The following is a 110,771-nucleotide window of genomic DNA, read 5'->3' as shown; positions in this document are numbered from 1 at the left end:
GGCCCGCACCAACCTGGACAGCCCATAGGTATGCCCCTGAATGGGGGAGTCTCAACTAAAGCACCCACAGCAGATTCATAGCTGTCAGCTTTCAGATTTGAAAATAAGGGATCAGCAGGCTCACTTGTCCCAGGGACAGTCTACGGGATATCTAACAATAGCAGTGGGAAACGGCACTGGAATAAGGGAATTTCCAACCGTAAAAGGGAAGATTGACAGCTATGAGCAGATTGCCACCCAACCTTTGCTTTAAAACATCCATTACAGAAAATAGATTTCTGCATTTCATGGAAGTTTCCAAACTTACCTAGGGAATAAGCTTCATCAATATGGCTTCCACATAGGGTAAACTGATAGGAAAAGAGTCGCCCGATAAATTTGTTATCTCTTTCTTTTTATCAGGAGTATGTCCAGACATGGGCCTGTTCTACACAAAATGCTGTTAAGGGCACAGAACACCAAGGTCACTAGAGTCTTGTTGTCTGGGCAGCCAAGGTCCTCCATGCACACTGCCCAGGCTATCGCCCTGGAGAGGTCACTTCGGTGCTACAAATGCAGCAAACCGAGGCCACATATGCAGAAAAGCATCCCAGCAATTTTATGTTGCAAGATTTACCCTTCTCCCAGTACAGAGGCCATCTGCCACTAGCTGGTCAGTAAGACCAGCTTCCTTTGCCACCTCATCTTCCACCGGCTGTGTACATATACTATATTTTTCGCTCTATAGGACACACTTTTCCCCCTTCAAAAATGAAGGGGAAATGTGTGTGCGTCCTATGGAGCGTAGAAGCCATAGCCACGTGACCCTCTCCCGGCTGGAGAGGTGACGCGCGGCTATGGCAGGAGCCTCTCCGCTGTGCCTTTCCGCTGCTCCCAGACCTGCTCTTTGGGGCTGGTGGTGGGCTTCCCCCCGCCAGCCCCAAAGAGCAGGTCAAAAGGAACCTGAAGCCTGGAGAGCGAGAGGGGTCAGTGCGCACCGACCCCTCTCGCTCTCCAGGCTTCCAAGGTAGCCGCCTGAACGGCACCTTGTTTTAGAGCGGGAAAACAAGAGGGGGAAAGTTCTCCCCCTCTCTGCGCAGCGCCTCCTGCCGCTTCGCTGAAGGGGTGCTGGGCAGAGAGGGGGAGAATTATTTTTTCTTGTTCTCCCCCCTCTAAAACAAAGTGCGTCCTATTGTCCGGTGCGTCCTATGGTGCGAAAAATACGGTAATTATTGTGGGGAGGAACTACCGTTAGATAAAATATAGTCGATTTGAGGGGCAGGTGTCTTACAGCTGCAACCAAATATTATATATATATATATATATATATATATTTGCTTTCGTAGATTTTCACGGGTACAGGAATGCAGGTTTTGGTGTCCTCGGGTGTCTTCCCGTGTAAAAGTTGGGGTGTCTAGGCGACGTTTCGACGAGGTCTCACTCGTCATCTTCAGGCTGGTGCTTTCGGCTTCTTGTTACTGGAACAGAGCAGGATCTCAGTGTTTGAGTTCCTATAAATACTGTTGAGGAGGTGTGGTGTATAGCCTCCAATGTTCTGGGCAGAGAGGAGGTTCCCAGGCTAGTGTGCCTTTTCTTCTTTTGTTCCTTAATTACTTGAGGGATATCTTGAGTGATTTCTTGAGTGATTTCCTGAATCCCACTTAGGTGGGTCATTAGGTGTGGATTAGTTGCTAAAGCCTTCGTGTCTTGAACTCTTGAACTTTGTGAAGAGTTTTTCTGAGAAGATGGCTGTACTGCACTTGGTTGTGCTCTGGCTTGGCTTCGTGTATAGGGGCGAGCTGTGGTTTTGTGGCCTGTGCCAGCCAGATCTGTGTAGGGATTGCAGGGGGGTGCAGCATCCGGAGGTGCCACCCTGGTTTGGCTACTGGATGGTGTCTGTAATTTATCTGTGGAGAGGGTCTGGGTTTGGGTCTGGTGTGGTTGATTGGTGATGGCGTTCTGTGTGCCTCTGGATCTGGTGTCAGATTTTGTGGGGAGGGCTAATTTCCAGATGTCTGGCAAGCGGGATGTGTCGTCACGCTTGTTCATGTTGTGAGGGTGTTTCTCTATCTCGATGGCTTCCATGATTATTCTCTTGTGGTGATGTTCCATGTTAAAGAGCAATTTGGAATCTGCAAAATTAATTTCGTGTCCTGTTTCTTTCATGTGTTGGAAAAGAGAGGAAGTTTTTTCTTCTTTTTTGACGGCATTCTTGTGTTCTGCGATACGTGCATTTATTCGTCTGTTTGTTTGTCCAATGTACGTGGCTGGGCAGACTTTGCAGGGTATTTCATAGACCCCTTGGTTTTCCAACTGAATTTTATCCTTGGGGTTTCTGAGGATATTGGCTATTTTTTGGTTGGTGCAAAAGGCTGTTTTGATATTGTGTTTATGGAGGATTTTGCTAATTTTATCTGTAGTGCCCTTGATATAAGGAAGGAGGGCTATGCCATTGTTTTCTTCTGTGTCTTGGTTTTTGGGGGGTGTTTCTTTTTGGATTAGCTTCGTAACCCTGTTTTGCTGGTATCCATTGGCAATTAACACATTTGAGAGATTCTGTAACTCAGTTGTCAAGTGGTCTTCGTCAGCCAGGCGTTTGGTTCTGGAGATGAGAGTCTTGGCTACGGAGTTTATTTGTGCAGGGTGGTGGTGTGATTGTGCATGTAAGTAGCGGTTGGTGTGTGTTTTTTTCCGGTAGATAGTGTGTCCTAGGGAGCCATCAGGTTTTTTGTAGATTAGGACGTCAAGGAAGGGAAGTTGGTTGTTGGTTTCTATTTCCATAGTGAATTGTATTTTGGGGTGTAGGCTGTTGAGATGTGTGAGGAAGCTATCCAGTTTTTCCTTCCCGTGTGGCCAAATTACAAAGGTGTCGTCAACATATCTGAGCCAAAGTTTGGGTTTGTGTTCTGACTTGTCTAAAGCATTGGTTTCAAAGTGTTCCATGTACAGGTTAGCGATGACCGGTGAGAGGGGTGATCCCATAGGTGCTCCTTCTATCTGTTTGTATCTTTGTCCATTGTGGATGAAGTACGTGTTGGTTAGGCAGTGGTTGGTCAGGTCCAAGATGTATTCGGGGGGATTGTATTTGTTTTGAATGGCTGTCAAGGCTTCATTAATGGGCACTTGTGTGAAGAGAGATACAACATCGAAGCTCACAAGTAGGTCATTGGGTTGTAGGTTTTGCTTCTTTATTGTTTCTATGAACTGGAAGGAGTTTGGAACGTGTGAAGAGATGGATTCTGCATAGGGCTGAAGTTGCTTGGCGAGAAATTTAGCGAGATTTTGTAGAGGTGAGCCTATGGAGCTGACTATTGGTCTGAGTGGTGTTCCTTCTTTGTGTATCTTGGGGAGGCCGTAGAGTTTGGGGCATCTGGATGATTTTTCTCTGGGGATGATTCTTAGCTGGATTTCTTCACTGATAGGAGAGGCTTTTATTTTGGATTTGGTGGTTTTTTCCAGATAGGTGGTGGGATCTGTTTTTATAGGTTGGTAGGTAGGGTCTTGGAGTAGATATGATAGTTTTGCTTGGTAGTCCGATGTGTTCATCACAACAGTGGCATTACCTTTGTCTGCTGGGAGAATGATTATGTTGTTGTCTTTCCTCAGGTTGGTGAGTGCTTTCTGTTCTTCTTTGTGTAAATTGCTTCTGGGTGGTTTGCTGGAGCAGAGGATGTTGGTGACTTCAAGTCTGATTTTATTGGCTTCATCTGGATTGATTTTGGTTAGGCTAGCTTCGACTCCGCATATGATGTTTTCCGTGGGGATGCGTCTCGGGGCGACTGCAAAGTTGAAACCTTTGGAGAGTACTTTGGTTTCAGTTGAGGTGAGGATCCTGTCTGATATGTTATGTACTGTTTGTTTCATGGGTTGTTGTGGAGGGTGGCTGGGCTTCTGGCGTTTCTCTAGTTTGTGGAGTTTGTTGGTGTGTGTGTCTGTCTTGTGTGAGGTCTCCGTTTCAGCTCTCCAGACGGCTAGTTGTTTGCATTTGTCCCAGAGTGCAGGGTGGATTTTGTTACAGAGTTTGAGGTGAAGAGTGAGTAGATCTTTGTTGGTTTGGTTTAGTAGGTATCTTTTCTTGTGTAGTTCGTTTCTGATTAGAGATAGTTCAGTTCGTTTCAGGATCCTTTCGGTAGCTGGGGTTTTAGAGTGGAATTTAAGTTGGAAGCATGTGGGAATTAAGTTGTTGTCTCGGCAGTTGCGTAGGAACAAGAGATCACATAAGATGGTGGCTCTTCGGATTTCTAGTTTCTCGTAGGTTCTTGTCAGCTGGAAGGTTTCCTCCCCGTAGAGGTGAGATATTTGCTTTCGTAGATTTTCACGGGTACAGGAATGCAGGTTTTGGTGTCCTCGGGTGTCTTCCCGTGTAAAAGTTGGGGTGTCTAGGCGACGTTTCGACGAGGTCTCACTCGTCATCTTCAGGCTGGTGCTTTCGGCTTCTTGTTACTGGAACAGAGCAGGATCTCAGTGTTTGAGTTCCTATAAATACTGTTGAGGAGGTGTGGTGTATAGCCTCCAATGTTCTGGGCAGAGAGGAGGTTCCCAGGCTAGTGTGCCTTTTCTTCTTTTGTTCCTTAATTACTTGAGGGATATCTTGAGTGATTTCTTGAGTGATTTCCTGAATCCCACTTAGGTGGGTCATTAGGTGTGGATTAGTTGCTAAAGCCTTCGTGTCTTGAACTCTTGAACTTTGTGAAGAGTTTTTCTGAGAAGATGGCTGTACTGCACTTGGTTGTGCTCTGGCTTGGCTTCGTGTATAGGGGCGAGCTGTGGTTTTGTGGCCTGTGCCAGCCAGATCTGTGTAGGGATTGCAGGGGGGTGCAGCATCCGGAGGTGCCACCCTGGTTTGGCTACTGGATGGTGTCTGTAATTTATCTGTGGAGAGGGTCTGGGTTTGGGTCTGGTGTGGTTGATTGGTGATGGCGTTCTGTGTGCCTCTGGATCTGGTGTCAGATTTTGTGGGGAGGGCTAATTTCCAGATGTCTGGCAAGCGGGATGTGTCGTCACGCTTGTTCATGTTGTGAGGGTGTTTCTCTATCTCGATGGCTTCCATGATTATTCTCTTGTGGTGATGTTCCATGTTAAAGAGCAATTTGGAATCTGCAAAATTAATTTCGTGTCCTGTTTCTTTCATGTGTTGGAAAAGAGAGGAAGTTTTTTCTTCTTTTTTGACGGCATTCTTGTGTTCTGCGATACGTGCATTTATTCGTCTGTTTGTTTGTCCAATGTACGTGGCTGGGCAGACTTTGCAGGGTATTTCATAGACCCCTTGGTTTTCCAACTGAATTTTATCCTTGGGGTTTCTGAGGATATTGGCTATTTTTTGGTTGGTGCAAAAGGCTGTTTTGATATTGTGTTTATGGAGGATTTTGCTAATTTTATCTGTAGTGCCCTTGATATAAGGAAGGAGGGCTATGCCATTGTTTTCTTCTGTGTCTTGGTTTTTGGGGGGTGTTTCTTTTTGGATTAGCTTCGTAACCCTGTTTTGCTGGTATCCATTGGCAATTAACACATTTGAGAGATTCTGTAACTCAGTTGTCAAGTGGTCTTCGTCAGCCAGGCGTTTGGTTCTGGAGATGAGAGTCTTGGCTACGGAGTTTATTTGTGCAGGGTGGTGGTGTGATTGTGCATGTAAGTAGCGGTTGGTGTGTGTTTTTTTCCGGTAGATAGTGTGTCCTAGGGAGCCATCAGGTTTTTTGTAGATTAGGACGTCAAGGAAGGGAAGTTGGTTGTTGGTTTCTATTTCCATAGTGAATTGTATTTTGGGGTGTAGGCTGTTGAGATGTGTGAGGAAGCTATCCAGTTTTTCCTTCCCGTGTGGCCAAATTACAAAGGTGTCGTCAACATATCTGAGCCAAAGTTTGGGTTTGTGTTCTGACTTGTCTAAAGCATTGGTTTCAAAGTGTTCCATGTACAGGTTAGCGATGACCGGTGAGAGGGGTGATCCCATAGGTGCTCCTTCTATCTGTTTGTATCTTTGTCCATTGTGGATGAAGTACGTGTTGGTTAGGCAGTGGTTGGTCAGGTCCAAGATGTATTCGGGGGGATTGTATTTGTTTTGAATGGCTGTCAAGGCTTCATTAATGGGCACTTGTGTGAAGAGAGATACAACATCGAAGCTCACAAGTAGGTCATTGGGTTGTAGGTTTTGCTTCTTTATTGTTTCTATGAACTGGAAGGAGTTTGGAACGTGTGAAGAGATGGATTCTGCATAGGGCTGAAGTTGCTTGGCGAGAAATTTAGCGAGATTTTGTAGAGGTGAGCCTATGGAGCTGACTATTGGTCTGAGTGGTGTTCCTTCTTTGTGTATCTTGGGGAGGCCGTAGAGTTTGGGGCATCTGGATGATTTTTCTCTGGGGATGATTCTTAGCTGGATTTCTTCACTGATAGGAGAGGCTTTTATTTTGGATTTGGTGGTTTTTTCCAGATAGGTGGTGGGATCTGTTTTTATAGGTTGGTAGGTAGGGTCTTGGAGTAGATATGATAGTTTTGCTTGGTAGTCCGATGTGTTCATCACAACAGTGGCATTACCTTTGTCTGCTGGGAGAATGATTATGTTGTTGTCTTTCCTCAGGTTGGTGAGTGCTTTCTGTTCTTCTTTGTGTAAATTGCTTCTGGGTGGTTTGCTGGAGCAGAGGATGTTGGTGACTTCAAGTCTGATTTTATTGGCTTCATCTGGATTGATTTTGGTTAGGCTAGCTTCGACTCCGCATATGATGTTTTCCGTGGGGATGCGTCTCGGGGCGACTGCAAAGTTGAAACCTTTGGAGAGTACTTTGGTTTCAGTTGAGGTGAGGATCCTGTCTGATATGTTATGTACTGTTTGTTTCATGGGTTGTTGTGGAGGGTGGCTGGGCTTCTGGCGTTTCTCTAGTTTGTGGAGTTTGTTGGTGTGTGTGTCTGTCTTGTGTGAGGTCTCCGTTTCAGCTCTCCAGACGGCTAGTTGTTTGCATTTGTCCCAGAGTGCAGGGTGGATTTTGTTACAGAGTTTGAGGTGAAGAGTGAGTAGATCTTTGTTGGTTTGGTTTAGTAGGTATCTTTTCTTGTGTAGTTCGTTTCTGATTAGAGATAGTTCAGTTCGTTTCAGGATCCTTTCGGTAGCTTTTAGAGTGGAATTTAAGTTGGAAGCATGTGGGAATTAAGTTGTTGTCTCGGCAGTTGCGTAGGAACAAGAGATCACATAAGATGGTGGCTCTTCGGATTTCTAGTTTCTCGTAGGTTCTGAACTACGAGAAACTAGAAATCCGAAGAGCCACCATCTTATGTGATCTCTTGTTCCTACGCAACTGCCGAGACAACAACTTAATTCCCACATGCTTCCAACTTAAATTCCACTCTAAAACCCCAGCTACCGAAAGGATCCTGAAACGAACTGAACTATCTCTAATCAGAAACGAACTACACAAGAAAAGATACCTACTAAACCAAACCAACAAAGATCTACTCACTCTTCACCTCAAACTCTGTAACAAAATCCACCCTGCACTCTGGGACAAATGCAAACAACTAGCCGTCTGGAGAGCTGAAACGGAGACCTCACACAAGACAGACACACACACCAACAAACTCCACAAACTAGAGAAACGCCAGAAGCCCAGCCACCCTCCACAACAACCCATGAAACAAACAGTACATAACATATCAGACAGGATCCTCACCTCAACTGAAACCAAAGTACTCTCCAAAGGTTTCAACTTTGCAGTCGCCCCGAGACGCATCCCCACGGAAAACATCATATGCGGAGTCGAAGCTAGCCTAACCAAAATCAATCCAGATGAAGCCAATAAAATCAGACTTGAAGTCACCAACATCCTCTGCTCCAGCAAACCACCCAGAAGCAATTTACACAAAGAAGAACAGAAAGCACTCACCAACCTGAGGAAAGACAACAACATAATCATTCTCCCAGCAGACAAAGGTAATGCCACTGTTGTGATGAACACATCGGACTACCAAGCAAAACTATCATATCTACTCCAAGACCCTACCTACCAACCTATAAAAACAGATCCCACCACCTATCTGGAAAAAACCACCAAATCCAAAATAAAAGCCTCTCCTATCAGTGAAGAAATCCAGCTAAGAATCATCCCCAGAGAAAAATCATCCAGATGCCCCAAACTCTACGGCCTCCCCAAGATACACAAAGAAGGAACACCACTCAGACCAATAGTCAGCTCCATAGGCTCACCTCTACAAAATCTCGCTAAATTTCTCGCCAAGCAACTTCAGCCCTATGCAGAATCCATCTCTTCACACGTTCCAAACTCCTTCCAGTTCATAGAAACAATAAAGAAGCAAAACCTACAACCCAATGACCTACTTGTGAGCTTCGATGTTGTATCTCTCTTCACACAAGTGCCCATTAATGAAGCCTTGACAGCCATTCAAAACAAATACAATCCCCCCGAATACATCTTGGACCTGACCAACCACTGCCTAACCAACACGTACTTCATCCACAATGGACAAAGATACAAACAGATAGAAGGAGCACCTATGGGATCACCCCTCTCACCGGTCATCGCTAACCTGTACATGGAACACTTTGAAACCAATGCTTTAGACAAGTCAGAACACAAACCCAAACTTTGGCTCAGATATGTTGACGACACCTTTGTAATTTGGCCACACGGGAAGGAAAAACTGGATAGCTTCCTCACACATCTCAACAGCCTACACCCCAAAATACAATTCACTATGGAAATAGAAACCAACAACCAACTTCCCTTCCTTGACGTCCTAATCTACAAAAAACCTGATGGCTCCCTAGGACACACTATCTACCGGAAAAAAACACACACCAACCGCTACTTACATGCACAATCACACCACCACCCTGCACAAATAAACTCCGTAGCCAAGACTCTCATCTCCAGAACCAAACGCCTGGCTGACGAAGACCACTTGACAACTGAGTTACAGAATCTCTCAAATGTGTTAATTGCCAATGGATACCAGCAAAACAGGGTTACGAAGCTAATCCAAAAAGAAACACCCCCCAAAAACCAAGACACAGAAGAAAACAATGGCATAGCCCTCCTTCCTTATATCAAGGGCACTACAGATAAAATTAGCAAAATCCTCCATAAACACAATATCAAAACAGCCTTTTGCACCAACCAAAAAATAGCCAATATCCTCAGAAACCCCAAGGATAAAATTCAGTTGGAAAACCAAGGGGTCTATGAAATACCCTGCAAAGTCTGCCCAGCCACGTACATTGGACAAACAAACAGACGAATAAATGCACGTATCGCAGAACACAAGAATGCCGTCAAAAAAGAAGAAAAAACTTCCTCTCTTTTCCAACACATGAAAGAAACAGGACACGAAATTAATTTTGCAGATTCCAAATTGCTCTTTAACATGGAACATCACCACAAGAGAATAATCATGGAAGCCATCGAGATAGAGAAACACCCTCACAACATGAACAAGCGTGACGACACATCCCGCTTGCCAGACATCTGGAAATTAGCCCTCCCCACAAAATCTGACACCAGATCCAGAGGCACACAGAACGCCATCACCAATCAACCACACCAGACCCAAACCCAGACCCTCTCCACAGATAAATTACAGACACCATCCAGTAGCCAAACCAGGGTGGCACCTCCGGATGCTGCACCCCCCTGCAATCCCTACACAGATCTGGCTGGCACAGGCCACAAAACCACAGCTCGCCCCTATACACGAAGCCAAGCCAGAGCACAACCAAGTGCAGTACAGCCATCTTCTCAGAAAAACTCTTCACAAAGTTCAAGAGTTCAAGACACGAAGGCTTTAGCAACTAATCCACACCTAATGACCCACCTAAGTGGGATTCAGGAAATCACTCAAGAAATCACTCAAGATATCCCTCAAGTAATTAAGGAACAAAAGAAGAAAAGGCACACTAGCCTGGGAACCTCCTCTCTGCCCAGAACATTGGAGGCTATACACCACACCTCCTCAACAGTATTTATAGGAACTCAAACACTGAGATCCTGCTCTGTTCCAGTAACAAGAAGCCGAAAGCACCAGCCTGAAGATGACGAGTGAGACCTCGTCGAAACGTCGCCTAGACACCCCAACTTTTACACGGGAAGACACCCGAGGACACCAAAACCTGCATATATATATATATATATATATATATATTAAGAAATAATGTTCATGCAGCTTAATTCTAAGTGTTGGACTACAGTACTGAAATACAGTAGAGTAATTATTATTTTCTTGTGAACTGATATCTGAATAATGCCTTTCGTTTATCTCAGTATCTCTTGGCCAGATAGAGCACAAGAACCAAGAAACTAACCATACCATAGGTTCCAAGAAGTGAACTGAACAATGGTAAACAAACCATTATGTTGCTATTGTTACATAAATGTCCATAGTTAGCATTGAGAAGGCTTCTAGATGTCAAAATATGTGTGGGGTTTTCTTCTCACAGTGGCTTTTGCTGCCTTAAATGAGAACATTTAACATAAGCAGTAAGTTACGGTATATATTATAACTTATATTTTGGCAATATTGCTTGAAGCTTGACCTTTTGCCTAATAAAATATATGTGCATAATTTATTTATGTAAATTATCTTATTTCACTATAGGAACAAACTTCATTGCAAAGAACCTACTGGATTTGATATACCATCATCTTCTATATTGTCTTTTAGAGTCTTGCCCGTGACAATTTCCTCACACCTCTTTCACATCTGTCACTAGCTGCCTTATTTTTCGCTTGTAAGTTAACTCAGGGCCTGGGACTCCATCTAATTAACTAATCTTCTCCTCTGACCCTTAAAAGGCCATAAGCAGCTTTTCCAAGCAAAGCGGGTGAACCCTCGGGCATGTGCAGTTTCATTCTAAAATGTCTGCCTTTTTTAAACCGCACACATATAATTCTTCATGACTGTTGTACAAACTCACATTTATTTTTAGAAAGGGTTCCTCTGTCTTTTTTAATGTTTTGAGAAATGGTTGTGTTACTACTTAAAAGGCAAGTTAGCAGTTCCCAAAACTCAAGAGAAAGAGGGTTACTTAATAAATAAGAGAAATATCATCCCATATGTTAAAATGTTCGTGGAAATGTGAACTTTTCTATTGGTTGCAGCTGAGCATATTTGCCAATGTGAATTCAGAAAACTGACAGCTTAATTTTACAGTTCCTATTTAGCAAGGTTAAGGGGTGATATGATAGCCATGTTCAAATATATAAAAGGATGTCACATAAAGGAGGGAGAAAGGTTGTTTTCTGCTGCTCCAGAGAAGCGGACACGGAGCAATGGATCCAAACTACAAGAAAGAAGATTCCACCTAAACATTAGGAAGAACTTCCTGACAGTAAGAGCTGTTCGACAGTGGAATTTGCTGCCAAGGAGTGTGGTGGAGTCTCCTTCTTTGGAGATCTTTAAGCAGAGGCTTGACAACCATATGTCAGGAGTGGTCTGATGGTGTTTCCTGCTTGGCAGGGGGTTGGACTCGATGGCCCTTGTGGTCTCTTCCAACTCTATGATTCTATGATGCCATGTGTATTGTTTTCTGGTGGATGCACACTGAAAAAAATGAAAAGAAAACAAGACTAGTTAATTATTTTCTGAACACTTTCCTTGCTTTCTCTGAAGTAGAACATGGCAAATTAAGCACCATTCTGACACTGGACTGATTATTTGGGAATGCCCTGGGCTTGTTTAAATAAAATCTAGTATTTTTAGGTGAGGAAAAGGTATGTAGAGCACAGCGGAAAACAAATAAAATCCAAACCTTTTGTAAATATCTATTAATTACGGTCACAGAAACTGGGTTACTACCATGTCTTTGCATGGAGGACAGATATGGAGGTGGGACCAGAGCAACCATTAGGCAGAGTGAGGCTTCTGCCTCGGCTGGCAAAAGCCTCCAAGTTGGCGCCCCGATGGCCGCCCTGCCTGCTCTGTTGGCATATGATCTTTCGGGCCTGATCTTTCAAAACACATGAGATCTCACCCAAAATCGATGCCGGTGCTACTTCTCCGCATAGCTGTCAACTTACAGATTTGAAAATAAGGGACCAGCAGCCTCAAAAATAAGGGATCAGCAGCCAAAATAAGGGATTTTAGTCAACCAGCAGCCAAACAAAGCCTCAAGCAGTGGCTCCCACAGCGCAGCAACCCTGCAAAGGGGATGCAGCAAGGAAAACCACCGTCACCTCTCCGCTGGGAAGCACTGAGCAAAGGCGAGTCCCCAGGCAACGCGGCCGATTTTATCGGCACAAGGCATGCAAGCTCCACCCCCCAGTCATTCTTAGACTCCTTATTAGGTGAGCAACACAGCCAAGCAACACAGTTGGAGCCTCCCTCCTACTTGGCCATCAGGGAGGGAGAGGAGCTGCTTCCTTTGAAACCCGGGAAATTTACGGGACATCATCAGTCCGGGACAGCAGCGGGAAACGGCGCTGGGATAAGGGAGTTTCCCGCTAAATAAGGGACGGTTGACAGCTATGCTTCTCCGCAGGTGGCTGGGTGGTATAGGTGGCAGCAGCAGTGACAGGGCAGGGCAACTATTCCCATTTCACCTCTAGCGGTGAAATGGCACACACCACCACTAGGAGGAACACTGCAACAGCTATATAACAAGCACTCCATGGGCAGTGAGGAATCATAGGGAAAGACGAATGCTCGGCATGTACCGTCCCTAGTTAGTGATGGGGCCTAGCATTTCTGCTTTCCTGCTTAGCAGCAGATACTGCTATATTATACTAATCTATTCCTGTTCCAAAGCAGGAGTAGGCTGTGTGCAAGGCCCAGGCTACTGAATTCCTGAATTGTATGGATGAAGGTGGTTTGAATGAAAAAGCAGCAAAAATTGTGGGCTCTTATTGCTTATCTTGTTACAACTCCGGGATTAAATTTGAATTAATACAACTTCAAAGCTATTGCAATTAACTGGAGAGCAGTTAAGTTTTGCTATTCTCCCCCACTTCCCTGAAGCATTGTGTGGGCTTAGCATCTCAATAATGCATGCATATGTGAGCTTAATAGGTAGCCCAGGAAATAGATGGGGGGTTAGAAATGTCTTTGGAATATTCTATAGAGAATTTTTATCATAATCTACAGCACAATTCTAACCATATCTACCCAGAAGTAAGTTCAACTGAATCCAGTTGGGCTTGCTTCTGGGCAAGTGGGGTTAGGGTTGCAATCTTAGGCTTTTTTTCTTATGGGATATTCTTTTGAATCATTCTAGTAGGTGAACAACTTTTAAAAAACTGTGAAGTGTTTTTCTTTTGAAAATTAGCCTGCTTTAATAGGGTGTTTGACCTGGGAACAATGACAAACGTTGTGGCATATGTCTGAAGAATGTTACAGGACATTGTATTCATATTTGGAAGATGTTTGTATTTGCGATCTTACCTAAGTGGTAAATATCAAGAAGCATTTGGGTGACTATTTTGTTCTTTTGTTTCCCTTGGGTAAGGACATGTTTACATATGCCTGTTTATAGCTGATGATTGTGGCATCAAATGATCATCACAACTCAGACAGAAACTTTGACTAACTTGTGTCAGCTCCAACAGAATGTTTTTCAATTAAATTTGTTTTAGCAGGTGTAAAGTAGCCAGACCCTCAAAATGTTATTCAAGTTAATAGAGATGCTACTTTTACGAGGTGAGAAACCCTTTAGTGTTATTAATTTGTCTGTTGCTATTCATAGAATCATGTGGCGTGGGTGGCGCTGTGGGTAAAACCTCAGTGCCTAGGACTTGCCGATCGCATGGTTGGCGGTTCGAATCCCCGTGGCGGGGTGCGCTCCCGTCGTTCGGTCCCAGTGCCTGCCAACCTAGCAGTTCGAAATCACCCTCGGGTGCAAGTAGATAAATAGGGACCGCTTACCAGCGGGAAGGTAAATGGCGTTCCGTATGCTGCTCTGGCTCGCCAGATGCAGCTTGTCACGCTGGCCACGTGACCCGGAAGTGTCTGCGGACGGCGCCGGCTCCCGGCCTATAGAGTGAGATGAGCGCACAACCCTAGAGTCTGGCAAGACTGGCCCGGACGGGCAGGGGTACCTTTACCTTTACCTTACCAAGGGCCATCTAGTCCAACCTCCCGTAATGCAGGAATCTCAATTAACACATCCATTACCGATGGCCATCCAAGCTCTGCTTAAAAACCTCCAAGGAAGGAGAGTCCCCCACTTTCTGAGGAGTCCGTTCCACTGTTGAACAGCTCTTACCATCATAAAGTTACAGTGGTACCTCTGGTTACGTGCTTAATTCATTCTGCAGGTCCGTACTTAACCTGAAACTGTTCTTAACCTGAAGCACCACTTTAGCTAATGGGGCCTCCTGCTGCCGCCGCGCCACCGGAGCACGATTTCTGTTCTCATCCTATAGCAAAGTTCTTAACCTGAAGCACTATTTCTGGGTTAGCGGAGTCTGTAACCTGAAACGTATGTAACCTGAAGTATATGTAACCCGAGGTACCACTGTATTTCTGATGCTTAGAATCTCATTTCTTTCACTGTTGCCACTTTATCTGCAAAAGAGCAAGCCTGTTAAGTAAAATCTTGATTATTTGCTGTCACATTCTCTGAATCTGTCTACAGTCAACAATAGATGTTTTCCATGGGGAGGGGGGGAATCAAAACCACATTCCAAAATAATTTTCAGTGTTAGTCTTCCCAAATAAATCTGAGAAGAAGAAACGCCATTGAGAGGCAATGGTTTTAACAGGCAACCGTTTTTATTTACAATGAGGAAACAATGTTGCTTCCATATTATCTGTTTAATCTGGAATTGCTATCTTCATGCACTCGCTTGTAAAGAAGAATGCAGGCATTGTTGCCAACATGTTGCATATCATTGTTTTCTGTATTGTCTTCCCATCTTTTTTCAAGCCTAGTTTAAAATGCAATTGCAGCACTAGTATGGACTGGTTAAGTGTTATGGTAGCTATTTAGGGTTATACTGTAGTGTGATTATCTATAAACATTCTCCCTATGATTTCTATCCTGTATTTGTTTCCTGTTGAGCAGGAATATAGCATTACCATATTGTCCCTTATTTGGTAAGTTCCTGTTCCAAAAGGCAGTTGCTGATTTCTTCACATTAATTTTTATCTTCGCTTTGCAAATTTTAAACACTATCTAGCTATCTTAACACAAAAACCAAAAAATGTAAAACTATGGAGAATTTGAATTGGCTAACGAAGAGCAATTATTTAGTAATATCGTGGTTGCTGAACAAGAAGTAATTACAGGGGCAGAGATCACAAAGAGGAAGCTTTTAATTCTAGTTTTACAGAACCATTACCATTACAGAAAGTTTTACAGAACCATCACTGAATGGGATAAACATAAAAGGATATTGGCCAAGGCTGGGGGTTGGTGTTGTCAGAAAATATATATTTTTTTCTTTAATTTTTTAAAATCAATTTTCCAAATTTAAAACAAACACACAAAAAGAAAAAAAAACATTACAGTATTAGAACTAAAAACAAACAAACATATAAACACCTAACTGTTAAAGGCCCAATTTAGTTTACATTGTTAAGTGACTGCCTCAAATCCCTCCTAACTGAATTTCAATAAATCTCATTGTAACAGTTTTCCAATATCTATTTTCCAATAAAATTTACTTATTCAAATTTCCATCTTCCTTCCTTTTCATAATATTTTCAGTCCTTAATGTTATAAAATTCAACATATTTTAATCCTAGGCCAATTTGGTACTTACAAGTGATTCTACTTATGTTATATTCGAATATCTAGCTAAATAGTCCTTAAATTTCTTCCACTCTTCTTGATATTCCTCCTCTTTCTGATCGCGGATTCTTCTAGTCAGGTCAGCTACCTCCAAAAAGTCCAACATCTTCACCTGCCATTCTTCCACTGTTGGAGAAAATATAGCAGTATATTAAGTTCCACAGGAAATCAACTCTGGCTAGTTCAGCTCTGGCTGGTTCACCTGCTACGGCCCCTTTTGGGGCTGAGATGACTAGGCCACTGTACCCCAGATTGGATTATTGTAATGCATTCTATTTGCATTCTGTAACTTCCAGATTAGATTATTGTAATGCATTCTATTTGTATTCTGTAACTTCCAGATTAGATTATTGTAATGCATTCTATGTGGCACTGCCCTTGAAGGTGACTCAGAAACTAGTCCACAATGCAGTGGCCAGAATATTGGCTGGGGTTCTGTTCAGAGCTCATATAACCCACATTTTAAACAGCTGCACTGGTTGCCAGCTCATTCCTGGGCCCAATTCAAGGTGCTTACGTTATTGTTTAAGGCCCTAAGCAACTCAGGCCCCTAATACCCCAAATACTGCTCCTTCCCTACACATCCTCTTGTGTACTCAGATCAGTGGAGGGGGCCTTCTTGGTTGTTCCACCACCCTTAGAAGCTTGGAGGGTGGCACCTTCTGTATGCAGCTTTCAGCAAATGTGCTTTATATGTGTAATTTTAAGTTGTTTGTAATATTGTATTTTAATTATTGTAGACTGCCCTAGGACTGTAGGATGAAGAGCAGGTCATAAATTGTAATAATATCGTAATCATAATAAATATATGATAGGTATACCTAAACTCTAACAAGCCAGGATTTCCAGCTGTGTCAAAGTATTTGTTCATTTACAGGTAGCAATGTGAAATATAACCCCAGGGTTTATAATTCTGAAAAAGGCAAGTATACCACTCCAAATTTGAGACCACTGTTCTTCAAAAGATTTTACAGTGGAAACCCATATATGCCTACTCAGAAGTATGTCCCACTGAGTCCTATTGAGCTTACTGCCAGATAACTTGTGTATAGTACTGTTGCTTTATTCAGATACAGTATGGGTTGCTGTCCAGGAAAAGGGTTTTGATCCCCCAAAACTGAGAATACAGCTGCCCCCAAATATTGTTTTTTTAAAATGTATGTTCACGAGGAAATAGCAAGTGTGGAAAGATTTTTTACTTTATAAATATTGAGACAAAAAAAAAACCCACATTAAGTCTCAAATTAAGCTTACAGGTAAAGGAGAGGAAGAATAATAGTTTATTAAAGGAGGACAATAGTACATGCTTCCAGATCATGCTATAGCAGGGCATCTATTTTTCTGAAATTTAATACTTCTGCAATAGCCAGGTATTTTTATGCCTGGTCACATTATTTTTATCTTTCTATGTTTGATGAGAACATTGGGAAAACAGTAGTATAGTGGGGGCATTTTTAGTTTATGATCTTGGCGTTCTATGTAATGATTGAAATAGGTTCCAGAGTAATGGATGAGGGCCTGTAGTTCATTTTTTATGTTTCGAAGAATAAGCTATTGCTACAGTAAGTAGGCTGTCAGTGTAATTAAAGATGGCTTGTGAGCTTTGTGTAACCTTAACCATTGATTTATGGATGTATAGTGCATTATGTATAGAGAATTCCAACTCCACCTTGTTCCTGGCAACTATATGAAACCTACTGCATGTGGTCAAGGAGATGCAATCCTAAATTGGGACCCAGAGTTGTATTCCAATCTCTACCCAAACAAAGCAACTCTGGATGAGTTTGGTAAATCTCTACCTCTTTCCCTTTCTTAGCCACACGTGAAATAAACCCAATAGTTACCACCCCCACATGGTTATTTATAAAATATAGTACAATAGAACTGTTCTGTAAATCATAATTTTATCCACCTATATTGTTGAAAAAAGGCTGTAATTCTAAACACACTCCCTGGGGAGTAAAAACCCCATTGAACGCAATGGGATTTGCTTCCAAGTAAACATTTGGGACGCGGGTGGCGCTGTGGGAAAAAGCCTCAGCGCCTAGGGCTTGCCGATCGAAAGGTCGGCGGTTCGAATCCCCGCGGTGGGGTGCGCTCCCGTTGTTTGGTCCCAGCGCCTGCCAACCTAGCAGTTTGAAAGCACCCCCGGGGGCAAGTAGATAAATAGGGACCGCTTACTAGCGGGAAGGTAAACGGCGTTTCCGTGTGTGGCTCTGGCTCGCCAGAGCAGCGATGTCACGCTGGCCACGTGACCTGGAAGTGTCTCCGGACAGCGTTGGCCCCCGGCCTCTTGAGTGAGATGGGAGCACAACCCTAGAGTCTGTCAAGACTGGCCCGTACGGGCAGGGGTACCTTTACCTTTACCTTTTATCCATTGTGCCAATATTATATTGCCAGAGTGTCTAACAAAGCAGTAAGAAACAAGAGAACAACAACAACAACTACAAAATGATGTGAAATAAGACAGGTACAGTATTTCAGTTCTAAGCCATGTAGGACTTTAACCATTAAGACAAGTGTTTTGAATTGAGCATTGTGCTTTACTGGGAGGCCCTGGAGTTTTTCAGTACAGCTGAGCTATGGTGTCTTCATGCTGTGATTCTTTTTCTGTGCAGTGTTTTCCGTTCACTAGAGCAAGTGATCTTCCACAAATTTGCTGCTGCACTGTTGCAGTACCCAAACAATTAGGTTGGTGTTTGTATATGTGTTTGCTGTGCAGTAGTTGGCCTCCTTCCCATGATTCATTAGAACTGATTCCCATGATTAGGTCCCTTGAACTCCCTGTACTATGATCATAACTATGTATTTATTTAGTGGTCAGTGTAGTCAGTTATATCCCTGAAATTGTTAAACCTTCTAGCTGTTGTACACCATGGCTGATTCAACAGTGTGCTAAAAATGCACAAAGCATTCCATCTAGTTTTGTAAATCTTCTTTCTCTTTATGACTTCCACCTCCATTTCAACGGGAATTACCGGTATTTTCTATTTTAAACCAGCCCCCACTTAAAATCCCATTCTAATCCACATTTCCTTTACTTGCCATCTTTTCCAGCATAACTGTTAGATTTTAAAGCAAAAGTAGGTGCTGAATAATTTGGACTTGCATGCCTGATATTTTGCAGGCTACAATTAACTAGCAGTGACAGCGGATCAAAGAAAGAACATATAAATGTTCTTTTGCCATCTTAGTCACCAACCTTAAGCAACATAGTGCAGGAATTATGCAACTCCTACAAGGTTTAAATGGTCTGGAAAGGCTCACAGTGTGAGCCATTTTTGAAGCTCCACAAACATTGGGCTAATGTTTATTATAATTCCATGTTTAGTGTACCCGTCTCCTGACAACCGGCATAGAGAGATGTTAACATTCTTTAGAGTTGGCAAAGCAAGATTTGGGCATGGAGCGAGTTTTTCTTCTTGATTTATATATGTAAAAAAAAAATTATATGCCACACATCAATACAAAATATTTTGCGGGCAAATAAAACAGATAGAACAAACTACGGAACACGCTGCATAATAAACCAACAATCAAGTCCAAAGATGGCTGATAACAGCCATTTAGAACAGATAAAAATGAGTTAAAAGGCCTGGGCAGAAAGGTCTTCAGTGGACCTTGAAAATACATCAAAGTAGACACCAGGCAAACTTTTATGGCAAGAGCTTTCCACAAGCAGAGTACCCCCATTAAAGCCTTTTCCTCTCATCGGCACCCAGGTGAGAGGATGGCATCCAAAGGTGATCACTCTGTATGGGTAGGCTTGTACCAGAGCAGAATTCCGTGAGGGAAGGTGAAAAATAAATAAAAGTAAACAAATACATTTTGAAGGCTGCTGAAAAGTTTGGGAAATTAAGGGGGTTATATTCCGCCGACTCCTCTGCTGCCATGTACCTTAGGGGCATTAGGGCTACCAATACAGTTTATATCACTTTGGTGATACAAGGTTTCCAAAATGAGGCAGGATATTGTGAACTATGTTGGTCTGCTGCATTGAATGCTAAATGCAGACTCTGGTGCCTGTCCTATTGTTCTTGGTTTGGCTCCTGCTTGATCACCAAAATACCCAGAGGCTGTCCATTGGAATTATTTCAAATGCACCCAATGTCCTAAAACTGGTCCTAGATCACAGTTTAAGATTGGACTTGCTTTCCTAGGTGTGTGATTTGTTTATTTTTGCATACAAGACCACTGAAATGGCCATGAGGACTACAGTCCAGCACACGTTTACTCCCCATCAGTTTCAATGAGATTTGAATGTAGTAAACTATGTGGGACTCTACCTTAATGCTGCAATCCATGCAAAGTTATTAGGTTCCATTCAACAACTTGGGGCAGACCTTGAATGAAGGATGTGTAGGAGCCAAAATTGTTTAGTGAAGTTGCATTGAAGAGAAACTGCTGGGTGGAAAGAAAACAAGGCCATATTTGACATGATTGAAAGGGAGTAGGCAATCTCTGGTACAGATAAGAAAACATTAGAAAAATCAGGAGATGGAGAATGCAACAAATGCTGTAGCAGCTTCAAAGAGAATTGTAGATTAAGCACTTGTGCCTAGCTGACAATGTAAAATAGGGTAGCAACAAATGAGACTAACTGCGCATGTCAAAAGGTGTAAACTGCTAATTGGTTAGTGTCACTAAAATATACTTTCTGTGTTGAACTAACATAATGAAGGGGTTGGTTTTATGATTTTAGGTTGCTATATCTATGCTCGTTTTGCATCTGAATCCTTTGTAGCGACTTCTGCATAGGGGTTGCCACCTTGGACATGCAATAAATGTTTATTGATTCATACCTTCTTATTATTGACCTCCAGAATGGGAACTTAGAATTCCTCTACAGGTGTACAGGAGTAGAAAGCAGACGCCCTAAATTTTAGCTGAAACCGTTTAGCTGAAATTCTACTTCCTTGCCCACCCATCCCCTTGGCTTGTCTCTACAGGTGCAGATATGCATAGAGGCCAGAAGTTAAGCAGAAATGCTTACTTAATGTTCCTTTTAAATTATCAGTCAACATGGGACACAGTGTAATTTTATTGGGTTGACTTTTTAATAGTTGCCCTAGTACACCAAGTCCTGCATTAGAGCACAGCCTCTTTATGTTCATCAGGCTTGCACTGATTATGTGTCTCTGCTACCATTCATTCTCTTTGTGGCAAATGCTCTATTTAGGTAAATTCCACTCCATGATTTGCATAAAACGGATGCCTTTGTGGCACCAAAGGCATCACTGATTCATAGAACTTAGAATTCTATATCTTTGCCAACCATACAGTTAAGGATAGGTAAAGGTAAAGGGACGTGGGTGGTGCTGTGGGTAAAAGCCTCAGCGCCTAGGGCTTGCTGATCAAAAGGTCGGCTGTTCGAATCCCCGCGGTGGGGTGCGCACCCGTTGCTCGGTCCCAGCGCCTGCCAACCTAGCAGTTTGAAAGCACCCCCGGGTGCAAGTAGATAAATAGGGACCGCCTACTAGCGGGAAGGTAAACGGCGTTCCGTGTGCTGCGCTGGCTCGCCAGATGCAGCTTGTCACGCTGGCCACGTGACCCGGAAGTGTCTGCGGACAGCGCTGGCCCCCGGCCTCTTGAGTGAGATGGGCGCACAACCCTAGAGTCTGTCAAGACTGGCCCGTATGGGCAGGGGTACCTTTACCTTTACCTTTAAAGGTAAAGGGACCCCTGACCATTAGGTCCAGTCGTGGCCGACTCTGGGGTTGTGGCGCTCATCTCACTTTACTGGCCGAGGGAGCCGGCGTACAGCTTCCGGGTCATGTGGCCAGCATGACTAACCAGAGCAGCACGCGGAAATGCCGTTTACCTTCCCACTGGAGCGGTACCTATTTATCTGCTTGCACTTTGACATGCTTTCGAACTGCTAGGTTGGCAGTTAAGGATATAAAAGAGCAAATATAACTGGAGTATATGTATGCAGAGTCCCTTAGGAAGATCAGTGACATAAAAATTATAAGTCTCTTTTAGGGGGAGGGAACTTGTGGCCAGCCATTATTGGGACTCCAACTCCAGTCAACATGGCTTGCTTTAAAGCTACACAGTGTTTCCTGCCTCCCTTTAGGAATCACACACATTTCCTTAGTCACACGAAACAGATTAAAATATAATAGAAGTTGCCTTCTTGGCCCCATAGTAATCAACCTCAGGATAACAATGTTCAGTTTCTTCCCTTATGTTCTTCCTTCCTTTGGTTTTAGTATTTGAACTCATGCTTACTGCACAGCCCAGATGCCGTTTTATAAACCCAGTATGTTGAGATCTGTGAATAATCAGACTGCATGTCTGTAGACTCCCTGGGCATTTTCAACCCATAAAACAAGGGTAACGTGTAAATACAGAGGAAAAATTGGACAACCAAGCTTTACACAGCTGTTCCTGCTCCCATTGGGGCCCATTAAATGCTATACAAACAAAGCTGCCTCTCATTTAGGACTCGGCTAGCATGCTTTTTGTTGTTGTTTTTTCATAATGCCATAAATTGTTTTCAAGTGATGTCATCATGATTTTTTGATGTTTACTTTCTATGGTTTGAACCAGAATTGTGGGATGTCTAATAGTAAAACTTGGACAATTTTTATGTAAGTGCAGTTTTGCCTTGAAAATGGATCCTGAGTGAGACCATTCCTCGTTTCACGTCTCTGATTACATGAAATGAATGCATTTACAGGTCCTAAAAACAGCAGAACTCAAATACCTTATGAATCAGATTTGGCTTCTCTACCTTTGTTATGGATTTAGGCTACAATCTAAACCCCACTTACCTGGGAATAGGGTTGGGGGAGAAATTTGATTCAGTTTGCATTTAAAGCCAAATTTATCAAATGTGCATTTTCTGAAACAGTACGAGAACCAAAACATAGCCAACCTTCAAAATTCACAAGTATCTGAATTTTACAATGCCATTCTCAATCCAGCCAATGCATATATGGCGGGGGGGGGGGATGTGTAAAACGAATATATTAGTAAAAATAACATACAAAAATGCCTTACATTAGGATTATATTGCTTGCAAATATCTGTACATTAGTCAAAACTGCATACCAAAATGTGTTTATTAGAAGAAAGTGTTGAAGAATTTTCATGAGGATTTTTTTTAAATTGCAAATTGATGCAGAAACACAGATAACTGAATTTACTATTGGAACAATGAGAAACTGAGGGAACTAAAATTGATAGTTTCTTCTATCCTTACATGGGAATAAGCCCCATTGATTTTTGTAGGGTTTACTTCTGAGTAAACAAGCTTTGGATTGTATTTACTTTTAACCTTGGTATGAAATTGATTTGCTGCATTGATCTGTGTACTGGCAAGCAATATGCTAATAAGATTCCTGGAAACCAGTGGTTTTGTTAATCTGTTTTATGTATGTATCAAATGCATTTATACAGTGTCTTGGATATATCTGAACCTGTAATGAAAGTAAGGGCATAATGTGTAGGAGTGTGTGTGTTTTCTGCATCGCAATAGAGATACTGACTGTCCTTATATGTTCTGCTACAATTAGTTGCAATGTACCATCTGTATCCCCAAATTTTAATATGTTTTCCCGGTTGATTAAATGTTCCCAAGGAGTTCAAAGTAGACATTATTGGGTAGCCATGCTTCTTCACAGATTGGTTTGGAGATCTTATTTTCACAACATAAGGTGGATGCAGATGTCGTTAACTGAACTCTTCCCCACCTTACTTTCTGCATTATGTCGCTTCAGGCACACATTTCGCATATCTGAAGCGAATCAGGTCATGTGTGAAGTGAGAAAGCAAAATGGGAAAAGGTTCGGTTTCCCCTTAACATCATGTCCCCCTTTTGCTTTAAATGTAGATGACAGACTCATGACCAAGCAAGCATGTTTGCTCCATAGCATCTATTCTGGTCCAGAATGCAGTTAGTACATGACAAATTGCTCCATTATTGGGCACACTAGGACATTCTGCAGTTCTTGTTGAATTGTTAATACTGACTACATCTACCTTTCAAGCACAATGTGTTTCGGAATCCATTTTCCAGTACTGGAAGGGCAAATTGTTCTTCATGGTAAATATATCTGTGCTCAGAAGTAAATGATTTCTGCCTCATGTGTTCTGCCTTATAGTCACGGCCTTATAGTCACGGCACAACACAGTGCTTTTTTCACGCATCAACACACCCATCTCAAATTTGAGTGTCTCCTCCTAGTTTACCTCCAGGCCAGGAAGTTCTTCCTTAGTGTCTCTTAGACTAGGGTGTTCCTCTTTGGTTGAAATGTTCTGAACTCCATGTAATGCTAGTAGATAAGAAAGAAAGCTCAGCTGAAGAATTATTGTAATAAAAAGATGGAATTAACGGCTAATTTGCTAATGAGATTTATTTTGGGCGGAGGGGGTAAAGGTGGTGTAAGTAAGTAAGTAAAATAATTGGTGGGGAACCTGAAACCTGGGGGCCAAATATGGGCCTTCAGGCATCTCTGTCAGCCCCTTTAACTCTCCCCAGGCCATATCCCTCCTTGACTTGGCTGCAATGTAGCTTTGAGCTCTGAAAATGTGTATTGCTTACCTGGGTGACGGATACAGAGGGGCGTGTGAGTGTGTGTAGAACCTAGCCTACTATAGAAAGATAAAAATTGCAGTTGTTGTTCCGCCCGCTTTTGCCTGTGGCTGTGTCTGCCACCAGCATGGAAAGCCCAGAAAGCCACCCAAAAGGACATGCAGTCCATGGGCTGAGAACTCCCCCTGCCCCAGCAACAGACAGCATGACAATGTCCATAATTGCAACAAGAATATGTATGTTTCCCCCAGTCCATAAATGGCTGTCCAAGCAGCAGGATGTTCAGTCTGACAAGTCAGTGCTTTCTCACTGAGTTCCTGGCCCAGATAGCAGAGGCAGGCAGTGATAGAAGCCTCCCTCAAGGCCACAGATATTTCAGTTGCCGCTCTAGGCCCATGGTCCAGGCCCATGCAGAGCTTGTCTGAGGCCTGCAGGTGGGGGGGAGTCTTGTCCACAGGATGTGCCACCGTGGCATTACCACCTAATCTGATCTGACACTATACACAAGTACGCAGTAACTATTAGTTTCTGTTTTGCCAATGAGCAGCTGCTTGGAATCACAGGACTCTGTTTACATTCCAGAGTCCTTCCAGACTGTTGGAAGTCTCACAGGAGACAGGAGACGGGATGTGACGTTAGTGGTTTCCTGTTTCCTTTGTTCCTTTGTTCAGTTGCTCTCTGCTTTCAAGGAGAGAGGATGTCTTTTCTGTTTGCGTAGCTTAGAAATAAAACTCTTTGCAATGTAGCCCAAACCTCTCGTCTCTTTCCTGTGCTGGAAACTCTGCTGAAGAATGTGCCTGAGGCACGTCGGGAGGCGATTCTGAAGGACTCGGGGGAAGAAAATGAGCTTTATCAGCTTGGCCGAGCGGAGATCCTGACTGTAACACGGGTCCAAATTTTACTGTTGAAGCATTGCAGTGCATACAAACTGGCATGGGCATTTGGCCCGTGGTTGTTAAGCCCATTAAGACCCCGGTCATTTAGGAGGCATGGGGTGTTCTTGACATGACAACGTGAGTGGCTGCCTGCATGCTCTGCCTTTGCTTTTTCCTTTCAGACCAGGGCTTCCTCAATGCTCAGGACTTTCCCATAAGATTCTGGCCCTCTTGGCCGATGCAGAGGGTGCTGTGGCAACAAAGGTATTAGAAGCCTCCCCCCACCCCACCCCCATTCTTTGGTATAATGAGTATCTCATACAAAATATGTTTACTTGGGCATTAGGTCATTACTACTGCTTGAAATCTCAGTTGTTTAGTCTTCCCAGTTGTACAATTCCCATGAGCATTGCTGAGACTTAACAGCAAGTATCAAGAGGAGTACATAATAGAAACTAGACCAAAGGGAATGTGACAGGCTAGATAATAGATGATTAGAATAGAGGAGCTTTAAGCTTGATTCTCCCTTGGCTGTGTACTTCACTGCGTTGTGACATACAGAGAGAGCGTCACCTCCAGGGACAAGATTCAGAGCAGTTACTACTACAGAAGTTGAGGCTTTCTAATTAAGCAAATGGGAGGACTGGCAACTATGCTGCAAGCTGAGCTTGCATATTCAACAGTTTGCTAGTTAAAGCTGAGCTCTGTTTGTGGTGATATTGGCAATTACAGAGCTTAATGAAAAGATGCTTTATCATCTAATTCAAATATGCTGGAAAGTGGGGGACTTGCCACCAAATATTTGGCTGCTTGGTGTAAATAAGGTGGGTGGGGGTAGACCTGCAGTCCTGGAACTGTACCTAGACCCCAACTCCCATCATTCCTGACTCTTGGCCAGACAGACTGGGACCAATGGAAGTTGGGGGCCCACGGCATCTGCATAATCATCACTTAGCTCCCCCTCCCCCCTGCCGCCAGCTTGAATTTAGTGGTCAAATTCACACACTAGCAAGTTTGGAGTCTCTTACAACAGCTTCCATTTGATATTTCATAGTATTTCCTACAGTTATTACAGCGAACAATGGAATATTTATATTATGATCAGGTATTTCCCTCCAGAAATAGCCATGTCTTCTGGGTGATGAAATTTTGTACCTTTCAGAAACAATAATGAGATGTACTTTGATGTTCTGAGCTGCGTAGGGTTGCCAACTAGACAGGGAAAGAACAAGCCTTTCATTTTCTTGTGCCTTTAACATAGATTTGATATGCATACATCAGCAGGTAGATTTTTCTTCACATGAAACTAAAGTTTATCTCCTGCTAATTGCTGTTGGGGGACGCGGGTGGTGCTGTGGGTTAAACCACAGAGCCTAGGACTTGCCGATCAGAAGGTCGGCGGTTCAAATCCTCACGACGGGGTGAGCTCCCGTTGCTCGGTCCCTGCTCCTGCCAACCTAGCAGTTCGAAAGCACGTCAAAGTGCAAGTAGATAAATAGGTACCGCTCCGGCGGGAAGGTAAACGGCGTTTCCGTTCACTGCTCTGGTTCACCAGAAGCAGCTTAGTCATGCTGGCCACATGACCCGGAAGCTGTACGCTGGCTCCCTCGGCCAATAAAGCGAGATGAGCACCACAACCCCAGAGTCGGCCACGACGGGACCTAATGGTCAGGGGTCCCTTTACCTTTTAATTGCTGTTGATCAATCTTCACCTTAAGGGAAGATAGTTCCTGGGAAGAAGGAATTCAAATGATGGCATCTCTAGAACTATGGAAGAACGGACGCACACAGTTGGACATACCTTTGGAGTTCTAGAATAAACAAAAGCTCTACATTGCCATCTGATAACCTTATGAGAAATAGTTGAACTGCTACATTGTACAACTCATTGTAAGGTCAAGATATTATGTAATTTTTATGTTGCTGCTGCAGAAAGTGGCATAAATTTAGCGGGTGTGGTTTACTGTTTCCTGATCAAAGAGAGAAGGAAGGAAAGGTAGGATACACAGAATACATAGAAAGCTGCTCAGACCATTGGTCCATTTAGCCCAGAATCGTCTTCACTGACTGGCAGCATCTCTCCAGGGTCTGAGGCAGAGGACATTCTAAGTTCTACCTGGAGATCCTGGGCATTGAAGCTGGTACCTTTTTCACCTTTACAGTGCAGTTCCAACCATGTTCATTACTTGGTAGTTAGATCCAGTGATTTAAGTTAAATTTTCTTTCACGGAAAGAGGTTTACAGCCTCAGAATGGAAAGGAAGGGAATGTTGTCGCAGACATGAGATCTATCAGTGGCTCTTTACCATAATAGCAACAGGCAGGAAAGGGGAACCTCTGGCCCTCCAGCTAAAGCAAATTTTACCTCTTTTAAAAATTGGAATGACCCACGCGTTTATGAAAATGCTCTAAGGTTGCAGTCCTGTGTTCACTTACCAGGAATCAAGTTCCGTTGAACATAACCTCTGGCAGTTGCTGCATTTTTAATTGTCAGTGATTCACTGATACTGCAATATGTTTTTGATTGTTTAAAATGAAGTCGTGAGCTTCGAGTATATTGCATCGAAAGCAAGCTATAAATGTATCAAATACAAATAAACATGCCTATGATCAGGAACAGCATCTTAAAAAGCAGAGACATCACCTTGCCAACAAAGGTCCTTATAGTTAAAGCTATGGTTTTCCAGTAGTGATGTATGGAAGTGAGAGCTGGACCAGAAAGAAGGCTGATCGCCGAAGAATTGATGCTTTTGAATTCTGGTGCTGGAGGAGACTCTTGAGAGTCCCATGGACTGGAAGAAGATAAAACCTATCCATTCTGAAGGAAATCAGCCCTGCGTGCTCACTGGAAGGACAGATCCTGAAGCTGAGGCTCCAAGACTTTGGCCACCTCATGAGAAGAGAAGAGTCCCTGGAAAAGACCCTGATGTTGGGAAAGATGGAGGGCACAAGGAGAAGGGGACAACAGAGGACGAGATGGTTGGATAGTTCTCGAAGCTACCAGCATGAGTTTGACCAAACTGCGGGAGGCAGTGGAAGACAGGAGTGCCTGGTGTGCTCTGGTGCATGGGGTCACGAAGAGTCGGACACGACTAAACAACAACAACAATGATCAGGAACAGAAAAATCTCTCTGTATATATAAGGAAACCTGGGAGTTCTTGATGAAGCTAGTGCTGTAAGTTATTTCTCTCCTCTTACCACCATCTAGTGGGGAAGTAGAACATGTTCTTCTACAGCATACTGCAGGGAGGGAGAAGAATAACCTGAGTCATGTACCCAAATCAGACCAAAGAAATATACTTCTGTGACAACCATAAGGGCTTTGATACATAAGTATATCCAGCAGTCCCGCTCTCCTTTTATATAAACCGCTTGTTAACTTGATGCAAAGAAAACTGAGTCTTTGGAAATAGCAAGGACAGGAGAAGGGATTATTTTGTGGTTGTGTAATGGATGACGGAGGGGGGGGGAGGAATACAAAGCCATGGGCTCATGCTGGTGCTTAAGGGAACCTTTTGGGTAGGAGAGAAATAAGCAGAAACAGAGATGGGTTATGGGTGTGAGGAAGAGGAAATGGAAATGAGGAAATGGAAGAGAGTGATATCAAAATAGCAATAATATCTAAGATTTTTGTTGTGCTTTCAAGTGCACAAAGCACTTCATATGCATTATCCTGTTGTAATCCTCTCAGCAAACCTGGGAGGCAAGTCAGTGTTACGATTGCCCATGTTGTAGATGTCAGGGAGGGAAGCTAATAATAATAATAATAATAATTTATTTATACCCCACCCATCTGGCTGGGTTTCCCCAGCCCCTCTGGGTGGCTTCCAATCGAATATTAAAAACACAATACAGTGGTACATACGCTTCAGGTTACATACGCTTCATGTTAAAGATTCCGCTAACCCAGAAATAGTACCTTAAGAACTTTGCTTCAGGATGAGAACAGAAATCATGTTCCGGCGGCACAGCGGCAGCAGGAGGTCCCATTAGCTAAAGTGGTCTTCAGGTTAAGAGCAGTTTCAGGTTAAGAACGGTCCTCTGGAATGAATTAAGTTCTTAACCCGAGGTACCACTGTACCAGCTTACCTGGGAGCAAGCACCACTTAGCACAGTGGAACTGAATTCTGAATAGAAAGGCACTGTCAATAATTATGTATATTTGCTTTAAAAGAAATATTCAGGGCTGGGGAGAAAGTGCCAAGCTGCCGTAGCTTCACGGACCAGTCTTTCTAGCTGACAACAAGAGGGGGAAGAAGAACAAAAAGCTGCTTTCCCCGCCCCCCCCCAAGCCTTTGCTTCCTCTTGCTTTTGAACTGCTAGCAGTGGCGTAGCGTGGGGGGTGCAGGGGGGGCCAGGCGCAACATCTGGGGGGGGGCACGCTCGCACTCTCTGCCCCTACCTGGCTCACTCACTCTCTCTCACTGCAGTGCTGGCTGTGCGAATCCGATCCGAGCCGCCGGGTCGCCGCCCACTGTGGAGGGGAGGGTGCCAGGCGTGCGGTGCGGTGCGGAGAGAAAGCGGGGGACTATCTGGGGGAGGGACAGTGCAGCGGGGGGGGGCGCAAATTACTTGCCTTGCCCCGGGTGCTGACAACCCACGCTGCGCCACTGACTGCTAGGTTGGCAGGAGCAGGGACCGAGCAACGGGAGCTCACCGCATCACGGGGATTCAAACCGTGCACTCTGGCTTCTGTCACGGTGTTCTATTGTGCCAAAAGCTGTTTAGTCCTGCTGGCTACATGACCTGGAAAGCTGTCTGTGGACAAATGGCGGCTCTCTCGGCCTGAAAGCAAGATGTGTGCCACAACCCCATAGTCGCCTTTGATTGGACTTAACTGTCCAGGGGTCATTTGCCTTTCTTTTTGTACCTTTGTAAGGTGTATGATCTTTGTTGTATATTTTGTTGTTTCTTCAGCTTGTAAATTACTTTGTGTAAGGTAACATAGGAAGGTGGTATGCTAATTTAAAATGGAATGAAATGATATACGTTTCTAGTGTGTTGCTATTGATATGTGGCAGCACCCAATGGTGACTTTGTGCTAGCACATGGTGGAGTATCCAAAAAAATTCCCAGTTCCATTTCCCACTGCCCAAGAGGTTGCTTCTGAGGACTAAGGGGTCCTCAGGAAAAGTATGGAAAGGCTGCAATATCCCCCCCCTCCAGGCAGCCTCCACTAGCATCCCTTATCTCTCTCCCAATCCCACTGATCAGCTGCTTCCTTTCAACACTCCCTTCCCTCTTGTTTGCCTTAGTGTCTTTTTTGCTGTTTTTTGCTCCTCTTTTTCTTCTAATTTTTCTCCTTATTGCTTTAGTCTTCCTCTTTCCCCCCTTTGCAAGTTTGCTGTCTTTACCTCCCCCCTCCCAGGCAGCCTCCTTTATCTCTCACGTCCCTTATCTCTCTCCCCGATCGGCAAACGATCAGCGGCTTTCTTTCAACACCCATTTCCCTTTTTAAAAAAACAAACCATGATCTGCTTTTCTCCCCTGGGCAATTCGGCTCCAGGGACCACACAGTCGCTCCATAAGACGCACAGACATTTCCCCTTACTTTTTAGGAAGAAAAAAGTGTGTTTTATGGAGCAAAAAATACGGCACTTCTTGTGGAAGGGAATTGCATAGTTTTAACTATGTGCTGTGTGAAGATGTACTTTCTTTTGACTGCCACGAGACTTCCAACATTCATCTTCATTGGATGGCCTTGAGTTCTAGCATTATGAGAGGGACAGAAACATCTCCCTTTCCTCTTTCCCCAGACCGTGGAGAATTATAAACATCTCTATCATGTCCCCTCTCACTCCCCTTTTCTCTAAACGAAAAGCCCCAAATGTTATAACCTTCATTCTAAGGTTATCTTGCTCATTTTGGCTGTTTAAGCTCTTTTATTGTAAATTGTCCTGTGTTTGATTTTATCACAGCCAGGGGATGGAAAGTAAATGCCCAAGGGTTGTATTCGATGCTGTCCCTGCATGAGCAAGATGGACCTCTGCTCTTGCAAAGATATTTCACCTACCTCTCCCCCCATGTACCCTGAAAAACTGCTCTGGGGAGTTGGGGGGTCTGGGCAGGGATCTGCAGGGTGGAGAAAATAAAGATGAAATCCCATTGCACAAGCAAACGTCCATTCGTGAAGCGTCGGAGTCTACCCATAATAAATGAAGAAAAGCACATTTGGCAAATTGTGGGGAAATGACTGGGAAAATGGGGCAACTAAATAATTAAAGACTTAGAAATCCCTGGTATGGAAAAGTTAGTGATGGGTACCTGAACAAGAATTCTGCCACTGCTGCAAAGGCAAGCTCTCCTTTTAACACTCCAGCAACCGCTGCTAATGCAATGGTAGTCCTGGGTGAACCTTCTGACAGGGAGAAACACAATCAAAAGGCATACAGAAACGTTGGATAAGGGCTGTCAGATTGTTCGTGTTATGAGGCATCGTTGAGAGGGGTTTCGTCTGGTAATATGCTTTGATTACACAGCTCAGACAGTGTTGATGGCTAATGAAATTATTTATTTAGATACAGTGGTGCCCCGCAAGACGAATGCCTTGGAAGACGAAAAACTCGCAAGACGAAAGAGTTTTTCGTTTTCTGAGCTGCTTCGCAAGACAAATTTCCCTATGGGCTTGCTTCGCAAGACGAAACGTCTTGCGCCTTTTTTTAAAAAACCGCCAATGCATTCCTATGGGAAACCGTCAATACACATTGGTGCTTCGCAAGACGAAAAAACTCGTAGAATGAAAAAACTCGCAGAACGAATTAATTTCGTCTTTGGGGCATCACTGTATATTAATGATTCATCCTACACTACTCTGCTGTTACAGGTTTTTGTTTTTTTATCAACAGCGTTGAAAACTACCTTTTCCTGCAGGCAGAAAAAAAGCAGCTCTTAATTGTACACGTGACACCTATACGTAAGTGGTCATCATTATTAATTATCATTAATCCCTTTGAATGGTGCAAGACAATGGCTTGGTTTGTTGTTGTTTAGTCGTATCCGACTCTTCATGACCCCATGGACCAGAGCACGCCAGGCACTCCTGTCTTCCGCTGCCTCCCGCAGTTTAGTCAAACTCATGTTGGTAGCTTGTAGCAGACCATTTTTATAGTGGCAATCTAGTCTGCTCATAAAATTGTTTTTTAATGCCATAGTGTTGAATCTTTTGGTGTTTGAAGGGCGAGCATAATTCATCAAAGGTTCATGTAGGGAATTCTAAAACTGGTTTTTTAAAAAAACCTGACATGATCAATATTATTCCTGGCAGTATTCAAGCTCATGAGGGTTATTCTTTGATCTAAGATAAATAACAAGACACTTCACAACAAAACAGCAGACCCACCTTTCCAAGTTGAGGGGATCCTATTTTCATGTGCTATGCAGATACCAAGACATCAATCCTGCAAAGACATACATGGAGACACCTCACCTTATTTTTATCATAAAACAATTGGGGGGGGGGTTACCTGATTTTGTTTCCCATGCCAGTCCCACTAAAAGCAATAACCCAAAGGTTAATGGGTCTACTCTGAGTACGACACTGAGTATGGCATTGGATATCATAGAATCATTTAAATGTAGGAGTTAGAAGGGACCCAAAGGGTTTAATCATAAGCTGCTTTGGGTGGGCATTTCCCAAAAAAGTGGCCTTTTAAAGAAAAATTATGATAAAAATAAATAAATTATAAAAATGTGATAGCAAAAGAGCTTGTTTTAAAGAGGCAGAATTGCTAATTTGGTATATTTGAAGTACAATTTGCACAAGGATACCTACCCTTAAAAAGTTCACATATTGACATGAATGCCAGTTAAGTAAAATGTGACAAAACCTAGGGAGAAAACACAGGTTTCCAGCTCCTTTATTACAAAGGTCAAAAGTTATAACAATTTCAATTATTCACATGAACGCAGCTGGTATGCACGGTTACACAGACACAAGACCATCTTTATTCCATGAGCGAAGCAACTTTCCACCTATTTTATTAGAGATAAGAATGTGCTTCTCATTTGTCACAGCTTTGTAAACAGGTTTACATAGGACGTAGCACCGGAGTTCAGTCCCCTGCGCAAACTTATGCAACTTTCCTTTGACTTTGGAAAGAGCTCTGTTGTGACTATGCTTAACCCGAAAGGCTGTCCTTCAGTGCAGCAGAGCTTTTGCAGCTCAAAAGTGACTAGCAGCCCAGTTTCATTACATTTCACATACAAAAATATCACTGGTAACCTGAAAACTCAATGGGCTCGATACATGACCATTATACTGAATTACTGCATATTCAGGTATTAGCATTATACACACATAAAAAACTTAAACCATGGATGTATCATTTCACCACTTCTCAAGAACTCCATCACTGCTGTTGACTGTAAGAGTTGTTTCAGAGACTGGGAAACAGGAAAACAACATCTCACTGGATAGGAAAGGTTTTACAACATCCATATGCTATTTTATTTATTGATTGGTTTTACCTTGTGGGCTTATAGCCGAATAAAGTATTTGATTGATTGATTGAACATCCAGCAATCACACTCTCCTTACCCCCTCCCCTGGAACAACCAGCTTGATCAGGGCTGTGTGTCTATTGTGGTACCAGATGTACCATCATTGAGAATTTGCATTCTTTGTGTGTGCCATGGTAGAAAGAGATTACTAGGAAGAGGTAGGTAGGTAGGTAGGTGTATTGAAGTTTATGGCACGTGGCAGGCAGGCCACATTGAAGCGCCTACTAACTAGGGTGAAGGAGCACAGTGATTTAAACAAAAAGCACAAGAAGCTGTCACCAACATATTGCAGCATGGGATAAACATAGCTAGGAGCCTTCAGATAGGGCTGCCATATGTCCTCTTTTTCTAGGACAATGGCCTCTTTTTCATGGGGATGTAAAATGAGAGTTCATCATAGCGATCCATACTTAAAAGCAGAAGTTGGCAAATGTGTCCTCCTCTTTTGCTCTTCAAAATATGGCAACCCTACTTCAGACCTCGATGGACACACCTCCAGTGTTCATTACAGCGAAGGTGTGGGAACAGTCAGATTGGGGAAGAGGATAAATGTCAAAATCCCAGTAACGTTGATGTTACGCCCATGATCTGGAACACATTCACTTGGAAACAAGTGCCATCGATTTCGAAATAAGCTTATCCCCAAGTGAGTGTGTGCTTTGAAGTCTCATTTGTCAAACAAAAGCATCTATACAGAGCGCCTCTGTTAAGGCTTCGTACTGGTCTGAAGAGAGGTTCTTTCAACCAAGAGATTGTTCTTTCGCCTCTGCCTCACTTTGCTTCAGAAGAAGGTTTCTTTGTTGATCCACATGAGGCTGCGGGTCTCGTTCGGCTTGCACTCATACTCAATGCAGGCAAAGCTGTTTCCCCACTGGCAGTGGTCTCGCTTGTGGTAGTTGTAGAATTTGACTTGCCAGACTGTTTCAAAAGCACCGATGTCAGTGACCTGGAGAGAGCAAACCCAATTCACTTCTTGTTAAGAGCTGGAAAAACCATCATCATCATCATCATTATTACTGTTATTTTATTCTAAGAATTTCATTTATAGAAGGACAGAGTGAGAAAAATAAAGAAAAAGTGAGACTGAATGAAAACATGGAAAATACAGTATTTTTTCTTTTTCTTAAAGAGCTGCAAAATCTGCATGACTGCAGATTCAGAGGTGAATACCCTGTAGCCTGGCAAACACTAACCTAAACAACTGTATCAGAATTAACAGAGTTGCTGCACGTTAAATAAAAAAAGTTATTTGAAATAAAGCTTTCGCAGGACAGTGCTTGCTTAACGCTGTGGCGTGAGTAGCAACACATTCCTATGTGTGTCTAATCAGAAACGAAATAGACCGGAAAGAGAAGTTGCTGAATTGCAGCTTATTACCAAACTTAAGGGATGTGGGTGGCGCTGTGGGTTAAACCACAGAGCCTAGGACTTGCTGATCAGAAGGTCGGCGGTTCGAATCCCCACGACGGGGTGAGCTCCCGTTGCTCGGTCCCTGCTCCTGCCAACCTAGCAGTTCGAAAGCACGTCAAAAGTGCAAGTAGATAAATAGGTACCACTCTGGCAGGAAGGTAAACTGTATTTCTGTGCGCTGCTCTGGTTCACCAGAAGCAGCTTAGTCATGCTGGCCACATGACCCAGAAGCTGTAAGCCAGCTCCCTCGGCCAATAAAGTGAGATGAGCGCCGCAACCCCAGAGTTGGCCACTTCTGTGACAGATACTTATGCCAAAACAAAGTCAAATCTGGCTTCATTCCACAACAACTTATATTGGGCATGAAGATGCTTTAAAAATTGTGATAGCTGAAAAACCACACACAAAGTCACCCCTCTAGGATCAGACACCACTTACCATATGGACCAGCAGGTGGGCTAATTACCAGACTATTGTAAGGGTAGACAAGATGAGTCTAATCTCGTGTTAGTTTACTGCTGCTTTTAAAGCATTTTGGTTAATGTTTAAACTGTTTTTATTGATATTATTAATGTGTTAAAGTGGGAAATTTAAAGCTAAATTGTGTTAGGATAAATCATAGAACAAAAATTGAAGAAGAGGGAAAGGATTTGTTGAATTAGTAAATTTGAACTAGAATACAAAAAAGGGAGGTGTGAGGAAGTCGAGGAAATAAGTAAATGAAAGATATAGATATGAAATTTGGATGTGTGTTTAAATGTTTTGGTTTTGGTTTTGTTGTATTCCTGTATTGTATCTTTTTATATTGTTTGTTGAATTTATGTATTGTTTGGGGGGTTTTTTTGTATTGTCTTTTTTCCTATAATTATAAAATACTTAATAAATATCTTTTAAAACTGTTTTTATTGATAATTCAGATATTTCTTATAAACCACTTGCAGGGTATGTTACAATCAAGCTGTATATAAATTTTGCTAAATAATAAAGTAATAATACATCTAAATTCTCTTACGAAAGAAAACTGAATTCTCCCACCTGAATAAGTTACCAATTAAGGAAACTTGCACATGGGTCTCAGGCTGGGACTTGGGAGACCAGGGTTCAAATTCCCCTCACTGGGTGACCTTAGGCCAGTAGTCATAGGCTCTCAGTCTAACCTATCTGACAGATTTGTTGCAAGCATAAAATTTGGCAGGGCCGAAACTAGACTTTCTGTCACCCAGGGCAAAGACCCAGTTCAGCACCTCCCCCCACGTGTGTTTGCGCACGCACACGCGCACACACGCGCGCACACACACACACACACACAACTCAACACATTTGTTCATAAGGGGCATAAAAAGTAGTTAGAGGCTGGAGAAAAGATAGTGTCTGCAAATAGTAGAATTGTCTGTGGCTTTCAATTCAAGCTTAAGTAGATCTCCTCAGAGAGTAATAGATCATTTGAGGAATTCTAAGACTGTATGAGGGACACGGGTGGCGCTGTGGGTAAAACCTCAGCACTTAAGGCTTGCTGATCGAAAGGTCGGTGGTTCGAATCCCCGCAGCGGGGTGTGCTCCCGTTGCTCGGTCCCAGCACCTGCCAACCTAGCAGTTCGAAAGCACCCCCGGGTGCAAGTAGATAAATAGGGACCGCTTACTAGCGGGAAGGTAAACGGCGTTTCCATGTGCTGCGCTGGCTCGCCAGATGCAGCTTGTCACGCTGGCCACGTGACCCGGAAGTGTCTTCGGACAGCGCTGGCCCCCGGCCTCTTAAGCGAGATGGGCGCACAACCCTAGAGTCTGGCAAGACTGGCCCGTACAGGCAGGGGTACCTTTACCTTTACCTTTAAGACTGTATGACCAAAGGGAAAATGAAAAAGGAAGAGTAAATTGAAAGGGTTTGCACATAAGAACATGACTTTAAAATACCTGTGTGTGTTTGTCTAACTTATCCTGTTTTCCTAAGATCCTGTTACCATGGGGGGGGGGGTTCTGGGGCTGGGGCTCCCTGTTAGCTTGATTGTCAAGCAATTATTCCCTGTTTACCTGGCTTTTGACTCATTGAGTGCTCTGTAAATGAAGGATTAAGATGAAATGGTTATCTGTTATCTCTACAAGCCGCAGGTCCACTCCACCCCCCCCCCTTGCTGACAGGTGGGAAGCCTGCTGCCCTTGGGAAAGGTTCAGGGACAGAGATACTGACTGCTCCCCCATTGGCTACAGCCCTGAATGGGGGCAGGAAAGTCCATGTCCACAATCTTGAGCAGAGGAAAGGTGGGATATAAATGTAACAAAATATATTTTGGACTGTGACTAAGTTTTATTCAAAGTAGACGCACCAAAATTAATGAACAGGACTATGTTAAGTCCATTAATTTCAATGGGTCTACTCTCAGAAAAAGGGACGCGGGTGGCGCTGTGGGTTAAACCACAGAGCCTAGGACTTGCCGATCAGAAGGTTGGTGGTTCGAATCTCCGCGACGGGGTGAGCTCCCGTTGCTCGGTCCCTCCTCCTGCCAACCTAGCAGTTCAAAAGGACGTCAAAGTGCAAGTAGATAAATAGGTACCACTCCGGTGGGAAGGTAAACGGCGTTTCCGTGCGCTGCTCTGGTTCGCCAGAGTCATGCTGGCCCCATGACCTTGAAGCTGTACGCCGCCTCCCTTGGCCAATAAAGCGAGATGAGCGCCGCAACCCCAGTCGGTCAAGACTGGACCTAATGGTCAGGGGTCCCTTTACCTTACTTTCAGTAAAGCCCCACCCTAACTACCAGAAATCTTGTTCTATATTTCAGCTGCAATTGCCCATGTGTCTTCTAGTACAGGACCAGCCTAATACATTTTGCTGCAAATTGCCCTTGCATCTCCCCAGTCAAGATGCGCAGTACATGTGAAAAGGATCTAGGAGTCTTGGTTGACCACAAACTTGACATGAGCCAACAGTGTGACGCGGCAGCTAAAAAAGCCAATGCAATTCTGGGCTGCATCAATAGGAGTATAGCATCTAGATCAAGGGAAGTAATAGTGCCACTGTATTCTGCTCTGGTCAGACCTCACCTGGAGGACTGTGTCCAGTTCTGGGCACCACAGTTCAAGAAGGACACTGACAAACTGGAACGTGTCCCGAGGAGGGCAACCAAAATGGTCAAAGGCCTGGAAACGATGCCTTATGAGGAACGGCTAAGGGAGCTGGGCATGTTTAGCCTGGAGAAGAGGAGGCTAAGGGGTGATATGATAGCCATGTTCAAATATATAAAAGGATGTCACATAGAGGAGGGAGAAAGGTTGTTTTCTGCTGCTCCAGAGAAGCGGACACGGAGCAATGGATCCAAACTACAAGAAAGAAGCTTCCACCTAAACATTAGGAAGAACTTCCTGACAGTAAGAGCTGTTCGACAGTGGAATTTGCTGCCAAGGAGTGTGATGGAGTCTCCTTCTTTGGAGGTCTTTAAGCAGAGGCTTGACAGCCATATGTCAGGAGTGCTTTGATGGTGTTTCCTGCTTGGCAGGGGGTTGGACTCGATGGCCCTTGTGGTCTCTTCCAACTCTATGATTCTATGAGTAGACAAGGCTGGCCTGCACCATAGACAGAAAAGCTCATGAGCAAACTCTTTCCTTTCCTTCCAGAAGTATAAATATAATAATAAACTAAACTATTCACTTCCCTTTCATGACACTACGCTCCATGCTTCTACAGAACTGTGGCAAAACCACAACCCTACTGCAACCCCAATGAATTACTTTGTGAATTTCCACCCCTTCACCTCTTAGTTTTTTCACCTACAATTATGTCTCTTGCGTTAGCATATAAAGTAGAACCTGGTGCAGCTGGTTGCACAAATAAAATGCACAGCTGGGGAAACATCAGCAAGAAATTAGCTTGCTTCAAGAGGCAGTGACCACCAATATAGTTTTGAAGTAACTTCATTTATGTCTACTGAAAATGATGACCTGTTATGACTTGGACTACTGCAATGCACTCTGTGTGGGGCTACCTTTGAAGGTGACTCACGAAATACAACTAATTCAGAATTTGGCTGCTAGACTGGTGACTGGGAGCGGCCACTAGGACCATGTAACAGTAGTCCTAAAGGATCTACACTGGCTTCCTGTATGTTTCCGAGCACAATTCAAAGTGTTGGTGCTAACCTTTAAAGCCATAAACGGCCTTGGCCCAGTATACCTGAAGGAGCATCTCCACCTCCATCGTCCAGCCTGGACACTGAGGTCCAGCTCCGAGGGTCTTCTGGTGGTTCCCCCACTGGGAGAAGTGAAGTTACAGTGCGTCAGGCAAAGGGCCTTCTTGGTAGTGGAATGCCCTCTCTCATCAGATGTCAAGGAGATAAAGTATACAGCTATTAGAAGACATCTGATGAATCAGAGACCAGGGAGAAGAGACGGTGAAAGAAGACTGGAAGAAGTTCAAAGACTATTTACAGAAATATTATAAGATTAATGAATGTTAGAAGACATCAGATTGAATGTAATAAGGTTATTAGTTAAAAATTTTTAAAATTAAAGGACCCAACATTGTATGATACAAGAACTGAATAAGTTAAGTTAGGATATTTGAATTAAGATAAAAATTTATTTAAGACAGAGGGAAGGGATTTGCTGTCTGATGGTATGAACCGGAATACAGGGAACGGAGGCTTGGGGAAGTCGGAGAAACAAGTTAATGCAAGGAACAGTATGAAGATAAAAATGTTTTTATTTTTTGCCATTTTTATTTTTATTTTTTTTATTTTTGTAATTGTGTATTTTTTCTGCTTTGTTTGTTGTTCATTGTATGTTCTTTTTATGTTTTTCTTGTTAAACTTAATAAAAAATATTTTTTAAAAAATAGAAGACATCTGATGGCAGCCCTGTTTGGGAAAGTGTTTAATGGATGATGTTTTGTTATGTTTTTTATATTCTGTTGGAAGCTGTCCAGAATGGCTGGAGCAACCCAGTCAGATGGGTGGGGTATAAGTAATAAACCATTATTGTTATTATTATGGTGATGATTAGGCCAGGAGCACTGGAAAACAGAAACTGTAAATCACAACTGACAAAGACTTGTTGCAGCTACATTTGACTTGCTTAAATCAAAAGGTCTTGAACGATGGGGAGGACAGAGAGAGAATTGAAAGCAGTTGGTCATGTTATTACTGACAGCTAATCTTTGTCAAGTGCCTTCATCCCAATGATCAAGAGCTGACCTTTGCTCATCTCAATGCATCTAAGATTTTCCAGACCAGTGATTATTGTAAGCAAATTCCAGGATGACTTTTCAGCCTAGTCAGAATCAGAAGCTTCGGAGTCTCACCTAACAGACACGAAGGGGGGGGGGGGGGCTTGCTTGTTATTAGATTATATAGTGGCCCCAGGGTACGCTTCTGAGAGAATAACAAGAGAGAGATCTCTGTCCCAAGGAACTTACAAATGAAATTAGCAACTGTTAGCCTCACAAGAAGAGAATGGTAGAAAAGGGGAGGCAAGGGTTAACCAGGATGCGCATGACTTTGCCCACATTCCCAACTGTAAAACCTATGAGCTGAACTTATACACTGCTTGATGGTAAAAAAATAAATAAATCTCAAAGCAGTTTACAAAAGATAAAACAGCAGAATCGAGAAAAAATTGCAGCTACCGTATTGACCCGAATATAGGCCGCACCTGAATATAAGCCGCACGTTTAAAATTGGGGGGGGGGGAGAAAAAATACCCGAATATAAGCCGCTCCATTCCTCGCTGCTTCTGGCTGCATGCTGGGGGGGGGGGGGCGTGCTGCGTTTCTGTCGGCCCAGTGGCGTAGCGTAGGTTGTCAGCACCCGGGGCAAGGCAAGTAATTTGCGCCCCCTAACCCAGGGCAAGGCAAGTAATTTGCCCCCCCCCCGCTGCACTGTCCCTCCCCCAGATAGTCCCTTGCTCTCTCTCCGCACCGCACCGCACGCCTGGCACCCTCCCCTCCACAGTGGGCGGCAACCCGGCGGCTCGGATCGGATTCGCACAGCCAGCACTGCAGTGAGAGAGAGTGAGTGAGCCAGGTAGGGGCAGAGAGCTGCGAGTGCGAGCGCGCCCCCCCAGATGTTGTGCCCGGTGTGGCCGGCCCCCCCCTGCGCCCCCACGCTATGCCACTGTGTCGGCCTTTCCCCTTCCTCACTCTCTCCCTTTCCGGCCTTGGGGGAAGAGGACGGGGGGGGGGGACTACATGCGGGGAGAGCCCCCGCTTTGCTGCACTCCTGCTGCTGTTTGCCCTGTGCTCCTGGCCGCATACTGTAAGGTCACAAATATAAGCCGCACTTCAACTTTTCATGGTCTGAATTTGGGGAAAAAGTGAGGCTTATATTCAGGTCAATATGGTAATACAGATTAAAATTAACAAAACTTTTAAAGCATCTGGGTAGGATTGTCTATACAGGAATGCTTTTAGCAGGTGCCAAAATGACTGCTGTGAAGGTTCTCAATAGGCGGGGAGTCCCAAAGTGCAAACGCTGCCGCACCGAATGTCTGAGTTGCACGATAAGCCTCCCACTGACAGCATAAACCAGGGACCTCTGGCCTTTTTGGACCCGGAGGCACATTTGGAAATTTAAGAACTGTCACAGGCACACAGAACACCCATTTCACAGAGGATGCTCACCTCCAGCCCAGGCAGGCAAAGCACCTATGCTCCCCCCAAATAAGAACATACTGTATTTTTTGCTCTATAAGACTCACTTTTTCCCTCCTAAAAGGTAAAGAGAAATGTGTGTGCGTCTTATGGCGCGAATGCAGGCTGCGCAGCTATCCCAGAAGCCAGAACAGCAAGAGGGATTGCTGCTTTCACTGCGCAGAGATCCCTCTTGCTGTTCTGGCTTCTGAGATTCAGAATATTTTTTTTCTTGTTTTCCTCCTCCAAAAACTAGGTGCGTCTTATGGTCTGGTGCGTCTTATAGAGCGAAAAATACGGTAGATAAAACAGGCAACCAAACCTCTCCCAAAGCCCACAGCTTTTAAAAATGGAAGGAGCATAGGGCCTTGGTGGGGAGAGTGGAAGATGTCTGAAGAGGCTGTGGTGCCACATTGGGGAACCCAGGCTCAAGATGAGTGAAGGAATAATTGCTTAGGCATGCCAGAGATGTTTGCAATCGGAACATCTGTTCATAGGAGATTTTCAGGGATCTTACGTAACAGCTAGGCTTTCAGCTCCTGTGCAATGCAATGCTTATTTGAGCCCAGCTCCCAAACCATGATGTTTTTGCCACTACAGATACGTTAAAATTGGTCCAAAGGCTGGAACTCTGCCGTGTCATCTGCTCTCAGGCTTGCCAGGTCAGCGTTCTTCCGGCAGAGGTGCATCCTGTGTCTTTAGCACAAAATTGCACAAAGCAATGATGCCAGGAAGGAAAACCTAGACTTGCAAGGTACTGGTTTTTACATGTCTCCTGCCTGTGTGAGTTTATTACCACACATGGCAGCTGCTCCATTCTCCTGGTCTTACTATGCAGGCTGCTCAGCAATCATCATGGTTTATAGGCATACACCTTGCAGTTTGTGGCTATCTGCAGTGGTGTAGCGTGGGTTGTCAGCACCCGGGGCAAGGCAAGTAATTTGCGCCCCCTAACCCGTGGATTTGCGCCCCCTAAACCTAACCCCCAGGTGTTGCGCCCGGTGCGGCCGGCCCCCCCTGCACCCCCCACGCTATGCCACTGGCTATCTGATGCAGTGGGCCAGGAATCCTGCCCCCAACACCCTCCATTTCCACTGAAATGCAAAGCCCAGTTCTGAAAGGTGGCCTCCATTCCACAGTTATAAGAATGCAAGGCTTATGAGATGCAGAAGCTCTTAACAGAGAAGGAAAATAAGTGACCTTATAAAGGTGTTCACAGCTAACAGAGATGCAGATGGCTTGCAAACTGGAAAGTGTGGGTATTACAGCCAAAAATGAAAGATGATATAACTAACAAACAACACCTTAGAGTTGATGTGTTGACAGAGGATGCAATAAGCTGAAAAATGCAACTCAGAGGGATTAAATAACTTAAAGGGGCACAGTTTGGCCAGACTTGGTAGCTTTTGCTATGTGTCTATATGGCAGAGATTGCTCTTTCAGTGGGGCGAGATGGGTGAACATAAATCCTATACAGGTTAAAGGTAAAGGGACCCCTGACCATTAGGTCCAGTCGTGACCGACTCTGGGGTTGCGGCGCTCATCTCGCTTTACTGGCCGAGGGAGCGGGCGTGCAGCTTCCGGGTCATGTGGCCAGCATGACTAAGCCGCTTCTGGCGAACCAGAGCAGCCCACAGAAACGCCGTTTACCTTCCCACTGGAGCGGTACCTATTTATCTACTTGCACTTTGACATGCTTTCAAACTGCTAGGTGGGCAGGAGCTGGGACCGAGCAACGGGAGCGCACCCCGTCGCGGGGATTCGAACCGCTGGCCTTCTGATCAGCAAGTCCTAGGCTCTGTGGTTTAACCCACAGTGCCACACAGCTTACATTGCTGCAATAGCACAATACAGCAGTAAAAGATTCCTTGCACCTCACCACCAAGGATGGCAGGGGAAAGGAAAAGCTGTAATCCTTTGCTCTGGATTCAAGAACCCTGAATGGAGTTTCCCAATAAAGATAAAGAGATGATGGAAAACATGGGAAATGCTAGCATGTTAATGGTCAGCCACAGCTAATTCTGAGTGTTTTAGCCAAGGGCGCATATCTTTAAACTAATGCCCAAGCCAGAAGAAGCCAACCTGGTTCCCTCTAGAAAATGTGGGACTCCTGTCAGTCCCAGCCTGCATTGTGCTTGCCTCTGAATGGCCCAGTTTTGCTGCAAGAATATGTCTAGTCACAGATGACCACGTGTCGCTCCTTAAACCTCAGGTGAACTGGAGCGATGAATGGGTCAGCTGAGGTCATGGGCTCTGCAGAGTAATGGCCAGTCGGCCTCTGGAGGTTTACGCTGTCACAGAAGCTTAAAAAGAGAGGACTCCAAGGTAAAGGGAGATTACAACAGACAGTGCTATGTTCTTAAGTGCTATACCTTTTAAACAGACCAGAATGCACTGCCTGTGCCCAGACAACATCACTTAGGCTACCCCACACCCCAAAACACACACTACCTGTATGTTGATTTGTATGGGCTGCCTCTCGCCACTTTTAGTGTGAGTTACGCCTTCTGTATCGTAGATTCCAGTGTAGGTAACAGCTTGGGGGTCTCTCGACTTCTCTTCCAGGGGGAATGTTACTCCCCCGATACCCATAGTCCTGAAAGAGTAGTTAATATTCTTAGCAAGCCTCTCTTCCTAATGTGGAGAGAGAAAGTGAGGTTCACAAGCAAACATCTGCCATGATTTTAACCAGCTCCCTTTAGTTTTCTGTCCATATATCAGAATGTAACAGAGAATTCCTCTGTTTCTTGGCAGGCCCGGGTCCCCCAGTGCCCAGCTCTGTAATGTCCGGAGGTACAGGAATGGCCACCCAGTGTTCTGTCTTCGGTGCCAGCGGCTTTGCCATCTGCTGGTTCTATCCTCAAGCACTGGGACAAAATACATGTTGGATCTACCACAGCCATTTCCAACATGGTGCCCATTCAGACGAGCGACGACTACAACCCCTTCTCAGCCCTGGCCTTTGGCCATCCTGGTTAGAGCCAGTGGAAATTGGGGGGAGGGGCACCTGTGGAACAGCCAGAGCAGGCATGGGCGAACTCGGCCCTCCAGGTGTTTTGTGACTACAGCTCCCATCATCCCTAGCTAACAGGACCAGTGGTCAGGGATGATGGGAGTTGTAGTCACGAGAGCATCTGCGGGGCCGAGTTTGCCTATGCCTGATCTAGAGCCTGTAGAGAGAGGGCCGTTTTGTGTGTGGGGAGAAACCCTTAAGCATATTTTCTCCTTTTTCTCCACAGGAAAAAAAAAAGAATGTAACAGAGAAAGGAAAGCAGTACAAGTGCCATGCTACTGTCATTCATTACAGTGCGGGAGGGGAGACATACAATGGACAGATACTCTCAAGAAACAAAGAAGTATTCAATTCCACCGCTTTCTGTTCAGGAGGCCATCAAAGATGTGCCTCCTCCATGTGAGGTCCAGAGGATGGCAGCACAAGAACAGGCCTTTTTGTGCAGTGGCTCCCTGTTTGTGGAATGCTCTCCCTGTTTGTGGAATGCTCCCCCTGTTTGTGGAATGCTCTCCCTGTTTGTGGAATGCTCTCCCTGTTTGTGGAATGCTTGCCTGGTACCTTCATTATACATCTTTAGGCTCCCAGGCCTTTGAATGATTCACATCACTTTTAAATGTCCTTGTGGGAGAGAGGGTTATGGGTTTGTTTTGTTTTGTTTTCCGCATTTTTATTTTGTATTTTCTGCTGTGAAGTGCCTTGAGATAAATAATCATACTCTCTCCTCCCCAAGGGATGCCCTTAAAATATGCTGGCGACTCTTTTTGCAGGTATCTGTCTATATAGCTGCAGTTCAAACCAATTTGATTACGTGCCACTAATCTCAATTAATACAAATGAGTAATAAGTCGAACAGTTTGAACAGAAATGCCACAAAAGCCAAAGAAGAAAATTGGGCTGTAAGAAGGAGAAATTGGAGGGGTTTGTTTTCAAACCCTGCCTTTTATGACTCAGAAGAAAATACCTCTGTGTTTGTCCTATGGGAGCCTCTGAACATAGCAAACTGTTTTATAGCTCAGTATCGTCTGCAGAGATTGGTAGTGACTTTCCAGGATTTCAGGTATAGGGTTCCCCCAGCCCTACCTGGAGATTATTGGGACTGAACCTGGGACCTGCAAAGCTCTACCACTGAGCTATAAACCTCCCTTAGAGACAGCCAGCTCAGCTACCAACACTTCAGAAATGGAGCTATGGTGTCAGGGGCGTAGGAAGGGGGGAGGTCCACCCCGGGTGTCATCCTAGAATCATAGAGTTGGAAGAGCCCACAAGGGCCATCGAGTCCAACCCCCTGCCAAGCAGGAAACACCATCAGAGCACTCCTGACATATGGTTGTCAAGCCTCTGCTTAAAGACCTCCAAAGAAGGAGACTCCACCACACTCCTTGGCAGCAAATTCCACTGTCGAACAGCTCTTACTGTCAGGAAGTTCTTCCTAAAATTTAGGTGGAATCTTCTTTCTTGTAGTTTGGATCCATTGCTCCGTGTCCGCTTCTCTGGAGCAGCAGAAAACAACCTTTCTCCTTCCTCTATGTGACGTCCTTTTATATATTTGAACATGGCTATCATATCACCCCTTAACCTCCTCTTCTCCAGGCTAAACATGCCCAGCTCCCTTAGCCGTTCCTCATAAGGCATCGTTTCCAGGCCTTTGACCATTTTGGTTGCCCTCCTCTGGACACGTTCCAGTTTGTCAGTGTCCTTCTTGAACTGTGATGCCCAGAACTGGACACAGTACTCCAGGTGAGGTCTGACCAGAGCAGAATACAGTGGCACTATTACTTCCCTTGATCTAGATGCTATACTCCTATCCTGGGTGTATGTGTGACAAAATCCCCCCTGGGCGGATCACCACCGCGCCAATCACCCTGCCCCTGGGAGGATCACCGTATGGTGCCTGGACAGTTGCTTCAAAGTTTCTAAGTAAATAGAACAGGATCTATTATTCACATTACGTCCATCAGGCATATCTATTTTGGAGCTGGGAGCAATGTTGTGTCAAGTGAGGGTTATGGCCCTGGTTCAAAAAGAGCACAGTGCAAGACGTGTGTCTGGTGCAAGCACCATTCCTTGCTTTGAAAGGGAGGAAAACAAGCAAGGAGTTTGTCAGTCCTTGGATAAAACATGTGATCCTGTGTATGCACATTTAAACTCACTTAGGAGCATAGCACCACCATGGCTTCATGAATGAAATGGACCTTCTGCCGCCTGATGCTACTCAGAAGCAATTCATATTTAATTCAATGGGTTCCAGCTACACTGGTGGGCTTTCAAATTTCAGCAGCACCAAAATCCGGTGGCCTCTTGCCTTCCATTCCAGGTCATTGTTGGCTCGGCACCTAGTGTGGGCGAACCAGGAGCCCTCCCCTAGATCCAGCTCTGCCAGGCGAGTGGGGAAAGGTTTGCAACTTCACTTGGGAATAAGCTCCATTTCACTGTAGAAAAGGTCATGCCTTCTTAAGTAAAAAGGAAAGGAAAAGGGACGAGAACCTCAGACTTTGGGGGCCCATTAGCTTGTCGCATTTTTGCTTGCTGATTCAGTTACCGTATTTTCTGCTCTATAAGACTCACTTTTTCCCTCCTAAAAAGTAAGGGGAGATGTGTGTGCGTCTTATGGAGCGAATGCAGGCTGCGCAGCTATCCCAGAAGCCAGAACAGCAAGAGGGATCGCTGCTTTCACTGTGCAGCGATCCCTCTTGCTGTTCTGGCTTCCGAGATTCAGAATATTTTTTGTTTTTGGTTTCCTCCTCTAAAAACTAGGTGCATCTTGTGGTCTGGTGCGTCTTATAGAGCGAAAAATACGGTAGTTAGTTCTTAAATTTGTAGACTGCCCTCCATCCAAAGATCACAGGGCAGTTCACAACAAAATGAGAATGCAAAATGAAACAAAAGCAACCCACTAACCCCAACCTCCCCTCCATTTAAAAGGGCATAGAATGCTAGTCAAAGGCCTGGTTATAGACAAACATTTTCACATTCCACAAATGGGGAGTCACCCTCCTGGCCTCTCAAGGAGGGGGCAAAGAAGAAGGGCCTCAGATGATGATGGTAGCAGGGTCTGGGTTGGAGAGAGGCTTCTTTGGGTGCTGCGGCACTTACTGCTTTAAGGTCCTGATTCTAATGATTTTGTCTTTGACATTACCCTAATACTCCCCAAAACCCCGTTTGAATGGAAGGCAGAAAATGAATGTTTTAAGTAAACCTCTCGCTGGCAAACGCGACCCCCTTACAAACTCCGAAGTAAAGGATGCTGCAGAGACCAGAATCAGTCCCCTGGCGGTCCAGGAGTCAATGGAGCGGATCTGCCCGGCGTCCTCGCTCCTCGCACATTTGCTGCTGCCCCTCCTCACCACCTGCACGAGGTCACCGTGGGGGGGCCCTGGCGGTGTCCCCTGATTCCAGAAGCCCTGGATCCGCCCTGCTTCCAAGACACCCCTAGAGGATGCGCGCAGGAGGGGAGGCCGGTTACATAAGCAAAGCCTGAGCGAGGACGCCGGGCAGATCCGCTCCATTGTCCCCCGCATCGCCTATGCGTCGCTCCCCTCCGGTCTCCGGCGCCGCACCTCGCCGGGCCTTCGAGCCCAGCCTCTCCAGCCCCTTCCCTGCACCCGCACGGGCCCTTTTCTGCTGGCAGGGAGCGGGGCGTTTGCCTGCAAGGCTGGCCTTCGCGAGCAGGCTGCTCGGCGCTTTACTCCTCGGGCGCAACGCAGCAAGGGAGCTCGGTTCCTTTTTTGCCAAGGTCCAGCTGGCCGCTGTGCGGGGTCAGGACGCAGAGATGCCGAAGGGAAATAAGAACGGGGATAAAGATGGAAGCCTGTCCCTTTGCCAGGAAACAAATCTGGGCGGGCAGGCGCGCTGCAAGACGCAGAAGGTGCCCTGGGGAGGGAAAGGTGAGGGAGGCGGCAGGTAGGTCCCCACTTACGTGGCCTGGATGGCTCCGGGCTTAATGGCCACCTCGACTTTGTACTTGGCCCCCGTGAGCAGCTTGATGGTCCGGTTCTGCCCGAACCTCTGGCCGTCCACCTTGAAGTAGACGGGCCCGTCGTTGGGCTGGATCTTGAGCGAGATCTTGATCCGCACCACCGTGGGCACCTCGGCCATGGCTGCGTCTTTGCGCTCCGCTCCTTCGGCGAGGATGGAGGCGCCAAGGGAAGAGGAGAGGGAGGGCAGGATCTCCGCCCGGATCCCCCTCGCCACGGATGACGAAGGAGGCCCGCTACACCCCCACCCCACCCCCACCCCTCCCGCGCGGGTGCGCGCTCGGGTGCGGACGGAAAGAGCGGCGGGGCGGGCGGAGCGCGCGCGCGCGCCGCTGGGTCTGTGCGCAAAGCGAGGCGCGGAAGTTAATCCCCGCTGGCCTGGTTCTGGGCCGCCCCCGAGCCGAGCCGGGCCCCTCCCCGCGGACTCGGTCAGACGCGGCCAGCGGAGAAGGGAAACCCCCCCGAGCGCCTCGCGGGCGGGGCTGCTTTACGAAAATCAGTGCGAAGGGGGCTCTGGCTCGGATTTAATCGCTCCGGGTGGAAACAGCTGTCTGCCGAGCATCTTCTCTCGGGGTGGCACCACGAAGAAGCTGGACTTTGGGTACCGTAGACTGATAGTTGGAAGGGACCCCGAGGGTCATCTAGTCCAACCCCCTGCAAGGCAGGGATCTCAACTAAATCATACATCCAGAGGTGGACTTTGGGAATATGGTGCCCTGAGCGAGGATGGCGCCCCCTCCCTAAATATTTCTGACTTTCAACAATTCACTTCTGTACAGTTGCTTTCTGAGATCTTCTCAGTAGGTGCCCAAATAAATACAGTGGTACCTTGGGTTACATACGCTTCAGGGTACAGACTCCGCTAACCCAGAAATAGTACCTCGGGTTAAGAACTTTGCTCCAGGATGAGAACAGAAATCGTGCTCCGGCGGCATGGCAGCAGTGGGAGGCCCCATTAGCTAAAGTGGTGCTTCAGGTTAAGAACAGTTTCAGCTTAAGAAGGGACCTCCGGAACGAATTAAGTACTTAACCTGAGGTACCACTGTATAGGTTTTATTATGATCTTCCATACTTGCTGGATGGGTTTTGATGCTGGGTGTCATCAATGTTACCTCTCTCCTTAGGTCCCAGCAAGGTAGTGAGGTCCAGGTGTCTGAAGTTGGTGGTGATAGACTGGATGAGGCCTAACAAACTGAAAGTTAATTCAGATTGATTGGTGGGAAGCAATCTGGTTGATCTAGGATCAAGTGCTGAGCCTATTCTGGATGGGGTTCCATGCACCCATCCTTGAAAGAGAAGATTTGCACCTTGAAGGTGCTTGTGAGTTTGGCTATTACAGGATGAACCAAAGGTAGCAGCGGCCAGTAGTGTTGCCTACTACACCAGTTGAATGAACTTTTAGCCACAGAGATGCAGACCACAGGAACCTCAAAATTAGACTACTGCAATGCATTCCACATGGGGCTGCTTGTGCAATATATGACAACAAGGTTCTTGATGGGCTTCTAGTTTGTATCACACCTAGTCTCACACATCTGAATCGCTTACCGGCTTGTGTCCAGGCCTTATTGAAAGTGCTGTTTTGACTTTCAGAGCCTGAAATGGTCTGGAACCAAACTATTGGGGGAAAGTGTGTCTTCTTACATATTCCCCTACTTACACCATCTTGGGTTACTTCCTTTGCTGACCCATGGACAGTGAGAGCCACATCACAGGCTTTCTCTGTGGGATTCCTTTTGTAGGAAGAGGCCTCTGGCTGACCTTTGTGAGTTTTTGAGGGCAGCCAAAGCTTTCACTTTTGAGGGCAGCCAAAGCTTTTTTGGGACGCGGGTGGCGCTGTGGGTTAAAGCCTCAGCACCTAGGGCTTGCTGATCGAAAGGTCGGCGGTTCGAATCCCCACGGCAGGGTGCGCTCCCGTCGTTCGGTCCCAGCGCCTGCCAACCTAGCAGTTCGAAAGCACTCTCAGGTGCAAGTAGATAAATAGGGACTGCTTACTAGCGGGAAGGTAAACGGCGTTTCCGTGTGCGGCTCTGGCTCGCCAGAGCAGCGATGTCACGCTGGCCACGTGACCCGGAAGTGTCTTCGGACAGCGCTGGCCCTCGGCCTCTTTGAGTGAGATGGGCGCACAACCCTAGAGTCTATCAAGACTGGCCCGTACGGGCAGGGGTACCTTTACCTTTACCTTTAAAGCTTTCACATTTAGGAAAGCTTTCATACTGCTGGACAAGAAGAGCCAGTGTGGTGTAGTGGCTAAGAGTGGTGGACTTGTAATCTGGTGAACCGGGTTTGCTTCCCCGCTCCTCCACATGCAGTGACCTTGGGCCAGTCACACTTCTTTGAAGTCTCTCAGCCCCACTCACCTCACAGAGTGTTTGCTGTGGGGAAGAAAGGGAAAGGAGAATCTTAGCCGCTTTGAGACTCCTTCGGGTGGTGATAAAGCGGGATATCAAATCCAAACTCTTCTTCTTCTTCTTCTTTTTGTCTTGTTTTATCTTGTTTGATACTAGTGAATGATATGTTACTTGTCAGCTCTGATTGTTGTTTTCTTTGTGTATAATTTGCCAGCTGCTGCAAGAAGCATGTACTGAGCATGCAGAATATACATGTTGTGCTCAGGGCCGGGGGTCCCAGTTATAGAAGATCTAAGCCATGGGTAAGCAAACTAAGGCCCAGGGGCCGGATTCGGCCCAACCGCCTTCTAAATTTGGCCCACGGACAGTCCTGGAATCAGCATGTTTTTACATGAGTAATAATAATAATAATTTTTATTTATACCCCGCCCTCCCCAGCCAAGGCCGGGCTCAGGGTGGCTAACAAGTAATAATAAAAACAAGTTGAATGAATACAACTTAAAAACAAGATTAAAATACAACATTAAAATATTGAAACAGTAAAATATTAAAATGTTAAAATGCAGCCTCATCACAGGAGAAAGGAAAAAGAAAGAGGGGGAGGGAATCAAATTGGCTCCAAGCCAAAGGCCAGGCGGAACAACTCTGTTTTACAGGCCCTGTGGAAAGAAATCAGATCCTGCAGGGCCCTGGTCTCATGAGGCAGAGCGTTCCACCAGGCCAGAGCCAGTGTTGAAAAGGCCCTCGCTCTGGTTGAGGCTAATCTAACTTCCTTAGGGCCCGGGACCTCCAGGGTGTTGCTATTTATGGACCTTGAGGCTCTCCGTGGGGCATACCAGGAGAGGCAGTCCCTTAGGTACGAGGGTCCTAGGCCATGAAGGGCTTTAAAGGTCAAAAGCAGCACCTTAAATCTGACCCTGTACTCCACCGGGAGCCAGTGCAGCTGGAAAAGCACTGGGTGAATATGCTCCCATGGCAGAGACCCCGTGAGGAGCCTCGCTGCAGCACTCTGCACCCACTGGAGTTTCTGGGAGTTTCTGAGTAGAAAGTGTCCTTTTATTTAAAATGCATCTCTGAGTTATTTGGGGGGGGGGGCTGCCTGGTGTTTTTATAAGAGTAGAATGTGTGCTGAGTTATTTGTGGGGCATAGGAATTCGTTCACCCCCCAAAAAAAATAATACTCTGGCCCCCCAAAAGGTCTGAGGGACAGTGGACCGGCCCCCTGCTGAAAAAGTTTGCTGACCCCTGGTCTAAGCCTTCACCAAAGTACTCATCAGTGTGGGGAGGGTTGCAGATGCAGCCCAGTCCAAGCAAACCAAGGTCAAACACACATAATTAGTCTAGGTCCAAACATGATCCAGAGACAAGGCCAGGTGACAGTCTAAGTTTAACATCACAGGGAGGTTAGGCCAGATCCAACACCACAAGGCAGGGGAACTAGCACCAGGAACCACCTACCACAGACTTTTCTTTGTTTCCACAAACTGGAAGACTCAGGAGGGGAAGCCTTATATACTTTGGGCTCCTAAATTACACCCTAACCACAACCGCTGGTAGTGAAGGAGTATTAGGGACTCCCTTACTCATGAATAGTTGCAGTTGCTCAAAAGTAGACCGGCTTTGGGTTTGTAGACAGATACCATGCCTAGACCTGAAGCTTTTGGTGCAGGCACTCTTGAGGAAGAGGGGCACGCTCCTCCTCTGCCAGTTCCAGGGGTTGTTCATCAGGTAGCAGCCTGGAAGGGGCTCCTCAGGCTTGGATTTAGCAAGTCCTCGACCTTTGGGATGTCTGGTTCATCCTCTGAGGACTCCACGTCTGATAACTGGTCAGAATAGTACTGCAATCTGAATCCTGTTTGCTTGCAAGTAAGCCCCACTAAATTCAATGGGTCTTGCTTTTGAGTAGACAGAGTTGTTCTATTAGTTTTTAATTAAAGTCTGAAAGAAAAAATAGAAAGGTTAATATGAAATGGTCTGGATGATGACTATCATTGGTCTCATCTAGTCCTCTACTGATTCCTTACCCCAGGACTAGACAACCTGTGGCCCCAGATGTTGTTTGACTCCAGTTCCCATCAGCCCTAGCCTGCAAGGTCAGGGAAGACAGGAGAGAGTAGTCCAGAGGTGTCCCCCTCACCGCCACTCCTCATAGATATTCAACCTGATTATGAAACTCACCCACTGAATCACACTACATTTGCCAAAATCACAAATAGAATGCACTGTTTTGTCTCAAGCGTTTCAAATCATCTAGTCCAGATGATGGATCCATGGGGTCACGAAGAGTCAGACACGAATAAACGACTAAACAACAACAACAAAGCTGCCACTGGAAGGAATTTTAAAATTTTGTTTCAGCATTGTTTTGAGAGATGGGACATGGAACTAAAAAGCAATTTAATGTGAATTGTACATGAAAAGTGTGCATGAGAAAGGGGAGCATCAGCTATTTTCAAGAGTGGAGTTTACATTTGTACTGAATTATTTCCCCCCAAATTTACCTAAATTCAGTTTTGGGGTGTTTGAAAAATCCATAGTACTGTGTTGATCATAAACAGTACAGTTATGATGAACTGAGATATACCACTTTATATCACATGATGAGGGTGAGGGGGTGGTCAGGATATCATCTTGTATTTGGGCCTCATTCTAAATGCTTGCGAGTACTACATTTTTAAGGTCAGGGTTCATATTGTAGCACCTGCTTACTGCTACAGCTATTATTATTTGAACTTATATTTTAAATGCAAAGTTAGTAGATAGATGATAGATAGAAAGATATAGATAGATTGATAGATGATAGATAGATGATAGATAGATAGATAGATAGATAGATAGATAGATAGATAGATAGATAGATGCCCAGCCACTTGCACTGGGAAAACAGGGCAAATTGCTCTTTTACCACTCATTGATCATTCTGACTGTACTGGCAAATGGGCAGTTAAGGCTGTACTAAAAAAGTAGGTCATTTGTGCAGAGTCATCGTGAGGACACACCCTTAGAACACTTGTGTAATTGTAGGTGACGAAGGCATCTGGCTGTGTCATACCAACATGATAAATTGGCCAACAAGGAAAGTTACCATAATACGTTGCAAAACAGATTTGGAGAATCGAAAGTATATGGAGCAGGGAGTGAAAATGCCTGGCAAACAACAAGTACAATACTGGTGCTGGCATGTGAGAAGAGGACTAGAATTAAAAAAACAGCAATGATGGGATCATTGCCATTATAAAAATGTTTAACTTAGCTCTAAGTATGTCTTAGCAATGTAAATTATTGACATGGGGTTGAAAGTTGCTCCTGTCTAGACACCCAGGGTTCTTTCAGCACCATAGATGTGGACAGTTACCAACTAAGAAACTGATTTACACACTGCTAAAAGACAGCTACTCAATGTAAACTCCCTCCCCCTAGCTACAGTGGTACCTCAGGTTAAGTACTTAATTCGTTCCGGAGGTCTGTTCTCAACCTGAAACTGTTCTTAACCTGAAGCATCACTTTAGCTAATGGGGCCTCCTGCAGCTGCCGCGCCGCCGAAGCACGATTTCTGTTCTCATCCCGAAGCAAAGTTCTTAACCTGAAGCACTATTTCTGGGTTAGCGGAGTGTGTAACCTGAAGTGTATGTAACCTGAAGCGTATGTAACCTGAAGCGTATGTAACCCCAGGTACTACTGTATTTTAATTCCTACAGAGCCCAAATCTTGTGAGTCCCAGCTAATCTAACATTTCATTATCCAATTGAGGAGTAACAAATGATAACACATTTGTTTCTATGCATAGAAACAAAAAGTCAAACTATTAGCACAACTAATAGCAGAAGGCAGAATGCCAGAACATTGGCTAGCACATTGGCTAGAATGATTAATCAATTAGAACTCTCGCTTGAGTGGGGCATATCATGCCTGGGTAAATTGTGTGGAGCTGAAAATATTGATTTGAAATTGCTCTTCTCCTAAACAATAGGCCGGATCTATAATGAGTTTAAATCCATTGCCAGCCTTTTATATTTATTCCATTAGAACAAATAGCTTTATGTAGACAAAGGGAGAGTGGCATTTTTCTTTTCTTGTCCTGGGAGTTTTGCAGCATAATTTGTTGTTGTTGCTGTTGTTGACCTACTCTTCACTCAAAAATCCCTGGGTAGGTTGTTGTCATCCATATGTTTTGGGAGACAGTGGAGGAGTGCACTTTTGGGGGTGAAGTCAAATGGTTGGAAGGTTATAGAGCCTGCTGTGGCTGTGGAGACCGATATGGGAGAGAGATGTTTTGTTGCAGCTACAGAAGATGAGAACAGTTTGAGATAACTTACCATTACAAAAATGTTGTGGGTCCTGAAAATATATGTCTCAAGTGTCGAAGACCAGGGTTCTGAAGTGCTTTCAAGGAAATCTGTGTCATGAAGGTGACAGATGCATGACAGTGGAGAGGGAGTTCCACAAATGAGGTGGTCCTTCAGAGAATGCCCTCTCCTGGGCCAGTATCTCCTCAAGCTTCTGAGAGTGGTAGAGCTACTAAGAGCGCTATCTATCATCTATATCTATCTATCTATATCTATCTATCTATCTATCTATCTATCTATCTATCATCTATCTATCATCTATCTATCATCTATCTGTATCTATCTACAGTATCTAATCTATCATCTGTATCATCTGTATCATCTATCTATCATCTATCTATCTATCATCTATCTATCTATCTATCTATCTATCATCTATCATCTATCTATCTATCTATCTATCTATCTATCTATCTATCTATCTATCATCTATCTATCTATCATCTATCTATCTATCATCTATCTATATCTATCTACAGTATCTAATCTATCATCTGTATCATCTATCTATCATCTATCTATCATCTATCTATCTATCTATCATCTATCTATCTATCATCTATCTATATCTATCTACAGTATCTAATCTATCATCTGTATCATCTATCTATCATCTATCATCTATCTATCTATCTATCTATCTATCATCTATCATCAATCTATCATCTATCTATCATCTATCTATATCTATCTACAGTATCTAATCTATCATCTGTATCATCTATCTATCATCTATCTATCTATCTATCTATCTATCTATCATCTATCATCAATCTATCATCTATCATCTATCTATATCTATCTACAGTATCTAATCTATCATCTGTATCATCTGTATCATCTGTCTATCATCTATCTATATCTATCTACAGTATCTAATCTATCACCTATATCATCTATCTATTATTTACCTCCATCCCTCCCTCCCTCCTTATCTAACTTTTTATTGGGTTTGATAAATAAGAGTGATAGGAATAATAAATGATGTAAATAAATAGACCAAGAATAAAGCTCTTTCTTTTTCATCTCATTAATTAAATGTGGGCCAAGTTCTATCAGTGCTGTGGCTTTGTCATAATGCTTCATTGAAGTAAATTTGGCACTCAGTCCTTGGGAGCCCAACTGCTTTCAGAGCCTTTTTGCTCTCAGTTGTCGTAAGCAAGGGTGGGCACACACATATTTGCATATACAGTGCTTCCTCAGGTTAAGAACTTAATTCATTCCGGAGGTCTGTTCTTAACCTGAAACTGTTCTTAACCTGAAGCACCACTTTAGCTAATGGGGCCTCCCACTGCCGCCGCGCCACCAGAGCATGATTTCTGTTCTCATCCTGAAGCAAAGTTCTTAACCTGAGGTAATATTTCTGGGTTAGCGGAGTCTGTAACCTGAAGTGCATGTAACCCGAGGTACCACTGTACACAAGTCCTCCACAAGTAAGTGACGAGTGTTTCCTCATGTCCAAATTAAACATTTGATAATTATTGTGCTTATTAAAGGTCTACTGCTATGGTCATGTGATAAATATAGATCTTGTTAACTGTCTATTGAGACTAATCCATTTATGGCCACTGTATTTAATAAAACTCCTGCCCCCAAGATCTCCTTTTCACATTTTAATAATAGGCATAGGAATACATTTTCGGGGGCAAGGGCTACAGACCTACTCTTAGACATTTTAAAGAGAAACAAAATAAACAATTACAGTGGTACCTCGGGTTAAGTACTTAATTCGTTCCAGAGGTCCGTACTTAACCTGAAACTGTTCTTAACCTGAAGTACCACTTTAGCTGATGGGGCCTCCTGCTGCCGCCACGCGATTTCTGTTCTCATCCTGAAACAAACTTCTTAACCTGAAGCACTATTTCTGGGTTAGCGGAGTCTGTAACCTGAAGCGTATGTAACCGGAAGCGTATGTAACCCAAGGTACCACTGTAGTGCATCTTATGAGCACTTGTTGAGTCACTGTCACAACTGGGTGCCGCTTGAGAAATAACCAGGCTAGGTCTAAAATAGAATGACTGCCCTGCGACTCTCCCCTGCTTGCTTTGGGAAATAAAAAGCCTGAGAAAAACCCAGGCTTTAATGAAACAAAAAAGGACAGAAATGAAAATGTTAGAAAAAATCTAATTAAATCTAGAAAAACTTGTGCCTTGGAAATTTTATCGCATAGTTTTCAATATTTGGGTTTAGCAGCAGTGGGCGCACGAGACCTCTGTGCTTCTAGGTTGATTCTTCTCCACCTTTTTACTGTAGCTTGTTAGTCTAATGCCCTGGAGATGCTAATGGACAACACCATTTTCCTTGACCATTGGCCATGTTGGCTGGGTCTGATGGACGTCCAAGAGCATCTGCAAGACCACCAGTTCTGCATCGCTTGTCTAAGACCTGTTCCTCTCCCCAGCCAGCAGCACCAGTGGTGGAGACACCCACCACCACGAGGAGGGAGAGTGGCAGAGTTCTCCCCTCCTTCTTTCCCATTGTGTACTCAAGTAGCCCATCAACGCCTCAAGGCTCATCTCTGCTGCTGGTGCTATGATTAAGTAGCTTAACCTGAGAAAGTGGGGGGTTTAAGAATGCTTTAAACTGAAATAATAATGTTGTACCTAAATTGCTTCACCCAGCTTGTGGCCAAGATGAATGGAAGACTAGAGGACAAAATCTATTCACTTTAGTGTGAGTCACTGCTTCATTTGTTGCCCTGAGTGAGTTTGCACTCTCCTGCAAAGCATCTATTTTGAACATATTTGCAAATCAGGCTCTGTGTAAGTAGGACATTTTGGGGAGTGGGGTCAGTAGTTGACCTTGATGGCATAGGCTCTAGTAAATGTCAGCTGCCAGGCAATGCTAGTGTTGCAGGAACCACCCCCCCCCAGTCATTTAGTTTGTACAAACTCGACACACACACACACATACACACACACTCACATACGACATACGTGATGTTTCTGTTATTAATTCATAGAAAATCAACCGTACATCGGATCTACACCGTTCCACTTTTATTTTGCTCCATGACGAAAGGACTACCAAAGGGAGAAGGTTTGATACAGGGTGGCCATAATCCCTTGAGCGTACCAACACGTACTCAGGAGCCCTACCCAGTTGGCATGCCAACCGTGATGGTCCCAGACAGAAGACCATCAAGGTCACAAAGAACTTGCATATGGGAGTGGATTCAGCACGGACTGAGACAAAGGACAATGATCAGCTCTTCCCTCTGGGGGCAGGATACTGCAAACTCCCCTTTGTCCACTGGAAAGTACTCATGGGGAGGGGGAAAGGCGGAACTGGCCAGGTGAGAAGACACTCAGGTTACCACCACAACTCCTCCCTCAACCCCTCCTTTTTGTGATGTGTCAATGATGTAGTCATGATGTAGTTGTGATGTAGTTCTAGGGGTGTAGCTTGGGGGATTAGTAACTAATAAAAGTTGAGGTCTCCTTTTGTTCAGGGCTTCCATCTTGTTTCACCTGGTGGCAGGTGGGAGTCCTGTCGCGACAGTCTTCAATAAAGACCAAGCCTACTGGCTGCTGTTTTGCTCTGGTATTCCTGGCTGGTGTCCTTGTTTTTTGTCCAAGGGAGCCCTCAGATTTCTCCATTAACACTAGCTGCTAATGCAATGCCTGATCCTCCCACCTGCAGCTTGCCTTGAACCATAAGAATGAGCAAGTCAATTTTTACAATGCAACAGGGAGGACCTTAGCTCAGTGGTAGAGCACGTGTTTTGCATGCCAAAAGCCTCAGTTTAAACCCACAGCATCCACAGGTCGGACAGGGAAAGACCCCTGCCTGAAACTATGGACAGCTGCTGGCAGTCAGTGTTGACAATATGGAGCCAACTGGACCAATGTGTTCTCTATACAAGAGAACTTTCTATGCTCCTAAGATTGCCACCAGAATCTGGCTCTGTTGCACCCTATTGCATTGGCTTTATGTCCCTACTGTAGCCTTATTAGACTTTACCGATTGGTGGGCTCTGCATTGCTCCCGGACGGGAGGAAGGAAGTCAAATGACACCAAGGGTTGGTTCAGAGAAGGAGTTCTTTATTTCTGCTCTCCAGAGCAGCAGAAAGGCACTTGCGTGGTCAGCCCACAGCAAGTCCAAAGAAATAAGAGATTTCATGCAGTACAGTGGTGCCTCGCAAGACGAAATTAATTCGTTCTGCGAGTTTTTTCGTAGAGCGAGTTTTTTCATCTTGCGAAGCACCACAGCGGGGAGGGGTGGGGAGAAGCAGGGCAGCTGCCGCAGCCGGTCCTTGGACTCACCCGCGCCTTGTGGACACCGTGCGACGCGGCTGCTGGAGGGCGGCGGGGCTCAGGAGCGCGACTCCGGCTGCAACGCTGGCTGCTGGCGGCAACGGCTCTCTGAGGGGAGCGTGCGAGGGCGGTGGGCAGCGGCGCGAGGCAGCCGGAAGGTCGGAAGGTCGGCAGGTCGGCCGGAAGGTGGGAGGGAGCCGGAGGAGCCGTCAGCAGGAAGGTGGAAGGGAGCCGGAGGAGCGGGGAAGCGAGCGTGCGACCGTTGCCATGACAGGAGAGGCAGGACTGTTTCGTCTAGCGAAGCAAGCCCTTTGGAAAATCCGTCTTGCGAATCACCTCAGAAAACGAAAAACCCTTTCGTCTAGCAAGTTTTTCGTTTTCCGAGGCATTCGTCTTGCGGGGTACCACTGTATATATATCCTCCAGGCACCCTCTTCCCCCCTTCCCCAGGAATCCAGACACGTCAGCTTGTACACGCAGGTTGACATCACAGATGTTCCTGCTCCAGTACTCTTAACCATTAAAGGGTTTTCCTTCCTGTACTTCTGACCATAAAAGGATATTCCTGTTCCTATACTCTTATCTTGGAGCAAGAGGTCACCAACTCCAAGAACACACTCTGGTGCTGTTCCCGGACTAGGTCTGTGCGTCAGAGTGTGGTAAGGTAAGACCCGGACATGTCATCCCTACTCCACTGGAACAGCCAAGGTCATCCTTTGCCATAACTGATAAAGGAGAGAGCTTTGTTTATACAGCTGTGTTCTTGTTATGCATTTTGCTCAACAGCTCAAGTTAATGCATTTTAGAAATGCTCCCTTGGAGGAAGAAGAAAAGGGGGGTTTGGGGTCCGTTTCAAACTGACTACACAGAAACCCATTCCTTCACTACTGCATTCTGACTTCTCCATATTCATGTGTGCGCATGGCGGGGAATGTGAGACTCGTAGAAATGTTAGTTTCTTAACTAGCACACTGTCTTTTGAGGCAGCAAAACTGCATCTGCTCCAGAGCCACAACCAAAGAGCTGGGCTTACATGTCACCTCCCTGACTATGCGACCTCATGTGCAGCAAGCAATACATTCAACGCAACCCTTTAGCTTGGCTCCGGGGCATATTACGTTTTTCTGTTTTCTGCCTTTCTCAGCTTGTGGCCATCCAGATGTGGCTGCCAGAGTATCTGGAACAGTGAGGGGAAACTGGGAAATGTGTCTGTTGTGTGCATTTGTTTAGACTCATTTGGTTTGGGAAGGCTTCTGCGCTTTAATTAGTAGAATGAAGCTGAAAGTCTGCTCTTCTCTAAAAATAACATCCTGTGAAATTTATATTGCAGGCTGTGAGCTCAGTTGTGGCATTGTGGGGTGTGTGTTTTTGTTAGCTCATTTCATACCTTTTGGGATTTTTCTCCTGCTTAGAGAAACAACTGGGTTTTTTTATAGCCTTAACAGAATCAACGGCTATGTAGATTTGTTACCCTCTTATTATAATTCTGGCAAGCAGGTTTTGACTCTGCTCTTCTCTGCTTGCCAAGCTGAGGGGGCGCAAAGTAATAATAATAATAATAATAATAATAATAATAATAATAATAAATTTTGTTCTTCAGTCGTTTAGTCATGTCCGACTCTTCGTGACCCCATGGACCAGAGCACGCCAGGCACTTCTGTCTTCCACTGCCTCCCGCAGTTTGGTCAAACTCATGCTGGTAGCTTCAAGAACACTGTCCCACCATCTCGTCCTCTGTTGTCCCCTTTTCCTTGTGCCCTCCATCTTTCCCAACATCAGGGTCTTTTCCAGGGAGTCTTCTCTTCTCATGAGGTGGCCAAAGTATTGGAGCCTCAGCTTCAGGATCTGTCCTTCCAATGAGCACTCAGGGCTGATTTCCTTAAGAATGGATGCATTTGATCTTCTTGCAGTCCATGGGACTCTCAGGAGTCTCCTCCAGCACCATAATTCAAAAGCATCAATTCTTCAGCGAATAGCCTTCTTAATGGTCCAGCTCTCACTTCCATACATCACAACTGGGAAAACCATAGCTTTAACTATACAGATCTTTGTCAGCAAGGTGATGATGTCTCTGTTTTTTAAGATGCTGTCTAGGTTTATCATTGCTTTTCTCCCAAGAAGCAGGCGTCTTTTAATTTTGTGACTGCTATCACCATCTGCAGTAATCATGTAACCTAAGAAGGTAAAATCTCTCACTGCCTCCATTTCTTCCCCTTCTGTTTGCCGGGAGGTGATGGGACCAGTGGCCATGCTCTTAGTTTTTTTGATGTTGAGCTTTGGACCATATTTTGCACTCTCCTCTTTCACCCTCAGTAAGAGGTTCTTTAATTCCTCCTCACTTTCTGCCATCAAGGTTGTGCCATCTGTATATCTGAGGTTGTTGATATTTCTTCCAGCAGTCTTAATTCTGGCTTCGGATTCATCCAGCCCAGCCTTTCATATGATGAATTCTGCATATAAGTTAAATAAGCAGGAAGACAATATACAGCCTTGTTGTACTCCATTCCCAATTTTGAACCAATCAGTTCCATATCCAGTTCTAACTGTTGCTTATTGTCCCGCATAGATATTTCTCAGGAGACAGATGAGGTGATCAGGCACTCCCATTTCTTTAAGAACTTGCCATAGTTTGCTGTGGTCGACACAGTCAAAGGCTTTTGCATAGTCAATGAAGCAGAAGTAGGTGTTTTTCTAGAACTCTCTGGCTTTCATAATAATCATAGAATCATAGAATCATAGAGTTGGAAGAGACCACAAGGGCCATCGAGTCCAACCCCCTGCCAAGCAGGAAACACCATCAGAGCACTCTGATAATAATAATAATAATAATAATAATAATAATAATAATAATAATACCACCTATATTTATATGGTACATTCTGAGGAGATCTCTAAAAAACAAGTGTACCAAAATGAATTATTGTGAAAATAAGAAATATTGAAGGGTGGGGCACCAAATTTTGTCCTCACCCAGGGCACTGTATTACCAAAGTCTGCCCATGGTCAAATGCACCCCAACAGCACTGAGAGAAAAATCTTTAGACATTTTTTTTCTGGTCAACTGGCTACCCTAAAGTTGAATGCATATCAAACCTCTAGGAAGATTAGGATGCACGTATATGAGGGCTTTTCCTAGTGGAAAAAATAACAATTCAAATTTGCTATAAGATGTGAAATTTATCCAGGGCTTTAAGAAACAGTATATGCAGCAAGATAATCCGTAGGTGTTCAAAGATGGGTTTAAATACTCTAGGGCTGCCATATGTCCGGATTTCCCCAGACATTACTGGGATTTCAAAGGCAGAAATGAGGTCGGGGGGGGGGGGGGTCTGAAAGGCAGCACTTTGTCCTGGATCTTAGGCAAGTCAATAAAAAAAACGTTTTTTGGCACTTTTCTAAAAAAAGGGGGGAGGGGGGAAAATTAAGAACCTCAACAATTTACGGTTTGTCCTGGTTTTTACTTTTTGAAATATGGCAACGCTAAAATACTTGTGTGTCCGAACCTGAGCTGTAGTAGGAGAGTCTGTTACAGCCTTGCTTTTCGTATACCAGTTTAGCTGAAACTTTAGCAGTCTAGTGTCACATTTGACTACAATGAAAGAAAAGGGGGCCGTCACACAAACGCATTCTGAAATAGGTACATCCATAGAAACAAACATTTTATAAATATCTCCGGTTGCTTCTAGTACCAGAAGGGGGCGCTTCTATAACTGAGAAAAAACAGCCGAGTAGACTATGGTGAAGTAAGCAAGCATTTTTAAAATCTTACCGGGAACAGTGATTTTTAAAACCCCAAAAAAACCTGCAGCAACTATACCGCTCTTATGCGGCTATTGCAGGACACCCTGACATCTTTCCTCAGCCCTTGCGAGGATATTGAGTTGTTCAAGGACTGAATGTCTTGTGCTTTGTCCCTGGGAAAATATGCCCTATGGCTAGAACATTCATTTCAGTTGTGAATATGACTGGAGTTCTACCACTGGATTGTGTCGGTGGCAATAAATCCTTCTCCCATTGCACACTATTCTGACCTTGGTTGGAGGATGGATGGCGGCTAACAGATTGAGGTTGAATCCTGACAAGACAGAAGTACTGTTTTTGGGGGACAGGAGGCGGGCAGGTGTGGAGGATTCCCTGGTCCTGAATGGGGTAACTGTGCCCCTGAAGGACCAGGTGCGCAGCCTGGGAGTCATTTTGGACTCACAACTGTCCATGGAGGCACAGGTCAAATCTGTATCCAGGGCAGCTGTTTACCAGCTCCATCTGGTATGCAGGCTGAGACCCTACCTGCATGCGTACTGTCTTGCCAGAGTGGTGCATGCTCTGGTTATCTCCCGCTTGGACTACTGCAATGCGCTCTACGTGGGGCTACCTTTGAAGGTGACCCGGAAACTACAACTAATCCAGAATGCGGCAGCTAGACTGGTGACTGGGAGCGGCCGCCGAGACCATATAACACCAGTCTTGAAAGACCTACATTGGCTCCCAGTACGTTTCTGAGCACAATTCAAAGTGTTGGTGCTGACCTTTAAAGCCCTAAACGGCCTCGGTCCAGTATACCTGAAGGAGCGTCTCCACCCCCATCGTTCTGCCCGGACGCTCAGGTCCAGCTCCGAGGGCCTTCTGGCGGTTCCCTCACTGCGAGAGGCCAAGTTACAGGGAACCAGGCAGAGGGCCTTCTCGGTAGTGGCGCCCGCCCTGTGGAACGCCCTCCCATCAGATGTCAAAGCAATAAACAACTACCTGACATTCAGAAGACATCTGAAGGCAGCCCTGTTCAGGGAAGTTTTTAATATGTGACATTTTAGTGTATTTTTCATCTTTGTTGGAAGCCGCCCAGAGTGGCTGGGGAAACCCAGCCAGATGGGCGGGGTACAAATAATAAATTATTATTATGTCCTGTATGTTATATATGCTTCTTTTTAAAAGCAGTGAATTCTAGCAGAGCTCTCCTTCTGTAGTAATGCTTCATCTTTGGGGTTTATTTAGTCTTTTATATAGAACAGGGCTGGAGAAACTTGTGGTCCCACCAGGATTTTTTTAGCTACAGGTCCTACCTTTCTGTTGGCCATGCTGGAGTCCAGTAACATCTAGGGGGCTCCCCGCATCTGGTTGTTCAAAATGCCTCAGGTGACTTATTCTATTGTGATCCTGACCGCAACCCTCAAAGAGCAGATGTTCCACTCTGCTGTTATTGTATTATGTATGTGTTGTCATACCTGAGTGATTCTTTATTAGAGAATTTGTATATCACCCTAGATAAATTCCAGGGTGGTTTATAATACAGTGGTACCTCGGGTTACAGACGCTTCAGGTTACAGATGTTTCAGGATACAGACTCCACTAACCCAGAAATAGTACCTCAGGTTAAGAAGTTTGCTTCAGGATGAGAAGAAAAATCGTGCTCCAGCGGCAGCGGGAAGCCCCATTAGCTAAAGTGGTGCTTCAGGTTAAGAACAGTTTTAGGTTAAGAATGGACCTCCAGAACGAATAAAGTTCATAACCTGAGATTACCACTGTACACAATTTAAACACAATGTGAAAACTAAAGCAAATATATCATGGTCAGTGTTGTTACCCCCACATTTCAGAGAGGGAGGTCCTGTAATGCAAGACAATGAAAAGAGGTTAAAATGATAAAATCAGAATTGAGTTAACATGCCTGCTGGCACTGGAATTTCAATAGGGGTGGGGACAGCCTGACCTCATTTGGGAGGGAGTCCCGCAAATTTGGGCCCACAATAGTGAATGCATGATTCCTGGTGGACTTGAGCCGTGTGTCCATGCCATAGGAGACTGCTAACAGTGATGCCCTCAGAGACCTTGGTGATCAGGCAGGGACACCAGGCAGACCTTGACATAACCTGGACCCAAAACACCCACCCACCCCACTCACACATGAAAACAAAGATCACCACAGCCAATCACAAACAACCACACCCTAGGCCAACCCCAACCTCTCTCACCACCAAAGGAACACAAGTGAACAGCAGAGAACCTGTACGAGCAACGCTGACACCAAACCCTACATACATTAAGCAAAATAGAAACATCGCCACCCGACCCCACCCCAACCCATCTTCCCCCCCACTCCACCCCTTTTCCCCCTCTAATGTCTCAACAAATGAAACTGATTTGTAAAAATGTTACATGGAGAAAATACGAGAGACATTACACATACTTCTGTAAAACAATAAAATCTTTAATAATAATTAAAAAAATAACCTGGACCCAAGTTCATAGAATCATAGAATCATAGAGTTGGAAGAGACCACAAGGGCCATCGAGTCCAACCCCCTGCCAAGCAGGAAACACCATCAGAGCACTCCTGACATATGGTTGTCAAGCCTCTGCTTAAAGACCTCCAAAGAAGGAGACTCCACCACACTCCTTGGCAGCAAATTCCACTGTCGAACAGCTCTTACTGTCAGGAAGTTCTTCCTAATGTTTAGGTGGAATCTTCTTTCTTGTAGTTTGGATCCATTGCTCTGTGTTGTTAAGGACTTTCAACCTTGAACTCCACCTATCAGCATATGGGCAGGGGGAAAGCATGGCTTATAACCATTGCTATCCAAAGATGATGGATGGAACAGGCAACAGAGCTTGCTGACTAAACCTCAGTTGGTGACCAGAGTTATCCGGGGAGAATCCTACCTCAATATTCTTTATCCTAAACAAAGCTGAAACGATGTGTTGTGATACCATTGCTGCCGGGTCCTTAGGAGAACTTCATTGTTTTTGTCTGGGTCAAATATCCCAGGCTGCCACTCGACAAGAGCACCTCTTAAAATGTGTGCTCACTTAATTTAACAAGAGAAGCTCTGTTCTCTGAGACTTCTGGAAAAAGAAAATACATTGGTGGTTATTTCCCCCACCCAGTTTGTGCTAAGAGCTCAGTGTAAAGAATGTTATTATTAGTTTATACTGTATTTTTAAAAGTTCTTAACTTACCACGTACACATGATTCTGCATTTCCTTCTTCCGGAAGAGGAAATGAGCCTGCTTTCATGTGATTAACAAGCAGAGGGATTTGCGAAAGTGACAGCTGTATAAATGCAGCCGGCGAAACCTTTGCATTGTCAGATCTGTTTGAATTCTGCTGGAGCAGAAGGAGCAGCGCAGAGATGGAACCGGAGCGAGAACCGAGGCGTATCAGGGAAGGATACCTCGTCAAGAAGGTATGTGAGAACCATTTTGGACAAAAGCTGTGGGAGGGCAATGCTTGATCTGAGCAAACTGGAATGCCGAGTTCACCATGAACCTCAGAACCTCAGAACCTCAGAACCATGAACCTCAGCTTGTGAACCTCAGAGCTATGACTCTCAGGCAGAAGGACAGGGCACTTACGTAGAACGTAAAAGCCTTCGTTAATCTCGGTAATATTTATGTTTGAAATATAGAGTGCCTTTTGTTTTCTGTGAGCATGCGATGGCAAGCAGGGCAGGGGGACAGGACAGACATGCCTCTTCCACGATAGCTCGGTTGGTAGAGCATGAGACACTTCACCTCACGTGAAGTGAGGTTCAAGCCCCATGTTGGGCAAAAGATTCCTTCATTTCAGGGGGTTGGACTAGATGACCCTCGTGGTCCTTTCCAACGCTACAATTCTATGGTTCTATGTATGAAATTATGCCTGTTGTGGAGAAATTGGATAGAGAGACATCATAATCCAAGAAGATGGGTTAGCCAAAAAAGCTGGCATCAGCTGGTGAAGGGCAGGCTTTAAGTACAAATAATAAATATTTATTTGATGATGCTGGATGAGACCACAGAAGGCTGAACTTAAAGCAAGTGATCTTTCTCTCTAAACCAATGAGAATCCTCAGGGGTTATTGACACCCACATCCCACAACACAGGATTGATGGAATGTTTGATGGGTAGGAAAACCCTACAAGGAAATGCCCAGACCACAAGACCAACTAAGATGGCAAGGGAGGAACCAAAAGAGGCTTCTTGTGTGCTGATAAGGAACTTGCCAAAGCAGAAGCTTTTCTGTTGGGGAATTCTAAGTGCCACAAACAAGAACAAAAGAGTTGGCGCTTCATCTTTGCCTAAAGTTTATTTTGGACATTTATACCCTACTTTTCTGGGGCAATTCATAAGAATTAATGCCGAGGGCCTTCTGGCGGTTCCCTCGCTGTGAGAAGCCAAGTTACAGGGAACCAGGCAGAGGGCCTTCTTGGTAGTGGCACCCACCCTGTGAAATGCCCTCCCACCAGATGTCAAAGAGAAAAACAACTACTTTTAGAAGACATCTGAAGGCAGCCCTGTTTAGGGAAGCTTTTAATGTTTAATAGGTTTTTGTATTTTAGTGTTTTGTTGGAAGCTGCCCAGAGTGGCAGGGGAAGCCCAGCCAGATGGGCGGGGTATAAATAATAAATTCTTCTTCTTCTTCTTCTTCTTCTTCTTCTTCTTCTTCTTCTTCTTCTTCTTCTTCTTAAAAACAAACTTAACAAGAAAACAGCAGTGTCATAACACAGTGTTATAAACACCATTATCAACAGCAGACAAAAGACATATCAAAGGCTCAAATAAAAAAATGGCCACTGGGTTGAATTAGTCTTAAAAGCAGGAGAAGGCATGGGGCCTCTTTTCACAGGCTATTCCATAGTTTAGGTGCCACAACTGAAAAGACCTCTCTTTAGCTGGTGAAGGGAAAACCAGAAGGGCCTCAGAATCAAGCAGATTCATATGGAAGGGGGTGATTCATGAGATGTGCTGGTCTGAGGCCTCAGGTCTAGGGTAGAATGTGGCCCTCCTAGCATCTCTATCTGGCCCTTGGGACACTCTCCAGGCCACTGCCCTCAGCAGCCATGCTCCACATGCTTTTGCCTGACTGGAATGTGCTCTTTCCCTGCAATAATGCCTCTTGCTTGCCTGAATGAAGTTCTCTCTCTCTCTCTCTCTCTGTGTGTGTGTGTGTGTGTGTGTGTATACTTCTGACTTTTACATGGCTAGAATGTAGTCAGCTATATAATAATAATAATAATAATAATAATAATAATAATAATAATAATAAAATTTATTATTTGTACCCCGCCCATCTGGCTGAGTTTCCCCAGCCACTCTGGGCGGCTTCCACAGAGACCAAAAATACACTAAAATGTCACACATTAAAAGCTTCCCTGAACAGGGCTGCCTTAAGATGTCTTCTGAATGTCAGGTAGTTGTTTATCGCTTTGACATCTGATGGGAGGGTGTTCTACAGGGCGGGCGCCACTACCGAGAAGGCCCTCTGCCTGGTTCCCTGTAGCTTTGCTTCTCGCAATGAGGGAACCGCCAGAAGGCCCTTGGCGCTGGACCTCAGCGTCCGGGCAGAACGATGGGGGTGGAGACGCTCCTTACAAAGGTAAGAAATGAATTTAGGGAATACACAAAGCAAAACACAGCCATTCTTCCAGATTCACACTTCTCTGAATTTTGCCACTTCCCTAGCCAAGAAATATATGAGGGTTAAAGGTGGATAAAAATACATATAACAATAATATTAACATACAGAAATGCATTATATTCAGGGAGAGTGTTTTGCAAAAAATATATGTGTTAGTAATTCCACATACCAAAAAAAAATATTGTTTACTGGGAGAAATTAGCACTAAAATGTGAGCAAGTCTTCACGGGAATTTAGAAAGATAAATATTTGCACATTCCTGCAGAAATGACCTGAAGCTAAGTTGGAAAAATGAGATGCAAATGAACCCAAATCAATAGATCTATCTGGGGCTGGGTTATGACAACAGATGTGGGGAGGCTTTCTCATCTGGGGCGTGCTAGCCATGGGCTTGACTTACCAGCAGAATATATGTGGTACAGCTCTCAGGTTTCAGCAGGTGGGGCATCTGGGAGCAGCCGTTGTGTTTAGGCATGTGGTGTAACAGACTCAAGGGAAAGGAGAAGTGGTATTTTGGGGAAGTTGCCCAGAGGCCACACTTCTAGTTTTCTATCTCTTCCCCTCCTAAAAAAAGAAAAGAAAAGAAGTATTATTCATTTGAGAATAATATTCAGGGAGCTTCTGTCTTGGCTCTGTTCTTTGATTGATTGAAAGAGTCAGCAACAATGGGTTAAAACAAAAGCACATGGGGGGGGGGTTGTAGATGCAAAAGAGGCCAGGTCTCCTGCTTCTTTACTAATTGCATAGGAATTTCAGCAAGTGTAGCTCTGCGTCTATATAATTATTTAAGTTACAGGAGCTCTGTCCTCTTTTCCATCTGACTAACCTACTACGACCTTGAAAGATTAGAGAACTGGGCAAAAACAAACAAGATGACTTTTAACAGGGAAAAATGTAAAGTATTGCACTTGGGCAAAAAAAATGAGAGGCACAAAAACAAGATGGGTGACACCTGGCTTGAGAGCAGTACATGTGAAAAGGATCTAGGAGTCTTGGTTGACCACAAACTTGACATGAGCAGTGTGATGCGGCAGTGTGACGCGGCAGCTAAAAAAGCCAATGCAATTCTGGGCTGCATCAATAGGAGTATAGCATCTAGATCAAGGGAAGTAATAGTGCCACTGTATTCTGCTCTGGTCAGACCTCACCTGGAGTACTGTGTCCAGTTCTGGGCACCACAGTTCAAGAAGGACACTGACAAACTGGAACGTGTCCAGAGGAGGGCAACCAAAATGGTCAAAGGCCTGGAAACGATGCCTTATGAGGAATGGCTAAGGGACCTGGGCATGTTTAGCCTGGAGAAGAGGAGGTTAAGGGGTGATATGTTAGCCATGTTCAAATATATAAAAGGATGTCACATAGAGGAGGGAGAAAGGTTGTTTTCTGCTGCTCCAGAGAAGCGGACACGGAGCAATGGATCCAAAGTACAAGAAAGAAGATTCCACCTAGACATTAGGAAGAACTTCCTGACAGTAAGAGCTGTTCGACAGTGGAATTTGCTGCCAAGGAGTGTGGTGGAGTCTCCTTCTTTGGAGGTTGTTAAGCAGAGGCTTGACAACCATATGTCAGGAGTGCTCTGATGGTGTTTCCTGCTTGGCAGGGGGTTGGACTCGATGGTCCTTGTGGTCTCTTCCAACTCTATGATTCTATGATTCTATGATACACCACAGGAAATGAAACCAATCCCTCCCTCCCCTACATGAACTCAGTTTGGGTTCCAGGGCTTGGGGTTTCCAAAGCCAAACTTCTTCCAGCTGGCCTTAGAAATATTCCTGCAAGCTCCAGGCCTGCGTGCCAGGAAGAGAAAGCCCATGTCATTTGATTATCAGTTCTAGAGAGCACAGTTTGTCTCTCCTGTACATCACAACCTGTGAAGCCCTACAAGCTTTTCAGAAATGAAATCTCCCATTAATTATTTCCAAACCAGAGGCTACGAGTCTCTTTTAGGATGGTGCACTATGCGTATGAGGATAGAACTTTGGGAGCAATTCCGAAGTAGAGAGTAGCCACGATTTCAATGTAGAAAATCAGACTCTACATGAAATAGGACAACATTGCCATTATAAGCCGTAAGGTATCACAGAAGGCAGCAAAGATTCTCTGGCCTTCGTGCGCAAAGAACGGACATCCCATACATGTAAGAAGTCCTACAATCTTAGTATTGATCAATCTAGTTCAGTATGGTTGACACTGATCAGCAGCTCTCCACGACTTCAGTACTTTCCAGCCCTACCTGGACACCCCAGGGATCAAACAGGAAACCTCTTGTCTGCAAAGCATACTGTATGCTCTGAACTGCAACCCTTTCCCTTTCAAGGAATCCCTAACCAGGCCCAGCGCCAGCTTCCAGCACCCTCAGGCAGCAGCAGCTGATCAGACGCAGCATCATTTGAGTCACTGTGGGAGATCTGAAATGGCTGCTGCCTTGCCTTGGTCATGGTGCTGCCGCTGAAGCAAAAAGCTTTGTTGTTGTTTAGTCGTTCAGTCGTGTCCGACTCTTCATGACCCCATGGACCAGAGCACGCCAGGCACTCCTGTCTTCCACTGCCACCCGCAGTTTGGTCAGATTCATGTTTGTAGCTTCAAGAACACTGTCTAACCATTTCGTCCTCTGTCGTCCCCTTCTCCTTGTGCCCTCCATCTTTCCCAGCATCAGGGTCTTTTCCAGGGAGTCTTCTCTTCTCATGAGGTGGCCAAAGTATTGGAGCCTCAGCTTCATGATCTGTCCTTCCAGTGAGCACTCAGGGCTGATTTCCTTAAGAATGGATGCATTTGATCTTCTTGCAGTCCATGGGACTCTCAAGAGTTTCCTCCAGCACCATAATTCAAAAGCATCAATTCTTCGGCGATCAGCCTTCTTTATGGTCCAGCTCTCACTTCCATACATCACTACTGGGAAAACCATAGCTTTTACTATATGGGCCTTTGTTGGCAAGGTGATGTCTCTACTTTTTAAAATTTTGTCTAGGTTTGTCATTGCTTTCCTCCCAAGAAGCAGGCGTCTCTTAATTTCGTGGCTGCTGTCACCATCTGCAGTGATCATGGAGCCCAAGAAAGTAAAATCTCTCACTGCAAAAAGCTGCCTGTCAGCTAATATAAACTGCTTTGCCAAAATGTGCCTCCAAATCTCCAGATGTCCCTGACCCTAACCAGGACCGGCCTAGTGGTTTGCATTGCGAAGCCTTACAGTATGAATAGGTAACAACAGCAAGCTACGGAGAAAGCAATTAACGGTATACAATGGACCTCTGAAGCTATAACCCTATACAGTGGTACCTCAGGTTAAGTACTTAATTCGTTCCGGAGGTCCGTTCTTAACCTGAAACTGTTCTTAATCTGAGGTACCACTTTAGCTAATGGGGCCTCCTGCTGCCGCTGCACTGCTGCTGTGCTATTTCTGTTCTCATCCTGAAGCAAAGTTCTTAACCCGAGGTACTATTTCTGGGTTAGCGGAGTCTAAAGCGTACGTAACCTGAAGTGTATGTAACCCGAGGTATGACTGTACTGAGTTACTTGGGACTCAAGAAAGCTCAGTGTAAGTCCGTGGGCTGTAAATCTGAGTGTGTGACCAGGGGACAGAATCTCAAACCCTGGGTTGAATTCAGCCTCTCTACTAGTCCTCAGAATTGCACTACATGTCACAAACAGCATACATATTGTAACGAAAGAGAATGCTTCCCGCTTTCACACGGGACAGCACCTTGTGGTTTTCTCAACTTCTTCAGTTGAGAAGTGCTGGGGAAACTACATGATTTCCCTGTTAAGTTTTGCTTCTTAATCTCATGTGAGTACAATTATGTGACCATAACTGTACTGTGGTGAGGGCAAGGCACTCTGTGCTGCTCTGAAGCACTTTCTTGAATGGTTATGTCTCATGTTTCAGGGCGTTGCCCTGCCACTGAAAAGGGATTCTGGGCTCAACTTTTACCGTGAGCACAGCAACAAGAAGAGCCCTTTGTTTGCTTGTTTTCAAAAACTTTTTATTGGTTTTCACAACATTATAAACAAACAAACGCATAAGACAAACAAACATAAATCATAGCCTTATTGAAAATCACTCTTATTAACATTGTTAAGTGACTTCCTCACTTCCCCTTGGTTGAATTTCATTGCATGTCCTTTTAACGGTTTTCCAAATTGCAGTTCTTACAAAATTTAACTTAGACATTAACATCCTTAGATCTTCATATTATGAAATTAAACATATTAATTCATCACTTAACATAAATAAAATCCTAAGCCAATTAAGAATCTGCAAGCTGTTTTCAGTTAATTTAACTTAACATATTTAACTAAGTAATCATTAAATTTTGTCCATTTTTCCTGATACTCCTCCTCCTTCTGGTCACGGACTCTTCCATTTAGGTCGGCTAGCTCCGAGAAATCCATCATCTTCATCTGCCATTCTTCTATCTTTGGTAATTCTTGGGCTTTCCACTTTTTAGCTAACAAAATACGAGCAGCAGTTGTGGCAGACAAAAATAATTTAACATCTTTCTTGGGCAATTCCAAACCTGTTATTCCAATAAGAAAGGCCTCTGGTTTCTAACAAGCAGAGCCCTTTGTGTTAACATAACTCCTTCTATCCAAAGCGACTTTCCTTTTCTTTTTCTTTCTAATGTGTTTTTATTAAAAGTGCCTGCCGTCTCTCTGTTTCCAATCTCAGAGTCCTTCATGCAGGTCAGTTATATTCAGTGTGACATTACTGTCCAATGTCAATGAGCAGTCATCATTCAAAGGCAGTCGTGCTGGTCCCTGAGCCTTATAGCGCCCTCTCTGGCCCTTCCGCTTCTCTCTCCTTTCTGCCTCCCATCCCATCCCCTGGAGCAACCTTGACCTGAGCAAGCAATGACATCCTTCTGTGGTGTGTACAGAGCTTCTGAACTGAGCCAACATTATGCCTTCAAACCACGATTGAATCAAATAATTCAGAAACCCCTGTATGGGCAGCAATTAATTAAAGCTTTGTGGGTCTGGTTTTAGAGACCTCTTCTTTTCAACTGCTTTATGTTGTAGTGCAATCCTGCTGGCCACTACTTACAGGTACACAATAGATCATATATATGTTATTTTCCTAATCACAAACTACCAGCCTCTGTCGAATAATCAGGGACATCTTGTTTTTAAAACCCTGTCCTAAAGCCATACAGCTGAACATGCCTGCTTTCTTAATAGATCGGTATGTTAGTTTTTGCTTCTTGGAGAAACCTCAAAACAGCCAGTATAGTGTGAGAATTAAGTAACCAAGCTAGTTGCTTCACACTTTATACAGAACTGCGAAATTGCAAGTCACCACTAAACGCTGTTCTAACCTAACCGCTGTTCCATAATGCTCAGCACTCCTTTCCCCTTAACCCCCTGCTCCCCTATTATTTTTCAGACTACCGCAGAGATCACATGGCATTTGATACAAAAATTATATTGTCTAAGGTGTTTGTATATCGGGTCAGTCAAATTCCTCTCCCAGCTCTAGGAATAAGCACAATTTACTTAGTTACCGTATTTTTCGCTCTATAAGATGCACCAGACCACAAGACGCACCTAGTTTTTGGAGGAGGAAAACAAGAAAAAAAATATTCTGAATCTCAGAAGCCAGAACAGCAAGAGGGATCGCTGCGCAGTGAAAGCAGCAATTCCTCTTGCTGTTCTGGCTTCTGGGATAGCGGCACAGCCTGCATTCGCTCCATAAGACGCACACACATTTCCCCTTACTTTTTAGGAGGGAAAAAGTGAGTCTTATAGAGCAAAAAATACGGTATTTAATTTCCATCTTGCTCTTCTTCCCAGAGGAGCCCAGTGCAGCAAACATCAAAATTTTTAAGAGTAAGGCATTCTTCCAGAATGGCAGCTGAAAAAAGGAGGAGAGGACTTCTGCAGGAACCCAAACCTCTATTGTGTCTGTGCCTGCTGTATACTCCCTTTCATTTCATTAAAAGGTGGAATACACACCTAAGGGCAGATCAGCCCCATATATTCAAAGCGCATTTGATGTACTTTTAAAGCATCAGCGTTAAAGGTCAGCGTTTTGATTTGGATTTTGGCATCAGTGTCAGCCCTTGTGAAAAGATAAGTGCCCAATGGTTCCCAAGCAGTTATCTTTTCACAAGGGCTGACATTGATGCTGAAATCCAGCATCGCCTGAGCTCTGCGAGTGCAGCTTTCTCCTGATTGAAGTGCACAGTGTTTGAGGTCCGGGACATTCGCAGGGAAACCAAAATGCTTGTTTCCAAAGCAATTGTACTACAACCTTACTGCATGCTTGTGAAACATGGACCGCTTATAAACGCCATCTCCGACTCCTTGAAAGTATCCATCAATGGTGTCTCCAAAAAATTTTACATATCACTTGGGAAGACAGGTGAACTAATACCAGTGTACTGGAAAATGCAAAGATCACCAGTGTTGAAGCAATGATTCTTTCAACATCAACTTTGTTGGACTGGTCATGTTGTTCAGATGCCTGATTATCGTCTTCCAAAGCAACTACTCTATTCTGAACTTAAAAATGGAAAGCGTAATGCTGGTGGTCAACAAAAGTGGGTTAAAGACTCTCTCAAGGCAAATCTTTAAAAAATGTAGTATAAACAATTGGAAAACACTGGTATGCGAGCCAATTGGAGAACAGCCTTTATCAAAGGTGTTTTGCTCAAACTCAGGATGAAAGGGAGGAAGACATGTTGTGTAAGGGTGTGTGGATCCAGAATTGGCCTCCACAGTCACTTACGGACTCACTGTTAAAACCATGTTCATGGAGGACCATCTTACTCGGATATGAGTGATTGCCAAAGAAGAAGAAGCTTGGGAACCATTGGGTTCCACGACAGAAGAAAGGAACAATCTAAATGTATGGGTGGGGAAATGAATAAATAACCCTAATACTGTATGTTACATTGTTTTTAGAATCTCCTTGTGTCTTTGGGGATTGATAGGTGCTTGACATGTTTTGGGTAAATAAGGATTTATTTAGATGCAACTTCATGAAAAATGCTTTCATTGGCATTGTCACAGGATGCATAGGTAATTTTGCCTTAAACTTGTTTGCATACAGGGTAGCATGTTTAACACCTGGAAACCCATGTGGGTAGTCTTGTTAGAAGACGGAATTGAATACTTTAAGAAGAAGACAGACAACAGCCCTAAAGGAATGATTCCTCTGAAGGGAAGCACCTTCACAAGTCCCTGCCAGGATTTTGGTAAAAGAATGGTGAGTATGCATGTCTTCTGAAGTTACACTGAAGAAAGCAGGCAGGAAGGTGGGGGGTTTAAGCTATGGATTAGGTTGTTTCCACTGTAGTTAAGATATTGTCAGATCTTGCTGGCTGCATAAGCTGATACTAGCCTTCCTGGTGTTTAGAGAGGATGTCATGCAAATTCAGCCCAGCAAAATGCTAAGACAGGGTGGGGAACCGGACGATGTTGGACTCAAACACCTATCAGCTTCAGCCAGCTCGGCCAACGGTCAGGGATGATGGGAGCTGTAGTCCACCAACACTTGGAAAGCTGTTGGCCTTCCCCAGCCCTGTTCTAAGAAAACAATGCTGGTTGTTTTCTTTCTAAGGATAGACTCAGGGCTTATTCCGTTTGCCCTGCCTCTTTCCCCTGGGGTAACCCAGTCAAAACAAGTAGCCTTTGGGTTTTTCATGGATTGCTGTTCCAGTTTTGTGGTGGGACAATGGCAAAATCACTTGGACCTGTGTCTAGAAAGATGGGGAAAGCAGAAAACCAAAGCATGGGATGGGCGGAAGGGTGGATGAGCCCTTGCTTGACAGATTTTTATTGTTATGGGAATTTATATGAAACAGAGTTGTTAAGGTCCAGCATGCATCTCGACTATACTTCGACAGTGCAGTTCTTCACACAGATAAAGAACTGGGGACTATTGATATTGTGGTGAGACAGCTTCTCTGTCTCCGAAAAACTCACATATCTGAGTAAGGGGCAGTAGGAATTGTTGGCTGGAACTAAAGCTCTTGAGTTAGGAGGAACATCAGTCTGACCCTGTAACTGTTGCTGAAAGAAATGGGACCATTTCTTTCTAAATCAATATGTACAAGATCAGACTGTGCTAGTCTTCCAAGACTGGGGCAAATTGATTCAGTGTTTCCACCCTGGAACACTGTAGTAGTCTGAGTCCTCGGTGCCTTTCTCAGATATCCGTCTGGCCAGAGATGTCAGAAAGATGATTAGACCACTGCAGTTTTCCAGAAAGGGCAACATGAGAGCAATAGTTTAAAATAGTTTAAAATACTTTGGAAAGCATGCATGTGATCCCAAGTCCCTTTCAGTTCAAACGGTTGTATCCAACTTAGAACAAACCCATTAAAATGAATGAACCTAACCAAGTCATTTCCATTAACTTCAATGGGTCTACTCTGAGCACTCCTTGGATACAACCCTATTTTCTTCAATAGTGTGTGGATTGTGCTAATTCCCTAGCCTAAGATAAATTAGATACCCAGATTTTGCTATGTTGTGTCTTTGTGTATAAACAATAAATCAGCATGAATGTTTCCTGGTTATTTCTGTAGTGCATGATCAAACCAAGGTTGCAGGTTTGATGGGACAGCTGCATATTCCTGCAATATAGGGGGTTAGAGATGGTCCTAAGAGTTCTTTCCAACTCTACAATTCTATGATTCTAAGAGCAGATAATGGTGTAAAAATTCTATTCTGTTCCATACTACTTTACAGTTCCTTCCCAGCTTGCCCAGTTTAAGCAGTTCATACTGCTGTATTTAGGCTGCAGTTCTATACATACTAAGGGACGCGGGTGGCACTGTGGGTTAAACCACAGAGCCTAGGACTTGCAGATCAGAAGGTTGGCAGTTCGAATCCCCGCAACGGGGTGCGCTCCCGTTGCTCGGTCCCAGCTCCTGCCAACCTAGCAGTTCGAAAGCACGTCAAAGTGCAAGTAGATAAGTAGGGTCCCTTTACCTCTACACATACTTACCTGGGCATATGCGCCATTGATCTTGGTGGGAATTACTTCTGAGTAGGCGAGAGCATGCTTGTTCTGTTTGTTGCTTGTTAATATAAGCTGTGCTACCAAATATATGTAACCTGCACACACACTGTACCTTTAGAGCACATTATTTCTCTCAAAGAATTCTGAGCATTGTAATTTGCCTTTCAGAGAGTTATAATTCCAAGCAGCACTTAGCAAACCGCAGTGCCCAGAATTCTTTGAAGGGGAAAATGGGCTTTAAAGGTCTAGTGTGCATGCAGCCCTTATGCACTGGACAAGTGTAAATCATTATGAAATGGTTCTCTTCTAGTTTGTCATGAAGCTCACTACTGCCAAGCAACAGGACCACTTCTTCCAAGCCTCTCATCTCGAGGACAGAGATGTCTGGGTGAAAGACATCAAGAAGGCCATTAAGTGCATCGCGGGAGGGCAACGATTTTCTAGGAAATCCACAAGGAAGTCTATTAAGCTTCCAACCACCATCAACCTGGGGTTTGTTAAAATTGTTTGTTGTTGTTGTTTAGTTATTCAGTCGTGTCCGACTCTTCGTGACCCCATGGACCAGAGCACGCCAGGCACTCCTGTCTTCCACTGCCACCCGCAGTTTGGTCAGATTCATGTTTGTATGGATAGGTTTGATCTTCTTGCAGTCCATGGGACTCTCAAGAGTCTCCTCCAGCACCATAATTCAAAAGTGTCAATTGTTAAAATAGACTTCTTCAAATATTAATTTAAAAGGCAGGAACATATTCTCTTGTTTACTTAGGGGCTAATTACACATATGGGACGCGGGTGGCGGTGTGGGTTAAACCACAGAGCCTAGGACTTGCCGATCAGAAGGTCGGCAGTTCAAATCCCCGCGATGGGGTGAGCTCCCGTTGCTCTGTTCCTGCTCCTGCCAACCTAGCAGTTTGAAAGCATGTCAAAGTGCAAGTAGATAAATAGGTACTGCTCCGGCGGGAAGGTAAATGGCGTTTCTGTGCACTGCTCTGGTTCGCCAGAAGTGGCTTAGTCATGCTGGCCACATGACCCGGAAGCTGTATGCCGGCTCCCTCGGCCAATAAAGTGAGATGAATGCCGCAATCCCAGAGTCGTCCGCGACTGGACCCAATGGTCAGGGGTCCCTTTACCTTTAATTACACATAAATGTGATACTATGGTTTCAAAAAAGAAAAGAAAAGCAGCCTTGAGAGATGGAAATTTGGGCTGGAGAAGTGATGGGGAGGTAGAGGAGTGTGTTATCCTTTCCCCAGCTCTCTCCCACCCCCCTCAGTCGCATATCCCAGTTGTTTATCCTCCAATGGAGCCTGAAAAAAATACATATTAAAATTGTGAGTAGAGAAAGGATTAAACACACACACACACATCCTCTTCTCCAAATTCCCATCTCTCAAAGCTGCTTTTTATTTATTTAAAGGATATATGTGTGTGGAGCTATTTTAACGGCATTCACACTTGGGTTGTAGTAATCTGGTTTAATTGAGTCATCATTTATTGGTTTTATTGAGTCATCATTTCTTTGCTTTCCTGTGGCAGTAGCTGGTGGGCAGATATATAGGCACCAGGCATTGTTATAAAGCGAAGCTTTGTTTCCCCTATTCCTAAAACGCACAAGAAACTCAGAACCTGGCTAGAACAAAGCACCGAGATTACAAAAGTTTAAAATATTAATTGACAGAAGAGGAAGTTGGGTTTTTTTTGTTTCCAAGTCCACTTGCAATTTGACTTTCACTTAGATTCAGTTAGGATAGGAACATAAAGAGCCCTGCTAGCTCAGTCCAAAGGCCTATTTATAGCCCAGCATCCTGTTCTTACAGTGGCCAAGTAGATATGTGTTGAAAACCCACAAGCAGGACATGAGTAGACCAACACTCTTCCCCACTTGTGGTTCTCAGCAGCTGGCAGTTAGAGCCATCCTGCCTCTGAAAGGGGAAATAGGTGCTATGAATTTGTCTAACATCTTTGTAAAGCCACCATCCAAGTTGGTGGCCACCACAACATTCTGTAGAAGCGGAAAGTCCAGTCTTTGAGGGAAGCAGATTTATTGTGCAAGAGCTCCAAATCAACTTTAATTGTGCAACTTGAATTTGCTGGAATGTGATTGAATCCCACCTGAAAACAGGGAACAGCCTGGAAGCAGCCTGTGTTTAGACTTATGTCTGTGTGATTATCACAACTGTGTTGTTGTTGTTTAGTCGTTTAGTCATGTACGACTCTTCATGACCCCCATAGACCAGAGCACACCAGGCACTCCTGTCTTCCACTGCCTCCCGCACTTTGGTCAAACTCATGCCTTCGAAAACACTATCCAACTATCTCATCCTCTGTCGTCCCCTTCTCCTTGTGCCCTCCATCTTTCCCAACATCAGGGTCTTTTCCAGGGAGTCTTCTCTTCTCATGAGGTGGCCAAAGTATTGGAGCCTCAGCTTCAGGATCTGTCCTTCCAGTGAGCACTCAGGGCTGATTTCCTTCAGAATGGATAGGTTTGATCTTCTTGCAGTCCATGGGACTCTCAAGAGTCTCCTCCAGCACCATAATTCAAAAGCATCAATTCTTCGGCTACCAGCCTTCTTTATGGTCCAGCTCTCACTTCCATACATCACTACTGGGAAAACCATAGCTTTAAATATACGGACCTTTGCTGGCAAGGTGATGTCTCTGCTTTTTAAGATGCTGTCTAGGTTTGACATTGCTTTCCTCCCAAGAAGCATGGACAAAAGCTTTCATAGAAAGGCCACTTATTAGTTGTCTAAGTTATAAAAGCATGAGGTGAGCCTCCTTAAAGGATGTAGGGCTTTTCCTATGCCTGTCTAAGGCAGGGGTAGGCAACCTAAGGCCCATGAGCCACAAACAGCCCACGGGGGTCATTTAACTGGCCCATGAGCCACCTGCTCAGTGAGACCCCGTCTGCTATGCTAAACCGGCACAGTGTGGCGCTGGGACTCGCTTCTGTGGTGCTGGAAATCACGTCTGCGCATGCACAGATGCCGAAAATCACATCTGCACAGATGCAGATGCCGGAAATAACGTCTGCGCAGATGCTGGAAATCGCGGGCGCATGCTCATGCGCACACAGTCCAGCCCACGGAGAGATCTCCGCCGGAGTAACTGGCCCAGGTGAGGGAAACCTTGCTGACCACCCCTGGCCTAAGGCATCTTTCCCCCTGTCTGCTACATTGTCAAGTGGGTCTGGTAATTGCCTTGTAAATATGCTTTGTACTGCTGGCTGGGTGAGTGGTGAAGCAAGCCCATCGCCACTCCAGAAGAAGAAGAAGAAGAAGAAGAAGAAGAAGAAGAAGAAGAAGAAGAAGAAGAGGAGTTTGGATTTGATATCCCGCTTTATCACTACCCGAAGGAGTCTCAAAGTGGCTCACAATCTCCTTTTCCCTTCCTCCCCCACAACAAACACTCTGTGAGGTGAGTGGGGCTGAGAGACTTCAGAGAAGTGTGACTGGCCCAAGGTCACCCAGCAGCTGCATGTGGAGGAGCGGGGAAGCGAACCCGGTTCCCCAGATTACGAGTCTACCGCTCTTAACCACTACACCACACATTGGACTCAAACCATATGCTTAAGTGATGATTCGGGTTTGACCAAATAAGGTAGAAGGAAATGCCTTCTCGCCGGTCAGGCTAATGGTCCATTAACACGATACCAGCTACCCTGACTGTCAAAAGCTCCCAGACAGGTGTTGCTTTCTCAGCCCTAGATGACAGAGTCTTCCTATTACCCAGAAAATATGTGCTCCACTATGAGTTATCTGCAGTCACTGGCGGAGGAAGGGGGCGCAGGGGGGGGGGTGGTCCGCCCCGGGTGTCATCCCTGAAGGGGGGGTGACATCACCCCTGCCCCCCTGGGACAGCATGTGCCAGAGCAGCTAGCTCTGCCTCTGACTGCAGTGAGTGGCCTCATGAAAATGGTGCTTTTAAAACAGCCATCTTGGATGCCCCTACACGATGTGCTCTATTTTGGTTTGTTCATCTGTATAGAAGCTCCCCACAGAACACATCTGATTCTATAATTAGGGGGTCATTAAGGACTGGAGTTTGCAGAGTCCCTTTGATGCATTTGCAGAAGTAATTTAAACCCCAAAGAGCCAAATCGAACATTATTTCCTAATTCTTCCTCACTTCTCTCACTGCACAGTGAACTGTATCTCTCAATGAAAGACCCTGACAAAGGGATCCGAGAAATGAAGCTGGAAAAGGACAAGAAAATTTTCAACCACTGCTTTACAGGTAAAGAGCTCTTATTTTTCCCTTTCAAAAAATGCTCCGTTGAGTAAAACTGGTGCTATAAAATGGAGTCGCGACAGGAAGCAGTTTGACTGGAAGAAAATGTCAGTTGCCATTCCAAAATAGTTGAACCTGCCAGTTCCTGAGAAAAATGTCCTATAGATATTGGACAGAATGTGGCAGCATTTAGAGGGAAATTGTTTCTTGTAGACAGAATATGAAAACCGCATGGTCAAGGCTTTCCGATAAAGTGGGCTTGAGTTTTGAAAGCTAATACAACAGCAAATTTATTAGTCTTTAATATAGACTGGACACAGCCCTAAATACTTCATATAATTTACCGTATTTTTCGCTCTATAGGACGCACCAGACCACAAGACGCACCTAGTTTTTGGAGGAGGAGAACAAGAAAAAAAATATTCTGAATCTCAGAAGCCAGAACAGCAAGAGGGATCGCTGCGCAGCGAAAGCAGCGATCCCTCTTGCTGTTCTGGCTTCTGGGATAGCTGCGCAGCCTGCATTCGCTCCATAAGACGCACACACATTCCCCCTTACTTTTTAGGAGGGAGAAAGTGAGTCTTATAGAGCAAAAAATATGGCACATATTCACTGGCAATTGGAATATTTGGCAGAGCCTGGCCCAAGCCAAGCCCAGATATAGTCACCGCTGCCTTCATATTTCCAAACTGTAATCGCAATTTGAATTTAATTGAGAACACGTCTCTTTGATGTGCTTAACTACTTGCAGTCTGCAGTACTTCATTTTGTGCCTGCCTGCTCACAGACCTTGTTGGTTCATTTCCTTGCCCTTAGGCACTTGTGTAGTTGATTGGCTCCTGTCAAACAACTCTATCCGGAATCGCCAAGAGGGTCAAATGTTGGCATCTGCCCTGTTGAATGAAGGTTATTTTCAGCCTGCTGGAGATATATCCAAGAGTGCACTTGAGGGCCTGTCAGAAACTTCTTTCCTTGACCACGAAGATGCCTATTATTATTTTGTAAGTAGCAATGCATGACACTTCTTTGTGGGATTGCTGGAGGTGGGGCAGCTCGGGAACCCTAGAAAACATAGCTTTTCAGACTGGCTGCAATAGGAGGGTCTCATCTAACGCAGTCTTTGTGGGTAGGTGTATACTGTATATATGTGCATGTGTGTTGAAATATATGTCCATGTATATTTCCTGGTGGGACACGGGTGGCGCTGTGGGTTAAACCACAGAGCCTAGGACTTGCCGATCAGAAGGTCGGCGGTTTCAATCCCCACTACGGGGTGAGCTCCTGTTGCTCGGTCCCAGCTCCTGCCAACCTAGCAGTTCGAAAGCATGTCAAAGTGCAAGTAGATAAATAGATACCACTCCAGCGGGAAGGTAAATGGTGTTTCCGTGCACTGCTCTGGTATGCCAGAAGCAGCTTCGTCATGCTGGCCACATGACCCGGAAGCTGTACGCCGGCTCCCTCAGCCAATAAAGCGAGATGAGCACCTCAACCCCAGAGTCGGCCACAACTGGACCTAATAGTTAGGGGTCCCTACACTTAGGGGTACTACACTTGGACTCCCCATTGACTTTTTTCTCAGGGCGTATACTGCTTAATACAGTTTAACCACTTTCACTACTGCAGTTGGTGAGATCAGAGCTGAAAGGTGGTCTATTAGGTGCAAACATCTTCAAATATTGATGCTACCTGATTGGCCCCCAAAGTTTCATGATTCATCTAATTTTACCTTCAACCAGAATCCTTCCTTCTGTTTTTAAAGTGGATGTGTTATGCAGTAACAAGGATTGACTTTTGACTGTTACAGGATTGCAGCATTGGTTTTCCCCCCAGCTGCCACAATTTTTTTAATACAATGTCTTGGATACTTATATTTAAATCTCTGCTTCCCAGCCTTTAATTTATTGCAAAGCACTTGGGAGGAAGAATGACTTGGCATCCCTCTGCGTCAGCAGAAACAACAGAGCAAGCCAGTGTTCCTTCGAAAGCTAGTGACTGTGAATCACTGAAGTGCAAGAGCTGGCCTCAGTTAGCTGTCATTTCAGAGGAATCTGCCTTGTCTTCTTCTGTAAATGTATTCTATTGACATCTTTGTGGGTATTTTTTCCTATCCTAAGAGGGTTAATTGTAAATATATGACTCCAACCATTTCCACAGGCCTTCTGGAAACACAGGGTTGAATTCAGTGAAGTTCTACTCAGGGTAAACCCATTGAGGTTAATGGGCTGAAGTTAGTCATGTCCATTTATTTGAAGGGTTCTACGCTGAGTATAACTAATATTGGATATTATGAGTGGGAATCAACAGACTTGCTGCATGCATAGAATGTGGTCTGCTCATGCAATGGGCCTCCCCAGTGTCAGGGACTGGCTGGATCAGGAGAAGTGGTGGAGGCTGCCAGCCCAAGAGGATGACAACTTAGAGTAAGGTTACCAGATTTTTCTCATATAATCCAGGGATACTTTTTTTTTAAAGAGAGAAAAAAAGTTATTTTATTTTTTTTAAAAAAGAAGGAATATCCTTCCTCTGGGCCCCGGTCTGCTCCTTTGGAGCACTAGCTGAGTAGGCTCAGGTCGGGCTTGGGCTCAGCGTGTCCTTGCCCTCCCAGTGCTCTCCTACCTCTCCTCCTAAGCGGTGGCGGCGGTGGCAGTGGCATGGCAAGGTCAGGGCTCCCCTCTTTTTTCTCCTTCCTTTTTCTCTCTCTTCCTTCTCCTTCTCCTCTCCTCCTTCTCCCTGCATCAGCTCCGGGGTTTTCCTGGCGCCGGAGTGCTGCTGGGCAGTCAGCCAGGTAGCCGGGCGCTCTCGCTCCCAGCTCGATTTGGGTCACGGGGGGGGGGGTGTCTGTGGTTCCCCCTTGGCAGCGGCAGTCTCAGCAGCTCAGAGCCAGCCTGGTAGCACGGTTGGCTCTTGCTGGCTTCAGGAGCTGCTCGCTGCCGTGGCGCCCTCCATTTTGCCTCGCCGGAAGTCCCCATATGTATGATGTGTCTTGTGCCATTGAACCAATCACGCAACATTCATTCCCTACTAATAAATCTACAACACTTAAAATATAAATCCAGGGACATTAAATGAAATCCAGGGACGGATTTTGTCTGGGGACAGATTTGTAAATCCAGGGACTGTCCCTGGGAAACAGGGACGTCTGGTAACCATAACTTAGAGCCCAGAGCCTGGGGGGGGGGGTGGACTGAGGAGCAGTCAGCAGAAGGGATGAGCTGGGAACTGATAGAAGCAGGAGACCTCAGAGATCAAGGGTGCAGAGACAGTCCCAGTCCTACAGACACTCTTCCCCCTCTGACCCCTCGCTCCAGGAAGGTCCTATGCCAGACAGGCTCACCCCCTCAACACAGCCTTCCTCTGCTTGGGAGGAGCCCAGAGTGAGAGGATAGAGGGGAGGAGCATACCTAGGGTTTAGTTTCAGCAATGCCTTCATTGAGTTAAGATGAAACAGGGACATTGATGTATTGTTGGTAAGTCGTTGTTTTGCTAATAATAAGCTAATTTCATTCCGTGCCTTCTGTGTCTACCCTGTGGATGACCTGGTTCCTTGACAGCTCCTTGACACCCATCCTCTCCTCCCCCCGCCTCTAATCTGCTCTGGAAAGTAAGGGGAGCCCTCAGAACAGGTTGGGTGGGTGTGAGTGAATGGGGGCAAGACAGAGGGGAAAGTCCCATTGCACGAGTAGACCTCATTCCCCATGTGCACACTCTACTTAGGACTACAATGAATTCTATAAAACCAGACCTTCGATTTGGTACATCCATCCTAGTGAGTTTGAGGTTCTACTTTTATCACTAAATGGAGCTTGTGGGGGTGGAAGTGGGAATGAACCCTCTCTTTCCCCTCTTACTTCCCCCTGTTCTACTGCTTGAAGACTTTTGGTATTGGAGTTTGTGGTGTGGATTTAAGCAATGAATCCATCCCCTGTGTGATTCACTTCATGACAAAAGTGCTTTATAAGCAGTGCACAACTGTTTGTTGTTGTTTAGTCATTTAGTCGTGTCCGACTCTTCGTGACCCCATGGACCAGAGCATGCCAGGCACACCTGTCTTCCACTGCCTCCTGCACTTTGGTCAAACTCATGCTGGTAGCTTTGAGAACACTGTCCAACCATCTCGTCCTCTGTCGTCCCCTTCTCCTTGTGCCCTCCATCTTTCCCAACATCAGGGCCTTTTCCAGGGAGTCTTCTCTCATGAGGTGGCCAAAGTACTGGAGCCTCAGCTTCAGGATCTGTCCTTCCAGTGAGCATTCAGGGCTGATTTCCTTCAGAATGGATCGGTTTGATCTTCTTGCAGTCCCTGGGACTCTCAAGAGTCTCCTCCAGCACCATAATTCGAAAGCATAAATTCTTCGGCGATCAGCCTTCTTTATGGTCCAGCTCTCACTTCCACAACTAGTTTGGCCTTCAGACTGGCCTTCTCAGTCTTCTGTATGCATGATTATCTAGATTGCCAACTTCATTCGCTGATGCTGTGTAAGGGAATGCTAGTTGCATAGCTGTTGGCAAGGTCCCATATAAACAGTCCTGAGATTCTACAACTCTAGTTGGCAACTTCTTTAAGAAAGAAAAACAAACACGCGCCATATTTTGTTGCTGAACAATTTTGGTTGTGCCATCTGACTCACTCCTCCATGACAAGGGCTTCCTTAAATTAGGTACTCTAATTTCTTTTCTCTTCATCTGCATTCTATGAAAGAGTTATTTAACCCTCCCTTGACCCCACCCCACCCTGCTCCAGTGTGACCAGTGAGAGGAAGAAAGATTACTCTCCATATTCTGCATTTCAGTTGCTCAATCCATTTCGCTCGGATATTGACTTGTATGCACAAGAAAGCAAGGCGAGAACTTTCTCTGAGACTCTACTGATCACATCGGAGAGGAAGTAACTTAAAATGCTGTTTGCCACGAAGGAAAAAGGAATTTGGTGCATACCGTATTTTTCGCCCCATAGGGCGCACCGGCCCATAGGACGCAACTAGTTTTTTGGGGGGGGGGAATAAAGAAAAAAAATTTATTCCCCCCCCCCCCAGGCGCAGGGCTGGGGCGGGGGAAGCCCGAGCTTCCCCCGACCCCAGCCCCCAGAACAGGCAGCTCTCTGCAAGCCTTGGGAGACCGGTGCGACCTCCCGCCGGGCTCCCACACCTTGCGGATATCTGCCTGAAGCCCAAACCAGGTCGGGGAACAGCGGGATGGCGGCGCTCCGCCTCCCCGCTGTCCCCATAGCTTGTGGGGCTGGGGATCTGGAGCGACGTGGGGTGAGCGGCACGGTGCTTCGAATTGTCTGCTTCTTCCACGGAGCGAAGCCGCATAGCTGTTGCCGGAGAGCGCTGACTTTTTCCTGTGGACAATTTAACTCTAAAGTAATCTACCTGTGAGTACAGCTGAAGCGGGAGGATTGGATTTTTAAACATTTAACTTGATTTCGAAACGGGGAGGTTCAAAACAGGAAGTCCGCCTTCCCCTTTTGTAAATAGACTGAAGCAATGAGGCTGCAAGCTGAAGTCTTGGAAAGCCTTCTGTAAAGGACTAAACTTCCATCGGCAAAGAACAGTAAACCCCCCGTGGAGGCAGGAGAAGGGGGGGGGAGTTGTGGGCTGAGTGTGCCTGTAGGAGAGACTGATGAGAGTTAAAATACAGCCGCTCTGACCCTGGAAACGGACTGCTAGCAGGACTGACGTTCTATGGAACCGCCAGCCTCCAAACCAGGTCGGGGAACCGTGCAGCGCGCCCCAGGCTTCGAGCTGCAGGCTGCTATCCACAAGTCTAGGGAGCCCGATGGGAACTCCCACGGGCTCCCAAGGCTTGCGGAGAGCTTCCTGAAGCCTGGAGAGCAAGAGGGGTCGGTGCGAAAGCCTGCATTCACCCCATAGGACGCACACACATTTCCCCTTCATTTTTGGAGGGGGAAAAGTGCGTCCTATAGGGCGAAAAATATGGCACTTCCTATATACATGCTTTGTTCATCATGCATGTATTCACTACGATGCATAAATCTTAGCCTGTAGTCCAGGTAAAAGAATGACAAGTGGGATCCCAATGCTGGGATAGGGGAGAGATTGAGCTCACAGCCTATTTGTTTGGAAGCTTTGGAAAGTTCAGCAGATGCTGACATTATTTGCTGTCTTATTTAGAAATATTTTTAACCTTCATTGCAAAGCAATGAATCTAGAGTAACACATCAAACTTGAAATATACTCGGAGTCGAGTGTGGATTTCATGCTCTTTATTCAGCTCATAGTAGCGAGGAATGAAACTTCCCCCACAATATCTGCTTTATATACATTATTTACACAATGGGTCACAGGTGATTGGCCAATTCTGGGATTCTCCTGTAGGCCAATCAGGCCAATCATACTGCTGCATTGTTCTAGGGCCAATCAGACTGCTGCATTCTGAATCCTATTGTTCTAGGACCAATCAGACTGCTGCATTTTGGATCCTATTCACTCAGTACATATCAAAACGATTTCAGGTGACGTTGGCAACATGGTCTTGTTCTTTCCTTAAAACAGGCAGACAGTGGATTCTTCAGTGAAGGGAATTCCAGTGATGATGATGGGATCTTCAAGGAAGAATTCAGAGGTGCAGTGGTCAAACAGGGATGTTTACTGAAACAGGTTGGTATAGACCTTGTTTGCTGTGATGGCTCAGAAAAGCAGTCAATATAGTACAGAAATATAAACCTTCTTAGGGAAACTGCATATGCTGAAACAGAGAGCAGTGCATGTGAAAAGGATCTAGGAGTCTTGGTTGACCACAAACTTGACATGAGCCAACAGTGTGATGCGGCAGCTAAAAAAGCCAATGCAATTCTGGGCTGCATCAATAGGAGTATAGCATCTAGATCAAGGGAAGTAATAGTGCCACTGTATTCTGCTCTGGTCAGACCTCACCTGGAGTACTGTGTCCAGTTCTGGGCACCACAGTTCAAGAAGGACACTGACAAACTGGAACGTGCTCAGAGGAGGGCAACCAAAATGGTCAAAGGCCTGGAAACGATGCCTTATGAGGAACGGCTAAGAGAGCTGGGCATGTTTAGCCTGGAGAAGAGGAGGTTAAGGGGTGATATGATAGCCATGTTCAAATATATAAAAAGATGTCACATAGAGGAGGGAGAAAGGTTGTTTTCTGCTGCTCCAGAGAAGCAGACACGGAGCAATGGATCCAAACTACAAGAAAGAAGATTCCACCTAAACATTAGGAAGAACTTCCTGACAGTAAGAGCTGTTCGACAGTGGAATTTGCTGCCCAGGAGTGTGGTGGAGTCTCCTTCTTTGGAGGTCTTTAAGCAGAGGCTTGACAACCATATGTCAGGAGTGCTCTGATGGTGTTTCCTGCTTGGCAGGGGGTTGGACTCGATGGCCCTTCTGGTCTCTTCCAACTCTTCTATGATTCTATGATTCTCTCTTGACTCTCATAGCTGTGCTGTGTTGCTCAGTAGCAAACAGCTGGTGAAACAGGGCACCCTTCAAATCCTCCAAGGGGGATGTCACAATCGATCTGGTTTTGCCCAATTCCAACAGAATTGCAACCCTGCCGTCATGCACGGGGCATATGAAGATTTTATAACCATGTGACTCACTGAGCTTGTCACTTGCTTCATGCAATCCTAAGAAGAAATTGCAGCACTGAGAGGAAATGATCACAGACTGAATCCACGGTAGAACGTTGGCCGTCAATTTTGAGGCACTTTCAGGAATATAACTGGCACAGTATCCAAAATGTGAAGGGGAAATGAATTCTAAATGTTGTATTTTCTTTCTGGTACTTTAGAGACATTCTTCAGTCTGAATTATTTCAAGAGATACAGTACTGAGTTTTATAAGGAAGCAAAAGTACCACTTTTTTAAAAGGGTGTGTATTTGGAGTTATCCAAGCAAACACTTTTAAGAGGCTTTTTGGATGTAAGCATTGGTGCAAGAAAAGCTTGCATTATAGCTAGTTTGAGGCTGAACAATATATCGCCTAAGGTCTACAACTGACCTGTAAAAGCTGTTGCCACAGATCTTCATTCCTTCTTGGGAATAATACTCATTATAGTCTGTGTTCTAGACCAGGGGGTCCCAATCTGTGGTCTATAGACCAGTGGTCTGTGAGCTTTATTCAGGTGGTCCACAGCATGTTCACATTAAATTGACATATTGATTTTTTATTGCTTCTTTAATTTCTTATATTGTACTTTACTGGATTGCAAATTGAATTCTGTGGAAGGCAAATGAAATATAAGAAATAAAGGAAGCAATGAAAACAGTAAGAAATCATACAGCATCTAGCACATCGCATTGCAATTGCTAAAACAGGCAGAAAGAATCATTAAGTGGTGATTAGCAATTTTCAAATGGTTCGTGGGGCAAATAGTTTAGAGCAGTAATTGCCAAACTATAATGGCTATTTCCCACCCAAGAAAGAACCAGCAACCTTCTGAAAATGAAGATACTGTATGTGGCAATTGGTTTTAGAGGTCAATTTTAATTGCATTGGGAATTCTATAGAAGGGTGACATATACATCCCTAAAATAAAATAACTTTTAGGGTCTTGATTGTGCTTTGGCAGCAAAAGCAGTAGAACTCCAGCAAAACCCATGGATACTCTGCTTCTCACATTCCTGGGATGCAGCCAGGGGATTTTTTGAGCAGGAATGTACCTTTTTAAAATTAAATAATTATTTTTTTGGCCGGGGGAGAGGGGTGCTGGAACAGATATACACCCAATGCCTGAGCCAAAAATCCACCTATATCTGTAATCAATAAAGTTGTGGCCATTTCTAATCCAGATCCCTGTCTGCTTGAGTTTATGAATAATATCTTACATTTAGCTACTGCCTGGGGGGTGGGGGGTGGGAGAGAGGTGTTGCAATGTGAGTGGATCTGCAATAAACAAAAAACCCAAACTTAATTCTTGGTGAGTTTCCCCAACTCCCCCCCCCCCCGAAAAAAGCACTGGGTGCAGCTATCACAACATTCTCACACAGCGTTCTTCAGTTCTGTTTTTGGGATTTGTTCTTGCAATGCAGAAAATGAAAGTCATACATTCATTACATTTATTTAGGGGCACCGGAGGAAAAACTGGAAAGTACGAAAGTTTGTTCTGAGAGAAGACCCTGCCTACATGCATTACTATGATCCTGCAGGGGTAAGCCCGTTTTCTGTGGTTTTGCTGGACATTCGATATGAAACCCGCCTTCAGAATCATGGGTTTGAATGGCAGGATTGTTTATGTGAATTGTGTTCAGTTGCTGGGACCTCTCCTCTTGATTAAAAAAAGCATCTTCTTTTAAAAAAACATTTATTTATTTTATTGAACAAGAAAAACCTTAAAATACATTCCATACCGACATACATTACATGTTGTTGTTTGTTGTTGTTGTTTAGTCGTATCCGACTCTTCGTGACCCCATGGACCAGAGCATGCCAGGCACTCCTGTCTTCCACTGCCTCCTGCAGTTTGGGCAAACTCATGCTGGTCACTTCAAGAACACTGTCCAACTATCTCATCCTCTGTCATCTCCTTCCCCTTGTGCCCTCCATCTTTCCCAACATCAGGGTCTTTTCCAGGGAGTCTTCTCTTCTCATGAGGTGGCCAAAGTATTGGAGCCTCAGCTTCAGGATCTGTCCTTCCAGTGAGCACTCAGGGCTGATTTCCTTCAGAATGGAGAGATTTGATCTTCTTGCAGTCCCTGGGACTCTCAGGAGTCTCCTCCAGTACCATAATTCAAAAGCATCAATTCTTCGGCGATCAGCCTTTTTTATGGTCCAGCTCTCACTTCCATACATCACTACTGGGAAAACCATGGCTTTAACTATACGGACCTTTGATGGCAAGGTGATGTCTCTGCTTTTTAAGACGCTGTCTAAGTTTGCCATCGCCTTTCTCCCAAGGAGCAGGTGTCTTTTAATTTCGTGACTGCTGTCACTGCTGTCACCACATTACATACATTCCATAAATTATAAAGATTATAAAGAATTGAAATAGAAAGGGAGGGAGAAAAGAAGAAGAAAAAAAGGAAATAAAAGTATAAGTAGAAAAAGAATATAGTTGCATCTGAAGTACACATCAGCAAAAGAAAAGAAACTTCGGACTAAACCCATTGTACTATTTTACCTTTAAGCTACTATTTACACAGTTTCCTAAAGTTGTTTCTCTTCATCTTAAATCTGACGTTTTCCAACAATTACTTTATATTACATGGCTCATTCAATATCTGCCAGGAAGTTTACATTGTCACAGTACCCTTTGAGATATTCCTTAATTACTATCCATTCCTTATTAACTTCTTGTGTTCAGTTTCCTCTCACTGTTCCTGTTCTCCTTGCTAATTGTAAGTATTCTATCAATTTGGCTTGCCACTCAATATTCTAATATATTTTATCAACTTATTTATAGGCCACCTTTCAGGGCATAACCCCACGCAAGGAAGCTTATATGTAATAAAAACGCAATACAATGCAAAGTGAAACAAAATCTGAACGGCAGTAGTACAATCGTTATTTAAAACATGGGCTAGTTAAAATAGGGTTGCCATATTCCAAAAGTTAAAATCCAGACAAAGTTGTTGAGGTGTTTTTTTTAGGGGGGGAGGGATTAGGTCAAAATTGTTGACTTCTTTTTGGGAACATCTCCACACAAAAAGGAAGAAGTTTGGGGGCTTTTTTGGAATTTTTTAGGGATTAATTTTTGAAAAATGACGCCCCTCCCCACCATACGTCTCAGTTTCCCAGACATTTTGCAAATTCGGCAAAAATCCACCTGGACACCATTCTGCTGGCTGATTCCTGGACATGTCCGCGAAAATCCTGACATATGGCAGCCCGAAGTTAAAATAAGTGAATAGATTTATGCAGCCCAAAAAGCTGTATAAAACAGCTCTCAACTAGTCACATTTAATAAATACCTAAATAAAGGGGAAGTATCCCAATTTTTTGGTGTGTGCAGTGAGTACAAAATGCACCTACCAGTATTTCAGAAAGGCTTTGTCAAATGAGCTTCAGTCAGCAAAGTGGCTCCCATCCCCCAACTTTTGCAGCTTGTTCTGTTGCACAGTTTTTCTTCCATCTGTTCTGCCAATACACTGAGTTCTAACGTTATGTGTCTGAGAGAGGGGGGGGGGAACCTTTTTATTATTTTCACATGGTTCATAATGTCAGTAACTCCCGGTGAAACCTACTTTCCTTCACCTTTCTTCTACACTGAAGAACCCCGATTTTATGGTTTTACTCCTCGATTGCCTATAGACCATAGCTGTCAACGTTTCCCTTTTTTTTAATGGGAAATTCCCTTATTCCGAATAGGATTCCTCGCAAGTAAAGGGGAAAGTTGACAGCTATGCTATATCCTGCACCAACACACACACACAGCCATAGCCATGTCCATCTCATTCCAGAATGAGTTTTTAACCAAGGTAAGAGACTCAAGTTCTTCATGATTTCCTCCTAGATTACACCATGGCCTGCATAAACACACACACTGATGGCCGTACTGATTTCTGTCGTGTTGGTTTCAGCTGGAAGCGAAAAATGGTTCCCAGAATGAGTTTTTAGCCAAGCTAATGATGGTTTGATTTTGAATCATTTCAGGGGGAAGAACCACTTGGAGCCATTCATTTGAGGGGTTGTGTGGTGACAGCAGTTGAAGACGCACCAGATGGTAAGCAGGAGCACATGGAGACCGTCCCTCGTGCCATGCATGTTCATGCCTCATTCTAAGAAGTCTTTGTAAGACTTCTGGTGGTGCCCCTAGGCGAGTGCCTCAGACATTTCTTTCTTTCTTTCTTTCTTTCTTTCTTTCTTTCTTTCTTTCTTTCTTTCTTTCTTTCCTTCCTTCCTTCCTTCCTTCCTTCCTTCCTTCTTTCAAGTAAGTCTCCTGTCCTCTCAGAAAGAAAGTTGTGAAGCAAAATGTGCCAATATCCTCTAAGAGATTTCTGAGAAACAAGAGTGGTATGGCTGCCTTGTAGATTTCTCCTGGTACTGAGGAATGCTACCTCTTGGTTTTAGACAGGAACAGCAGTCTATAGCTTACTTTCCATCGTACAGTGGTGCCTTGCAAGACGAAAAGAATCCGTTCCGCGAGTCTCTTCGTCTTGCGGTTTTTTTCGTCTTGCGAAGCAAGCCCATTAGCGGCTTAGCGGATTAGCGCTATTAGCGGCTTAGCGGGCTTAGCGGATCAGCTGATAAGCGGCTTAGCGGATCAGCTGATAAGCGGCTTAGCGGATCAGCTGTTAAGCGGCTTAGCGGCTTGGGAAAAAGGGGCAGAAAAGGAAAAAAAACCCGCAGGAACTCGCAATACATTTTCATCTTGCAAAGCAAGCCCACAGGGAATTCGTTTTGCAAAGCACCTCCAAAACGGAAAACCCTTTTGTCTAGCGGGTTTTCCGTCTTGTGAGGCATTCGTCTTGCGGGGCACCACTGTATTTGTTAAGTTGTGGGTGAACATATCAGACGACACAGCGATTCTTCAGACAGCTCTCGTTTATTCTCAGGCCAGAACAGGGCTGAGGGGTTCAGCCAACCTGCTTATATAGAGCTCAACTACAAAACAACAGTAGCAACTTTCTGTCACTATCCAATCACTGAACGCCGCTTTCAATTCCTTATTTGCATATGCAGACCTGAGTGAAAACTATCTACAGTATCCCCCTGATGGCCCAGGGTGAGAACTTCAGTACATAACACCATGCATAAGATTGTCAAGGGCAGGGCCGTCTTAACCATAGGCACAAGGGGTGCAGGGCACCCGGGCTCTCAGGGGCACCAGGCAAAGAGTCCGGGCCCGAGAGTTGGAGTCCGGGGAAGAGCCCGCCCATTGGTCGGGCTCTTCTGCTGTGGACGGCTCTGCACCACGAGTTCGGGGGTGAGCAAGCCAGTGAGGTGCTGAGGTGGGCGGCCGGCTCTGCCCTCCTGCACGTCTGGGATTGGCGTAGGGCTGTGGAGAGGCCTGCACAGCGCACGCTGCTTACACCACAAGGTGCCCAGCTTTGCTCAGTTGCCGACGCCTCGGGCTGGTTTGTTTCGCTGGGCTCCTTATATTTCCTGTTTTCTTTTCCTGAGCAGAGAAAAGTGTGGTCTCAGCACCCTAAAAAAGGTCAACAACTCTGGCGCCACATATGCTTAAGACGGCCCTAGTCAAGGGGTGGTTGCCACTCTAGTTTTGTGTTATGCCACATCCCCTCCATGGCACCCATTTTGTGATGGGCAGCCCCAGCACACTTTCAAAATTCAAAATGTCTCTGGTGGTCTAAAAAGGTTGGTGACCTCTGCTTCTTAACATATTCGAGGCCTTGGAAGCAAATGGCTCAAACACTCAGTTTTGCTGATTTCCAAACTGGGGCAGTCACATGAAAAAATCAGCAACTGACTTCTTAATATGTCAGTTAGGTAGAATTATCTTTGAGTGAGCTGAATTGAATGTCTTTCCCTATCCCTATTTCCTTGTCATGAAGGTATTTTGATCTGTTCATTTATGCTTAAATCTGTCTGCAGGTAAAACCAACATTGGCTAGAATTTTCTTGTGATTTATTCTGTCTTTTCAGTATCAGTATTCAATATCCATACATTGCCTAAACAGCATGAGAGAGGCTTAGAAAAGGATGGGAACAACGATCACCATTTCTGACCATTAGTGCTGGCTCAGGCTCAAGTTAGAGTCCCACCATGCTGGGTCACTGGCTTAGCTAACCACGATGCCGGCAGATATGACTCCCAATTTCATATTTTTTAAAAAATAATATTTATTAGAGGTTTAATAGTTACAGAAAAAAGAAGAAAGAAACAATAAAAAGTTTAACAGAACAAAACAATACCTTGCAATAGATCGAAAATAAAAAGAAAAAGAAAAAACAATACAGCAAAACAACAAGAAAAACAAAAACATTTAAAAACACATCCAATATTTCCATATCTTTACCTTTCATTTACTTGTTTCATCGACCTCCTCACACCTCCCTTTTTTGTATTCTAGTTCAATTAGCTATTTCAGCAAATCCTTTCCATCTTTCTCAATTTTTTGTTCTATAATTTATCTTAACACAATCTAACCTTAAATTTTCCACTTTGGCCCATTAACAATCAGTTTTTGCTTAATTCTTTATAACATTTCTGCTAAAACCATATAACTTCATTCCAGCATTCTTCTAACATTCATTAATTTTGCAATATTTCTGTAAATATACTTTGAATTTTTCCAGTCTTCTTCCACCGACTCTTCTCCCTGGTCTCAGATTCTGCCAGTAATTTCCGCCAATTCCATGTAGTCCATCAGCTTCATCTGCCATTCTTCCCGGGTGGGATATGACTCCCAATTTCAAATGAGGCTTTGAAATACATACATTACATACAGGCTTATATATGTATGTAGAGTTGATTTTCTACGTGAAAATTGGAAGATTTTCAATTGTGTTTGCGAGAGTCGTGTGAAAATGGAAGAGACCATTGAGCCAGAAGAACTGAAACAGCTCCCAGACTCCTTTGCTCACAGTCTTCTTTCTCTCACAATTAGGCAAGAAAAATGATGTCGGGGGAAACCTGTTTGAAATCATTACTGCAAATGAGGTCCACTACATCTTGCAAGCAGCCACCTCCACAGAACGTACAGAATGGATCAAGGCCGTTCAAGTGGTTTCCAGGACTGGAAAGTGAAGAACTATAAACTCTAGCAAAATACTAGTGCCTCTTTTTTCAAAGGGTTTCTCCACACAACTGGCTATCTGTAGCCTTGTTCTCGTTCACAGATACCAGGGTGGTTATAACCCTGAAACTTGTATTTGACAATAACCTGTCTTAGAATTAGCACAGTATTTCATATGCCTGTGTCCTGTTCGCTTTCTATACCTTCCCATTATCCAAAACAGGATCATTTGGCCTCGTCACAAGAGTCTGTAAAGTTTTCTCATGTACCACCAAGTAAAGAAGATGCTACCTTAAGGCAAATGCATGACTAAGTGTTACATAACCCTTATGATTTCTGCATATGGTAGTGGTTTGGGGGGAATTGTTTGTAAAATGAGTTTTGTATTTTAACGAATCCTAACCCTCTTCACATATATGTGTATCTGTAAGAAACCCCAACTGAAGTAAATGGAGTTCTATTTGCCCTAAGAGTATTAAAACTACAGCTAATATCATGGATATATTTTTCATTTATTTATAAAGGTAAAGGTAAAGGTACCCCTGCCCGTACGGGCCAGTCTTGCCAGACTCTAGGGTTGTGCGCTCATCTCACTCTATAGGCCAGCTGTCCGCAGACACTTCCGGGTCACGTGGCCAGCATGACAAGCTGCATCTGGCGAGCCAGCGCAGCACACGGAACGCTGTTTACCTTCCCGCTGGTAAGCGGCCCCTATTTATCTACTTGCACCCAGGGGTGCTTTCGAACTGCTAGGTTGGCAGGCGCTGGGACCGAACGACGGGAGCGCACCCCGCCGCGGGGATTCGAACCGCCGACCATGCGATCGGCAAGTCCTAGGCACTGAGGTTTTACCCAAAGCGCCACCTGCGTCCCTATATTCATATATTCATATATATATTTATATATATATATTTCCATAGTCCACTAGTGGGCAGTAGTAAACCTGTATCTTGAGAGTTCATTTTAACTTGCAAATACAGTGGTGCCCCGCAAGACGAATGCCTCACAAGACGGAAAACCCGCTAGACGAAAGGGTTTTCCGTTTTTCAATTCGCTTTGCACGACGAGTTTCCCTATGGGCTTGCTTCGCAAGACGAAAATGTCTTGCGAGTCTTGAGATTTTTTTCCGCTCCCCACCCCCTTTTTCTAAGCCGCTAAACCGCTAATAGCCTTTTAGCAGCTAATCTGCTAATCCCTTAAGCCTTTAATAGCCACTAATAGCCGCTAAACCGCTAATAGCGCTAATCCACTAATCCGCTAATAGGATTGCTTCGCAAGACGAAAAAACCGCTAGACGAAGAAACTCGCGGAACGAATTAATTTCGTCTTGCGAGTCACCACTGTATATATATTTGAAAAATGAACAAACTTGCTTTTCTGTCAGTTTCTTTCTTTCTTTGATGAGCCAATGAGAAGAATGGTGAGGATTATTATTTTTAAAATACATACATGTATAAAAATACACACGCTCTGTCTCATACGCACCCACATCCACACAGCCAGCACTACTGTGGTCACTGAATAAGCCACAGGCTTCAGGCCGCTATTCTAGATAAGAGTAGGGCTTGTAACTTTAAGCCAAAGCTGTAACCCAAAGTTATGATGGGGAACTAGGGCTCACCCAAGACACCTTGCTGCCTGAGATGAACCAGAAAATGGCACCCACCAGAACTGTCTTTTGTCAAGGGTCCTGGGTTAGAGCATGGATAGGAATATCAGGCTCACGGAGGCAGGATCTGCTGTCCCTTCCAGCTTTCCAGAACCTTCCACTCTGGTTTTCCCTGCTTTTTTCTTTTTCTTTTTTGGAGTCTTTTTTACTTTCTTTATACTTATGCATCATACAAATAAACAGAATAAAGCCAGAAATACATAGATACAGTCATATCTCAGGTTAAAGTTGCTTCAGGTTGAGCATTTTCAGGTTGCGCTCCGCGGCGACCCGGAAGTAACGGAATGCATTACTTGCAGGTTTTGCCACTTGCGCATGTGCATGTGCAGACGCTCAAAATGACATCATGTGCATGTGCAGAAGCGGCAAATCACGACCCGCGCACGCGCAGATGCGCAGACACAGGTTGTGTTCTGCTCTGGATGCAAACGGGGCTCCGGAACAAATCCCGTTTACATCCAGAGGTACCACTGTACAAACATAATGACATAAACTGCAAAAAAAAAATATAAGCACTATACTCTCCTAAGAAAAAGGAAAAAGAGAAAATAAAAAGAAGAAGAAAATTAAAAAATGATTAAAGAAAAGGTGACTTCCAACTAACTAGCTTTAACAATTCACCATCCCTCCTCCCCAAGCACTGTGACTGGATTCTAGTCCTGGATTGGAAGCTGGAGCTGTCACTGAGCAAAGCTCAACTCCCATCTAGCTACCACAGCATTCCCCCAATATGGTGGTGCTTTGCAACACTTTGAAGACAGGCTGTCTGGCTTTCTTAAAGCACACTGTACAAGCAATTGTCTCAGGAATCTCTTGCCCTTCTTTCCTTCCCTCGCCATACTTTTCGAAAGTGATCAACGAGGTGGCATGGGCAGGGCAGCATTGTTACCTGGTTTCCCAATGCTACACATCACTGCTGGTTACTGAGAGGGAGAGTGGGAGGAGTGAGGCCACGTGATGCAGACACAGTAGTGGGGCCAATCTTGCTACTTCACTACTGCTTGCCTCCCTCCCATATGTTTAATTAAGGTTTAAAAACCCCGATTAAACAAGTGGTTTGGAGTAGGAGAAGGAGACAAAGCCTCTCTTCTCTCTGCCTCCTGAACATGTGTCTAATTAGGATTAAAAACCCTTAGGACTGGCCCCCAAGTTGATTCATTTGGCTACAACACTGCTGCTAACTTCAAATTATGTACATTATGTATATATTTACATATTTCCAATTTTATCATTGGAAACATTTTATTTTATCTTTGTTTTTGCACAAGCAAGCAATTTCTGAATTTTCAGTTTTCACAGAATAATTTCAAAGCACCTTATAATAAAATAAAAATAAAATAAAATATTAAAAATAATGTTATATATTATATATATATACATATATATATAATAAAATAATAATAATAAAATAAAATAAAATGAGAGGTAGTGACTGAGCCAGAACATGAACCTGGGTCTCCCAGTACAAGCCCAACTCATAGAAGCTTCTACATACTTATAATGAGCTCCACTTAAAAAACGAAACAGATACCACACACATCTTGTGCAAAAAGCATAGACGGATGAACTTATGTAAGCTGTGTGAAAGTGGAATGAGTTCAATACTCATTAGTTTGAATTTCACAACTCCAGTCTATCTCATGAAGTAGCTTAATCACCAGATAGAAAGAAATGGTTAATGCTGAGATAAGCAGATCTTCTTTTTTGGTCTTGGCCATAAAATGGACAGGATTTGCTCTGAATAGCAACCAGCCTGTGAAAAGACTGAATCATTGATAAGCAGTTATGAGAATCAAACAAATTGTGCAGTAAATGATGATGGAAGTTCCATTGAATCCATTTTTCTCTTCACATCTTCAACACTAACCCTTAAAGGAGAAGGGGAAGCCTCATTGCTCCTGGTCTCTTGTTCCTGACATAGCTTTTGCTACCAATCTGCTCAGCCGAGAAGCTACAAGCCCAAGCATACAAGTCTGGAATGGTGTCAAGCAGGTGCTGCGTTACCAGCAAGATACCAAAGACTTCTGTCTCAAGCTGTCAGCCAAGGGCGACGTCAAGTTGACGTGCTGGGCAGACAGCGATTGGGCGAATCTGGAAGACAGGAAGTCCGTTTCTGGTATGGTGGTGAAGTTCGGGGACTCTTTGGTTGGGTGGAAGTCCCGAAAACAAAGTCTCCTAGCGCTCTCCTCTACTGAGGCTGAGTTCAGTGCGCTGTCTGAGATTTGTAGGGAATTGGAGTTCTATGTGTGCTTGGTTCAAGAGATCTGCGGAGAGTGTTGCTTGCTGTCATGGTTTGGGAGGACAATCAACCCTGTCTGCAATTGGCAGAGTCTGGGCAGTTTAAGGCCAGAACCAAACATCTAGACATCCGTTTCCAGAATGTGTGTCAGAGTGTTCAGTTGGGATTAGTGGAACTGAAATATTGTCCCAGTTCGAAGAACCTGGCAGATGGGTTCACGAAACCGCTGACCTTCCAGCATCATGGGGAGTTCTCTGAAGGTCTGTGTTTGGGGTAAGTGGTCACACTTACATTCCCCCAGTGCAGGACAAGAGGGGGTGTGAGGTTTGGTGTTTACAGGATTAACATCTCTGTGTGTCCTGCATCTGGGGAGGAGCTTTCCCAACATCCAGGAAAGCTGAGTTCTTTGTTTGTGAGTTACTTTCACTTTTCTGCGGAGAGAGGCAGAGAGACATCATGTCTGCTGTTTCTGATGGAGCGCTTGTTGTTTTATCCATCTGATGTAAATAAAGCTGTCTAGAAGACGGGACACGGGTGGTGCTGTGGGTTAAACCACAGAGCCTAGGACTTGCCGATCAGAAGGTCAGCAGTTCGAATCCCCGTGACGGGGTGAGCTCTCGTTGCTCGGCCCCTGCTCCTGCCAACCTAGCAGTTCAAAAACACATCAAAGTGCAAGTAGATAAATAGGTACCGCTCCAGCAGGAAGGTAAATGGCGTTTCCATGCGCTGCTCTGGTTCGCCAGAAGCGGCTTAGTCATGCTGGCCGCATGACCCGGAAGCTGTACGCCAGCTCCCTTGGCAAGATGAGCGCCGCAACCCCAGAGTCGGTCACGACTGCACCTAATGGTCAGGGGTCCTTTACCTTACTAGTTGAGAAGAACTACAACGTGTGGACTCTCTCTTCACTCACACGTCAAGCACTCGCTGGGCCCGCTCTGCTACAAGTCCGGGAATTCTGTTGCTGTGGAAACGTACCGGACCGGTCAGTTCCTGAGCGATCTGACTGACTGGTAACTCCTGACCAACTGTTGCCCACCCGTGGGCCTCCAAATGTCACTGGACTGCAACTTCCATCATCCCTGGCCATTGGTCATGCTGGCGAGGGCTGATGGGAAGTGGAGTCCCAACACCATCTGGAGAAACCTCAGGTTTGCTAACCATGGTTTAGAACAGGCTTCCTCAACCTTGGCCCTCCAGATGTTTTGAGACTACAATTCCCACTGGTCCTGCTAGCTAGGGATCATGGGAGTTGTAGGCCAAAAACATCTGGAGGGCCAAGGTTGAGGAAGCCTCGTTTAGAAAGAGCACTGCAGTATCTATCACTTCAGTCTGGTTTGGATGAGCTTGAAGTAGGTCAAGGCTGGCTGCAGGGGCTGTTGACAGAAGCAGATTTAGGGCAGCACAACGGGTTCTGCCGCCACTGGTATGGATGCACTGCATCCCCTCTTTGACTTGTGCCATCTAGTATAGACCCCCACAGTGCCACCTGATTGATAGGAACGATGTCGCCAAGGTATTGTTATAAGTGGGTTTTTTTGGGGGGGGGGACACACCTCTGAACCCAATAAAGTAATGAATGTCAGAATCTAGCGAGGAAAGGAAAACGCAAGGTACAGAAATGTGCCAGAAAAGGAATTCCTGGCTGGGCTGCTTGAATGCAAACTCTTATGAAACAACGGCCAGGCACCTACACAGAAAGTTCACAGGTCTGTGCAAAACAGGGGTTGCCAAGTTGACGGGGAGGACTGTGAGCTGACAGGAGAAAGTGCCCTTTTACGGGAGGTTTGGGTTTTTGGCAAGAGGTGTGCTGAGAAGAAGGAGGAGGACAAAGGCCAGGCCTCCACAAACAGCTGGGCAGGCCAGAAGTCCACGCAGGAGCTGGAGGTCAGAGCTATATATACACTGAGCCTCTTGGACTTGCCACTCGAAAGGTTGACAGTTCGAATCCCCATGACGGGGTGAGTTCCCATTGCTCTGTCCCAGCTCCTGTCAACCTAGCAGTTCGAAAGCACGCCAAAAAGTGCAAGTAGATAAATAGGTACCACTGCAGCAGGAAGGTAAACAGGGTTTCCATGCGCTCTGGTTTCCGTCACGGTGTCCCATTGTGCCAGGAGCGGTTTAGTCATGCTGGCCACATGACCCAGAAAGCTGTCTATGGACAAACGCCAGCTCTCTCATCCTGAAAGCGAGATGAGCGCCGCAACCCCATAGTCGCCTTTGACTGGACTTAACCATCCAGGGGTCCTTGGCCTTTTTACCTTTGCCTTTTACTGACTGGAGGTGCATTGTACATTGCACATTGCGGCAGCCTTTGGCTATGTGCAATAAAACTGACTGACTGATTGACTGGAGGTGCTGCAACACAGATACTGGGAGCCATGTCTGACTGCTGCTTTGAACCCCAGCTTGCTGAAGCTATGACAGGAGCAACAGGAGACACTTGGGAAATTGCAGATTTCTAGGCGTAAATATGTGCTAATAGAACATATTTCTTAAAGACACTAGCCTCTCCTGTGCCTTGCTCTTTCCAATGGAGACAACCCTGGGAAGGGCCTGGAATCTCGCACTGCTCATGGACTTTGGGGTGTAACAGAATGAATGTATGCTAAAGGGCAGGACTGAGTGTGTCAAGATGAAAACCACAACACAGATGGCCCACAGAATGTAGTACCTGATCCAGAAGTACCTTTCTGAGTATATCAGCCATTTTGGTTATAGTAGGTAAGCTTGAAAATGTGGGCACACATTGCTGCTAAAAAGAGCATGTTAATGCACAGACAGAATGATAGAAATCAAGATTCTCTGGTTTCTTTCCCCAGAGTGAGTGGGAAAATTCTCTGTTAAAAGTGGGATTGATATAGTGTAGTGTAACCCAAAACTTAGTAAAGCTGTGTGACGTACCTGCTTGAATGAATGCATAAATTCATTATGCCAAAGAACAATGAAATGTGTTACAAACAGAATTGTTGTTGTTGTTGTTTAGTCGTTTAGTCGTGTCCGACTCTTCGTGACCCCCTGGACCAGAGCACACCAGGCACTCCTGTCTTCCACTGCCTCCCGCAGTTTTGTCAAACTCATGCTGGTAGCTTTGAGAACACTGTCCAACCATCTCGTCCTCTGTTGTCCCCTTCTCCTTGCACCCTAAATCTTTCCCAACATCAGGGTCTTTTCCAGGGAGTCTTCTCTTCTCATGAGGTGGCCAAAGTATTGGAGCCTCAGCTTCACGATCTGTCCTTCCAGTGAGCACTCAGGGCTGATTTCCTTCAGAATGGAGAGGTTTGATCTTCTTGCAGTCCATGGGACTCTCAAGAGTCTCCTCCAGTACCAGAATTCAAAAGCATAAAAAGAAACCATGCGAATTTATAAAGGGAGCAAAAGGACGTTCTGACTTTATTATCTGCTTCCTAATTTGTACTGATGACTAGCTCACTGAATTCAGTTACCTTATCAGTAATGTAGCCATAATCATCAAATGAACAGAAAATATCAAAATATCTGGGAAGAGTACTAAATTTCTGGAGGAATCAGCCTCTCTCTGGCCTCCCTGCAGTGTAAAAAGGAGATAACCAAGAGATTCATCATTCCAGTTCCACCAAGACAAAATCTTTAACTTAAGCAGAATCTTATTAAATTGGGCAGTTAGAAGAACACAGGGCAAAACATGAAAACAATTGAGCACTAAAGCTTTCCAGTACTGGTAAATAGTTAACGTCCGCAAATATGAAATTCTGACAATTTCATAACGTGTGGAACTGGAGGTCATTGCAGCACAGTGCCTCTGAACCCCACAACCTTACATGTGGTTTAATTTCAAGTCCCTGAACAACTTTCTCATTTTGGACTCAAGGAATGATTACAACAGCAGCAGCAAGAACGTTTTTTTAAAAAAATGGGGGAAAGTGGTCAGGTTCACGTACACCATGCCTCAACCCTTAATCATGTACACGTTTCATCATTATTTCTGAGTTCTAAAAATTAATGTTTTAAGGGGAAACTACTCATTGCTAGCCTTTCCTGTAAGTCATCAATGCTGACAGGACTACAGATGTGTCAGTGGTTCCACAATGAAAAGGGAAGAGAGAAGAGGAAGATAAAGCTTGCTCATTTAGCTAATGTCTTCATGATAATTGCTGTGTGGTTCCTACCACCCAGGCTCTTATCTCTAAAAATATGCTGTAGTGTTGCAAACCAAGGAAACCGGAACTCATCCTATTTTTTGTACTACAATATGATGTGTCGGTCTCAGAGTTATAAAAAGGTCACTGAGTCTGTGCAAACTCTACACCACTGTCTGTGTTTCTGTGCTATCTTCATTATTTCATTGCTTCATGGCTGCTGTCCTCAGCTTAAACAAATAATAATAATAATAATAATAATAATAATAATAATTTATTTATACCCTGCCCATCTGGCTGGGTTTCCCCAGTCACTCTGGGCAGCTCCCAAAAGAATATTAAAAACACGATAAAACATCAAACATTAAAAACTTCCCTAAACAGGGTTGCCTTCAGATGTCTTCTAAAAGTCAGATAGTTGTTTATTTTCCTTGACATTTGATGGGAGCGTGTTCCACTGGGTGGGCGCCACTACCGAGAAGGCCCTCTGCCTGGTTCCCTGCAACCTCACTTTGTATTCCTCATTTTCCCATTATCTGTCATCATAAATCCCATTATCTGGTTTGGCTTCCATTAAAAATTATTTTCATTATTTATTAAATGTTTACCCTGCCCTTCTTCCCAAATGAGCACAGGGTGGTAAAGAACAAATTAGCAAAATATTATTGAATGTACTTAAGAACATTACGAACATCTCAAAGTAGCCATCACAGCTAACAATTTCAAGGTTGCCAGGAACAGTGTCTTTCAACCATCGGATATCTGAACATTAATGAAGGAGACAGACATGCTTCACCAGGGAGAGTGGAACCTTTACCAAGTATGCCCTGTCGCAGGTTCATGCCAACTGGGCAGCACCCAGCAGCATCACCAACAGGTCTCCTCTGGTGATTGTAGTTATCTGAGATGTTAATGCCATCTGGGCGGCACCAAACCAAGAGCAGCATTAGCAAGAAGCCTCCCCACCACCACCACCACAGGGTCAAAGATGGTTAATATTAGAGGAGTCACTCTAGAAAATAGGGACACTTGGAGGGTCCGCTTTTGCTGCTTTTGCAATACAGTGGTGCCCCACAAGACGAATGCCTTGCAAGACGGAAAACCCGCTAGACGAAAGGGTTTTCCGTTTTGGAGGTGCTTCGCAAAACGAATTTGCTATGGGCTTGGTTCGCAAGACGAAAATGTCTTGCGATTCCTGGGGTTTTTCCCCCCTCACCCCCCCTTTCCCCAAGCCCCTAAGCCGCTTAACAGCTGTTCGCTAAGCTGCTTAACAGCTGATCTAAGCCGCTAATAGCCTTTTAGCAGCTAATCTGCTAATCCCTTAAACCTTTAATAGCCGCTAATAGCCTTTTAGCAGCTAATCCGCTAATCCCTTAAGCCTTTAATAGCCTTTAATAGCCGCTAAACCGCTAATAGCGCTAATAGCGCTAATCCGCTAATGGGCTTGCTTCGCAAGACGAAAAAACCCGCAAGACGAAGAGACTCACGGAACGGATTCTTTTCGTCTTGCAAGGCACCACTGTATTTGGTTTACTTACAGATGCCCAAGTGGAGCAGAGGTGGAAGGAAGCAGCACAGCAGCCGTTAGATATGCTGCCCCACATCAGATCCCCAGAGAGATACCTGCATCATACAGGGCCTACGCAGCTCACAGCTAGTGCTTATCTTTCTCTTCCTCCACAGTTTTTCACAGAAACCACCTCAGATCATTTGTGATTGTAGCATGAGATTGAGACAAGAATACCTTATAAGTATGGCAGAAGTTGTGCTAAAGGCCTCTTGCTCTACAGAAAGCTTGCTCTCTACAAAGTGCTGCAATCATTTGATTACTTGGGATAGAACTCTAGTATAACACTTCTTACTTGCCTTGATGGAAGATTTGAGTGTGTCAAAACTAGCCTACTGTACAAAGGTAAAATTCACATTTGTTCCTCTGCCTACTTTTGCACCAGGCAACATTCACTACTGGCATGTTCCCTGGAAGGTAGCTCAGATGAGGATGCAACCCCCAGGCTGAAAAAGGTTCCCCATCCCTGGGGTATAGGATTGCATTCCAAACCACCGTAAGCCCATGTCTCTATATTATTTTACCTCCTAGTTATCTGGTGATCTCCTAGAGTATTCAAATGAAATTTGAACATATGGCATGATAAAAGTCTGTAATTCTATCAGGACAAGTTATTTGTTGTTTACTGTTGTAACAATTGTTTTCTCAAAATTTATCCTCTGTACCATGAAAATGGGACGCAGGTGGCGCTGTGGGTTAAACCACAGAGCCTAGGACTTGCTGATCAAAAGGTCAGCGGTTCGAATCCCCACAACAGGGTGAGCTCCCGTGGCTCAGTCCCAGCTCCTGCCAACCTAGCAGTTCGAAAGCACGTCAAAGTGCAAGTAGATAAATAGGTACCGCTCCATCAGGAAGGTAAACGGTGTTTCCGTGCGCTGCTCTGGTTCGCCAGAAGCGGCTTAGTCATGTTGGCCACATGACCCGGAAGCTGTATGCCGGCTCCCTCGGCCAGTAAAGCGAGATGAGTGCCGCAACCCAGAGTCGGTCACAACTGGACCTAATGGTCAGGGGTCCCTTTACCTTTACCTTTACCATGAAAATAAATGAAAACATTTTACTAATCGCAAGCAAGAATTTAAGAGCTGTGTGGAGTGAATTATTGATTGAAGAGAGGACTGGTAAATATGGAGTGTGGAAGGAAAATTCTATGACGCAGTTGTTAATGGCGTCTTGCTAAGACAGGCTTGTTGAAGAAAGACGAGGGGAGGAGGACCAGGGTCATTGGAATGTAAATGATGGATTGTATGTGATAACCTGGCAGAGCTCCTTTGTGATATATGTGGCAAGCTTGGGAAAATTAATAGGACGGACCCAGGACAATTTTTTGAAGAAGGGGAGTAATGGCGGCTGTCCTTATGAGATATGACTTTTGGAGTGTGCAAAATCCACGCAGATGTTGTTTGTTTCTAACCTACTTGCGAAGATTATCAGAGATTGCAAAGAAAGGAATACATGATGACAACAAGAAGATGAAGAAGTAAGAAAGAGACTATCTGGACAGAGCTGGATAGAATCGTTTGATAAAAGCAGTAACAGAAGTGATGTTTTGATTCTCGTTTGGAGCTTGATGTAAGGGTACCCCCAACAAAATTTAAAAATCTGGCTGTATAATTTGGAAGTAATATGATTTGGAAATAATGTGATTGGATTGGCCTGTTAATAAAAATTATGTTTTTAAAAAAAGAAAATAAATGAAAACATTTAGAAACAAAAAAGGTACAATACAATGCACGTCTACTCAGAAATGTTCCACTGAGTTACATGGGTATTACTCCCAGGTTACTGGGTACAGTTACTATTAATCTTCCACATATTTTTGGAAAGTGTCTGTTCCCTATGCATTTGGAGCACTCCTGCCAAGAAGAAGAAGAAGAAGAAGAAGAAGAGGAGGAGGAGGAGGAGGAGTTTGGATTTGATATCCCGCTTTATCACTACCCGAAGGAGTCTCAAAGCGGCTCACATTCTCCTTTCCTTACCTCCCCCACAACAAACACTCTGTGAGGTGAGTGAGGCTGAGAGACTTCGGAGAAGTGTGACTGGCCCAAGGTCACCCAGCAGCTGCAGGTGGAGGAGCGGGGAATTGAACCCAGTTCACCAGATTACGAGTCTACCGCTCTTAACAGTGGCCTGCTTTGGTATAAGGCAGCTTTCTACATTCTCTTTTCTCCCTTTTGCCTACAACCAGAGCTCGCTCGTGAGCTCCAAGGGTTTACACATTGACGGCAGAGAGATAAAGGACACCTCCCCCCGACACACACATTTAAACACAGAACTACAAATTCCCAGCAACCTTAACAAACTACCATTCCCAGGAGTCTTTGTGAGAAGTTGTGTGCTTTAAATGGGCGTGCTTTAAATGTACGGTTTGGATCTACTGGTATGTGCGGTACATATACTGGTGGTATAGTTACAGCAAATGTAAAGTATTGCACTTGGGCAAAAAAAATGAGAGGCACAAATACAAGATGGGTGACACCTGGCTTGAGAGCAGTACATGTGAAAAGGATCTAGGAGTCTTGGTTGACCACAAACTTGACATGAGCCAACAGTGTGACGCGGCAGCTAAAAAAGCCAATGCAATTCTGGGCTGCATCAATAGGAGTATAGCATCTAGATCAAGGGAAGTAATAGTGCCACTGTATTCTGCTCTGGTCAGACCTCACCTGGAGTACTGTGTCCAGTTCTGGGCACCACAGTTCAAGAAGGACACTGACAAACTGGAACGTGTCCAGAGGAGGGCAACCAAAATGGTCAAAGGCCTGGAAACGATGCCTCATGAGGAACGGCTAAGGGAGCTGGGCATGTTTAGCCTGGAGAAGAGGAGGTTAAGGGGTGATATGATAGCCATGTTCAAATATATAAAAGGATGTCACATAGAGGAGGGAGAAAGGTTGTTTTCTGCTGCTCCAGAGAAGCGGACACGGAGCAATGGATCCAAACTACAAGAAAGAAGATTCCACCTAAACATTAGGAAGAACTTCCTGACAGTAAGAGCTGTTTGACAGTGGAATTTGCTGCCAAGGAGTGTGGTGGAGTCTCCTTCTTTGGAGGTCTTTAAGCAGAGGCTTGACAACCATATGTCAGGAGTGCTCTGATGGTGTTTCCTGCTTGGCAGGGGGTTGGACTCGATGGCCCTTGTGGTCTCTTCCAACTCTATGATTCTATGATTTTGATTCTATCCTCTGTTCTGTCATGGTAACATGGGGTTGTATTCAACTAAATAGTGGAAGCCACCACAAATAATATTTCCACTAGTGCAATTGGGATTCCCTCTTCTCTTCCTCCACATGCACTCTGCTCTGTCTCCAAATCTGCTCTGAAAGGTTGGGAGAAACCCCAGAACAGATTTAGGAAGCGCACAGGGAAGGAGAGGGAGAGACGGTTCTGTTGTGCAAGGAAAATCCTTGTGCCAAGGGAACCTTAGCTGTAGCACTAGGATGACAACCCATGGGCACAGGGGTTGCTGATATGAGGCCCCTTTTAAGAAGAAGAAGAAGAAGAGTTTGGATTTGATATCCCGCCTTTCACTCCCCTTCAGGAGTCTCAAAGCGGCTCACATTCTCCTTTCCCTTCCTCCCCCACAACAAACACTCTGTGAGGTGAGTGGGGCTGAGAGACTTCAGAGAAGTGTGACTGGCCCAAGGTCACCCAGCAGCTGCATGTGGAGGAGCGGAGACGCAAACCCGGTTCCCCAGATTACGAGACTACCGCTCTTAACCACTACACCACACTGGCTAAAAATCCTTCTCCCCCTCTCACTGCCCCACATTAAAGTCAACGAGATGAACATTCTTTGGAATACATCTGGAGGCAGCAATGCTTCTGAATACCAGCTGCTGGAAACCATGAGAGGTGCTCTTGTGCTCATGTTCTTCTCCCTGGTTTCCCACGAGCACCTGCTTAGACCAAATTAAGTATCTGATTGGTGAAAACGGGATGCTGGACTAGATTGGCCTTATCCAGGAGGGTCTTTTTTGGATCTTATGTTCTTAGCTGCTGCAAAGATGCACCATAGGTGCGATGTGATCATGGTCTGTCATAGTTTAAGATACAGCATAAGTGTGTACCTCCTCTGTGCCATCCATCACACCCACTTCTCCACACCATTTTAGCCATGCCAACAGTACCACCGGCCTATCTTGGATATTCTGCTGGTGTATCTTTTGTGCTAGAAGTGTAGCTCAAGTTCATGCAGTGTGGCAGGGCTTCCATCAAACCCCACAAATCATTAACTACCAGCTCTCAGGTATAGGATTGCTCTGTTTCTCAGGAAATACCGACAATGGAAGAATGGAGAAGGAAGTTGCTAGATTATGTTGAGTTGGATAAGATGACCGGAAAAATTAGATACTTAAGAGACCAAAAGTTCACAGAAGACTGGGGAAAATTTGT

At 44.7% G+C, this 110,771-nt stretch overlaps 2 protein-coding genes and 3 long non-coding RNA genes across 6 annotated transcripts; 2 read left to right on the top strand and 3 right to left on the bottom strand.

The window, feature by feature from the left end:
• Positions 1-11,489: 11,489 nt before the first annotated feature.
• On the top strand, positions 11,490-32,759 carry LOC310675264. Its single transcript, XR_014510011.1, has 3 exons — positions 11,490-12,176; positions 31,964-32,096; positions 32,211-32,759. It is a non-coding gene; the product is annotated as an uncharacterized lncRNA (long non-coding RNA).
• A 199-nt stretch (positions 32,760-32,958) lies between these two features.
• On the bottom strand, positions 32,959-49,024 carry CNRIP1 (cannabinoid receptor interacting protein 1). 2 transcript variants are annotated; one of them, XR_014509982.1, is made up of 4 exons: positions 48,570-49,024; positions 44,092-44,236; positions 33,638-34,563; positions 32,959-33,558 (listed from the first exon to the last, which is right to left on the bottom strand). XR_014509982.1 is itself a non-coding variant. In XM_083435507.1 (3 exons), exons 1-3 carry the CDS (start codon positions 48,746-48,748, stop codon positions 34,399-34,401), a joined length of 489 nt encoding a protein of 162 aa, XP_083291633.1. In that variant the 5' UTR covers positions 48,749-48,962; the 3' UTR covers positions 33,777-34,398. The 2 variants fall into 2 exon arrangements, 1 of the variants encoding a protein (XP_083291633.1); XM_083435507.1 differs by lacking the exon at positions 32,959-33,558 and having other exon boundaries at positions 33,777-34,563; positions 48,570-48,962.
• A 17,083-nt stretch (positions 49,025-66,107) lies between these two features.
• On the bottom strand, positions 66,108-101,647 carry LOC310675272. Its single transcript, XR_014510017.1, has 3 exons — positions 101,560-101,647; positions 69,374-69,537; positions 66,108-66,418 (listed from the first exon to the last, which is right to left on the bottom strand). It is a non-coding gene; the product is annotated as an uncharacterized lncRNA (long non-coding RNA).
• On the top strand, positions 66,594-97,259 carry PLEK (pleckstrin). Its single transcript, XM_083435450.1, has 9 exons — positions 66,594-66,759; positions 76,022-76,177; positions 78,249-78,430; positions 82,083-82,174; positions 82,985-83,169; positions 88,681-88,785; positions 91,218-91,301; positions 93,743-93,812; positions 96,661-97,259. The coding sequence occupies exons 1-9, from the start codon at positions 66,706-66,708 to the stop codon at positions 96,798-96,800; spliced, it is 1,068 nt and encodes a 355-aa protein (XP_083291576.1). The 5' UTR covers positions 66,594-66,705; the 3' UTR covers positions 96,801-97,259.
• On the bottom strand, positions 87,191-87,348 carry LOC310673779. Its single transcript, XR_014509228.1, has 2 exons — positions 87,291-87,348; positions 87,191-87,259 (listed from the first exon to the last, which is right to left on the bottom strand). It is a non-coding gene; the product is annotated as an uncharacterized lncRNA (long non-coding RNA).
• Positions 101,648-110,771: the final 9,124 nt, after the last annotated feature.

This window comes from Podarcis tiliguerta (assembly GCF_965153285.1).
Source record: "Podarcis tiliguerta genome assembly, chromosome: 3".
Lineage (NCBI taxonomy): Eukaryota > Metazoa > Chordata > Lepidosauria > Squamata > Lacertidae > Podarcis > Podarcis tiliguerta.
Note: the sequence above shows the minus strand (reverse complement) of the source record. Positions and strands in the feature narration are given on the sequence as shown.

What these genes read in the sequence shown, in the direction of transcription:
- PLEK (XM_083435450.1), top strand. Translation starts at nt 66,706, where the DNA reads ATGGAACCGGAGCGAGAACCGAGGCGTATCAGGGAAGGATACCTCGTC. An exon ending in AGGATTTTGGTAAAAGAATG is followed by an intron (nt 76,178 to 78,248) that starts GTGAGTATGCAT and finishes GTTCTCTTCTAG; the next exon opens with TTTGTCATGAAGCTCACTAC. An exon ending in TTTCAACCACTGCTTTACAG is followed by an intron (nt 82,175 to 82,984) that starts GTAAAGAGCTCT and finishes CCTTGCCCTTAG; the next exon opens with GCACTTGTGTAGTTGATTGG.
- CNRIP1 (XM_083435507.1), bottom strand. Translation starts at nt 48,748, where the DNA reads ATGGCCGAGGTGCCCACGGTGGTGCGGATCAAGATCTCGCTCAAGATC. An exon ending in CCCGGAGCCATCCAGGCCAC is followed by an intron (nt 44,237 to 48,569) that starts GTAAGTGGGGAC and finishes CTACTCTTTCAG; the next exon opens with GACTATGGGTATCGGGGGAG. An exon ending in CCATACAAATCAACATACAG is followed by an intron (nt 34,564 to 44,091) that starts GTAGTGTGTGTT and finishes TGCTCTCTCCAG; the next exon opens with GTCACTGACATCGGTGCTTT.